Consider the following 139,891-nt stretch of genomic DNA (forward strand, 5'->3'; position numbering starts at 1 on the left):
GGTGCGAACTTGCGCTGAGTTAGGCGAGGCGCTGCGGCATCTCCGCGGGGGCACGGGCACGAAGGCGGGGCGGCGGGGGCTGCGCTGCGCTCCGTCGGGTCTGGGCTGGGAGCGGGGTGGCCGAGCGGAGTGCCAGGGCAGGGCACAGCCGGAGCGCTTCTCCTGTGTCCCGTTCGCCTCACGGCCAAGGGAGCGCCGACACCGGCCCGCGGCCGCCGGCCGTGCACGGCAGCGGTGCTGGTGCCGTTCCGGTGTCTTTCCTGCTAAATGTTTTTGTGGCAGTCCGTCGAGTGTTAACTCTGGGGTGGGAGATAAATACCTCTGCTGTGCTGCTGCATCTTGCGGATGAAGTATGTCTCTATGACATCTTAGTGTGGAAACTGTTTGAAAAAAATCAGGAGAAACTGAGAATTACTTAATAAGTTCTAGGGAGATAACTGCATGTAGTAACTGTAATCCTGTATTTGGGAATACAAAGTCAGTTATTCTGCTGATTGATAGAATGTTCAGAATTCAGCTACTGCTACAAATTACTTGAATAAGAGATGTAACAAAGTATTTTTGGACAGTAATTGTAAAGACTAACATGCAGTTTGATTCAGAAAGTATCGTACATTTTGTTTCATATAAAATAACTGTGAAAGACATATATATGTAACTAACTTCTGTATTACAAATCTTCTTCAAATTTCTTCAGCAAAACACCTATTATCTACAGATATTATTTTTTCCTGTGTTAAAAGTGCTGTTAGTCAAGAATGCTCATCTCTGGCATATATGAGCTGTCATTCTTGCATAATTCCTTACTGTTTCATTTCTTTCAGGATCAACTCTTGTGTAAATTTAAACAATTTAAACAAACTCTTGTCTAAATTTAAACAATTTTCTTAAGTATTAGTAAGAGGAGCACTTTTAAAAGGTACCACATAGGTATTCTTAGTAACATCATACGTTTATTTCTGAATGCATGACATAAATCAAAACAGAGTGAGGGGAGACTTTAAATTTTGTCTTGACTCATCCAAGACAGTGTCCTAGCTCTGATCAGAAGGAAACCAAGTTCTCTCTGTAAACCTGAGCTGATTTTACAGTGGAGCTAAAGAAACTCCCATTTCAGTCCTGTTCCAGCATCAGAGTATTCTACTTGCACATCAATGACTGTTGCTCTGTGCATACGTAACATTTCAATTAATGCTGCCTCAGCTGTCTAAAGCTCTGATGAGATGCTTGTTAGCACTTTGATTGCTTTTCCTGGCACTATTGTCCCTGCATTTGGGATTTGGACATTACATGTTCATAGTGGAAAGTAATTACAGCAGGTAATAATCTTTGGTGTATCCATTAAAATAATAGTTTCTTCATTTTTGCACAACATCCGGGGACAGTTTTTACCTTCCACTAGGATTTTTTTGTTGTTGTTGACACCTGAGGAGAGCAGTGGCTCAGAGGCATATGAGAAGCATAATATGAGTATTGGTAAACTGTTATCCACAGGGTTACTGTTTAAACAAACATATAATTGCTGTGTCTGGTGGGATGTGATAGAGGTTTATGTTACATATTCTGCTTCAAATTTTAAATGTAACCCAGTCTGTAAAATGCTTTCATAAGTTTCTAATCACTTCCTGTTTCACTAATGTCAATGTTTGTCCTTTTAAGACGAATGAAGAAAATACGTCCTGTGAAGAGTGAAAGTACTTGATTCTGGGAAGACTCTTACAGTGCTTCTAACTTCAAAGCTGGAGGAAAGTATGAAGGAACAGTCTGTCTGACTCCCTCAGCGTTTCTCACAGAACACAAAATGGCTCTTCAGAAAAAAACTGTTGTTGGTGTCTTGGAGGAGTGGTGTTTGGCGGAACCGCTGTTCGGTTGCAGGTGGCACCAGAATGTCAGGAAAAAACTGAGACTGATACGAATTGTAGGGCTCCTTGTCAGTGTAGTGGCCATTAGTACTTTCTCACTTTCAATGAGTGCCTTTTTCAAGATGGAACCACATAGCATGGCGCCGGTCAGCAGCCTAGATAGCCAAAAGCTGGTGCATGGGCATCAAAGAACTCTCTTGGATTTCACAGAACAGAATGACAATGGCACTCCAGATCCACATGCTTCTATGAAACATGAAGCTGGGCAAGACAATGAAACAGATGATCATACGAAGGGAGAGTACCCCAAGGACCTTTTCTCTCTTGAGGAGAGAAGACAGGGAGCAGTGATCCTCCATATAATTGGAATGATTTACATGTTTATAGCCTTAGCCATAGTCTGTGATGAGTTCTTTGTTCCTTCCCTGACTGTCATCACTGAAAAACTGGCCATTTCCGATGATGTGGCAGGGGCAACCTTCATGGCTGCTGGTGGGTCAGCCCCAGAGCTCTTCACTTCTTTGATAGGAGTGTTTATATCCCACAGCAACGTTGGCATTGGTACAATAGTGGGATCTGCCGTGTTCAATATCCTTTTCGTTATTGGAATGTGTGCTTTATTTTCTAAAGAGATCTTGAATCTTACTTGGTGGCCACTCTTTCGAGACATGTCCTTTTACATCATTGACTTGATCTTGCTAATCATCTTTTTTCTGGATAACTTCATAATGTGGTGGGAAAGCATAACACTCCTGACAGCATATTTTTTCTATGTGACATTTATGAAGTTCAATGTCCAAGTAGAAGAATTGGTGAAGAAATTTTTAAACAGGAACAAGGTTGAGAAGGTAACAACAGATGCTGAAGGAAAGGTTGGTCAATTTTTAGTTGAATTATATGTACTAATGTCCTTATAAGTGCTAAGTCCTTCTGTAGCATAAGGGTTCTAATACAGTACAGTAGTCAATATAGAAAAGTTGCATGTTTTGCTCAAATGTCTTTTTGTTTAATCAAACCGATATTGAAAATAAAAAAGCAAGCAGCCTTCTAGCAAATCAATAACTTTTAACTCCAGAATTATCCTGATCACACAGAAAGCAAGAATTAAAATGGCAGCAAAAAGACATAAACCTTTACTCAGCATTTTGGCACATTGATGAGGTCAGAGCTATTTTTTCCCTAAGCTTTTGGATTAAGCTGTGACAGTATCTGGGGAGGATCTTGTGACAAAATTTGGCTTTCTAAAGACTTTCAATGCACTTTTTTCCTCAGAGAAGGTGCAAATAATTCAGAACAGTGTACAAAGGTATTTTTATACATGTTTTTCATCTACCCATGCTGATAATGCAACATTAACTTCCTGTTGTAATTAGTGGCAGTTCCATGAAAAAAAACTCGTGAAAAGAGTGACCGCCGTGGCAAAAGTCATAGGTTCTCTGTTTGAGGAGGGTGGTTTCCCATATGCTATTTGCAACTGTGTAAACTAATTTTTGTCCACAAGTAGATAATGAAATTAATGCACGGAGGGCTTGTTGAGTTTTCAGCAATTACAATAATCTTTTAAACAGCTTTCTTCTTAAAGCAAGCAACATTTAAGGGACCTATGAAGCTGAGCTCGTTAATACTTATGCATGTAGCAATGTGTTGGTTGGAATGTCTGCTTTTATATAACTTTGGGTATATTCATCAGATAAGGATTTATAATGCAGTAATTATTCAAATTATCAGGGACCTAGCTGCTCACTGTTCTGTTTCTTTTGTTTAGCAGTCATATATAAAGTGGTTCAGAAGAGGCACAATCCCGCGCACAATATAAGTGAACAGGCACATAAACAGGAGGAGAGAGACATATCAGAGCTGGATATTTTAAAAGTTGTGACAGACACATTCAGTTTTAGGGCAAGCCACAAACAACCAAAATTAAAGCCCAAAAAAGTCTCATTTTTTCCCCTTGTATTCTCTAACCAGGTTTAACAGCTGTACTTACTTGTAACTTTATCTTTTCCTTCTTTTTTTTTCCAAAATCAGCATGCTCATATTCATCTTTCCCAAAAGGTATTATTGGGATTTTATTAGTAAATGAAAAGAAAGGTCAACACCAACAAAATACTTACCCTAATTAGCAAGGGGCTTCTTTAACTACATTAGTTGGTTTCTAAATAATCTAAGAGTTCATAGTGCACTGTAAGTCCTTTGACAGTTAGTGCTAAAAATATGTAATGATAGAAAGACTATGGTACATGTAGCCAACTTCATCTTTCCAAAACTGGACAGAAAATATAAATCAGTAATGGGTCTGAAGCAATTATCAATATGAAAAGCAACTGCCTTGTGTTGTCCAGGCCACAATATAAGGGAGAGTAGCTGTATATCAAAGTGTTTAATTATTTTTCGCTGAACAAAAGAATAAATAATTTGTGATCCGTATTGAACATTAGTTGTATTTGAAATACTCTAGATGGACTTGATTTTAAAAGGATACCTTTAGAACCACTCATTTGTTACTTAACATTTTAATTACTTAGAGTTTGTTTATAATACAGGTACACAGATTTCAGATGGGGTGAAAAAAATCAAAAATTGGCTACTGTTCCTAAAAACACAAGGTTTGCATGATATGTTTCATGAAAATAATTTTCCTGAATTAAATTCAATTAGAATAATAAAATAATGTATTCATAAATCATTGAGGAGTGAAGAAAGATGAAAGGTGTTCTAATTTTGTTGCAGTTTAGCAAATACGTATTTTCTGCTTCTTGGGAAAAATAGCTTCTCAAGGTGTCAGACCATGTTTTTACTCTGTAAGCTATGCTGTAAAGGCATATTTTTTAATATTACACTTACACTTTGAAATGATAAGTCATTATGAATTATTTTATTCTTCAGTTGAACAGCATTAAGCAGGATGAATGAAATTATTTTCTTATAGCAATGATGTCACAGATTATGTTCATTGGATAATATCTCAGTGAAGTTCTCTATTAATTTTCTTGCTATTATTAGATTGCTTTTTAAATTAAAAAATAGCAAAAAAACGCAAACCCCAAACTATTACATGTAGTCCTAAGCCAGATAGAGATGCTTAGGACTTGAAGTTATTGTCTAAAGCAAAGAATAAAGTGCTTTTATTGTCTGAGGTCTGGTGCCTTGTAGTGAATGCAATGCATATGGATGTTTATTTCCTAAACATTGAGGTTTATAAGTATCACAGAAAGTATAGTCTTGGCTTTTGGTGGCAAAAAATATTTAATTCCTACCGTGTTAACTGTTAGCCTAGATTGCTTCCACTCATCAAGAGTGTGTATGTACAATTGTATGTATCAAATTAGTATACTGAACACAGAATTTGCAATCTCTGTTGTTTCTGATGGAGACTTTTTCACTCTTTTTTCCCCCACTGAGCCAGAGAATTGCTAGGCAGCTATCTGGAACTGGGTGTGTTAAAGTCTCTTGAAATATTTTAATTTTAAGAGAGTAGAGAAAATACTCTTTCCTCTAACCAAAACTCCCTCTGCCTATCTGTTGTTGATTCTGCTGCTGCCAAACTGGCAAGTATTCTGCTGAAAGAGCGTGTGTGTTGTATTTACCTTTAAGGCTGTTGTAATCTGAAAGCAGCTCAACAAATTTGAGAAGTCTAAATAAGGCATCATAAAGCTGGATAGTGAAGGGTTAGGTGGCTTATTAGCAAACGAGTACCAAAGAGTAGAAAACTGATCAGATAAGAAACCTCTTCAGATACTAAAATGTGTTTTAGTGTTAATTTCCATGCTTTTATTCTCAGTTGCCTGGAGAGGTTGAAGAAAGTTTTACGTTCTCAAGGACAGTATTTCCCATGAGTAAAGGCTTTACATATGAGCTGATTTTTTTTGTCTAGCTTTCATTTGCTCTAGGTGTATTCATCAGGTTGCTGGAATGCATGTGTACCTCTGTAGATGCCTTTTAGATTTCTATCCTATTCTTAAAAATTAAAGTACATCTTTCTGTGCTAGAAGACTGCAACTATTTGAACTTCTGATCTTATTTTCTTTAGTGTGTCGGTCGCTTGTACAAATGTGAATGCAGACAGAGTACTCTATATGAATTTCATTGTGCTCACCGTTTTCCTTCACATGCTTTCAAATATATGTAGTCTGGATTATTAAAGTGTCAGGTTGAGAAAATCTGGTAGCTTCAGTTTTCGGAACAATTTTGTGGCACTGGTGAGAACAGATTACAAACCTTTTTGCATTTAGAGTTCATAGGGTTCATTGGCAAGGCTCTGTTTGAACTGTGGATAATTCTGTGCCTCATGCCACTCCCTAGGAAGCCTGATGGCAGTCTGATACTGATGAACTCCAGAGATCACTGTGAAAAGGATGAAAAAAAAGGAGGATAGATGAAAAAACAAGACAGGATTAAAAGACAAGATAAAAACCAGATGGCTGAGTTCTACAGTGTAGGATGGCGTATGGAATATGCAGATCAAGATGTGTCCCTAACAAGTCACACTGAATGGGCCCTACAGTAGTAAGTGCCATCCCACTGCTGGATATCCCCAGAAGTCCCTTCCAGCTTAACCTATTCTATATGGTATGATTTTCAGATTTTATGTAGCTATCCTGTGAAGAACAGATAGGTAAGGACTGAGGAATCAGCTGAACAAGGATATTTAAAAACATAAGACTGAAGTTGATTATAATAGGCAGGAAGAGAAAAACAGAAGAAGCTGATGGAGACAAACATCTTAAAAATAACACTTTTAAAAATTTTCTGCTAAGATTTCAGTCTATTCTTCATCATCTGTGTTGGTGAGGATATGTTGAATATATTAAGTCACATTAAAACATCATGTGGAACTACATTTCAGTTTTAAGTACTCTTTTTCCTTTAATGTAGCATGAAAATCATTGCAGAAATGCTTGGATCTGATTGTTCAGTGAATAATTCAAAACAGTTCTGTTTGGCAACTAGGACAACAGAATGTGGGTGGTGCAGGGATATTGTGCAATGACATCTGTTTCACTGACAGTACCATTTTAGATGAATAGCTTATGGTATATACAAGACAGTTGCAGTTTTTCTACATTTACAGAGAGCTACGTTTGGAAAATGACCTATTTTTACCAACACAGCGTAACTATTATTTTATTGCCAATTTTGTTGTCTTAAGAAACTTGAATAGCTTGTGTGTGATATTTTAAGATCCACAATGATCTCAATGTTGCCACAGTGTACTTAATGGCAGTATTTGCATTCTAAAGGAAAGTAACAGTATTTTAGGTACTTCTCTGCTTGGTGGTTGTATTAGCACTGCACATGTACATTCACTATTATAACGTCTGATCTAGTATGTGTTAAGGTAAAACACAAATGACCTGCATGCATACAAGAGAAACTGAAATCTCCTTTTTCAGGACTTCTTCATTTTGAATCCACAGACCTAGTAACTGTAACTCTATCCATAGAATAACTTTCTTTTCTTTCTTTGTTTTCACTACCAAGAATTTTTTTTTCTCATAGCTTTCATTGTTCATAGTGTTTCACTGTTCTTAGGAAGATCTGAATTTTATTCCAGAGACATTTCTCAGTCGGTCTACTTGTGCAAGCATGTGTGTGAATACAGAGCTATGAGTATCTGGATCTTGCAAGATAGGTGCATTGTTTTAAATACATGTTTGAAACAAAAGCCTCAGCACTGACATCAAACCGTCTCTTGTTTAGATCAATGTCTGGTTTTGTGTCCTGTTTTATCTGCTTTTATTCTCTCAGAAAACTTTCAATCTACTTCTGTTTTAATTTAATGTTACTACAGTAGCAGTTACTATGAGTTAATTTGCCTTGAGTTTTTAGCATTGTTTTTTCAATTTAGGACTATTAACTAACAGAACCATAGGCTGATACTTTGTATCTGGAACCATTAGTACAGTGAAATGGATACTATCCTCAGTTTCTTTTAATGCTTCTTAGTAATTTATTGACCACAAATCAATTATTATAGTTTTCACCCCAGGAGTCTCTTGGTTTTTTACATATGTACTTTGGTAATGAGCAAAAAGTGACAGCGTGCAAATGTAGTGTATATTAAATGCTCTTAACACATGGCCATCCACTTAGATGCCACCCTTGTTAAGTATGATAGAAAAAAGATGTCTAGAGGAGTGCCACCATTAATTAATAGCAGGGGGACAAAATATCCATCAGTATATTTAAAAATAAAAAGCATATGTAATTAAAAAGAAGTCAAATGATATATCTTAGAAGCTGTGTTGGCAAATGTTCACCATGCTGTGTTTCAGAACTCCAGACATGTTAGATTTGTTGTACCAGAAGCTGTACAAAGAGAGGATATCAGGGGACTTTATAAATGTTTTTCCCTCCATCATCTCAGTTTTGAATACTTTGTTCCAGATCCCTCACAGAATGAGAGCTATGGGAGACTGTAGGTGGAATGTCACCCCAAATCGGCATACCAGACCTCAGAATATCAACCAGTTTTGGAGTGCTTAGTCTCTGGAGGAGCTTTACTTTAAAATCAAAAAGAAGTTCAGAATCTGTTTCTTGCTTATAGGCTTGTTCAGAAATGCCAGACACAGGTGTAGCATTATGGTACAGCTTTTCTGTCTGACCCATATTCCTGTACTTTCCCCTCCAAGATAGTTCTCCAAATTTACCTCTCAGATAAATATTTAACAAAATCCAAAGGCTTTTACAAAGTCTTGATATTTTGGGGATGGGAGTGCTCAACCTTTATGAAATTACATGCAGATCTCCCACATTCATGGCCCATTTTAAGTTGATGTTGCACTCCTCATGTAGAATTTTTGAGAGGTAGGGCACCGCTGACTCCCCTAATTTTCTGGTCTTGTTTTAAGAGGCAGTAGTGCCCACTCCACAATATACGTTTTAGGCTGGGGATGTGGGATGTGGAAGCTGCCCTAGGGCAATGCTTGTTGCAGTGTTGAGGGTGCCACATTTGGAGTGTGTGATGCTCTGAGCACTGCTGACTTCAGAGTGACCTTGGCCTTTCTGAGTGGTGACACTCCCCAGGCAGCCAGCACTACACTGCCAGGGCCACAGGCCAAAAAATTAAGTTTGATGAAGTGCTTTTTTCCTGCTAATGATCTGCGTTTTTTTTGGTTTTATTAGCAGGAGTCAGTTCTCCACTGCTGTAGAGGTGTGAAAAGAGGCTGTAGTGTGTCCTTTCTGCTCTGATTTTTTTCCCCCAAGAATTAATGGATTTTGCTTTTGTAACTAAGGAATAAGATTATAACAAATTTGAATTTTTTAGTGGTAAGGGGTAGTATGTTCACAACAAAGAGAGCCCTGCAACAAAAGCGATAAAGAAGTGGAGATCAGGAAAGTTCTTAAAAATAAGGTATGTGTCCATGCTTCTCTTGAAAAGATCTGTGTGGGATGAATGAGTATTAAAAGTGTTTTATACTTGGCATATAGAACAGATGGGAAGATGTATCAGAGATGAGTGTAAATGAACAGCTGTAAAACCTTAACTCTTAAGACATTCTATCTAACAACCTCGTTTTACTGTTTATAAAATAAACTTCAATATAAGAAATAAGACTTCCTTATTTCTCCCCAGACATGTACCAAGTTTTGTCTAACCTGCAAATGGTGACTAGTGTGATGTTAATAACTCTGTAGAAGAAATGGTGTTTCCTCCACCTTGTCCTAGATCAGCCATGTTCTGTTGTTTTTCAGACAGCTTTTATTTAAACATCACTTTTTATTATTTTCCTTAATGGCTGCTTCCATTAATCTTTGCAGCTGTACTCGTGCTATTGGCACAAATCAGAGATTAAAATGCTTTTTTGGCACTGACAAGTTTTTTAGAAACTACAATGACATGATTGACCAAATACTGGGTGATTATAATTAATTTATCGTGCACAGATATGTATAATGAGATATAGGTGGCTTAGAAAAAGAAAGGTGACTGGTTTTGTGGTTTGTTTTTTTTTTTTTTTTAAATTCAAAACTGCTCATTAAGTACTCCTGAAAATCACTATCTTCCTTTATCAGTGGAAACAAAATACCGTAATAATACTTAGCTGTCCATTTCAAAATGCTGGAAATTTGATCTCTCAAGTAGAATGCCTTAAAGAATGCTCCTGACGCTTTTTTGTTCTGAGACAGGCACATATTTTTCTTACTATTTTTAATTTTCCTACCACAGTAATGAGATGATAACCTGGTCTCCCCTAGACTAGGTGCTTGGATAACTGTTGGAAATCACAGTTTCCTTCCTCAGTGGACAGAAACTCGTCATGGGAAAAAGATAAATGTGATTCGCAGTACCTGATAAGTAGAATATGATTTGTCATGTATACAGCTTTATGTACATTACAGTTAGCATACCATCAGTCTTTTCCTCCTCACCCAAGCTGTCATTGAGTTGCTGATTATTTATTAAACATAGATGTCCAAGAGGTGATTTAAAGAAGTAGTTCATTTCTCTGTATGAACTTGCAATAGATCTTTGCAAGTGTCATCAATGAAATATCTGGTAGAAGGCAGCACCTTTTTGTATTACAGGGCCTAAGTCAAAACAGTACTGTTGATACTCTATTTTGCTTTTGGGGAAAATAGTCAGATCAGATGGTTTGGATTTACTCTGGTCTTGTTGTAAATTTGTGTATTTGAAATTCTTGCTGTTGTATTGTTAAGTGCAGGTCAGTGTCAGAGGCAAACTGAAAATCCTAAGTTAGAGCAGCCTTAGGGCATACTTTTGGCAAAAAATTGCATCTGACAGAATTTATATTCTAGTGCCTTACCACATTTTGTTATTTTGCAGGCAATACCTGTATCATTGAGGAAATTAGTTATTTGCTCTCATTGGTGGTTTGTTCATTTACCTGTGTTCTGATCTGAAAAAAGGAAATGAAAAAAAATGCTGTGTTGTAATAGCAACCACTGCCTTGCTGGCAACAAAAGTGGGCCGCAGGGTGGGGGAGAGCAATGAGAATTCAGTGTGTTGATCATGCATTTGTTTCTGCAGCAGGTGGACGTTCAGAGCTCACGTTGGCTCCGAAGCAGCTTTATCTGGTGGTACAGTACTGCCCTGCCCTTACCACTCATTCACTTTGGGTGATTTTGCTGTCCCTGTCAGGTACAATTTCATCAAGGCAGCTCAAAGAACAATTACTGCGAAGTTACTGTGTTTTGCACTGTTCCATAACCATTCCCTTGTCGTCCATGTTGTGATTTACATGAACAGCCATAAATAGCTGTGATCTTGGATGACTTCCTTTAAGGTGAGGGTGTGAAAACAGGCTTAAAGGTGTGTCTGTGCAATGATATTAAAATTGCTATGAAATCCGACTCTCAAGAGAATAACAGATTGGTGCAGAATGGTTTTTTGTATGAGGAAGAATAAAGGTAGCAGGGAATTTGTACTACAAACTATGCTGACAAATTAATAAAAAATTTTCCTTGGGAATTAATCCTGCTTTATCACCTCTTAACTGCTTAATGCTGCGAGTCTAGTCTGAAGTCAGCAGTAATACCAGTGACATTTATTGCATAACCAGCTAGTGTAAACTCTTCACCCTCTCACATTGCTGTAAAACAGCTCTAGCTGATACAGATCGCTGAGGAAAAGGCACGTCTGCAGTCACAGCCTGTGTTTGGTGACCTTCAGGGCATCATTTGAGCCCTGTATAGTTATGTAGACTTTTGCCCAAGGGAGAAGGTTGAAGTTTGCGGGGTTTGTAACATTAGAGGATGAGCACCTCTTTTGGGATTAATCAGACGTTAATTTTGTTGTTTGTTTGTGCTGCATGCTTTTATCAAATTACTAATTAAAGTCCTTCTATTGCTGCCAGCATAATCACAAAGTTATCATTTAACTAAAATTTATGGCAATCAAATGTTTGAGTGGAACCCCCAGATTTAGAACTAAAAAAATTTCTTTGTCCAGGAGTTGTTTGAAATAATTCATATAAGTTACTTATGGATTTTTAAAGTCAACTGAAATAATTTGAAAGCATCATGCTGTCTTACAGCTAGTTTTGTTTCCATACATTTTTATTTAAATATTTCTGGTTTTCTACTTTATTCCTAGTATTAATTGTATTTATTTACTACAATTTCTTTTCATTTAGAATGTTTCTGGATAGAAGCATATTCTGTTTGAAGTCTTCATCTTGGCTGGGTTTTTAAATGCTGCAGTGATATAAATATTATTAAATAGTCTGTAAAGTCTGAGCTAAGAAGTGGTTAGTGTTTCCTCTTTATATTGCAAATCCTTTGAAACTGTTAAGTTTTCCAGATCTGAGTTAATTTTTTGGAAGCAGATACAGCAATGCCAGTTTCTCTCCAGAAGTCACAGGCAGAATACCTGAGTCTCCTCTCACAACACTTGGCAAAATTCCTTTGAAATTTAGTCAGAGAATGATCCTGGGACTATATTGCAGAGGAATATCGCTGTTGTTTTTTGTGTTCCATTTCTGAAATAAAATCACTACTTGCTGCTGCTCCGAACCCTACTCTGGACATTATAATGAAGTGATTTTTTAGCCTTTTGATTGCCTCATTGTCGGTGTGTACTGGAGCCATGTCCTGTTTGTGTGTGTGTGTGGGCACACCTGCATGTGCGTGTGCATGTGCGCATGTGCGCGTGTGTGCGTGTGTGCATGTGCATGCGTGCGTGTGTGCGTGCGTGTGTGCGTGTGTGCATGTGTGTGTGTGTGCGTGTGTGCGTGTGCATGTGTGCGTGTGTGCATGTGCATGTGTGCATGTGCATGTGTGCATGTGCATGTGTGCGTGTGTGCATGTGCATGTGCATGTGCATGTGTGCGTGTGTGTGTGTGTGTGCGTGTGTGCATGTGCATGTGCATGTGTGCGTGTGTGCATGTGCATGTGTGCATGCATGACAGCCTACACGCTGTCAGTCTGAACAGCGCCACACAGGAGGTGAACCAGAAATGGTGCTGCTCTCTAGGATGGACATTCTCGTGCTTCCTACACCATCTCACCTGTCTTCTGCCTAGCAACCCTTTTCCGCAGGACTCGCTCAAATATTTGGAGTTGGTGAGCAGCACGTTCCTCATAGGATTTTTCCAGATTAGTTATTCAGAGAAAAATGTCTGTGTTTTCTTCTTAAATATGTTCCAAGCAACAAACAACAATCCTGCCTGAGGCCGAGCACTGAATGTACTGAACTATGGACATACTTTACTGTACCTAATGTATCACATTAATGATTCTCTATCCTGTACTTCTGCAGAGATGGAAACAGGAGGTCTACATCACTGTACTGGAGTGATTTCTTGCTTTACAGTGAGGTAATCATGATTTGATTGTATCATGGGAATGGCCTATGGTGCTATTCTTTGCTACATGACATTTCGTGCAGAGAAAAGGCATTTCTTATTCAGGTGAAAGGCCAACAGCTGTAATTACAGTAACTAAAATTTGTTACATATAAGTAAGAAACTGTGCAGAAAGTTAGAGTGATGATCTATTACTTTCTTCATTTAAAGTTGCCTGTAAAGTGTAAGTCCTTTTAAGCGAGGTAATAGAAATGTTTCTGCACCCATTCCTCAATTATCTCTTGCAATATGTTTGCAAATATATTAGTAATTATTTACAAATATAAATCTTAAAAGTCAGTATTTTCAAATAGATCAGTATTGAAATTACTTGCCGAACTTTTTGGATAACTTCCTGTGTCCATTTTGTCCTTGCAAGAAACACCTTAAGTGTTTCCATAAAGTATAGTGTTTGTATATTTAGCATTAACAATAAAGCCCCATTAAACCCAAAACAAAACACACAGCCTCTTCTTTTTAGGGCTGTGGGAAATAAACGTTGATTTATAATCTCATACATAGACATGTGTGAAGAAATGCAGACACTCATCTTAAAATAATAGCAATAGGCTTAGTAACAGGCTGGACTGAATTGCTAACTCATGCCTTAGCTTTGGATCTAAGGGTCAAGATGTGGTTCTCTCATTTAATTGTCTTAGAAACCTGTGGTTTTCAAGCATCATAGAACATTGAGCACTGTGCTGTAGGAAAGTTTTATTTCTGGTTCTTTGATTAGATTACAGTATGCAAGATAAAAAAAAAGATCAGCATATTGATGGCAAAATGGTCTTGAGGCAAACCAAGAACACGGTGGCATCTGAGAAAGTGATGGTCAGGCTTGGTGGAAAGAAACCAGATAGCATACACGAGGCTCTCATTTTGTATCATGCTGGTTTTCAAGCATCTTGGTAAGCATGTCCTCTTTGCCTAAGCTTTAAATGTTAGTACATTTTCTGCTTAAGAATTCTTCCCATCATTAGCATTATTGCCCTTCCTTAAAATGTAAGGAAGGATAGTAGGGAAAAAAGTCAAATGGAGCTTGAATAAATCCTATATGTGCAGATTTTTATAATTTCAACATTTACTTTTTCTTCTTTTGCGAGGGAAAGGACTAAACTCAATGAAAGGTATCTTTGAAATTGATGACAAGTTTTCCTGTTGATTTTGATGAAAGTGAAATTAAGCCCAAAAGTCAGGACATTGAGATTTATGATCTGGATGCTTCTCTGTTCTCTGTGTGCCACTGTATGATTCCAAGCTTCTGAGCTGCTCTCCTTCCATATTAAATCACCCCTAGCAAACAAAGAAAGCAATTTCTTTTGCACTTGTAGCAAGGAAAACTGGCTTTATCAGCTTTCTTTGCCCTTGGACTCAAACTGGAAAAGGGCATTCAGTGTTTCACAGCATGATCTGTCCTGTCATGTGGATTATTGATAAATATCAAAGCAATTATTGTGTGGTGAGATGACAATAGTCTTTTCCCAGACCACTGCTAGAAACCACTGCTGGTTTCATCATTCTTAAGTGGTGTGTCTGTAAAGGGAAAGAGTGGGCATGGGAAAAGTTAGTTAATTCCTTTCTGAAAGGTAGGAAAAGCCATTAGCTGTTTTGTTAATTAGGTACACATACAGGCACATTTTTGTGAGTGATCAAGTGGAAGAAAACTTTTCTCTGTGAATTATGTGCTCTTCATATAGAAAAAAATATTCTGCAAAAATACAAAGACTAATTTCCAGGTTTAGTTGATCTGCATTCAAAATATCTAATGAGAAGCTCAAGATGTAGACAATTGAAGAACTCAGCTCTTGGCCGCAGATTCACCTGGCTTAGCTGTGCTGCCTGACCTATGAATATAGTCTCCTCATGTTACTTATGTAATCACTACAGAGAAATGGGCATTTTTATAGTGTCATAGATTCATTGAGGTTGGAAAAAGCACTTAAGATTACTGAGTCCAGCTATTAACATAACATTGTCAGCTCTACCACTAAACCATATCCCTAAGCACCACATCTACACTGTTTTCAAATATCTCCAGGGATAATGGAAGGCTTTCCCAGGCATCCTGTTCCAATGTCTGACCACCCTTTCGGTGAAGAAATTTTTCTTAGTACTCAGATGCAACTAGAGGCCATTTCCTATTGGCCTATCCATTGTTATTTGGGAGAATAAAACAGTCCCCACCTGGCTACAATCTCTTTCAGGCTATGTAGTGAGTAGTAAGGTCATCCCTGATCCTCGTTTTCTCCCGACTGAACAACCCCAGCTCCCTCAGCCACTTCTCACAGGGCTTGTGCTCCAGACCCTTCCCCAGCTCCGTTGCCCTTCTGTGGACACCCTCCAGCATCTCAATGTCTGTCCTGCAGTGAGGGGCCCAGAACTGATTTTGAGGTGTCTCAAAATTTGAGGTGTGGCCTCACCGGTGCTGAGTACAGGGGCACAATCCCTGCCCTGGTCTTGCTGATCACACTGTTGTTGGTGTAGGCCAGAATGCCAGGAGCCTTCTTGGCTGCCTGGGCGCTGCTGGCTCATATTCAAGTAGCCGTGGACCAATACTCCACCAATAGGATCTTTACTGTAATGTTTGATCCTCTCCTGACCTGAACTGGGCAAAAATCTGGGCTATCACTTGCAGCAATAGATTGGTAAAACCTGAAAAGCTGTCTCCTGTGCTTTTATTGCAATACCATGAGTAATTACCGTTGCTGCCTTTTCTAAAACCTGGAATTACATCAGGTTGTGTGAGGGTGATAGCCTGGTCTCATTTAGCACAGGGTCATTTAAAGTTACTGTTTTTCTATGCCAGCAAGCAAAATAAAATGCTTACATTTAAGTGTTAATCTAGTCTGTGAACATTGAATTTGCTCTCTTTCTACTCAGATCAGTATGTAGATATTACATATGGTTCCAAACAGGTACTTAGGGCAAATGAGCTATTAAGTGAATCTTACTGTTATTTATAGAAAAGTTATTGGCACTGCAGCCACAGATACTGTTAACATACATGTTTCATAGCAGATTGTTCTGGATTATCTTTTTTATAAAATGAGGCATCCTTTTAACATTCAGAGAATTACAGTATTGGTTAACTACTTAATCCATTCTTTAATTGCTCAAATTTCTAACCTTCCATGTGGATGATGGAACATTTACAACAAATTAATGAAATTGCATAGAGCTCCTAAAATAGCAAGGAAATCCTTGTTAGGATCCAGCAACTCCAGCTTCCAATGGAAAAAAGAGTGGTTAATTATAAAAATTCAGATTACATTGTTCTTGCTCCATCTGCTTATAACTGTTTTGGGTGTTTTTTCTTCACAATTAAATGGTAATTGTTGTTTTCAAATATTTCACAATTTAGTGCGGGAACAGAGCCTGCTGTAAGGAGGTGTGTACATACAGTCCTTAACAAAAGGAAATCAGTTTGCAGTCATGGCTCTTTCAAGCTTGCTTGTTGAATTTCAGCAAGTAATTGATTTCACAATGTCTCGGATCTCCTCACAGTTGTAAAATCCTATGCCTGCCTTATTCATTTGTGAAAAAGAACCCAAACCCCAAATGTCCTTGGATGTCGTCCCATTAAAATAATGAGTGTTACAACATCTGCGTGAAGCAAGAAGATGGTGGCATTTCACTGATGAAATGTAGAGCATCATCTGTTTCTTCCTGTTGCAGTGGTTCTGACCATCACCCTATTTTGACATTATAAATGAATGTCAAAGTAATGATTACACTGTTATATCAGTGTAAGGGTAAAAGAATAAGGCGTAAGTGTAGGAGATTATTATCGAGAAATGGTATTTTTAAAATGCAAATTTTCTTCCATACAGTAAGGATTTCATGCCACATTTCATTGTTATGCCTGTGTTACTTCATCCACTGATACTGTTCCATACATATAAGTGTCCATTTGTTGTGGAAAACCTAAAATGTACTGTCTTTCCTTTGCCAATCACCCCTTTGAGATATGAGTACCTTCCTTCTAAATGTAGATGATGTGGTGTGGAGGATTGGCCAGTTGTAAGCCTCAGTCCCTGCTTCCTGACCTCTTCTAGGGCCAATGCTGGTTGCAATTTGTTCACCAAGCCTCTTAGAGCGAGGGAAGAATAAAGAAAACCATCAGGTTCTCGACAAGGAGCCATTACTTACCTGATTTCCTAATATGTTGACGTTTCTGCTCCAATATGTCGGTTTTGTTGGGTGCTGTCAGGGACTGAGATTGTTGCATTGCTCTTTCCCAAAGTGTGGGCCAAGAAACGCTTTCTGGCAGCCTGTGAAAGACCACATAGCAAAGTGCATCTTGACATCAAGAGCAAAAGAATCTGTTTTTTCAACTCCAAATGTCAGCCAGAGATTGTGCACTGTAGAGAGCTGAACAGCTGCATGGGACCAGCTTTCTGTTCACAGCAGATGGATATCAGCATTGTTGGTTTTAATGGGTTTTAGATAGATTCAAAGGGCTAGAAGGACTTTGTGTAATTGCAGCTTATTCTGTGCAGAAAGTGCTGACCATTATGATGTCGTTTGACATCAAACATTGCAGAAAAAAGGAAGCAGAATTTTCCAACTTATAGTGATGTCCTGTACCTTTCTGAGGTTTTTGTATTGGAGGGGAGCTGTACTGCCCAGTATTAATCCCTCCAGCAAGGAGAATTTTGATAGAAATACAGTTTTTCTAGACTTGAACTATTACTATAATTTGCAGTGCTCCTGATATAAGAAACTTACTTAAGTTCATGAAAATATGTGGGATAAATATAAAGCTGAGTGTTGAGCAGAACTGCTAATTTATATGATCAAAAATAACTACGGAATGTATCTGTGTTTATGAATTTTACTTTTGGTAAAATGCAGCACCATTTCCTGTGAAAAATGCTGCTGCCTTTTTCAGTTTAATTCCAAAATATGGTGCTGTTACAGTGTCTGCTGGGTGAATTTATTCCTTGTAAAATGCAGGGCTCTCCCAGGTCTGTGGTGGATATTCTGTTGCTTTTTGTTAGTTCCACTTGGGTACTGAATGTCCAGGGAAACATGAACTCTCCAAACTGGAATTTAGGAGCAAACCTTTTGTTCAGATGACCAATAATATTAGATACAATACTTAAAAGCTAGGCTCCTTATCAGCACAAATAGTCATACTTCTGGTGTTAGCCAGTGTTTTTCTTCAGCAACTTTGCTAGCTTCCCCAGTGTAGCATGTAGGCCAATAATATACTTGTCATGAAGTAAACTTCTTTCATTAATTCTGCTCTCACATGAGTCTCATTCAAGATTATGAAAAGGTGACTCGATTTTTTCAGAAAAAAATCAGTCAACCTTGTGCAGGTCAGGACTTCTTGTAACAGTTGGCCATTTTCATCCAAAGTTCATGGCCTGTTTTTTGTCCTGTTTCACCATTTATGAGTTTGTTGAAGTATAAGATATAGTTAACAAAAAAATTGTGTTGTGAATGGGATATGTGAAAGCAAAAGAATAATTTACTAAGTCTATTTCTTTATTCTGTGAGTCAGGAAAGAACTGTTAGGCAACTTGTATAAGCTTTCAACAAAGCTATATCTGAATGAAGCTAAAAAGCATCTACAACCTTGAAGCATTAGCAAGTCTAAATTACTATTTTAAATTATGCTTCTTACAGGCTATAGAACTAATCATGACACACATATCAGGGGATCACAGATTAGTAGCCGTAGAAATGAGCAATGGTTTTCTGTTGTAAAATACATATAAAATACATATCAGGAGTTGTTCAGAATATTTGTTCATGCTGTGGCAATTAGGAGTGTCAAGGTTAATATTTCTGCTCATGTTGTTAAAAGATGAGCTGAGGACAATCAAGAGAGGTTCAAATGCCAGCTTTCACAGTGTGCAGTATTTTTCTGATAGGTGTGCAGATGCATTTTAATTGGGTCCAAGAAGCACCTTGGATATGCTAGCTGTCTGTTAGTATAATACAGAAAAGTATTACAAGTATGCCTAGGGCTTTTAATCTCTCTGCAATGACAGCAGAGGGTTTCTCCTTACCAAAGAGGAAAAATCAGCATAGGCAAATGTGTGTGTGTTCCTGCTGTGATGTGCTCCCATTACATGCTAGTCCTTGAGCAGAGAAATGCATAAATAACAGAACAGTCCGTACCTTTCCTCTTTTTATGTCTGTATTTAAACCTGCAAAAGAACATCTAGTTCTCAGAAGACAGTTCCTCTGGAAGAACTTGTTACAGCTGCAGAGATTAAAACCGAGATGCTACTTGTCACACTTGCCCCAAATAGATGTAATGCTACAGTAATGATAACACCAGTTCTTCCACAATTAAAAACTTTCTGTGTGAATTAAGAGACTGAAATCAGGATGACAATGTGTAATAGTGCCATCTGGTGACCTTCTTCCAGACTGTGCAGTGAAAATATGTGATTCAACATAAGACATTCCACTTAGAAATAAAACAAGCCTTTGTTTTTTTGAATTCAAATTCCTGTGAAATTCGGAGTTATTGAGAGGATATTTTATCAGCCCATTAGAGATAAATGAGGTTACGCTCATGTGTATAAAAAATTAAGCACGTGTATAAAAAATTGGAGTGTTTGTTTCTCTAGTGATACTGATATTGAAAAAATACAATTTTTACATATCCTGATGGGTGTATGTGTGTTCTTGCTTCAGCTGAGAACTGTGCTACCCATTCAATTTGATGAGGAATTCAGATTATTCTTAATGCACTGTTTCTTCAGCAAGTCAAATGACACCTCCTGTACAGGCCAGTCCTGCTGTTGCTGATTAGAGCTGATCTGTCATGGCATATGTCATAGGGCTTAATCTCCTGTGGGAGCAGCAGATTCTGCACACTGCTGCAAGCCGTGTGGCTCTCAGTCTCTTGCTTGATCCTGAGATAATAGGGCTGAAGATCCTTTTCAACTTCTCGGCTGCAAAGAGCCACAAAAAATAAAAATACAGCCCCCTGGCTTTGCAGATGGATCACCTGGAGATCTCTGAAGTACTCCTGCTGGGCCTACTTAGAGACAAGATAAGAAATCTGATAATGCAGCAGCTAATTGCTCGGTAGCAGTTGGAAAACAAAAGATCATCTTAAACTTTTTCCTAAATATGTTTCCCATTTTCTCACCTTGTTTCTGAGGCAGGGCAGAAGTAAAGGAGACACGGTTGATGTGTAATAACATGTACACTGTTATTACTATAAAATATGGTATCATATTTCCTGCCCTGTAATTGTAGTCATTTGTGATAGGAAATGTCATTCACCTGTCTTTACAGATATTTAGTTATCCATGCTTTAGGCCAGAAAGCATTAAGTCCCATCACAGATCAGTCATCAGGTGTATTGTGTACAGCAAATAAGTTCACATAAAGGCCCAGATGTATGTGGGGTGATTTTCAGTAGGTTACCAATGTTGCAAGTATGAACAGAAATGTACAAATAAGAACTTTTAGCAGGCAAGACTGTACTCACAAACACTATGGTATTTTTTATGGCAGCAGTAAAAAAAGGTACGCACTAGCAAAAGTATTTTATCCTTCAAGTCCTTAAATTCTAGAAGTCAGACACCTTTGTTAAATTTTGTAAGCTTGAAAGACAAGATGAATGTAAGTTCTATTTTTAGCTTTCTTTTGTTGCTGAAGGAGTTTGATTGAATATATTTCCCTTCTGAGCACAGAGACTGTAAGCAAGCTTATTGAAATGAACAGCTTTCATTAAAGTATCTCTAATGAGGTTCTCCATTTAGAATCACACCTGGGTTGAGGCTTACCTACCTCTGGAGCTTGTGCAGACTCAGCCCACCTCAGGCAGCTCAGCTACTATGGGTCATGTTGGGGCCATACCTGGTTGGACTTAGGAACCTCAAAGGAGAGAGGATCCCCCACACTGCCTTAGGAAATCTGTACCCATGTTTGACCACCCTCGTAGCTCAAAATAATCTTCTTCCAAAGGTTAAGAAAAAATTTCTTGTATTTCAGTCTGTGCCATTGCTTTCTGTCCTTTCCCTGGGCACTGCTGAGGGCGTCTGGCCCCTTTACACCCTCCTGTCAGGTACTTACACACATGTGAGAGCTCTCCCTGAACCTGCTCTGCTCCAGACAGACCAGGCCCAGCTCACTCAGCCTCTCTTCCTATGACATGATCTGTTCTGCCTACTACCCTGAACATCTAGAATGGGAGCAGGCAATTATTTTTTCTTTCCTATGGGCAAATTCAAGAGTTCGGCCTTTTTCCTGAGGCTAAAAACTGTCAGTATTTTAAGGAGTTATTTTCATGTCTGAGTATTCGTTTTCTGTGGTGTTTCGATCCCAACATTAATTTTATACAGAATCCCCTCACATTTGTTTTATATTTGAAATTAAAAGGAAGCAAGAAGGCAGATTAGGCTGAGTTACATGCACTTCATCAAAGTAACTAATTATGTATCAAGCAGAATTCTTGGTGGTAACCTCCAAGTCCAAAACTTCTACATTTTTAGCCAGGGCAACACCTGTTCACATATTGTGTATTAAGTGTTATAGATGCTCTTGCCTCAGGTCAATGTTTTAGATTTTGCAGAATAAATTCATTTCAGTATATTTCAGCTTAAATCACTTTGGAAAGGGCTAACTTGCTCTGAACAGCATGAGGTTTGGGGGAATGATATGGAGAGTTACTTTAATGTTGATCTGGACTTCTTGCTGCCTATTTGTGGTATCGTAGCAAAAGCATCAAAAATGTGTCTATGGAGAGGCGATAAAAAACCTCATTAACTGATGTCCATGAAGAACATGACATAAGCCAGAGGCGAACAGGTTGTCCTTCTGGTGCAGATGGAATGTGGATGAGTTGGGAATGCAGTACTTACAGGGCCAATAAGTAAAAGATGTTTGTTGAAAATGCTTAAGACATGCTGCTTTTTAATAGCACAAACCTATTCCTGCGGGTCACTTTGGCTGTCGTGTTTGGGACAACCTCATGGCTTTCTCTTGCTGAAGAAACCTTGAGCAGTGCAGAGATGAATTGCTGAAAGGGGTTGAGTTGAGATTGAGATATTGATTTTTTGAACAAAAAACAAGGTGCCCTAGAGCACCACTAATGCCAAATTCTAGAACATCTGGTGTCCATTATAGAAGTCCTTTTATATCTCTGATTTCTGTTGTTCCATGAGCCTGGTATGAGATATCCTTGCAATTATGACAAAACAAGTTTAACTGAGACTAAACCTACTTTTATTTTTGTTTGTGTGGTTATATTTTAAACCAGTCAGCCTAATGGCATCATTTTGCCTTTTTTAATTGTAGACACTTATATAAAATGGCAACAGTTAACATTTTGCTTGCAGAATCATACCTTGCAGATATGGCCATAGGAGAAAACAGATGAAACAATGATGAGCCTGTGTTCTGTGAGCAATTTTTTTACCAACTCTCAAATCTTATAGAAAAATGTACTGATCTCTGGTGAACTTTTCTTCAGGCACAACATAAATAAGAACTGAATGAGTTGTTTTATTACCTTGTACTGTCACAATGAATGTCGCAGTGAAAACCAAACGCTTTCTCTGTAAACAATCTGAAGTAAAACTAGGACTAACTCAATGGGTATGTTTTCCATAGAAATGACATCTCATTGAAAACTTGGACTTCCAAGCAGCTCTAAACAGCATTAAAATTCAGATGTCTGCCCAACCTTCCCCCCATTTTTTTTTGTTGAAATTACTTGTAGAAGAGCTTGTTCCTGAGAAGCTGATATTTTTCTTATGATATGAAAATAAGTTTATTATCACCCTTATCAACTGTTTCTTCCTCAGTGTATTTATCCTCTGAGCCTCACAGATTAAAATACTTTATACTGTATATGCTAAAATATTTATATAAATTTAAAATACATTATATTTATTCACAGTTACAGCAGCATTTAATTTTGTAAAGCAGTAAAAATACATAGAAAGCCACATGTACACTAAGATGAGATTTATCTGGCATAAGACTCTTCTGGTATGGATATTATGACCTGACTCTCATTATAGTCCATGAATAGAAGTAAATGCATCTGCAGTGTGTATCTAAGAGAAAAAGTTCTGTGTCGCACCAAGGACGTGGTTTTTTATTTTGTGATGTGCAAGGAAGCTATAAAGGTCCATCAGAGTTTATTACTACATTGAAACTATCTCAGTGACCTGAGCAAAGTTTGTCTTTAATTATGTACTCTCTGCAAGGAACAAAATGTAAATCAATTTCAGGGCTAACTTCAATTCATTGAATTGCCCTAGTATCACCTGATTTCTACTTACTGGACCATGTCTGACAGTCCCTAAATGTCCCTAAACATCCTTTGAAAGAGACAAATAATCAAGCAGATATTTGAGACATGAGGTGGCGTGCTGCACCCCCCTTTTTAAGGTCCACCTTATTCCCCAGGAAGACTCTTCAGACATGGCTTCAGAAACAGTCCTGATCAAGGCTGCTAATACAGGATTGACCCGTGTCTGGGATCCTTTTAGCTAGCAACCAAGATGGGCAGGTAGGACACGATTTTCTGGCTAATGTGTGGCAGGTATTAGAATCACATTGCCATGAACCCTTAAATCAGACTGAATTTCAGTTATTGCAAGAAAGTGGTGAGTACCTTCAGTATCTAAATCACAGAGCCACAAGGATTTCAAGAATTCGCAAAGATTTACCATCCCCTTTGCTCCCCAGCAGAAAGCACATCACCACATCAGGAGTAGAAAGGATTAAAATAATTGACTAGCAATGACTGACTGCTGAATGCAAATTGTAAATTATCAAGAGGTGGAAGAGGGAGTAGAAAAATCAGCTGGTAGATTGTTGTAGCATTGCTATTTTCTATCTTCTGTATGCTCATGTTAGAAAAATATCCCTAATCTTTGTGAAAATATAACTAGTTTGCTGAAGAGTTAAACAAGATGAATGGCAGCCAAAAGGGTTAATTTCAGTTTTAATGAGTTATTTGGGAATAGGCAGGAACAGGCAGTGGCTGTTGTCACCTTGGCTGAAATAGACACACACAATTTACTTATTTCAAGTTTTTCTACTCACAGCTTTATGCCTGTGTCCTAAATATGGAGGTATTTATAGGAAATCCTCTGTAGATACACCAGTGCTTAAACTTCCATAGATATGACAGCACACTATAAGCACCAGGACATGATGCTGAGAGCATGGAAACTGAAGTTTGCTTATGTCTATCTCACCAATATTCAGTGCACTGTAGTGGTTTCAGCTGCCTGCAGCAGCTTGCTGTGGCCTAGCAGTGTTCTTTGCATTCAGTAATCAAGGGGCAATTTAAAGCAGTTGCCTTGTTCAAATGTGGTAAAATTTGAATTGTTCTAGCAGGCAGATTTCTCTGTGTAGGAGGCCTGACTGAATTAGATCTAACTAGGCATGCTGCACAAATCACAGTGTGACCAAGTAATTTAGTAAAGGGCTTTATGAGGCTGTTATTCAGCAAGGGTGGCAGAAATCTGTATCTGTTTCACCAAACACTGTTGTAGTTCTGTCCTGCAAGAAGACTTTGTGACAAGACATACTTGCTGTTTGTAAGAGCAGGTCCTTCTCTGGTAGCTTGTCCAGCCAGTGGCAGGGTGCCTCATGGTGATGGGCAGTGTGCAGTCACTCAAACGTGATGTAAATGGGAGTATTGTGGTAAAAGCCTGCCCAAAAGCAGCTTTGCATCTGAGGATGCTATGGCATTTTATCTTTATGTCTTACTGTAAGATAAAGGCAATGGATGAGGGTAATGGTGAGCTAAGACTGTATGATTCCTGACAGAAAATGTTTGGGGAAAATTAATTCTTGGGAAAGACCTAAGTACTGCTAGATCCTATGTTTATTTCTTATTTCATGGAAATGTGGAAAATATCTGTGAAGTAGGTTCTTACAAATACAAATAGAACATAATCTTTCTGTCTTCACAGGCAGAGAGTGGTGTTTCACCCTGTGTAACGAACACAATATGAAAACAGAGACATTCAAAGCAATACTACCTTCCATTTGTGACCCCTACTAGACCTAATCTTTTTAAGTTCTTATGGGAGGTTATTAAGACTTGTATATGATAGCTGAGGCATAGGATGAGGAGAATATAGAGGTGAAGACAGCTTTATTATAAAGGTCCTTAAGGAGTCCTCACACCCTGCATAATCATATTCTTTGCAAAAATCTGGGGTACATTGGTGAATAATAGGTAATTAATTTTAAGGAAGCTAGCCAGCAAGGATGATGATCTCTTTGTCATATTAGAAGGATAGAAAGCCTAGTAATTACTTCAAGTGAGTGTCTACATGACGTCTAGAAATTCAAAGCTGAATTGCTTTATTAACCAGTAGTATCCACATACCTATCAGGTTAACCTATGCTGGTTAACAAAACTGGGAGGGGAAGGAAAATCATGTTTCACAGAATATCCAGTTCTGAAAAGGTCAGTGTGTCCTGGTGATTCAAAGCAAAGCTGTCTTTTAACATGCCTTTGTCTTTCTGTAGAAACATCATTTATTCCAGCCATCCAGCAGGAAGCAGAAATACTTGATTTAGTATCATTTTAATCTCTTCCTACTTTAGGCACTGCTCTGCACCTTACACAGACTTAGCATTCATCAGTGCTGTTATGTAAACTGAATTATACACCACTTTGTTGAGTGGAGCCCTGTAGAGCAGCTTGCAGTCACAGTTCCTGGTACCTGAACAAACACCACATCCTGTAGGTTTAGCTTGGAATGGAATTGTTGACATTATGAGGAGCCGTTACTTGTTTCTTAATTAAAGTCTATATTTGGCAGCACTGTCAATTTGGAAGGGTGATTCTTTCACAAAGTCAAACAGCTGTTTGAGTATCTCAATAGAAGCAACAGAAACTACAGAGTCTGTCGATAGAAACAATGAAAATTTTAATTACTAAATTGCTGCATTACAGTATCTGTTATCTCATTTAGGTATTGTGCTGATTCTAACCATCAGATAAGCCAACAACAGCACTATGATTCCTTTTATTCACAAGCTGATTTTTCTGGAAACTTCACTTGTAGATGAGTGATGTTAGCCAAGAGCAAATTTCTAAATTTCAGTGAATATTGTTTAGACAGTTATTTATGTAGAAGTGTCTGCACCCCATCATTTTTTAATCCTTCATTTTTATGGACCTGGACTGCTCTGTTTGTCAGCAGTGGAGACGCAGAGGATGTGGAGAACCAGTGAAGTGAACACAGGGTCAGGGGGGCTGTACTGCTGTACTGTTTTTCCTGGGGACCTTGGCAGCAGTGGCAGTGGCGGTAGCATGGTGCTGCAAACTCTGGAGTGCATTGCTGCACTATGGTGCTTTTGGGTGCTCCTGGAATGTGGGCAGCAGTACCAGAACTGGCTCTTTGGCAGGCAGGAGCTTTCTTAGAGCCAGGGCTGACATTCAGAATCCAGCCATAAGCTGGGGCATAGAAGCAGAAAAGTGCATCTTCCTGACACCTGGCGGGAAGGGGGAGGTACAAAAACTTTCTTCTGTCTGTGTCACCACACTCACCATGTCCCACTGTCTGTCCCAGTAGGTTTCCCGCTCATGAACATGCACTGAGCAGGACTTCATTTTGATGCACTTGTTCCATGCACTGAGTGTGAAGCCAGTAGGCCTGTTAGGAATTTGGTTGCAGGTTTCTGTCCCTAAGATCCTCTACTCTTCTAAGACCCCATCTGGAGTATTGTGTTCAGCTCTGGAGCCCTCAGCAGAGGGAGGATATGGACCTGTTGTGCTCAGAGGGCTGCTGCACCTCTTCCCTGTGGAAAGGCTGAGAGCTGGGATTGTTCATCCTGGAGATGAGAAGGCTTTGGAGTTCCTTACCTGTAGCCTGCCAGTACCTGAAGGCAGCCTGTAAGAAGAATGAGGAGAGACTTTTTAGCAGGGCCTGTTTTAATAAAACAAGGGGCAATGGTTTTAAACTAAAAGAGGATAGATTTGGATTAGATATTACAAGTTTTTTTAAAGTGAGGGTGGTGAAACCCTTGAACAGGATGCCCAGAGAAATCATGCATGCCCCATCCGTGGAAACATTCAAGGCCAGATGGGATGGGGCTCTGAGCAATGTGGAATAGTGGAAAATGTCCCTGCTTCTTGCAGAAGCGTTCAACTCAATGAGTTTTTTAAAGTCCCTTACAACCCAGACTGTTTGATAATTCTAAAATGTGTTCACAGGCCTGAAGACTTTTGGAGCTGTCCACAAGTCTTTGTAGTCTCGAGTATGATTTTGCTCAATGTTTATTGCAATGCAGCTTGTTTGCTGTGCTCTGCATGATAGTAAGGAAAGATGTGGAAAGAGAGGTTATTGAAGGTAACATTACATTCAGGAACTGATAGGCCTGCAGAGGAAGAGCCAAACAGATTTTTTTTTTCCTCATTCATTTAAAATAGGATGGTTTAATCAGGCCTCAAATAGCTCACAATGGCAGGTTTTGCTACAGTGTGACTTGCAAGATATTTTAAATGAATACTCCTGTTCCAAGAAAATGTGATGACATGTTTAACTCCAGAAGTTCTTGGCTCACTTGGAGGCAATACTTTTAACTGAGGATTTTCCAAATTCTGCAAAGAATTAATGGTATGCATCTCTATGAGTAATTCCTGTATGTCCAAAGTATAAGCAGAACTCTTGGTAAGATGTGAAAAGAAAAGTTATGCTTATACTGTATTTACTGTCAGAATTTATCTGATTTTATGATGTTTATTTTATTTCCTGGGTCTTTCAAGTTTTCACTTATAATTCATCAACTTTGCAAATGAAAAGTTTTCTGTTATTTAATGTTTTTGTTTGAATGCTCACTTCCTATATAGAGAATATTGTAGATGTTAAGTAAAATCTGTTTTACTAGATAATAGGCTGCAATAATACAGTTGGTTAGAGTTTTACTGCTTTTATAAATTATGTATTCAACAAAATATTTTAATATCATTATATAAAACTGATTGGAAGTTAGTCAGCTGTTGTGGAAATATTAAATTTTTAAAGATTTTTTTAAAATTAAGTGTTCTTTGGGATCTGTTAACCATAGGATTCATTTTAAAATAATTTAAATTTAAAAGATTACTTTAAAATAGTAATACAGCAGACCCACAATAATCCACATATTTCTAATTCACACAAAAATTGTCAGTGTCTCTCCTGTACTCAGGAAAAGAGGAAAAAGGCTTTCTCAGGAAAAAGCCTTCTCATCAGGTTTCTGTAGCCAGGATTACTAAGCCATTGCTTTTTATGATGTCTGTTTCATACAGCTAGTGCATTCTGATGTGTTACCATAAATAATTGCTGAACAGCATGTAATTCCTTGTGCCAGTGCTCTTTGTGGCACCTGGGCACCTGTGGAGGTACTGAGCTACAGTTCCCTACAGAGTTCCCCATTACTAGCTCTGATGTTGAACTGGTTCATTTATTCTTCTTGAAATGTGAAATTCCATTTTTGGCAGCAATGGGAATAATTTCTGAGTATCCACATGAAAGGTTTTCTCCACTTTCTGCTCAGATTTTTAGGCCTCAGGCATTGCAGAGAAACTGTGTCACAGAACAGTTTGGTTTGAAAGGGACCTTGAAGATCATGGTGGTGTTCCAACCCCACTGTCGTGGACAGGGATGCTACTCACTCACGCACTCACTCACTCACTCACTCACTCTCACTCACTCACTCTCACTCACTCACTCACTCACTCACTCACACTCACTCACGCACTCACTCACTCACTCACTCACTCTCACTCACTCACTCACTCACTCACTCACTCTCACTCACTCACTCACTCTCACTCACTCACTCACTCACTCACTCACTCACTCACACTCACTCACTCACTCACTCTCACTCACTCACTCACTCACTCACTCACTCACTCACACTCACTCACTCTCACTCACTCTCACACTCACTCACTCACTCACTCACTCACTCACTCACTCACTCACTCACACTCACTCACTCTCACACTCACTCACTCACTCACTCACTCACTCACTCACTCACGCTGCTCAGGGCCCCATCCAACCTGGCCTTGAACACCTCCAGGATGGGGCATCCACAGTTCTTCTGGGCAACCTGTTCCAGTGTCTCACTGCCCTGTTAGTAAATAATTTCTTCCTAACCTATTATCAAAATCTCTCTGTTTTTTAGTTAAAAACCATTGCCCCATGTCCTATTGCTCTCTGCCTGTGTGAAAAAGTCCCTGTCCCTATTTTTTATGAAATCTATGTTTATAAAATATTGATGCTATTGATGTTAAAACCACAGGAAGGGAAATTATTTCCAATAATAATAAGACTAAGTTGTATCTGTGCAGTATCAGATAGTGCTTGGAAGTGGTTGTATTTTATCTCACTTCATGCATTCTTACATTCAGGTGCAATAATGTGCAGCAGTTTTCATTAGCACATTTTATATCCCCTTTTTTAAAATAACACGAATGAATTATTTGTTCCAATGATGCAACATTCTAGGGGTTTAATAATATTAGGAGGTTGCTGCATGTGTCAGCAAAATGTCTCTGCTTGATCCGATGGGAGGTCCTAGGGGAAGGCCATAGAGCAGGCATCATCAGAAAACTGTTGCACAATGGCTAGTTTGTGTCTGAGGCTCATTGCAAAAGTCATGAAATATAAATCAGGCTCTTTCCCCAGACCTTGAAAAAGAAAAATAGGCATTCGAAACCATTATTTTTCTAAAAAAAACCCATTTATATGACATAATTTCTGATGTGGTGATTTAATTCCTTCCTTCTCCTTGCTCCAGAGACATAACTGTTAACAGCTACAGTCTATTCTAGCTTCCTCCCCCCACCCCACCCCATCTCTGTAATAACTTTATACATGCTTTTTGAACTTTTGAAATATTAAAGCAAAGGTCACAGTTTTATAGAAGTCCATGTCTCTGTCTTAGTCAAAAACTTACTACCATGCCACATGATCACATTGCAATACTGTTGATGGCAAAATAATATAAAGGCAAAAGTAGTGAAAGAAGTAGATTGGCTATGCGTTTTCCCCAGGACTATATGTGTACATTTTAAAAAGAAATTTAGCTGCTATTCTTGCTTGAATCTATTTTCAGTCAAGGATTAAAAAGAAATCAATTATACATTGAAATAACTCTGTAGGAATGCTATGAAAAAGTGAGTAGATGCCATTATCAAAAAAGCTTTTTTGCAGTAATTCCCTCTTTAAACAACAGGCAGACAAAACAATTGGAAAAAGGGATAGACACTGCTACACAGTGAAGCCTTGCAGCAGGTAATCTCTGAGCTGCAGGGATTGAACTTTTGATCCCTGCTGAAGAGTGGAGGAATAGAAAAAGGGGGGAATGGGAGGAGGAAAATTTTAGACATAGTTAACGTTTTTTGTGATAAAACTTAACCCTTTCTTTTTTCATAACCTTATACCTGAGAGATAAAACCTAAGAGAACAGTCTCTGAAGAAGTATTGGGACAAAAGAACATTTGGCCACTGGAAAAAGAAATATTCTCTTGAATTTCATATCACATGTGCAGTTTTTCCCAAAGATACATCCGCTTCAACTTTCGTTGATCCCATTTCTAAAGGTTTAAAATTCTGCCTTATCAGAAGTTTTAGGGAAAAGTGAATGAGGGTTTTTGGACTAAGTGGCAGAGATAGGAAGATTTTGCAGTCAGTTTCCTTGCCTGTCTACTTCTTAAATCCTTAGCATCCATGGATTAGGCTGCAGAAGTGTTTGTGAATGAGTTTAAGGTACCTTGCCTTGCCTGCTGTGCAAGGCAAAATGGGGCAATATCTTAAAGGTGTCTTCAGCCACCCAGGCTCCTTAAGGAACCTGAGCTTTTGTCGTTTTAAATGTCACCTGGTTTCCACAGTTCGATACCATCCAGACCCCAGCGGTATGACTCAGAGCAGCACGCTGAATGCTTGCATGAAAATAGGGAATGCAAGTTGGGGGTGGTGGTGGGATTTTTAAATGGAAAAAAAAATTTAAGAAATGGTGACATCTTCATCTTTTAGCACTGTTTTAAGGTACATTTTCTCAGCAGCATTTGGACTTAAATTGAAGCATTTAAGCATTAGGTGCTTGCACACTTTAGCATTAGTGATTTTGATGTTTCATAAAATTAGATAAAACTGACTCATTAGAACTAAATGGGGGTTTAGGAGTTGGGGTTTTTTGGCTTTGCTAACTCTGTTTAAAACCATGGACAGCAGAGTGCCAGTACCTGTGTATTACGCCAGGAATAAGGGGTTGTGACATTAGACTTTCAGCTGGAGGTCACCTAAATATTCTCATGTTCAAATTAGAGCATTCAAGGCAGTTGAATACTCCTGCTGTACAGTGTTTTATTTCTTATTTTTATTTAAAGGTCATTATTTCATATGAAAGCATATTATATCTGTATGGCCACTTTGCATTCAAATTAATAATTGCATTCTTTTTAAGTATCATACCACCTATTTTTCTTTATAAAACCCAAATTAAATTATCTGGTTTATTATTGAAGCATTCCATTAATATTTTTTGGGGACTTCTTGTCATAATTTTTAGTTTGGCCACGTGGGTTTATTTCACAAAGTGTACTTGGTGGACTTCTCATTTGAACACAACAACTCAAAGTATTTTTGTCAAGATACAAATTTTTAAGTAAATTATGTTTGCATTTTAATTTTTTTGGGACTTTTTAGTATTTTATCAATATAGCTAAATGTTTCAGTGGACAAACATTGTGATAAATTGAGTATAATATTACATTTATACACTTAGTCAACCAAATTATTTCCAAGGAAATTATTACTGTTGCAACATATATACATATGTTCTGCCCTTAAAATTAAGTGCTAGTATAACACAGTAAAGATGGCCTTTTGCAATTGCTATGATGGAAGGATTTAAAAGGAAATCTGTATAAAATTCCCTGCTGAGTCCTTTAGAAATAGTTGCTATTTTCCATGGCTTAAGCACAAAATACCCCGACTTGGTAGACATGAAATTACATATAATTTTGAATTAATGCAAATTAATTGTCACTTCACATCTAATTCTAGTTTGCTCATAGTAATTCTGACTATAGTAAAAACTTGCGGAGGTTTTTGTTTCAAGTTTGTAATTTAGTGTACACAGAGGAAGCAACTATATGAACTTTATTGCTCTTGCATCATGAAAATAAGCAGATTTCTCAAAGTGACACATGAGCATCACTGATATGCAAAAATGTACTCACTTTCTGTCACTGAGATTTATTTATGTAGATGACTACAAAGCTTTCTAAAATAACCTTTCTGTCCAGAGTTCCTTCCTGGAAAATAATTTACCCCAGTTTTTCAATCTTCTCTTCCCCATTACCATACTTTAAATGGGGAACAGTGACAAGATCCCATCCTACCATGAGCCTGCAGGAGTCTAAAAAGTGTTGAAGTGATGAATCACCAGGGAATTGTGTAGACTAGAAGACAATTCAGAAAAGGAAGGTTTTGCTTATTAAAATAAAATGTTGTAATACTAATAATGACAATAAAAAGAACAACAGTAACAACCTCCAAATCAAAACCACAAATTCTGCTTCATGCAGAATGTAGTGTTGGAGAGGGAGTGTCTACTTACATGTTTTGAATTTGCTTTTATGAATATCAGCTGTTAACAAGAATTCTGTTACTTCCATATCACCAAGTCAAAGAAATATTCTTTTGATAAATCCTAGTAAAATTCAAATCTCTTCCTGGTTTTTCATCAGGATGTGCTGCAAGTATTCATTGCAGAACCTGACGACATAGTGCTGGTGTGGATTTGTCCTGGTGCAATCAGAGGCAATTATTTTATGCTATCCTTTGTAAACATTTCTCAAAGCCACAGGAAAAAGGCAGATTCAAGTGTGGGTGCTCAGAATTTAACCATTCCTATATGCCAAGCCCCTTCTTCTTTCAAGATTAATTGTTTCTACGACCAGCTTACAACCTTTTGTTCTGCCCTTGTTTCACTGATAAATTTTGGAAATGCCTTTGTGTTCTCATTCTCCCATTTTTACTATATAGGGAAATAAAGCTTTGAAGTCTCCTCTTTTCTCCTGTTCACTGGTGCCCTTCCCAGCATGTGCCTTAGTCAGAACCCATATTTCCTCTAGGCATAAGACCAGAGCTGTTCACAGTCTTGCAGTTGAGCCTTTGTCAGTGCCTATTTGAAGGGCTGCCAGTCTCTGCTGGAAACACTTTTATTGGCACATCCTAGCTTTTAGCTTTTCCACAGTGAAAATATACATGGCTGATCATCATCCTGTGACAGAGTATGACCTTTCTCCTTTTCTTCAATTTCTAACTGATAGTTCCTTGCAATGGTTATCTTGCTACTTAATGAACTGTGATTCCCTGGGTTTTGATCAGCCTAATTGAGGTAATGGAATGTATTTATAAAACCCTTTCTCTATATGGACATAATTGTAGAGACCTATCCAAAATATGCAATCTGTTATTTACTTATCAATTTAATTTCAGTGATTTTCACTGTTCACTTACTGTAGGTGAATTCCAAAATTATATGGCAATCCTTATTTTAACAGCAAGCTGCTGAAGCCAATGTAGTTCTGTGCACCAAAACATCATTAGAAAGCATGCTAAAGAATTCCATTATAATTTTGCTGAATTTTAACAATGTTTAAAAAAAACCAAAACTTCTGAGTTCACAGATCTGATTTGAATCAGGTTTGGCTTCATCAGTACTGAAGGGCATGAAAGTGCTTAGGCAGTGAGATAGGGACAATATATATTGATTTGCAGCTTTCTGCCCCAGTAAGTGTCTAAGGACAGACAGCATGAATAGAATTTTATTTTCCATTGTCTTCTCATAGGTGTAGTTGGTGCCGTGTATTTTGTAACCAACATGTACTTTAATAAGGTTGTAAATTAGGTTCTGTGAAATTATCAAAAGCTTTACAAATAATAAAAAAAAAAGTCTAACTCATACACTCCCTTTTTCAGTGTCACAAAGCAATGCAAGTGAAAACCAGCAATACCTAAGTATAACTGAGTATTTGAAGGCAACATTCAGTCTCTTTCTTTGACCTTTTCCTTTCCGTTGGGGAATATCTATGCTGCTTTAATCAAACAAGGACAGACTTTAGCCAGTGTTGTCAGCCTTACCTCACAGCAAGAACCATATTATAACACATGCAGGGAACAACTTGGACTGATTTCCAGCACATCATTGGTACAAAGAACTCATTAAATAACTGATACTACCAAATGTATTACTTAAGCTTCAGTATTCTACATGAAGTCTAACAAACCAGAAAATGATAAAAGACAGTTTTATCAGAAAAAAGCTGTAACATTGTTTTGGGAGAATGAATAATCTACTTAAACAGAACAAACCAAAACAAAAATAAAGAACCTCCAAGTTTTGAGTTTTCTTAGCCTTAAGTCAGTAAGTAAAGCCAAAAAAAACCCACTCAAACAATTGGAAGACGCACTATGCATACACCTGTGAATATAGTAATTTTTGCAGAGCAAGAAACAGTTATGACCATGCACATACATTTTAGTAATTGAAAAGCATATATGTAAACTTCTGGAAAATGTGAAAAGAATGTTATACATATTTATTTCACCAGTCTGGTGATGATTCTGCTTACATTGATTTGGTCCTGGCTTATAACAGGTTAACATGTTGGTTCATGCTTGCTGCTGTATTGTTACAGTATTGAAAGGAATGTTTGTTTCGCAAATTTCATACTGTGAAAAATAGATATTTCTGAAAATATTTCTAATATGCATTGAATATCTTCTTCAAATTTATACATGCATTGCAACAACAAAAAGCATTCTAGGCATCACACAGAAATAGTAGTTCTTCAAATGTTTGTTTTCATCACTGACCAAAAAACACTGCCCAAGATGCATGGGATTTAGCTGGAAGCAGGTGGAATTAGAAATATCTATTAACAAGAGAGTAGTGAAGATGCTGGATGATTAATCCAATATTTAGTTCATTCTTTGCATTTTTGTGTGTGTGTGATGAGCTTTGGCAAAGCTCTTTGCAAAAAGTCCATATTATTATCTTAAATTTGCAGATAGGGAAACAAACAGCAATACAGTACATCAAAGGGGTAGCCCTTTGGTGTCAGTAAATAGTGCTGGTTTATGGAAATGTAAAACTCTGTAGTTTGTTCTAAATCTGCAGCAATGGTGCAACACTCTCCAGAAGGAAAATCATTCCAGAAGAGGCAATTTTATCTCTTGGCAGGTTGCTCTTGTTCTTGGAATATTTTCTCTGGCTAATAAAAAAGCTACACATTCATTGAGGACCTGCTTCACAAAGGTTCTTAAACACACATTTTAGTGGTATCAAAGATACACTTAATAAGATTTTTAGTTTCAAAATAGGCCCCTCAGTTTCCAGCATTTTGAGCAAGCATTCTGTGGGGCTGCAGAGCCTGCACATGGAAAACAGAATTTGCCAGTTATAGGGAGAAGTCAGGTTTGGTTGAAGCCTGAAACCAGATTTGGTTTTAGGCTTCAACTAACACTGTATGACCTGAGTGTTTTACTGTATTTTGTTAGATATATCACGAGATGCACTTGTAAATGCCTCTGTTATCTTCTCCACCTCTGCTGGGACTGCCAAGGTGATCCAAATTGTACCTGTCTTGAGAAACAATAAAGCTCTCAAAAAAGCCAGGATTCTTGTACTTTAGGTCACCACTGTCCTTGCAAGACAAGAAAAAGTGACTAGAGAGCATTTTTAAACCTTCCATTTATTGGCAAATGAAGAGCTTAGATCAGCTTCGGCCTTAGAAGAATATAACCATATTGCCTCATATAGTAATGCTCATCATTGAATCAATAGTGGTTTTCATTTTGCATTTTAATGAATTAAATAAATCCTTATAGAAATTCTACACAAGTGCCTGCTTAGATACTTTCAAACTGTAAAATGAAAGCTTTCAGTGGCTTGTGTGACCATTTTCTGCCCTCAGAATTGTAGAAATTCTGTCCTTACTTTTGCTTATAAAGGTTGAGAAATGGCAGGACATACAGGATTCAGCAGCACTAACTGGTGCTGTGTGGATCTGTTCCATTTAAATCAAGAATTTAGCCACAGCATAAAAAATGTAATTGTAATTCCATTTTCTGCCTAGAAACTGGAAAATAAGATCTAAATCTAGATCAAGATGTTGACACGTTCTTTGTCAGGTTTCACTTTTCTTTCTAGCTCTTCCTTGTTGTGCATAATTGAGACCACTTACCTGCCCAAAATGAAGGAAATGCTAAAAATGCAAACCTATAAAGCACTGGTATGAAGTGCTGTTGCTGCACTCCTTGCAGCCGCTTTAGGGCTTTGTCTGACCATTCCCCCAGATGACAAATCTGTGACTCTGCCTTCACTTGTAAACAGCTCATACCAAAATGCATAGACTAACAGAAGAGTACCCCCTTTTTAAAGATGATGTTAGTAAGATATGGTGCACTGAGCCACGTTCTGTGACTGTTGTGGGAAATCAGAGGCTGCTTTACTGAGGTGAATGGGGTTCCTCTGTGCACAGTTGTCTGGTATCTAAGTAAAACTGTGAATTAACACTGTTTAAATAAAAATGTGGGGAGGGGAAGAGACCTTTCTTATTATGGAGGTAGCATTAGGATCCCTTGTCTCCCAGCAGACCAGAAATGTAGATACATAAGGCTATACAAAATTGTGGTGTGGGAGTAACTTTTGTCTTTAAAAATATGTGAATGAGTTTTGAGGCTTTTAAGAGAAAAGAGCTGTAGTACCCACAGACCTGTGCTAGTACACTCGGGAGATATCCAAGTATAAATACATTCTTATTCTAATAGAAGAAATGAAATCAAGGTCTTGTTCCCTCTCATCTGCCAGGCAAGGTTACGCCCCAACTCTGTCCCAGCAAATCTCAGGGAGGAAAGAGATGTCACAAATTTGTCTGGTCAAATGCCAGATCCTGATTATCCTTTCCATTTGCATAAGGGACAGCACAGCTGATCTAAGCTGACTGTAAAGCACCTCTGGTAAGAGTGATTTGGATAGCCTAAGGATCTTATATTTAAATGCGACTTAAGTCCACTACTAATTTTATTCCATTTGAAGGAAAGATATTTATGCAAAATTACTTAGAACTTATCTAGCTTGTCCTGCACAGCAGAATCCACATAAAGATGCGAGTGAGATTTCGTCTCACATCATCATTGTTTCTGTGGGTCCTTCAAAGGACTGTAGAAACAGTTTGCAGTTTTCTTCACTAACCCTGCTATTCCCCTTCAGTGCTTGTCATCTGTGTGGGAAAAGCAGCAGATCAGTTTTGCCCCAAGTCCATAGAGGACTACCCTTGTTCTCACTTCAGTGGTTTATGGTCAACTGCAGTCAAAAAGCCTTAGCCAAATTTCTGGTATGTTGGTCTAATCCGGTGATCTACGCAGACATTCATTGTATTTAGATGTAGGAGGGGACACAACAAGGAGAATTATGTGACTCCTGCCTTTGGTTGTGTGTAGCTGTACCAAGGATGCTGTGAAAATCAGCACACAGCCAGGAAAGAAGCCTCATTAATCACAGTGTGGACATGGGCTTCCACTGAGATTTGGCTTAGTCTTCCTGGAATTTATATAAAAGTCTTTTAATAATAAAATATTGGAAGGAGCAATTCATGTTATCCAGAAAAAGATTCAATATGAGGAACACTGTAAAATAGATGTAGAGTACCTCACAAACTACTTGACAGGTAGGCAAAATTCATGTGAAACACAGCAGCCATGTGACAACATACTACAGCAGTGTGCGAAAATGTAAATAAAAATGAAGATAACTGTCACACTCTTCAATGAATATTTAATATAGTCCAAATAGCCCTGGTTTTCTAAAGTGGTTTTTATCCTCTCTCTCTGTCTCAAACTACTGTGTTGTTTTACAGTGAACTCTAGCTGTCTTTCAGAGAGAAGGAAAGGGATTTTCTTTGATAGACAGAGGGAAGTAAAGTTGTTAAAGTCAGTAGATGTTTAACTTCAGGAGCAGGCTTAGTGGTTTTCAGTCCGCTCTTTTAAAAATGGTTTGTAAAATAAACACAATCATTACATTACTTACATAAGGCTTAAAAGAAACAAAATTATTGAAATTTCAATGTTACAGTCTCTTCTCTTGAAAGCTCTCTGACTGAACAAATCAAAGGCTTGGTGTTGGGATATGGGTACTTTATTTTTCCTTGCACTGTAAAAATATTTTTATTAATTTTTGTGTTGTTGAGACCAAACGTGGAGTATCTGTATCTGAAAAAATATGAAAACCATCTAACAGTATAACAGTATAAGCACTTAACAAGTGCTTATAATATATCCTCAAGAAGTCCAAACTCACCATGCTCAATTTTCCTGAGTACTACTCAAATGTGCAGATGGTGAGCACTATTTAGTGGCAATAAAAATTATTAATATGGTAAAGGAATTATTTTTGTGTCTGCTAAGTTCATCCTCCAAACAAATGGTCTGAACCACTAGTCTTTGTCCTCTAAGACTTTCTGACACATACTGTCATTTGACATGTTGTGTTGTTACAATATCAGCTGGCATGAAAAAAGTAAAGAGGAAAAACAATAAAACCAGTGTTACCTGAGAAGATCAGCCCTGGCATGTTGTTGGACTCAGGCAAAAGATGACTTAAGTAGAGGTTTTGTTTATTGCTGCAGTACCCATGTCTAATATGGTAGTTACATTTTACCATGGAAACAGACTCATCTTTTTATTTCCAATCATAATCAGTATAGCATTGTTTGGTTGACTTATCTGTAAAGCATTTCTAATTGTTATTTTTGGATTATAATTGCACATGGTCTTGAAAGTTAAGCTTTCCCAGATCTGGGAAAGGAAAGGCAGTTAAAATTAAAGAAAATGTAAAGAAATAATTGTGAAGTGCCCACTTTGGCAAACTAAGTAAGAAACACAACATAATTTTACTGAATGGCTTAATTTTAACCGCATTTACTAAAAGGACAAAAGAATGGCATTTCTGTGACTCTGGAATAATAAATTTTTAGAGATGAGAAATACTAAACATATTTCTGCCATGAATGCTGCAGGAATTAATGAGTGGCATTGCAGTGATGAATACATTACCATTTTTCCTGTCATTTGATTATGATTATTTTGAGATATGCATATGAAATCTCAAGTCTGAGAAAACAATTTCACATTTATAAAACCAGTGCTGTAAACCATTTTCATTCAGAGGCATGAAAGTTAGGTTTTAAATATAAATTAATTGACAGCCATTGAGGGTAGCAAATATCCACCTATTTGCTTATGGCTGAAAAGCTAGAATTATTGCTTGTGATGTTAGCACATGACACTTAATAAAAAATTATAAGAAATATATTCTAAGCTAGCCTAAGCTCTGTGATTGGCCCTACTTGATGTACCAAAAGAAGACAAAGGCCGAGAACATTAACACTTCACTGGGTTAAAACAAAATAGCTAGGATGCAAGATGGCAACCTCCAAAGAACATTAGCTAAGAAGTTCCTTTTAATTTAATTTTGTTGAACTTGTCTGTTATGATGAGCACAGAAATTTGTCTTTAAGCAGATGCTGAGTGAAAGTGAGAAGAGTAAAAAGGAAAGAAATGCTTGTGGAGAACATCTGAAAAAGAGTGTGGAGCACTAGTCACAAGTAGAGCAGAGATGGCCATGGGAGTAGTGTGTCTGATGCATTTTGCAGCAGGTGAAATAGTGCAAACTAGTAAAAATATAAATAGGCTAAAGCAAGCAGTGTATTTCATCTTCTGGCTTAATGAATGAAGCATCATTTTAAGAGAGAAGGCATTTTCAAATATTTAAAATATGACTCTGGTATAACATGTAAGTACGGAAGAAGTTTCTGGGATTTATATTCTTTTCTAACAGAAGTTAAAACATGAAAAATTGTCTTACAGAGAACGATTTCTTCAGTCTTCTTTGTATCACTAAGGAGGCTTCATGCTGAGCATTTAGATTGGAGGCAGATCAAAATGCAGATGCTTTATTTGGTTACCTTAATAGCTTAATAGGCTTTATGGATTATTACTCTCACAAGCCTTTTTGAGCTTATAAAATCCTAATGTATTTGCTATTGGAAATTATGAGCTCAGGCCCAAAAACTCTTACTTGTATGAGCCCCTTGGTGACTTGCCTGATCTTTAAGGGTCTGCAAGATGGCCATTCTGTGGTACAAAAATACTGCAGGAGACAGAAAGTGCAAGAAATTCCCAAGGGGAGCCAGTTAGCCTATAAAACTACCTTGTTGCACTCCACTCAGTCCCTTGTTAAGGATTTCTGCTTCATTTGCATTCATGCTAACCAAAAAACAAAGGGATTTGTGCGGTAGACATTAGTCAAAACTGTACTTATTTAAAAACTGTGGGTTTCAGTGACACTGATAAGGAAGAGGAGTCATCACCTAGAGTAGGAATATCAGGCTACAAAGTCTGTTCAATGGCATTTGAATTCTGAAATCCAGCTCTTCACATGCATACACAAATCTACTCTACAATACATCTTCCCTGGTTTGCCATGGCTTTCCCGAGAATAAAGTTGCACTGCTGTTATCCCCTAAACTGCTGGGTGACTTTCTGTTTGTGTATTCTAGCCTTGCTGTTTGTTTTGTTTTATGATGTTGATATTTTTTATACTAAACAAAGTCCCCTTGGCCTTGAAGTTGATATCAAGTCCATTTATATTGTCATCCTTGGTTCAAAATTGATGTTCATGAGAGTTTTGCCATATGACTACACTTCTGGCTGGAGCAACTACACCAAAAGCCTTAAAACATCTTGGAGTGGAGTTACTTGAAAAGGTGTAATGAAGAGTTAGTTATGAAACTTAATAATTTTTCAGTGTTCAGGGCTCTCTAGTTGACAGGCTGCTTTTTGGTTTAACACTGACAACTGTTTGTTCTTTGGATATTTTAATAGTTTTTTTTTTTTTTCCCATATGTTTCTTTCACTCAGTGGTGTAGTTCAGGGAGGAGAGAATGACCAACCATTGCTGCAGGATGTGCTGGCTCAAGGAGCAGGAATGTGTATATTTTAGGGTGAACCAACAGGGGTTACAATTGCATCTCTCCATGAGGCTTATTCAAATCAAATTCAGCAGACAAATTTAGTGCCAGCAGAGTAGTTCAGTCAATCTTTGAAGAAGTGACATTTGCACCGTATGGCTTTTCCTTCCCAGGTATTTAAAGTTCTGTCACCTCTTTCTGACCACAGCAATGGTCATATGTAACTTCTGGTCCTAAAATCAGTGACAGACCTTGCAGAAAATCTGGCAGTTTTACAGAGAAGTGCAAGACAAGGCAAGTGAACATGTTAGTGCTATAAAACTTAAAAATGAAAAAGAAAAAGTAAGAAAGAAGTAAGATTGATTCACTAAGTGTTGAGGGGGAAAAAATAACAGTTAATTGGTCCTTCTTCTGAGAGTATCAGACTGAAGACCAAAACCAAACTAGACTAAGAATCCTGAATTAAGCCTTTTCTGCAGGAGATTCTGAAACCTTTTTCATTAGGCATATGGGATGGGATTATTTCTTTTTAAGACCCTAAAATTGTAATTCTCTTTAAAGAATTTTAAAAAGGCATAGGAAAAGTTTTGGTTTTTTTTTCATGTGCATGAGTGAGTCACATACTACTGAAAGCTGAAGTTTCCCTTAGAAGAACCTAAGAAACTTAGAAAAAGTAGCTATGAAGAAGCCAATACCTTTTACCCATAACCTTTTAAGGAACCATTGCTCTTGGTGCAGTTATTGCTGAAAATTTTTCCTTATATTTTGGGGGAGATAAATACAAAAATATGGGATATAATATATAAGAAGAAGGTTTCCTTCTCAGAGTATACTAGACTAGGTCTTGCATGTAGCCACCCCACCATGCTCAGCCCTTTACTGCAGAAATGAAACTTGCTTGCTTTAACTTGTTTAATCCTAATAAGTGGTTTATGGCTATCTACGTTTACAAGGTTATCCTCACAAGGATAAAGCAGCAAAAATAGAGTTTTATAAGTGAAACTGAGACTCACCTTCGTAGTTTCTGAAATCAGAAGAATTTGTAGGTATTAGACACTAGGTATGACTTTGAGGGAGTGATAAAGGCAAATTTAGAGGATGTGAATGACCTAGAAGATTAAATTCTTTTCTTTTTCCCACCAGAAGAAAACAGTTCACAAAATTTAGATCACAGAGCAAGTTTTCTCTTGAAAGAAGGGAAAAAATAAATTGAGAAAATCTAATGTATTTTTTTCTACAAAAGTCAGGCGTGTAGACACAACAATAAACTGTGAGGTCCTACATGACAAAAAAAAAGTGTAAAAATTATTCCTCTTCTCCTTTCTATAGAGGGCTACATATTCTGAGAGACAAAATGCCTGAAGTAATTAAACAAAATTATCTGTTGGAAGAATTACATGAAAATTGATAATAAAAGACTTGCTGCAAAGGCTTTAAATCTCTCTATTTCAATTAAATAGCAAGTAGGGTATGATTATAGGAAATTCATACTGCTTTGATGCCAGTGAAAAAACTTCTCTTTCCAAATACACTTTATGTAAGTATAATCCACATTTTTAATCCACAATTTTTAAAACTCAGTGTGTAACATGACTTCTTTCTTGCAGAATATGTGATGAAAGTGATTAGGTTTTGTTTGTTTGGAGCATTTCTACTTCTGGTTCTGTTGGTGTTCTGATATACTTAATTACCTTTAGCTACAAGATATGCAGTGTCTTTCTTATTAGGTTTTCACAGTACCTTCATCAGAGACATACACAGGCCTCTTTGTTGGGTATTCTTTCATGGCCCCAGAAAACATAATTATAATTAACTTGTGCCGTGAAGTTTTCATCATCAGTGTGGTTTTCATAGAAAAAGATGCAATCATAGATCTCAGGATTAGTCTACCTTGGGAAGTCATGGTTGGAAAGATCTTGCCAACAGGTCTACATTTCTCAGGAAGATTTCTGTCCTGTGTTTCTGAGAGATAAATAGCATAAATCAGTTCCTTCCCCAGAAAATCAGTGGTTCAAATTTAGCCTGCCCCTGGGTCTGTGATTGCTTCTCAGGCAGAAAACAAACACTTTACATATAGAAAAAATTATAGGCAGTCATTTGATCTTTTATTTAATAAGACGATAGATAAGAGAAAAACACCATTGATTCTGTGGATAGCAGATTTTCTTCAGGCACACAAAAATTTGTAATTTCTGTGTCTTGGAAGCACTTCAGCCTGTTTTAGTTTTCCATCTCTTGACTTGTTTTCATCCAGGATACCATGTCATTTTATGTGGCCTAAACCAAAGAATGCGTTCTTCTGTATTATATGCAATTGCAAATTAAGCTGGTATAGTTATATTAGCCAATTTATTTCCGTCAATTAATATATGTAGCTTCTCCACAGAGCTAATAAGAATCTGGAGAGCAGTTTTTCCAAAGGGTGTACCAAAACTTTGATTTTATGTTGGCGTTTAGGTCCAAAGTCTTTGGTGAAATGACCAGTCCATCCCTATGCAAATCTGTGTTTTACTGTTTTCTAGCTGTGCCCAAAAGATTGGTAGGGCTTGAAAATACTGTGATAGATTCTGTTAACACAACAAAATCACTCAGGTCGATTCTCCAGTTCTTTTTTCACAGATGGAATTACTAATCCAGCAGACAGGAGCAGCTCTTGTTTATACCCAACCTGAACAAGCCTTCAGCTAGAAATGAGACATGAAAAGGTTGGAATCCTGTTATAGTTCCTGCTTTGCCATCCTTTAATGAGCTCAGGGAGTGGTTTATCAGGTTGTCCTTACTGGCCTGTGGCTCTGGCTGTGGTGGAGGCCAGGAGTGAAAGCAGTGAGTGGCGTGGCACGAGGCTGAGCCCAGCGTGACTACTCGGTGCTGCGTGAGGCTGCTCTGCGTGCTGCGCTCGGAGCGGCCTGGCGCTCTTGGTCTGGCAGAAACACCAGCACAACACACCGAGTTCGCCATAGCCTGAGGAGAGCAATTATAACTGTGCGTTGTTTTTTTTTTTAAACAGCCATTGCTGTGAGAGCTGACTAGCATAGGTAGGATGTGAAGTGGTTTAAATGCTTTTTGCAGAAATATGTAGGGAATTGGACTTGTTGAAGCAGTTGAACTCTCCAGATGCAGTTTGATCTGGCTTGTCAGGGTAAGTAACTCGACCTTGAGCCCTCCGTTTTCCCAGCTCTCAGTGTTGTGTGTCAGACACTTGTAACTTCAAACTACACCAAAGTCTTCAAAATTTTGCATCTGGCTGTTTGCTGGGAGAGGCTCCAGGCTGAGCTAGCAAAATCCCAACAATCTGCAGGGTAGAAGTAGAGCCTGACTGTATGACTTCAAAAGCCCTTGTCAGGAAAGGTCTGGGAAAAGGTTTGAAATAGGAGCACATCCTACAGATAAACTTTATTATAAACATAATGAAACCGTAAATTTGCATTGCAAAATGTGTCTTTTATTTTTACTGTAGTTTTGTTTTATATCTAACAAACTATGAGATGGACACCTTCTTTCAGCATGCTGTGGAATAAATATCACCTCTTTTCCTGCATGCACAATCAGATCTTGTTCTCAATTAATTTGGTTTTATGCTAATGCCATGAAATTAATTCCAAGCAGTGTGAAATCAGACTTTGAGCCAGGTTTTTTTGTTGTTTTGATCTGTTGGGCATATGCCAGTGTCCCCTGTACTTGTTATTTTTTTATTAAGATTATGATTTTACCTGATCTTCTTAATTTTTGTTATGTAATTTCTGTGAACTAGAATGCAGAGGTTTTGATAATTCAGATTTAACTGGAATATTGAAAACCATTGAAAACCATGATTGGTTTGAGAGAAGATTTCTGTGATTGTTAATAGGAAAGTTCAGTTTGCAAAAAAAATACTGTCAGCAGGAATTGAACAGTGACAGATCTGATGATTCTGTCCCTTTCAATAAGCATGGTTTTGAACCAGAAGGAAAAAAAAAGATTTAGTAATAAATAAAATTATTTAATAACAAAAAAATATGTAATAATAAATAAAATAAAGCAAGTGCATTTCAGGTATCGCCATTAATATACACAGCACATAGCACACTAACTGCATACTTCTTATGGAGCGTATTAAAAATGTACATACACAGAGATGTCTAGTGTAAAACTGCCAGCAAAGCTAGTGTAAAGCAAACAGGATGGCAGACAGATTTCGGGAGTTCTAATCTGTGTTTCTCCTCATTCTGTCCACACTCTGTTTTATAAATGGAAAGATGACTCTAAAAGATTCAAATACATTTATTCCTTTGACTCTCTTAATCAGCATCACTAAAACACAAAAGGTTGATGTAAAAGACCATGTATATAAAAAATATGAAGACCATATAATAAAAGACCATATAATAAAAAATAACTTAAATTCATAAAATCCTGATTTGATATTCACAAACTCTCCCATAAAAGTACCATGCTTACTGACAATTTACCTTGAAACAGACTACAATTGTCCAAATCTCAGATGAATATTGTGAAAATAATCATCTGTGCATTGTTCACTAAAGTTTTTATATACTTTCAGAGTGATTGCAAAATTAGAAACATGTAGAGTCATAGCAATGGGAGTCTGGATTACTTCCAGATGGATTAACAATGCTCAGCATATAGTGATTTCTGTTTTGCCTTAACTAAAAGTTTTCTTTTTATGACTAATTTAATTGTATTGAAATAATATCCTAGGGAACTAGGTTGTTCCCTCCTGGAGCAATCAGATTTTTGTAGATCCAACAGTATGTGTGCTATCTGGAAACACATTTCTTTTGGGATGTTAAAACCAAAAACATGCTAACCTAGAACATAGTTCCAGGAACTGGCTATTAAATAATCCACAAATGTATATACTAAGGCTCAGAACATGGTTTTATTTGTCATAATAGAATTCATACCCAGTGTATTTCCTTATGAGGGTCCAGCTTCACTATGCAAGTTCAGCTCTTAGTTTCAAATCCCCTCTGTCTTGGGTGGCTTCACTCAATGCAAGGGTGTGGTTTTTGTTAAAAAACTCAGCCCAGTCCTTCCATTTGGTGTACCTTTTACATTGAAGAAGGGCTGTTTGGGCTGGGCAATATGGAAAGTAAGGGTATGTAATAGCCCTCTTGTTGCTAAGTGCAGATAGTTATGAGCACACTTCTTATTGAAAGCAGATAGCTGAAACAGTGGGAACATCCCTCTCAGGTACAGAGGTGTGCCAGTCCCTCAAACAGAAGTGTTCCTGATGGGCTGGGTTTCCATGAGCATTGTGTGATGTGCCTGCCAATGATTCAGGAGGAAAGAAAAGGCACCAGGAAAGTCTAAGACACAATGAAAGAAGCACAGGTTCTGGAGGAAAAGTCAAGGGAGGAAAAGACCTCCTCGTCACTGTCTGCTACGTCCTCTCAAGAGGAAGCAGAGGGCCAGGCAGCGATCTCATCTCTCTGGTGACCAGCAACAGGATCTGAGGAACGCCATGAGGTTGTGTCAGGGAAGGTTTAGTTTGGAAAAGGTTCTTCACCCTGAGGGTGGCTGGGCACTGGAACAGCTCCCCAGGGCAGTGGTCACAGCATCAGCCTGACAGAGCTCACTCAGGAAGCATTTGGACAGCGCTCTCAGGCACATGGTGTGACCCTTGGAGCTGTCATGTGCTGAGGCAGGAGTTGGGCTTGATAATCCTTGTGGGTGCCTTCCAACTCAGCATATTCTGTGATTCTGTGATTTTATGATAGAGACAAACTGCATTTGGGGAGTAACTGATGGCTAAAAGAATGCTTGCAGCTAGGAGTAATGGCATGGTTTTGTGCTTGTGACTTCTGCAGTTAGAGACTGCAGACTTAGAGATACCAGACTTTAATTTTTATTGTAGTGGAATGGAATTAGATAAAAGACAGATGGAGTTATTGTGAGTTTCTCTTCTCTTGCTAATTGAAAGACCTTGCAGGCTCTGATTTTGGCTGGTGTCCAAAATAGCATTTCTCAGCAGAAGTCGCAGAGAAACTTCATGTTTTAAAGTGAAGCTCATTGGCAGCTTACAGGTGAAGAAATGATTCTGCCATAGGCTGTAAATGGGATAAAGAGGTGAAATACAGCTAAGAGCTGTACCTCGGTAGCACCAGTACTAGCACCCTCGCTACTTCACCATGAATTTTCTCTTGCTTTCCTGTAGCTATGGCCTCCTGTTACATATCCATGTAAGTCCTTCCTAACTCCACCACATCTGCTTTCCTGAATGCCTTATTCTCTTCCATCACAAGGGGAATTATCCTTGGAGCTGTATGTTTAGCTTAAATATTAATTGGAAGCTGTTTTGGGAGGGCCAGACTTTGCAGGGAAGAGCAACAGAGACACTGGCAATGATTTCCTTTCAGGCATCTGGTTCACAGTTGTAGGGACAAATCAGTAGTGTGAAAGGCAGTGTGAAATAGCACTGATGAAGGAAGGTGAGCACAAAAATTTTCTTTCTATCCTCAGTTATGTCATAAAGGGGGGACACAATTTCTCTAATGATCCAGACACCGAGAGCCAAAATGGGGGAGGTCTGATTTAAGGTCTGAATGTTGTGACCCTTGGTTTAGGAAGAATAGTGTCATTTAGATCTTTCTGCCTCAGTTTCATATCTTAGCTCTAAAAGAGTTAAAAGTAACCTAGCACGTGCCTACTGCAGATTGTCCAGAACATGTCTGTTGGTCTCTAGAATCCCAGCACACTGGTACGCTCTTTCAGTCACAATTCTTAAATCTCTTTCATCTTAATGCCAAGCAGAACACTGTAGAAAAACAGTTAAAATCAGATCTAACAGAGTAAGAGAGAAGCTAATATAGGCCTCTTTTTTTCTTGTCCTAATCTGAAGAAAACTTTATTTTGTAGTTGTAGACGAAATTTGGAAATCTGACTTGCTTTTCCTTCCACAGCTCCCTCAGGGACACTTGCAGTACAGTGCTGGTTTCTTATCTGCAGATTCTTTTGTAAAATTTCTTCTCTACTTCTTGATAAAATATTTTCTCCCTACCATTTCTTAGCCCTGAACCAGGTATAAGACAAAACCTTGGGTGGCATTTCCATGTTTCATTTGATAAGAAGGACCTAAGAGGCAGTGATGGAAAAGCTGAAAATGGTTATCTGAAGGATTAATATAGAGGCAAATGGTATTCAGTGTCTGTTAGGAGGACAGGGAGCCTGAAATAATCTTGAGTTAAATAGGTAAAATTAAGATATTCTTTTAGTAATACTTTGTCTTGGACATGATGTCTAGTTTCACATTGTAAAACTGAGAACATGTAACATAATCCAGTTGGTGGGTGAATAAAAAAAATTAAACCAACATATTTTAGTTTGTTTCCCTCCTACAATGTTGAAGAATTAGTCTAACATCCTAGAGCATGTAAAAAGCACTTCTACATCCTATGGGATGTGCAAGTGTTATGTGTGCTTTGATTACATGAATTCTTGTATAATCTTGTAAACCCTAATCTAGGTTCAGACTTGTTAGAGACATAAATAGCACAAAAAATTTTAACATCTTAGATGTTTGTTAGCTAAAAAAATGTAGTAGGTGTTACATATTGATCCTTCACCTATAGTTATTGGAGACACTGGTCTCAAAGAAGAGCTTATTGAAAGCTTCTTATTGAAGCTTATTGCTTTGTAGCTTATTGAAATGAACCTCTATGTTGTGCTCAGCAGGACATACAAATCCCAAATGAGCACAGTTAATTTCTGTAGAGAGGGCAGTTATACCCAGTAACCTGCCCCTAAAGCAATCAGCTTTCTCCATAAGAAAAAACGTTCTTTACAAACAGTGTCTCTATTCCTAGTTAACTAATGAGGAAATGGAGGAACAGAAGCTGACTGCTAGATTTTGCCCGTTACACTGGTGTAAAACTGATACCCATGTTCCTGCAGCCCATAGGTGCCATCATGCTCCCAGGGATGATGATTTTATTTTTTGGAATACAGTTATTTGGAATGTTTGTACCTCAATACCAACTATATTGGTGATGCTTTCCTTTAGACCTGCTCTCTCTCTCTTTTTTTTTCTTTTTTTTCTTTTTTTTTTTTTAATATGTGAATTGGACCACTTTTAATGTTATTACTGCTTCATGGAGAAGGTAGTCTCACAGGATAGCCAAGACTTTCCCTTTGGCCAGTGTTCTGTGTTCTAGTCTCTGTCCCTTTCCAATACAGTGGGAAACATCCACTGTTAGCAATACTCATCTAGTTTTCCCAATATCATGAATTATTGTACATGCCTCTGACACATTTGCTTATCCAGAGGGCTCAATCAGGCATTTCTGCCAGCTGACAATAAAGTCAGTCAGCAGAGATCCTGGTAACAAAAAAGTCTCCTGGAGGGGAAAGGCAGATGTGCAATAAGGTGAGAGAAGTGAGCAGATCTTGGTGGAACAGGGACATGATGAGGGCAGCTGAGGATGTGTTGATTCAGCATTTCCTCCCTATGGGCTGTGCAGGCTTCTTCTCTGCAGCTGGAGCTGTCCTTCAGGATTTCCAGGATGCTTGAGGTGGGAAGGCAGTGGAACTGCAGCCTTCTTGCCCATGTGATGAATCCTCTGCAGTATACAGCCAACTGACTGCAGTAAAATTTATTCAGGAGCTGCAAATCAATGTAGCAGCAGCCACAGCTGAGATTTGTCAAACAATTTCCCCTCTGGGAATTATTGTGACCACTTCTAAGGCAAACTCTGAAACCTCCATTATCTGTAGCAGATCCTTTGTGTATTTAGGCAAGGAGAAGTTCCAGGGAGTGGGTTTTTTTTGCTGGCTTATTACTAAGCCACTCATGTTTGATTGAGTTACAAGAAATGAAAAGCAAGCATTTCCTGTCAGTGTCTCTGTGGTGTATTTGCAGTTCAGATTTAAACCTTCCCAGTCCCCTCCTTACATTTTGCTTCTTTATTTTTAGGTGATTTTACTTCCAAAATTTCTTATGTTTCATGAACTTATACTGATGCACTCACTTGTGCTTTCTCATGTAATGTTGATGCAGTAGCAGCATATTAAAGACTTTAAGTCCACGTATTTTAAAGTTATCCACATAAATCCATGCTGAAGTACTTAAACCGTCACTTGTGAACACATGTTTTGTGCATGTGTATCTAATGACTGCTAAGTACCTAGATTTAGATTTTTATTTATTTATTTATTTACTTATTTAAGGATTCTTTTGCCCCCCTGAAAGTTACATAGACATGCAGAGCTGTGGTGCTAAATTATTTGACTCAAAAAACAGCAAAAGGTGACTTCATTAGTAAGTCTTGAAATGAGGGTAAGAGGGACAACTTAAAACTGCATAATTATTTTTGACACTAAGGTGATTAAAAACTCCTGAAGTCTTTAAGCTTGAGCTATTACATTGCCACCCTAAGCCAAAGATACCTGACTTTAAGCAAGTTCAGAGAAGGTAAGAGACATGGGGCAGACTCTTCCTTACACATGATGAGTAACTAAATACCATATAATTGGTTATACAGTCTGACTAGAAGAGCCTTATTTCACACAGTGGGATGCACAGATATCTGGAATTAAATAAGTTGACCTAACTTTAGCATGTGATTTAGCAACTGATGGCTTACACCATCTATTTGTCACTACTCAAATCAACTAAGATACATCTCTCCTGAACATTTATGAGGATTCACTATGTGTATGCACATTGGGTAATTGCATGAATAGACTGGCATAAAAGAGACAACTGATCTGAAATAACAAAGTCATTTGCTTGTTCCAGAGCTACAGCTTTCATACTTCTAAACAAGCAGTTATAAATGTAGCCAGATATTCCATTTTGGTGGTCCAGGTTAATGTCTTTGGAAGTTCAACCTCTAATTTAATAAATTCTTCATTTTGATGAGTAAAACAACTTTACAACCTCAGGTTAATTTTGGGTTTGGTTTTGTACTTTCTTCAACAGCACAGAGATCTGCTTCTTTAAGTTAAACTTCCTGTTTCATTTTATATTTAGGAAAGGTGAAAAGAAGAAGGCAAAGTTAAAAATAACTTTAGTGTATTTTTCTATAGTGTATTTTCTATTTTTCTTCCTCTGTTTTAAATAAGATCCAGGGTTCTATATGCAGTGTTAATCCACAGTCTGGATTCAGATACTGATGTCTAAGCAGTAATATGTAAGTTAAAATCTTTACCATCAGTTTACTGTAGACGTATTCCCTTGCAGCTACTTACAGTCTTTCTACAGAAATAATCTAGAGAGTGGGGTAATGAGGTGTTCACCTTCAGTTTAAAGTTGTACTGGCTCCACTGCAGCACCTCACAGAGGTACTGCAGGTGGTGATGGCAAACTTTTATTTCCATGGATACCTAGAATTTTAGTGCAAGTATATAGAGACCACTAGGATTTGATCTTTTGAGCCAACCATCAAGTAGGCAAAGATTATAAATTTGCATTGTTTTGAAGTATTGAGAGAAAGGAACTCTAAGGGATTTTCTAATTTGGTAAAATTCAAAGATCTATGCATTAAGAGAACTAGATAAAATAGTAGCTTTGTTTTTTGATTCCCTCACTAAGCTTATTAGGCTTATTTCTGAAATCTACCAAGCTGAATTTGTTGCTAGGATTTTAGTTATGTCTTAACTTGACTTACCATATAATTTCAAAGAAATGCACAATAGTTCTATTCCAAGTGCATTACTAACACTCCTTAGGATACTGTTTTTTAGAAATTACACTAAACTGTCTTAGGTTAACTAGATTGACTCCAGTGGCTGGCTTGGAAATCTATCTCATTTTTCTGCAGTTCAGTCTAGCAAAATACCCTGCAGACCTTAAGTGTAAGATTAGACAATCCTAGACAAATGCACCAACAAAACTTATCTTCTCTAATTAACTTGAGAACTTACAAGTGGTGACTCACTGCCAGCTGTAAAGTTGCTGTGTCCAGAAGCCACTTTTTAAAGCAGGCATAAGAGAGAACTGCAGAAATCCTGGGCTTGAAAGCATCTTGAGAAAATTATGCAAATTCCTGTCTGGGCTCATAATACAATAATTGGAGACACAATATTGCATTCAGCACCACACTGTGAACCAACAAATATCACTAAAAGCCATTATTGTCAAAAAAGATTGATTGATTGATTGATTGATTGATTGATTTTTAACAGCTTTTCATTATTATATTTGGAAAATGTTTATCAAGCAGAAAAGAGATGTGAACGCACACTGCAGAAAGGGTGTTGAAATTCCATTACATTTTTACTTGCTTTTGTTTGACAGCATACTTTTCTCATATTAGGAGAAGAGAATGTGCAGTTCAGTTCACTGATTGTTTCTGGCTACTGAACCTTTAATATGGAAGCTTCAATTAGGGCAACAACTGCTCGAGCTGCAGACAGTCAGCTTTCTGATTCTGGCAGTGGACTACACACTCTAACAGATGATTCTAGTTACTAGCCATCTTTTTTTAACAGGGATGCTCTGTGTTAAATTCCTAGAGCTTTTTTAGATTCTGCTCCTCGTTTGACTGTTATGATGCCCTTTGTGTCAAGGGAAAGCACTGGGATAGTCACCGGGCACTTGGTGAGCCATCACCTCTTGCATTAATCACTCAGAACCCTGGTTTTCAATAACATATGTTCCCAAACAAGGCAAGGAAATTATCACGCTCAATCACTGATGAACCTAGTTCACTGAGGAAGAGAGACATATAAAAAGAATTCCAGAAACCATTTCTCCACAGCAAGTAGGCATTTTTAATTCATCCTTCCTGAAACAAAATGTTTTAAGACTTTTAGCTCATCTGAAACAAGCTGAATACATGATCGTTGATGGCGGCAGAAGGATGGACAAATTCTTATGTCCTGCCATGGGGAATGGGAGAACTAACAAATACTCCATTGAATTCTCTGAAAAAATTAGTGATCTGTTTAATGATTAATCATTTTATAATTCTGATAAAAAACAGGATAATTGATTGTGCCCCAAACATTTTGAATAAGAAGGTATGCTAGAACGCAATTTTTTCACTTTGCAAAATCATAATAAATTCATGGTTTTAAAGAAATTAAAGCATGCAACTGCAAAAGATAATTTTTACTAAGAAATATTTGTAGTTTATAAGATATGGAACCTTCATTTCTTTCTGATCCTAAGGGAACTAACATGCAACAGTTGCCATGATTTAAGAACAAACCTATCTTTGCAGAAACAGTGTATTTTCTTTTAAATATTATTGTTGAATGTCCCACAAATGCAATATTTGCTCCCAGTGCAAAGAACACCACCAACTGGACCAATTTTTAAGTGTTGCCTCAAATTAAGGTGGCATAAAATGCCTGAATACTCAAAGTTTCTGTAAGCGAAAAATGATACTTTAAGATGTTTTCCCATGCAATGTATGATACCGAAACTAAATAGCAAAGACCATGTTCAAAATTTGCTGTGAACAATAGTAAAATAGTTTAATTTTCCATCCTGGTTTGGACAAAATGCCATCCAGTACTGTGGACAGCAACACTGAATTTTTCACTGTCATAGTTTAAGACACTATTTAAAGGAGAGTTTTTAAATTGTTTCTCCAGGACAGAATCCAGGAAATATAAGTATTTAATATCTCCAGAATGAAAAACAATTGTTTCGTTCCTGTTTTTGAATTGTCCTGAATATTTCTGCTAGAATATAACTTGACTGGCAAGTTAAACTCAGAAACAATTACATGGTTAATCAAGTGTGGAAAAAATAAATTAAAAAATCCATTTCATGGTGTATGCCCCAATTTGTATTGGCAAATAATTAAATTATTTCACACTTCTGTTTCCTTAAAGCATATGGAAAATGTGTTTCATTGTTCTTTTTCTTTTTTATATAATTATCTTTTGCTAATTGAATTGTGTGGTGCAAATTATCAACTAGCTGTTTTTAAGCATTCATTTAGCTTCATCTCATTCTTTTTTCAAATAAATGAGAAATGTTTTGTTCAACATGAAATTTTGAAAAGTGATAGTCTTCAGACCTTTTTCAGGTAGAAAGTACAATTTACTCAGTTTCATCAATTATACATTCTCATGTCTTTCAATATTAAAAATAAAAAATGGATTTCCTTTCTTCAGAGAATCAAAGTTTCAAATAATACATTTTTTGAACTTCTAATCAAGTTCCAGTTCTGCACATTCATCCATCTATCACAGACTTTACTTCTATAACTATAGCCACTGATCCTTAGGACTCAACTACCCTAAACCCCTTCTTCTTTGGAGACAATACAGGCTTTCCCCAGCTTGTCCTTTTTGCCTCCTTGCAAATTTTGCTGCAAGATGGATTTTTTTTTTCCATTTTTTTGAAGGTTCCTCAAAATACTCACATATAAATTGTGGATTTGCTCATTTTTGTGTGTTTGTATCTGAAACGCATGAATATGTAAAATATATACCCATATATACGTACACATTAGGCCAACATTTTCTGAGATGCATCTACTTTTAAAATAGCATTTTAGAACACAGATTTTGTGTTTTCTTTTAGTTTCATTTTCATTCCTTTCAAAGTTCTTTTTGTGATAGTTTTCTTCAATAGAGCATAAACCCTTTTTCCTATTATTTTCTTATACAAGGATAGATTTATTATAGAGGTGAGAGGTGCTCCTTTATTAGAACAAAGATGTTTTTGTTGTCTGATTATCTTTTCTTTGAGTTAATAGTCAGAGCTGCAGCAGTACATTTTTGACAAGGAGTTTGGTTCTCATTATTCTTGTATTTATTATGGAACATAAAGGATTTGCTCTGTCATCAGTGTTTGTTCATGGCTGCTTGCCTTCCACTTAACCTTCAAAGTTAGTTAACCCCAAAGGCATGCCCAAAAAATCACTGTTGATGTGTGTCCAAAAATGGTGCTTCACTGAATGGGAGAGATTGTTCTGTGGAACAGTTGTGATGTAATTTGTTTTCTGTGTATTACATAGCACTAAAGAGTCTTTGAGATGGAGAAAATAATTTAACACCCATTCAGAGTCTCATTTTCCTTCATGGCAGGGCAGTGTGTGCCATGCTGCTTGCCCTTAATCAGAGCTAAATGGTAATTTGTGGGGTGTTGTTAAACTGAAACACATTTTTTCATTTCCTTGCCTAGTCTCTTGCTGCAAAATACAAAGGTTACTCATTTTTAGGCATTTTTTTGTGGAACAGCTGGTCAATCCTGAGTTTCTTGTTGCCCTTAGTCTTCTATCTTCACTCTCTCAAACTGGTTTCTGTACAGGGAGTTTGCCTCCCTGGGTAATTTGTATGAAGTGAACATAGGGATCTGCAGCCCAGCTGCTGCTCCAGGCCTGAAATGACAACAGTTCCTGTCCAAGAAACTGACAAGAGTAAAAGGCGCTTGCACACTGCAGTGTGAATTTACTCTGATTTACTTATCAGTGGGATGCCTTGAGTTGTTCAAAAATCTATCACAACAGAATTCATAGGATCAGATATGTGTGATGTTCTATTGCCTTTCCATTCCCTATGTACTCCATCTGACACTTCTTTTTGTTCTTTTTCCTATTCATGCAGTCACCTAATGCTGGAGACAAGGATGACCAAACGTTGACGGTAGGCAGCAATTATACATCTGAGCATTTGTTTCTCAGGAGGGTGGTGAGACAAGCCTTACATTAGTTTGCTGTGCATCAACATTTTTCTAAATTGCTGGGATTTCTTTCTCCTCCTATACTGCTATGGAGTTGAAATAATTTATTTCCAAACATAAAGCAGTGAATTAATATTCTTTATTGTTTTCTATAATTTCTCACTCTGTATGTGTACAATACGAAAGATTATTCCATGTATTTTTGCCAAATATTATTTTCTTCAGTGTTGTTTTTTTTTCTCTAATTGGAGTTTAGGGTCTTTCTAGTCAGTGGTCTGTTGGCTCTCACTATCTTTTTATTGAAATACACAGCCACAAAACAGTCTTATTCTGTGTATATACAATGCATTGATTATTGTACTAGACAATTGCATGGGGAACAGAATCTCAGACTATGTTTTGTATTTCATTACAAGCATGCAAGAGATGCTTGTACATTAGATTTGTTGCTGCAGATGTCTGAACTGCCTTACCACACTTTCAGTCTCTTTTTGCCATGAGACCAGTGGATCCAGCCAAAATGAGGAGCATGTTTCTGACTGAGTGCCATTAAAAGGATACTACTGTCTGCCCTTTTTCTCCATAATTTTGATCATACGCATATTTGCAATGTACTGAAGTAATAAAAATTATAACTTACTTCAGGGATTTAAGCAAAAGGTTCTACAAAGAAAAAAATTGTTAGATCTTCCTGATGCAAGTATGAGGTTTTCATTTCCTTAACACTTCATGAGTTTTCACAAAGAAAGATTCTTTTTGCCATATTTTTTCCTGAGTCCTGAGAGACTAATGGCTGTTCTGACAATCCATCCCCTCCAGAGAAATTATATCCCCTCCAAAAAATGTTTCATCGTACAGTGAGGTGTGAGATCAATGCATATTGTTTCAGACATCATTCCACACAGAAAACAAAAAGACCCTAAATTCTTCACCATATTTTTTACCCTAGACCAAGCCACGTCTCCAGCGGGGAGGAAGCTCCGCATCTCTCCACAACAGTCTAATGAGGAACAGCATCTTCCAGCTCATGATTCACACACTTGACCCACTGGCTGAAGGTATGCCTATTAATTTTTTTTTTTTTTTTGCTTTCCTGATGCAAAAGCAAACAAATGCTTTATTTTTCCTTTCTCTCCATGAAACTGTTTTTTGCATTTCTCTTGCTTTCATCAGTCTTTTCTGATGTCTAGATTTTCTGAGAGAGTTCCGCACTTTTATGGTATGATTTACATACTCACACCAAGACTTCCAAACTTAGGAAATGTGTTCATTACAGTAAAACTAAAACTGATCACTTGGTCAGTGCATAAATACTGATTCTCTTCTCTTCTGGCTTCAACAGCAATGTAAAAGCTACAGAAACTGCATCGTCCTGTACTTTCATGAAGATTTTTTTTGTTTTCCTCCCTGATTTTGATTTTATTTAAAAAGAAAGTCACAATGATGGATAATTTGTCATGAGCACTGTAGGAAAGAATGAGAATCTGTTGATTTGACTTCGGGTTGTTTAATGCTGACTTTAATAAAAATGCAGCCAACATACCTCTGTGTTACATGTATGCAAATGATTTATTTGCTTTATCCGAGTGTGGTGTGATTTATTGTTTCTTTGACAAATTAGCAAGAAGACCACTGCTTTAATCTGAGAAGCTGGCAGATACTGACTTTGTAATTGTGGAGTGATCTGACTCTCAGATTCTAGTAGAAGAATCAAAAAAATTCAAGGCCGTGTGTTATTTGATGTCTGTGTGTGTCGGACTTCTCTTGCTGCACTAATAGTTTTCTTGAGAAATAGCACTTGTGAAAGAATAGGGATGTTCTAAAGAGACCTAAAATATTACTGACAGACCTTTCAAACTTCAGTGCCCAAAAACTATGTATAGCACTTCACATGAGTGTACATAACAGATTGAAGACTACAAGAAAGCTAGAATAGTTGACTGGAGCACAATTTGAATCTAATGTAAATTGAGAATAAAATCATCTCTCAGGTACTTTTCAATTGCTCAAGCTTATTTCATTTGTTTCCCATACATAGCTTGTTCGGTGTTCAGACCTGTCCACTTTTATGCTATACTAAGCTTGTGCTGTGTAGTGTGATCCAGAGGCTTCCCCCTTCATGACAGTGAAGGACAAAAGGAGTTTGAAATTTGAAATTCTTCTTGAGGGAGACAAAAACCCTACACTTCTGACAAACAGGTATTGCTTATAATTAAGTCAAATAACTCAGTTTTGGTTTTCATATGTCAGTAAAACTATTGATACAATTCAAACAATAGATTGACTGTTGATTGATAGAGATATTTGCAATGCATAAATCTAACTTAAATTAATCCAGTAACATTTTCTTCAGGGTTTTTTTGCATGTAGTACTTCACTACTTACAGATTTTTTCCTTTCCAAAGTCTTTCATTTGTCCTGGGAATAATACTCTTTTAAAAAACTGGGAATAGAAATGTATTCCTGCCTTCAAGTAAGTGCATTTCATTATCTGGACATTTCATTAAAACTAACACACTAAATTTACAAAGGGGCAAAAGAATCTACTTACCTTTACAATAAACTCTGTATTTGAATGCAAAACTTCCTTGAAGAAAGGGCCAAAAAGCTACTGGGAAATAGCCTGTGTATGTGCAGATATTTAAGTTGGTGTAGATAAAGAAGCCAGTATTTCAAGTTTTTGCTGACTTTACAGAATTCAAATTTTAGCTCATGAGAGCATGAAAGTGCAATTCATTCAATTGCATGTGGAACACTGGTTTTAGCTTTTTACAAACAGACTTACGACTCTAGGAAAAATTTGAGAAAAATGCATCCATGTTTCTGTCACACATTATTAACCTTTTCTGAGGCACCACTTCATTTGTACACAGACTCAGTTTTCAAGATCTTTTGCACAGCAGGCAGTTTGGAGGGCAAACATGAGGAGTACTGGATGTGTCCACTGAACACACTAATGTTGTTTTCTGAGATTTTAAGCTTTTGAGTGTCTGTATTAATTATTCTGTATTCACCTTATTCTGCAAACTTCCATTAAGGAAAAAATTCATTTTATGTAAATAATGTGTCAGGTTTGGGCAGGTAATGCTAGTTAATACATTTGGATGTCATTGTATTTTAATCTTACATTCACTTAAAAACTATGTGTGAAAATGCCTGTGGGTACCTACTGTATACAATATTAACTATCTACTTGGATCTGTATGAATTTTAACGACCAAATTTCTCCCCGTCTTTTTGTGGTTTAAACTGTGTATAAGACATTGAAGAACCAAACTGGTGCATCATCTTTATTTTAAGAGCCTTTTACCATGCCACCTAAGTAATTTTTTAAGCTGATAGCATTTCATTATTACAAATTGAAAGAAATAATATTTATTAAGTGTCTGAGAAATCAGTCCTTTGCTCTATAAACCCATTATCTGGGGAGATGTAGAAATGTAAATGAGTACCTGGTGCCTTCTCTGGCCCATGTGACTCTCTCCAATTTACACGTCCTTTCCTCTAGCAAAAAAACTCAACAGTTTGGAGTTTTGCATAAGCAAAGAAAATTAGCTCTGCTACACTCATGTAATGGATGATGATGGACCTGCTGCACGACCTATGGGGCTAAAGGGTTTCTTCCAGATCATTTGATGCAAGTATGGATCAGACTCAAAGGAAAAGTAGAAAGATGTTATAAAAATTTTTCATTCTTGCTTTAGTCAGCCTAAATTTCCTCAGTATTTCTGCCAGATGAGGACTTAAATCAATTGGTCAAAAACATTGCATCCTTTGCTGAGTCTGTAGGATTTGCAGAAGAACAGTTTATGAGAGCATTAAAAAGTGCCACTCTGAAATAAAAAAATAAGTTTGAAAGGTGTCTATCAAAGCTACCACATACACAGGGACCCTGGCAGGCCCTGCACTTGGGCATACTCCTGACATCTTCCGCCTTCTTGTCTCATTTCCTTTTTCTGCATTTCTCTAGCAATTACTTCTTGGCCCTTTTCATACTGGATCTCACTCCCCTGCACCCTGCTGGCTCCGTTCATCAGATCTCTTCCCAATCAGCCACCCGTCACACTGCGGCTGTCACAGCCACCTGAACTGCCTGTGCAGTGCCTGGAAAAGTGTGGCTAGTCTGGGGGCTCTGCGCTTGGTTCTTGAGGGCTTCTAGATCACATATTGCCTTCAGAAGTTACATTTCTAACTTTTGCACTGCTGCAGAGAGATACAGCTTTTCTTTCTCTTTAAGTCAGTAATAAAATTCATTGTTACATTCCCTTGAACAATTGCAAGGGAAATGGGGGCATCGGAAGGCACACTGCACTGTCACTTGGAGTTATGTGGATTTTGCAAGGGTGACAGAGAAGAAGTCCATCTGCATCCTCTTGGTAGCAAAAACTGTATAGAGTGTATAAACAGGCCATGTGACTGTTAAAGATCAGCTTGACCTACACACCATTATTACTGCATTAACATTCAGTGTATTTATAGAAAACCAGCTCATCAAATTTACTTCTGAATAATTCATTTGTGAAGTCAGAACCAACCTCTAATGCAATTGAAAGCATATTAAAAATGCACTTGATTGCAAGTAGGATAACATGAAATGAGAGAGTAAGCTTTACTTTCCAAAAATGTCGATAAACAGAGCAGTCCCTATATACTATTGCACACTTGTGAACCTATCCTTCCTTGTCCCTTTTCACATAATAAATGTGGCTTTATATGGCTTGTGGCTGTCTTGTAAAAGCCAACTTGCAAACTCTCCAGAATCAGCAGGCTTGCAAGGTGTTCAGCCCACCTCTGACAGCTGAGTAATATCTGAGATCAGTGGGAGCTGCTGGATATTTGGCTCTTTATAATCAGGCAGGTGTGCAGTCATGCTGTGGATTTAACAGTCTAGACAAGGAAGGCTTCTCCCCTTCAAAATCTTGGTCTCAGCATAAAGCTTATAAGAAGGTAAGAGTTCGGCCACTCTAGCAGGTGAATGTGTAGGATGATTGTTAATGAGATGTGAACTTTACATTACAGCTGAGACATCATCATTCATTAAAAATATAAATATCTGTATGACATTAGGTATTTGTTTGCTTTTATCTTATTACAGAAATAATGACCTTGATAGACATAATTTCTGAGGATTAAGATTAATGACTGCCTGTGTTTCTGGCTATCATCAACTCTCAGCCAGTCATTAATCCCCAGGAAATCCTATGCCATATTTGCTTCTGCTTAAGTGCTAGTCTTGCAATCCAGCTGGTCTGTTCATAACAACATTACCCGTATGAATAAGGATGGCATCATCTGACCTGCTGTGTTGGCCAGGCCCCAGTCCAAAATCCAAGCAACCTGAACATAAATCATGACAATCATTGATCATTTGTAGCTGTTTTCTTCTGGGTCCTGTACCTCAGATACCTTTGTCCTAGTTTTGAAAGGGATATTCCTGCGTTATGAAAGTGTAGGTTTTGTAAAGATCTCTTTACATTTTTTAATAGAAGATGGCTGTTTTTTTGCAGTGGGAGCAGGGCAAGAATAAGATAGTAGGTATTTTTTATGAAAGTGTGCTGTGAATAGTAATCCTACCTTCTCCCTGTCAGCCGCAGATTGCTGTAAAGATGATTCCTTCAGAAGTGTGGAGGGAGCATTTTCTCTCTGGAGGCTTCTGCAGGTACTCTGTTGAACAGGGAAGATTCCAGCACTGAAGTGAGGATTTAGAGCACCAGTGCAATCTAAGACTACATTTTTTTTCTTGCACAGCTTTATCAAGACGCAGGAAGAATGAGATTTTTTCATTATCATAGCAGCCCTTTTCTGCCTGCTGATAAGGTGCTACAGGCCGGCAAAACATTTCCCACAAGTGAGGATTTAGCTAGTTGCTGACTTTCTTGCTCTGTGTGACAAGGCTATAACTCATATGTAAATGACATCCTCTGCATGAAAATGGGTGTGATATAAATCACTGTCATGGCTTAGTCCCCAGTGAGAAGCAGATATCTTTGGCAATTTTCTCCTATTCCCGTCTCAAGTCCTATTTCCAAAATGGAAAACTACAGGACGTATTTCTGCAGAAAATTAATTGTTTATCTTCTAATCTTACTTTTTTTTTGAAGATATAAATATGGTTCATGTTATTGGTAAGAGAAGTAACCTTCTGTTACATAAAGCTGAGATTACAATTCTGTCACTTCCTTCACTGAACAGAGAAAAGTACAGGACTGTCGCTGTTCTGACAAAAAAAAAAAAAGAGAAAACCTGCATTCATACCTCGCAGGAAAATAAAGAAGAATACTCAAAGTTTTTGACATAGTAGTGAATTATTCATAATGGCTTGGTAGGTGCTGTTCTGTTCCTACATATTGGTGTTAAGAATTTTCCAACTTTTCCGTTCACTGTGAGCTGTTCTGCTTCATTTGCTCCTGCTGCTTGGGTACTTTTCTTAGATGTCATGAAAACTGTCAGCTCACCCAAAAGACATCTGGCAGAGGCTGGGTAGCCTTTGCCTGGACGGTTACTCAGCAGCCTCCCAATTTTTGTCTCATTTTGCAAAAAACTCATCTTCTTACTCAGCCCGTGGCCTAGGTGAGATGCACCATCATGTCTGTGCTCACTGCCATTGGTGCTGTTGTTTGCTTGAAGCTGTTTATTTGCTGTATCTTCAGAGAAGTAAGGCCAGGCAGCTCAATTTACACCAGCTCAGGGGTAATGCTCAGCTCCTGCATGTCTGAAGTAGCCTGAGCACTTCCACTTCCCTCATCTCCAGAACATGGGTCTCAAAAATCTTTTTCTACCTTAACCATTCTTTGATTCTGTTATGCAGCAGGACTTGAGTGCACTTCACAGAAGAGCAGAATCAGAGAATGATAGAATGAACTAGGTTGGAAAAGACCTTTGAGATCATAGAGTCCAACCTACCACCTAACACCTCCTCATCAACTGAGCCACGGCACTGAGTGCCACATCCAGCCTTTTAAAAACATGTGTAGGGATGGTGACTCTACCATCTCCCTGGGCATACTATTCCAGTGCCCAATCATGCTTTCAGTGGAGAAATTTTTCCTCACATCTAACCTAAACTTCCCTTGGCTCAGCTTAAGACTGTGTCCTCTCATTCTGTCAGTGGTTGCCTGGGAGAAGAGATCAACCCCACCTGGCTGCAGCCACCTTTCAGGAGATTGTAGAGAGTGATAAGGCCACCCCTGAGTCTCCTTTTCTCCAGGCTGAGCCACCCCAGCTCCCTCAGCCGTTCCTCACAGGGTTTGTGTTCCCAGCCCCTCTCCAGCCTCGTTGCCTCCTCTGGATGCGCTCAAGCGTCTCAAGGTCCTTCCCAAACTGAGGGATCAGAACTGGACACAGCACTCGAGGTGTGGCCTCACCACTCCCTGGCACCATGCCAGAGAAGAAAGAAATACATCTTCAGAATTATATAGGCACAAAAGTATTTTATTTAACATGAAGAAATATGCAAATCTAGACAAAATTTATAGAAGTAATATTGTATGTTATTAACTATCTCTGCTTTAAATAATTAATAAATCTTGAGCATCCTTTAGGCATACCCATGGGCCTGCAAAGAACCTGAGCATCCTTCTTCTTGCACCTTTGTTCTTACTCTGCTTGTCCTTGGCTCTTCTTCTGTCCCATCAAGGAAAAACAGTCCTCTGAGCACAGTGCTCAGACCATTCTAGCTCTCCTCTCAGCTGCAGACTGAAATGTTTGCAAGGGATTTCTGCCAGAGAAGGTGGGGCTCCCTGCCAGCCTTGGATACATATTAGCAGCTGTTAATCAGAATACAGTGTTTTCTCTTTAATTCCTTCCCGTGGTATTCAGTCTGATACGATGGTGAGAAACCAATGAAAAAGACAATTAGGCTAACTTTCAAAGTGTAGTGTCATGTCAGGCAGATACTCAGACTCTTTTTATGTGTCTAGCTTTCACAAAAGTGAGGTGGTTTTTCTCATTAAGGTTGAAAGGGACTTTTTGCATTACAGAATCCCACTAGTCCAATTCCCTGCTCAAGCAGGATCAGCTTCAGCAGGTTGACTATGAGAGCTTCCAGTCATGATTTGAAATGTTCATAAATGTTGATAAATGGAGACTCCACAGTCTTTTTGGGAGACACATTTGAAAATTCCATCCAGACACATATTAGGATGATGAGCAAACACTGCTCATCATCCTAATACGTGTCTGGATGGAATTTTCTGGTTTTTAGTTCATCTCCATTGACTCTTCCCCTGTCAATGGGGACTTCTGAGGGAAGTGTTGTTCCCTTTGTTCTTTCTGTCCTATCAGGTGCTTATACATGGGGATAAGAGCTCCCTGAACCTGCTTTCCTCCAGGCTGAACAGTCTCAGCCTCTCCTCTGATGAGAAGCGTTCCAGTCCCCTCATAATCTTTGTGGCCCAGTGCTGGACTGGTTCTGGTATGTCTATGACTGCCCTGTACTGGTGAGCCTGGGACTAGCCCCAGCATCCACCTATGTCTCATGAGCACTGGTGTAAACAAAATTCCACCTCCTTGACCTGTGGCAGTGCTCTCCCTAGTGGAGCACCCTAAGGGTGCTGCTGGTCACCATTGCTGCAGTGGCACTTTCCTTGCTTTCGGTGGCATGACTCTCCACACAGTCATTTGCAAGAAGAAGGCTTTTTCCTGGGAAAGTTTTCAGACATCTAAATGAGACAGGTGAAGCAGTGAGGCACATCATTCTCCAGCAAGGTCTTCTTTCACCTTTCGCTGCATTTCAGCTATGGTAGAGACCACCAAAATTGTGCTCCTAACTTAGATACCTGTGCTTCCACGATAATGTAGATGAGATGAGTATTTTAAAAGTATCTCCAACATCAAACACCCCATAATGCCAGAGCCAGCAACAGCATAGGTAGAGTAGAAATCCACATGGGCTACATGCAACTAAGAGCACGTCTATTTAAATAGGCAGAGACAGTATTTTAGATAGCCTAGTTCGTATCTGTCAGAGAGACAGAGAGCGACAGAAATTAGATAGCTGTTTCCTCCAATATTACTTAGGACTTCAAAGCCAAGAATGGATAGCACTTGTATTTACAAACTTCTTTGTAACACACAGAAGATATAAATGTCACTGTAACAGCTGTGGAACCTGAGCTGTCTATAAAAATGTCTGCTTTTGGCATAGAGAAAAGTGATGTCTTGGGCTAGTGAAGAGAATTTTATTATGAGGTTTTGGTTCCACTGACTTTTTTTTATGTAAATCATGAATATATAGTGATGATCAAAGAAGTAGATATTCAAAGTCTAAATTATTTTACTGAGTGGATCTATTTAGCTTACGTACAGGAACCATTTCATTCTTGTCATACTTTGGGCATGTAGGTCTTGTTTTTTCTAGGTAGCAGAGGTTGCACTTCCATGACTGTAGGGTAAGTGGGCTTGCAACTTTTATCCTACCCACAGATATTAAAAACTCTCTGTGTTTTGGTTATACATAACTTTGGGGGCAATGAAAGCCTTGCAGATTTCTCTCAGAAAGGGCAGTTCAGTGGGAAAATTCAGCTCTTTGTTAATGCTCTCCAACTCTGTAGCAGTGTCAGATCTGCTTATCTGCAGAGGTTCCCAAGACTCAGAGAGAAGGCACAACTCGTTGTGTTAGTTTCATTGAGAAGATTTCTACTTACATAAAATTGAAGCATAGGTCTCCCTTTAAAATCTGTATTGATCTTTATAGGTGGAAAAATTTAATAATGAAAATTTTCTGATGCCTTTTTAATTTAGTTTTGAATCTGAAATGTAGTCCTTGTGTTGGTTTTGTTGTCAGTTTTCACAATTTACTTCTGCATGCCCTGTTTTGTTGTTTTAACTTCAATCTACTCAAGCTGTACACTGCAGGCAGAATTTTTGTTTCTCTTCTTCAAAATTTTGTATTGCCCTGTTCTTCAGACAGTGTATTCTTGGGATTTCCTACAGAGAATGCAAGGAAGACATATAGAATACAAGGCATGATCCCAGCACAGGGTACAGTTGTCCTGACTATGTATTTACATGCTTAATGGCTTTAGCTTCATTTTAAGTTTCTTCCTAACTCCGTATTTCTTTGTTAAAAATATGAACAACAGAGAACATAAGCAATGTATAAACCTGTACAGGTCAGGGAATAGTAGTGTCTGTGAGGGACTTTCCACTGAAGCTGAAAAGGGGGAGATTTCCTTTAGTACAGCTTGTACATGACAGATGACTTCGTCATGCACAAGTTGGTTGGATTTTGTGACTGGCTAGTGGAAGGAAGGCGTGCTGTCTGCTGTTGTTCTCCTTGGATATGCTGGAAAGCAAAACAGCTGAAATTTGTTCAGTTGGAGTTGTAGGTTTCCAGACCCTACAGTGTCTGGGCCAACAGACACTCAAGGAAATCCTGATCCCACTAGAATCAGTTGTTGCACTCCCAATATCATCAGCAGAAGGAGGTTTTCACTTCTACGCCTTGAAATTCCCATTTTCATGAAGATTTGAAGGTAAATACTGTCTTCAAAGTCAGCAGGAATTGTGTTTGGTCCTGGCAAAGTGAATTCTGTTATATTGGTTGTCTTTTGGTGTTGCTGCATTGTAGAGAATGTTTGACGCTTGTCTTCAACAGTTGATGGCAGATGGAAAAAGGTATCTTATGATGGAAGAAGAAACAAAGCTCTCAACAACAAGCAATTTCATGCTTTTCTTTAATTTAAGCGAAATAAAAACACCTAAAAATATCAAAATCGGGGTCTGACATGCAATAGTAATTTAATTTACTTTCTGCTCCATTGCATATGTCATTGACCATCCCCTTAAAAGCATTTGCTCTTCAGCCCATATCGATTAAAACCCCAACAAACTTCCATTTGTCACCACAAGGAGATTTGTTAGGTGGTATGGACTGAAAACAGTGGATTTTCACTTTTCATTTTAAATGTTACACTAAGAGCAAAATAATAGCAACTTCTGGATGTGTCACTATCTTAAGCTGCCCAGAACTCTGCTGATATGATTGTAAATTCATTTAGTTATATTTCTATTCACACTCCAGCTTGATAAAATTGCAATAAATCAATTATATAAAAGCAAACAACTCTAATAAAATTATTTTTAGGGGAAAACCACCTAAAATAAAAAAACAAAACAAAAACAAAAACAGGGCAAGGACACATGAGGAGAGAGAACAGGAATAGAAGGCTTGCGATTTAAAGGGATGAAAGGTGACCACGTTACTAGATGTGGTCACCTTTCATGATGCACAAAGTAGTAAATGATTTAGTTACTCTCAATGTACTGCCAATAGCCAAGTACCTGAAAGACTTTATTTATAATATTTTCTGAATTTGTTTAGGACCTTTAATAAAGCAGTATTAGTATTAGTATAAGCAAAAAATATGTAATTCTGAAATTCAATGCAATTTTAAACTTTATTACTTCTATCCAAAAGGGATCTTTTTGTATTTTCCACTGAAATAGCTCAATGGCAAAGCCTCCATTTTTGAAAAACTGGCAGCTGGAAGGTCCACAAGTGAAAATGTAGGGTACAGCATCTGATTTTCCAGATGTAGTAGGAGAAGAAGTATTTTACTTTTTAAAAGAATTTTTGTTTCGTCTGCATTCTGCAATGATACTACGTACAAACTCCCACAGCAGTCCCAGTCTATCCCAGATGGGATATAATTACTCAGTAAGAAAGCTAAGATGTTTAGGAAGTTTGTAAATGATAGGAGTCAGAATAAGATTAGATTCACTGAAAAAAATTATTTCCAATAATTGTTTCTATTTAAAATTCACTATTCCTGCTAGCCTTCAGTTGGTGGGACTTTTGTATATTTTTCCTCTAATAGTGTAAGTAAGAAGGCATTTTCTTTTGTTAAAGATCTGTTAGAGGTTAGGACTCTCGTTTTAAAACTGTAACATTTAACAGTTTTAATCTTCACTCGATCTTTCACAAGTTCTTAGCATCAAGAGATCTTTGTTCCTAATGTAACATCCCTGCTGAAACCAAATCCAACTTTGATTCCAGTTTAGTTTGGATAGTCACTGCAACTTATCTAGAAAAGTTTTAAAGTGGCTTTCTTTTTCTGTTTTTGGCTGAGACTGATCATCTAATCAAATTTTCTCAAAACCTTGACGTCTAGCAGAAAAAACAGTAAAGACATCCTTGTGCTCCTTGATGTTATCATATGAATTCCTCTAATTCCTTTGACCAAATTTTTTGCCTTCTTTTTTAAAAAGGCAAATTAAAGAAGCCTTGACACCTTCATGACTGTAGAAGTCAAACAAAAGGAGTGTCCAGTAAATACAACCATGTAATTGTGCTAAAAATTATGGGGTTGCCATCAGTAATTTCTCTTTACCAGTTTTGTTTTAGATAATAGATATATCAACTTTGAAACTTTTAATGATCTTGGAGGAGTGTGACATGAATTCTCATACAAATATATTTTTTATGGAAAGTGAAAGTCTCATGCTTGTTGAAGAAATCCACAATTAGTTTCTTTCAGTCTGACTTTACATGAAGGGATACATTTCTCACAAAAGTCAGATTCTGACTTTTCCATGAAGAGATACATAACTTTAGTAATGCAGGTTGTTGTATCTAAAATAGCTGTATGGTTTATAGGAGTTCTAGAAGCAGGCTAATTTCTGGCCTTATTTGGGTCAACAGCAGTCTGTAGCCAAGATTTTAGTTGCAGGAGAGTGGAGAGAAATATTGATTTTGCTTTTCTTCTATGGCAGCCTGGGGCTGTATACTTAAAAGACAGAAATTAGTATTTCATCACAGACAGTATGTACTATACTTAGTGAGAGTAAAATAAGCTGAGTTATTAGCTATCTTATTTAATAGAATCATAGATTAGTTTGTTTGCAATGGATGTTTAAAGATCATCTAGTACCATCTCCCTGCAACAAGCAGGGATATATTCAACCAGTCAGGTTGCTCAGAGCCTTGTGCACCTTGACTTTGAATATATCCAGGCATGGGGAATTTACCTCATCTCTCTGAACAGTCTGGCCCATTGTTTCAATGCCCTCCATATAAAAATTACCTTCCTTATGTCTAGTGTGAATCTACTTTCTTTCTACCACAGCAACTCCTACTAAAAAGTTTGTCCCAATTTTTTTTGCAGTTCCCCTTGAAGTGACAGGCTGCTCTATGGTCTTTTCAAAGCCTTTTCTTCTGTATGCTGAACAACCCAAATGTTCTGTCTTCTTAGGAGAGGTTCTCCATCCCTCTAATCATCTTGGTGGCCCTTCTGTGGACTCTCTCCATCAGTTCCATGTCCTTGCTGTGCTGGGAGCCCAGAGCTGATGCAGCCCTGCAGGTGGGCTCTCAGCAGAGCAGAGCAGAGGGGCAGAATCCCCTCCCTGGCCCTGCTGCCCACGCTGCTCTGGATGCAGCCCAGGACACGTTTGGCTCTCTGGGCTGGGAGTGCCCATGGCTGGGTCATGCCCAGCCTCTCCTCCCCCAGCACCCCCAAGTCCTTCTCAGCAGGGCTGCTCTGATCTGTTCATCCCCAGCCTGTGCTGGAACCAGGGACTGCCCCAACCCAGGTGCAGTGCCTTGCACTTGGTCTTGCTAAACCTTTTGAAATTCCCATTCCCATTTGTCAAGGTCCCTCTGAATGACACACAGTCCTTCAGATATGGCAACTGCATCACTTAGCTTGATGTTCCTCAAACTTTCTGAGAATGCACTTGATCTCCCCTGTCAATGTAGTTGATGAAGATATTAAATAAGACTGATCTCAGAGGGACACCACTCATTGCCAGGTGACCCTCTGGATGCAACCATCCAGTCAATTTCTTTCCACTTACACAGATACATCTCTCTCCAATTCAGTGAGAGGGAACATGAGAGGATCTTACAGAAGTCCAGGTAAATGACATCTGTAGCTCTTCCCTTGTCCACTGATGTAGCCACTCCATCGTAGAAGGCCACTAAGTTGGTCAGGCAGGTCTTTTCTCTTGGTGAAGCCATGCTTGGTGTCTTGAATTTGAAATCACAAACAACATAGCCCTATTAATCAACAATATTTTTCTGTTTGCTTTGATGTGGTGTGACACCTACAAACACAGTAGAGAACAGTACATAGTAAGACAAATGTTGCTGTAATCCTTCAGGAATGTCAGTCAGGATTACTAGGAACCTTCTGTTCTTTTCTGGTGTAAAAATATGCAGGAGGGAACAAATTAATTCAGTGACTCTGTAACTGTTGGGGATCAACTGTGAAGCTGCATCTCTGCATCCTCTTTGTTTCATGTGACCAGCAGGGATGCAGGCACTGGCTGCCATCCAGTCTATCTACTATGACCTCACCATGGGAACTGCATAGCACGTTCACAAAAACGGAATTGTCAAATTTTAATTGTGTTGGATTAGGGGATAATTTTTCAAGTACCTTTTTCAATTCCATTTGAAACAAGATTACTTCTAAAGCTATGAAATTTTTCCAATTTAATTTTTTTTCCTGAAAAGTACTTCATTTTCTATTTACTCAAAGTTATATAAACAGGGTATGTCTTGGTTAATGGGAGAACTCAAAAACAAAGAGCATATTTAGTCTAAATTTTACAGCAGAAGTACCATATATTGGAAGCGGACTGTGCAGAGGCAGATCTGTCATGCTGCCAAGCAGCACTGACCTAAGTAGTCCTAAAACCCTAAAGTATAATACATGCAGCTGATGTTTTCTGCGTAGTGCATTGCAGTCAGTGGGCTGATGATTGTATAAAGAGTTCCTCTCTGGGTATAGGACTATAAGCTTTGGAGAGCATAATCTCACCAGCAAGATTGGAGTTTTCCTGGAAATAATTTTGCTAACTGCAGGAATTAACCTGGTATAATCCTTGGTGTGTTGAATTGCTGGAGTTCCCAGAACATGATTATCATCAGCATCATTAACTGTCATGCATCACCTTGTTTCTCTTCTCTTTTGGTCTCTGTAAGGTCAGATTGACCCTGTTTTTCTTTACTGTTTGTCTTTTATCTCTCACTTCAGATGGGAAGTAAATAGATTTAAATGGGGTTCCCAGTATGTGAAATGTCCTGCCTTGCTTCTGCTCCATTTTTTCAGTTTTTTGTTTTGAGATTTAGAATTCACAGTTGATCTTGGTTTCCTCTGAAATCTCTTCTGTTCATCTGCAGAGTCAGAAGCCTCATACTATTCTGTTAATTCTGAAGTTTGTTGTGTGGTGCAATGCTCTCCTCAACTTTGTTCATGCAGTCCCTCTCTGCTAACATTTTGGTCTCCATGTGCCTGCATTTATTTTTTTACTTTTACCCTCCTTTTGGTGGACTCTTTCTGGCATGTGTGTTCCAGTCCTGTCCTCGATCTCCAGTGAATGCCTCAGCCCAGGTTCTAGCAAAGCAGACCCCAGACCCATGAAGGGTCAGTGAGAATAAGTAGAAGCAAAGGTGCTGCCCATAGATTCAGCAAATATTGAGCCCTAATTAAATAGGACAAGTAGCTCCAAATGCTGTATATAGAGCACCTATATTGAAGTTATTGGGAGCTCTTTCCAGGTAAGGACTAAAATTAGTATGGTAGGACAATAGCTTCTTATATGTACTAGTAGCTGCAAAGATTTTGTTGCAAGACTAAGAAAATTTTAAAAAACAGTATATACTTTCTTTATTGCTGTAAAAGAATATATTAAATTCTGTCTTTAAATTACATTTTTCTTTGCTTTAAGAGAGACTTAATGTCCTATTCTATTTGGCTTACTTACGGGCAAGTAAGACACTACATTTTACTAGCAAGAGTACATGAATACTTGTAAGTTTCTTTGTAATATGCCTATGAAAAATTATTACAATCCAATCATACTTACTAAAAAAACCCAATGATAATATCCTGTATATTTTAGTTACATGGCATAAGGCATTCTCTGTCTCTGGAAATGATGTAAGATTTCTCTTTTTTTAAATGTATCTCTCAAAGTGTCAGATTTGATAACATCCCAGTATTTTACAGTTAAAAACTAATAGCCACATCTCTACTGAAATTCACCTTTGTGAAAAATTGTTGAAAAATCATCATGCATCGTTGAAAAACAAAATAATTGGATATCATTTTTGCATTTAATTGCTTAAGGTGTTTCATAAATATGAATGAGAATATTTGCAAAGAAAAAAGCATCATCAAACTGTTAAGTATTCACTTTTTAATGGTTACATTCTGTCAAAGGTTAGATGCTCAGAAACTCAATTGCAAATCTTTTCATAAAAATGATGCGTGGTCATCCACAAATTCCTCAGCCAGACCATTTACAAATTCCTCCTTGAGACTAATTTTTCATTGTCCTGTTTTGTAGGTTTATATTAATTATTGTGTTTATGCATACAATAACACGTATGCCAAATGTTAAGAAAAAAGCACTTCAAAAAAATAGTGTAAAGCCACTGTGGTAAAAAGGTGATTTTATGCAAGATTTTATCACACAGAAACAAACAGTAGTAGCCCTAAAGATCTGGAGGCCTCTGCATTCCATTCTTTTTTCTGCTCTGATAGAATCTAGTAATGCAATATTTTCAGATAGATTGAATGATTTAATGAATTAAGGTGTCATTTCACCTGATGAGGCAAGTAAATATTTTTCTGATTTCACAAGTGACAAGAGAGTGGTTTAATTAAGTAGCCCGTCTAAAGCCAGGCAATATCAGCACTAGTATCAAAACACTGTTTGGGAGACAGCATTATGAGCAGCTCCTAAAATTACATGTTTTGAAATTTTTTTGTTTAATTTGGATACAGACGTATTTGAATGTCTGACCTGGGGAATGATAAATGAGCTTAGTTTGCAAAATTGCTGCTCTTTAGGTAGTCTCAAGGTTTATTATCTTTTCCCTGATGTAAAGGCACCAAATGGCAAGAAACTTGAAAAGGCTAAATTTTAGATTTCAGTGCTTCTCCTACATCTCACTTTAGCAAGTTTAACACTTTAGCTAAAGTCATTGACTTGTGAAATTCTGGAGGGGGAAAGCAGTGCCATTTCTGTAATCTGTGTTTCGTTGTCCTGGAAAATGTTTTGCATAATCACTGTTCCAGTTTATGAAGCACATGCAAAAACATGTACATTTCTTTAATGTCTGCTGGTTCCTTATCTCTGTGTCTTTTACTGTGATGTTATAGAGCTTGGATCATATGGAAACCTAAAATATTATGACACAATGACTGAAGAAGGTAAGAAATATTTTAGAATTGTTTGTATGAGCTTTTTTTGAAGCCCTCTGAGTGTCTTTTTTGTGTTTACATTTTTCTTTGTTTTTCTTGGTCCTATTTTCATTTTCTCCATTTTTGAATAACTCATTTTTTGCATGTGTTTATTGGTGGCTCAATCAGTTACAACTCTTTTTTCAAGTCTTTGTTTTCAACATTTCAGTTCTGCTATTTCAGGTAAGAAAATACAAGGGGATACTTTTTGCAAAGAACATATGCAAAACCATACTTGCAGATTATATGGCACAGTATAACATAGATTGTAGGTGCTTACTTGATGCCATGTTTTACAATGCATTCAAGAAGAGAAATTAATTTATAGATTTTCCAATCAATTGAACAATTGCTAAGTGACTTCAGTTTACTGTATTATTGAAGAGCAATGAATAACCTTTAAAAACTGGGCATGTTTATTCCTGGAGTATTAATTGTATGCTTGATTGCAATGCAAAAAAATTGCAGTTTGAAATCCTCATTCTAGCAATTTAAGAAGGAAGTAATTAGGGCCTGAATCAAGGCTCAGTGAAATCTCAGGAAACTTTTCTGCTGATTCAAAAGCACTGCAGTTCTATCATACTAATTCAGGAAAGAAGCTAACTCCATAATAAATTTCCAACACATGCTTTTTGTCCTAGTGTGATTAGCATTTCTACAATTTGGAATTATCCCTGAACTGAGACCTGATTGTCTGTAGGATCAAGGCCTCTTGTCCGTCCTTCTGATTATAATTCCAGACAGATGTTTTCATTATGTTAAATTTAGAGATTAGCAGCATGTTTGGGGATGGGGAAAATCTTGAGGCCTGTAGAAAAGTTAGCTACCTATTCACACTTGTTTTTAATCTTGGGGATTTAGGACAAATAACAGTATTTGTATAATAACAGTGTTAATTCTCTCTTTTTAAAAACACAGTTCCTTTTTAGTGTTGAGTAATCTTGAAGATTTTAAGAGAATCTTCATTGCATGACTTACTCATGATCATTCCTCAGGGAGGATGGAAAGTGATAAGGGCTGTTTCCCTCTTTCTGTATTTGCTGTTGGTACACCAATGTAACCACCTGGTTCTGGGGCAGGCTGTGGGAGGGGTCCCATGCACCTTTGTACCAGGTGTCGGAAGATGCTGTTTTCATCTGTGGCAGGCCTGAGCTCATAGAATGGTCTTGCCTCACTTCGCTCCATTGCCCAGATAAGCATCTGGTTCACAGGGGTGGTACCAATATAAAAAAAGATGTCTGAAAGTAGATTTTAACAGGCGGACAGTGGTGTCTATGTTGCTTAAATACACCTCTCAAGTACCTGTAAGGAGCCATTAACCTGGGCCACTATGATATGGCTACCAGAGATAAAGCTTTGCAGTGTGTTTTACTTCAGTCTTCATTACAATCAAGATAAAAAGGCAATTTCTTAGTGTAGCCTTAAATGTGAATATGTTAAGATTTTTATTTTTTATGGCGAAGTATCATATCTGTTATTTCAAAAGTAGCCTTCTGAGATTCATAAATACTCTATTGGCATCTAAATGTAGTTGTAGGGAAACACTTTTTGCAGTATAATACATACATGGATATATATTATTCCTGTGCCTATGCAGAAGTAATGCTTTTAATATTCAATGTCACCTCAGAATGCATTTCTCATTAATAAATATTTCAGAACCATAGTATAGCCACAGGAAAAATCCAGTAGCAGAAATAAAAAGTAAACTCTTTGTCTTCAGAAACACTAACATTTACAAGAGTCTATGATGCAGTTTACCTTCTCAAATACAACCATCATAATTTTCACTTGTCTTTCACGAGGCAAGTAATGGTAAGTGTATCTCACAAGTTGTATTTTGATCAAAGTGTACTATGTACTATGTTTTCAGCTTTCTGTTTGGATTTTCTGAAGTTTAGTTGCTATCACTCTGCATCACACTTACTTGCGTTACCCATTTACTTCTTTCTCTTCCTTTTTGTGACTGAGGTTTTTGTACCTTTTGCACAGCAGCTTAGTCACAGGAATACATAAATCCAGTTACAAATCCATTGATTTTTTTGTGACATCCTTATGTCCAGTCCTCAAGCCTGGAGTAGAGATACAAAATATTCTTTCAGTTCTCCAGTAAAGAAACTCAGGTGCCTTTATTCTTCCTGCTGCATCAGAACAATCAGGGACAAGAATCAATGGATAAGCTACAATACACAATCAGATTCATCCTAATGTCCAGAGAGCCATTGTGCTCCATATATTAGAAACTGATTTCTATTGTTTTGGTCATTTCTCTTTGGTCTGAAAGTGACTTTAAGTTAATTTTAGATTAATCAGGTCAAACTGAGAGAGTAAATGTGTCCCACAAGATGAGAAGAGACCCTCACTCTAATCTTGTGCTCCACCAATTGTCTACACCATGACAAAATTGCATGTGTTTTCATTTGATACTTCTGCTTGATCTTAAACGAGAAAGCATGTAAGGTGGATTTCTGGATTTAGATTGGTAGTCACTCACTAGTTATCTTCCACAGCACGTCATAAGCAGAATTAGTAAGTATAGTTCAGAGTGCTCAACAGCCACAGATTTGACATGTTCAGGCTCATGAAAGCTTGGCTATAGCTAGATAGATGCAGTATGTTTCCTTTGATCACAGACTGAAAACAAGGCAAGTGGTAGAGTCTTGAATTTTTTAAATGAGTGAATTTCTGAAGAACTGTTTTCACATCAAATCAGATATTTTTCTGACCCAGGGAGCCTGTAGACTGCAATTTAGTTTGTAGATAAAGGATTGGCTTTTTAATATATCCTTTATCAGGAGGAGAATCTCTGCCAACTGATGCCAGCTAGAGTTACTCATGCAGATCAACACATATCTACATTATACAATAATGATTTGTTTGTATCTATTCAAACAAAAACCAATGTAGTTTTAAGCTACTTTCTTTGGTAATCATCTGGCCTTGATCACCTCTTCCTTCTGCTTCATTCTTTGCAAACTAAAATAGGCTGCCAAATCTGTTGGAGTTTAGTGAACCTAGATTAACTAAGAATTTTGCTGTGGCGATCTGTCCTATTTTAGGTCCATGGAAGCATGCATTGTCATTCATCTAAACTCTCATTATGCCACCTGTTGTGAAAAGCTCTGTTACATAGTCAAACCATAGTACATAGGACTGTTCCAGAGGAAACACAGGCACCTACCTTCTAGAAATAAGAACAGCGACATAAAATGCTTGCTTTTTTTAATGACCCCACCTAAAGATAAGAAACAAGACACGAGAGAAGACCTGTGCCTAAGTTGACCTTTGTGGCTTTCTGAAAATTTGAATGACTTAGATACATTCTCAGGTGGTCCTTTTTCTTGGTGGCTCTGTGCTTCCCCTTAAGTGAAAAAGTTTTGGTTTAGTTTAAAGGAGGAAAACGGTAGAGAAAGGGAGGGAGGGCGGGAAGGAGCGAGGGGGCATTGCTCTGTGGTCTTTTCTATATTTCAGTACTGTCTTCATGCAGGCCAGTACTACTGGTTTTGTCAGTTTCATGTTTTTGATAGTTAATTATGTTTTTTAATAATTTCCTTGCACTTTTGTTACCTACATAGAGTGAATCTAATCAAAGGTAATGATGTAAAACAATGTAAACTGAATAATACATCTAGTGAGAAATAAAAATAAAACAAAAAACATTTTCCATTGCATGTGTTGATTTTAACTTTCATGATAGTGACTTACAACTGTGGAACAGTCTCCTGAATGAAATGGTGTAACTCAAAATCATTAAAAGTCAGTGTCAGAAGTTCTTTCTAAAGTTGCTGAGAGGTTTTTGTAAAGGCGAAAAAAATGGATGTCACATTCAATTAAACTAATCTAAACCACTGTGAATCTCTGTGAAGACATTTTCTTTTCAGTTCAGTAGTGGCCATGTTTCTCTGTTAAGAAAACCTACGCAGCTTCACACAGTCTCTAATAAAATACTAGAATATCCTTAGGTTCTTAGAATATCCTTAACCTCTAAAACTGGACCTTCTATTGAAAGGTCCTTCACCATCTTGGAATAGGTGGGGACATGGATGGCTCCACAGATAGTTTTCAGAAATGTGCTAGCTGCATCAATTTCATTGCTTGCATAAAATGCATTTCTATATATGTGGCATCGCAAGCTGAATTCTCAAACATATAATGCTGAATTGGAATCTGAAAGCTAGCACAATACTTCAGGAGACTGAAATTATATCAGGCATCTTTTAATATCTACTCATTCTTCTGGATAAGTAGTTTTAAATGCTGCTACTCTTTCAAAATAAGTTAGGAACCACCATGACTCAGCATTTCGGCCTAAAATATTTGAGGATATGATTCATATTTTTTTCTGTTTTTTTCTCTTTTATGCTATCACAAAAAATTCCTGTTCTTTCTCTCACTCTCTCTCTCTTTAACTCTTTGTTACTTCTTCCCATTTAACTAGAATCTCTGCCTCTTACCCTGTGCAATGAAATAATGAGATGCCTTGTTATTTATGATTGTGTTCTATGCTTAAATACTATTCTGTAGGTGTTTAACTCTGGGTGCCAAAAAATATAATATTTGCAAAACATTGTGAATTGCTAATTTTGATTTTTGATTTTTGATTTTTTTTTGAGCATGATGTATTTGTGAAAAGGTGAGGACTGCAGAAAGGACAGTATAGTTTATTAAATATTTGTGGTATTTTTATTACTTTCCAAGTGGTTTGCTGTTGAGAAATTAGTTCCACTTCCCAGCAAATGATAGCTGCCTGTGAATTGCTCATATGCTTCTCCATGTACAAAAGTGTGGATACAGGGGTGTGAAGCTTCCATTTTAAGCAGGGAAGAGAGGATTTCTTTCCTGACTAATGATTTATTCTTGTATGCTTGGAATTTCTCCAAGTTTTTAGCTTGGCAAGAAGTGACTGTTATCCAAATAACTGAATTAATTCATGACTTCTTACTTTTACTTCCCACTGTTAGTCTTTCATATAACTCCATTGAAATATCTTCTGGTCTTAAGTCTGTGCTGGTTTTGCTGCAGGGACACCAACAGTTTTCAATAGAATTTTTTGACTGGAGATGAAGAATTAAAAGAGCTACAGGTCCTGTATTATAATAGTATTTTTAATTAGGAAATGTGCTGTAAAATAGCCACCAGTTAAACGTCTAAAAATATTTTAAAATGCTTAAAGTGCAATAACAATCAGGATAAAACAGTAAAGGCAGATACATCAACTTTCTACACATCATAGGCTGTCATAGGATGTCCAAAGAGTCCTTACATAGAAAGAGCTATGAAGGCAGAAAAAGGTTTCTTTTCACCTAATATTGATGTCTTTGACATTACCTTGTTTTAGTGTATCATTTGGACGCAGTGGTCAATAAAGAGTGACGAAACCTGGGACTTCTGGAGAGTGTGTTGCCCTAGGGAGTGTAGAGGTTGAGCTGTGTGATTAACTTCATGGCAGACAAAAAAAGCCCCAAACTGGCAGGTTTAGAAGAAAAAGTATCTCTGAGAATCTGAAATGAAAATCATGTATTCTGGGGACTTCTTCTTCCCCTTCTGAATCACAGACTATGCTGAGTTGGAAGGCACCCACAAGGATCATCAAGCCCAATTCCTGCCACAGGACAGCCCCAAGAGTCACACCATGTGCCTGAGAGCACTGTCCAAACACTTCTTGAGCTCTGTCAGGCTGGTGCTGGTATCACTTCCCTTGGGGAGCTGTTCCTGTGCCCAACCACCCTCTGGGTGAAGAATCTTTTTCTAACATCCAACATAAACCTCCCCTGACACAGCTTCAGGCCACTCCCTCAGGTCCTGTCACTGTCATCACAGAAAAGAGCTCAGTGCCTGCCCCTCCTCTTCCCCTCACAAGGAAATTGTAATGGCAGTGAGGGCTCTCCTCTGTCTCCTGTTCTACAGGCTGAGCAGACCAAGTGACCTCAGCTGCTCCTCACACAGCTTCCCCTCAAAGCCTTCCTACATCTTCGTAGTCCTCCTTTGGACACTCTCCAACAGTTTCATGTTTTCTCATATCGTGACACTCCAAACCAGCCCCCAGCACGGGAGGTGAGGCTGCCCCAGCTCAGAGCAGAGCAGGACAATCCCCTCCCTTGCCCAGCTGTGATGCTGTGCCTGATGCACCCCAGGACAGGGTTGGCCCTCCTGGCTGCCAGGGCACTGCTGACCCACGTTCAACTTGCCAGGATCCCCAGGTCCCTTTCCATGGCCCTGCTTACATCACCTCTGTCTGTCTGTACATCCAGGGTTGTCCCATCCCAAGTGCAGAATCCAGCACTTTATCTTGTTGAATTTCTTATGATTGGTGATTGCCCAGACCCCTGATTTGTCAAAGTTTCTCTTCAGGGTCTCCCTGCCTTGTGAGGGAGTCAGCAGCTCCTCCCTTTTTGGGAACTGGTTGAGTATTCCTTCCAGTTCCATGTCCAAGTCATCTATGAAGATGTTGAAGGGCAGAGGGCCGAGCATGGGGCTCTGTGGAACCCCAGTAGTGACAGGTCCCCAGTCTGATGTCACCCCATTCACTGTCACCTTTGTGCCTGACCCGTGACTCAGCTGCTCACCCACGCCATGATGTGTTTATCCAGCTGAGGCTGCACAGTAGGTCCAGAAGGATCCTGTGAGAGACAGTATTTGAAAATCTACTGAAATCCAAAAAGATCACATAAATTAGTTGCTGTTTATCAACAGGGTGTGTTACCTTATCATAAAAGGAAATCGGATTCGATAAGCAGGACTTTCCCCTCATGAAGCCATGCTGGCTGTGATAAGTGGTAGTGTTGTCTTTCAGGTCTTTTTCAGTAAATCCCAGAATAATCTTCTTCATAATTTTACCAAGCACTGAAATGAGTAGAAGTCACAGACACATAAATAAGTCCAAAGTGACAAAACTGCCCACACTCACTCTAATGCAGTATATGTGTTAATATGAAATTTTGTTCTACACTACTACTAATTGAGAACTGAAACTGTTTGTTTTTATTTATGATATCTTGATTCATCTGTATTCATTGTCTGCTTCAGCTGAATTCTTACACCAGCATATTTATAGGTGAAAGTGTACTGACTTCTTCCAAAGAAAAATCATAGCTTTTGGTTTCAATTTCTTTTTCTGTTCATTGCTGAGTTCTCAAAGAAATTACATTTTCATTTCTACAAAAGAAAGAAAGAAAGAAAAAATCCTCAACCCTGTATATGGGAACATGAGATAATGTTTAATAGCATATTTGCTGTTTGAGGAGGAATTGAAACGGATTCTCAGCAGTGATCTATGGAGACTAAGCTATGGAAAATTAACTTAGCGTCTCAAAATGGCTGCATTGTAATAATGACAATGTTTTCTTTTAGGAAAGTTCAAGGAAAGGGCCTCAATTCTGCATAAGATTGCCAAAAAAAAGTGCCAGGTGGAAGACAGTGAAAGGCAGAATGGAGCGGCTAATCATGGTGAGTGCGGCGCTTGCAGATTTATCACCTGCCTGAGAGTCTCTTTCACTGTTTTATTTTGTTTGAAAATTGTTAATCATTACTTTCTCCTTCATTACATATGCTATTTTAGTAAAAATACTCTGGTTCTCTGTACCAAAGAATATGAAATTTATGGATGGGACAGAAGTTAAATGCAAGAATAGAAAGCCAGTCAAGGCATATAGAAAGCCTCCTAGGCAGGTTAAAGAGAAAAAAGCAAAGCTGATTTTGGTTATGGGTTGAAGTGATAGACAGGCAAAACTTCCTTGCGGTATATACAGAAAAATTTATTTAATTTATTGAAATGCTCTAGTAGAACATGTGTTTTATATGGTACCACCCTCATCACAAAAAGCATCACCTTCATATTTAAGGTTTGATTTGTCTGTGTACTACTTTCTGGGAGTCATTGATGCCCATCTATGCAAATTGTGGAAAATTGACTTGCTAGAGTTTGCCATTCAGGCAAGAATTTTAATTTTAATTCCAAAGTTTCTATGCTAAAGGAAAATCTGTACCATGACCTGTTTTCTCTACTTTACCTCATCATATTATCTGCATTAGAAAACCAGATACAAATGTGTCCAATAAAATCTGAATCATTTTATTACTTGACACTTTTTCTGACCTTGTGTTATGTTTACATAGTATTTGCTTCCAAAATCAGGCAGTTGGTTGGGATGGTCTGTTAATAAACCAAAATGCTGAGTGAGGGGTTAAGAGACAACACACATATACTGAAATAATTACAGATAGTCTGGCACTCTTCTGTGGCTGTGATCTCAGATTTTTAATTTAGAAGAATCTCAGGATAGCAGTAATGTAACTAGACAGCTGTATTTACTTCTATGCACAAGAACATACCATAAGGCATGTTGAACTTGAGTAAGGCATTTCATATTGCTATTCCCCCTTACTTTGTATTGTCTAAGGTATTTTGGGCCACTGACACATTTATGTACCACATACTTACAGAGGTAATTACCGCTTAGAGAATTCCAAGATAGTCAAAGAATAAATTTGAATAAATTTGGCATCATAAACCTAAGGCCTAACTTTATTCCTTTAATTCCTGTGCAAGTTTAGAACAAGGACTACAGGATTCTGGTTTAAAAATCGTCCTCTATTATTACATATTATTACACCATATGTTTACTCCTTCCCACATTTTTGCAGGGAAGACAGCAGGATTACAGCTTCAAAGCTTTGAATTTACTAATTGCAGGAGTTAGTGTGTTATAAAACTTTTGTTGCTGAATATATCCCCTCACCTATATTCAGCATGGTGCATTCTATAAAGTCAGGGGTGAATGCTCTATGTCACTTTCTACCTGAACTATTAGGCTCGGTGCATTTAGCATAAACAAAGAACACTGAATATTGCAATGAACTTAAATATTTCTCAAAATGTTACTCACTGCTTATAAGATTTTTATTGAAAATGGGTACTAGGCAAATTCTTTTCCTTCTCTTTTAACACAGATGTTGACTCAACATTAGTATTTGACAATTTGCTCAGACTGAATATATGACAGCTATTTCAATAGTATATTTGTAATTTAATATTCTGTTCTGTTGTTTTCCCTCTCTTATCTATGGATGGTGCCACAGAGAAAGGTGCAAAAGTGGAAGTTGCAGTAACACCACCAAGTGATTCAGGACCAGTGCAGAATGGAATCGCCCATAATGTTGAAGAGGTTAATGACTTTTTTATTCTTCTTTTTATTCTTGTGTTACCAAATATATTGTGTGTTTGATTGTGCTTTTCACTGAAAGCAAACATCTTAATAGAAAGTAGCTGAGAGTATGAAGTGACTACATAATATTTAGTTTTCATTTACAGCTGAACCCAGTTTGCCATATGTAAAAGATCTTGCCTTCTGTCCCTGCCCTTTAGTGTAAGGTAAGGTAGGACTCTGGAATCTATTCTTTTGGGAAATGTATTTTTACTTTATAGATAAGATGTTTGAAGCCATAAATATAGCGAATAGAAATTGCTTGTCACATTGCACAAAACCTGTTCTCTTAGAGAGAACCTGTCACGATGTGCATCATGAAATAGTCAAAATTCATTATGCAAGAGGACCTGTACACAAACTTCTGCATCCCTCCTTCTGTTATCTTGCTTCATAAGGTTTTTGTCCCACTGAGTATGTTCAGTGGAAACAATGAAGAAAAAGCAATCTTAAGCAATCACATATCACAGCAACATCCACATGTTTTTAATTTACATTGTAATAAAACATTTCCTAGGCTTCAGAAATCTGCAAGGTCAAAGAGCTTTATCATTTGAGATAATTTTTTCAGTCTCAATCCACTGCAGGGGAAGAAGGGAAAATTATTGCAAGAGTACATTACTCAGCAATGTGCAATTCCTTTTATCTCCCTTTAGACAGTTTAAATTTGCAGTTATGCAGGCTTTGGAACTTTTATGTTAATTTCAGCAAGTGTTAGGACATCCTGAACAATGATTCTGCTCTATTAGATGTGGGATACATTATTTATCCGTATCCAAATGGCACAATAGAACAAAGCAGGGCAGTTTGTTCCTCCTCTGGAGGAGGAATGAGTCTGCAGATTTAGCTTCATCAATCTGAATGAAAGTATTTCAGGTATCTGCTGTCAAAATAAAAATTAGCAGTCTACTAACAGCATTTTGAAATGGTCCATGCTGGATTCCTCCCCAGTGGCCTTTCCAATGTTGTCTTCTTCCAGTGGTAACCTGACAGCTTTCTTAGGCTGCTTGAGTATTGCTGAAACATATTTTGTAATTTAAAAGTACATGCTGGAATTTTTGAGAAGCTGTAATACAAATAGTCTACTCATCCATGGAACAAGTAAATAGGCTTCCATAATACTTAGGACCCTGCTTCATTGTCAGGGTCTCTGCCAACTCTGTAGTGTACCAGAGGCTCCCCTCAATGCATGTCTGGCTTTTTGTACATGGCTTCCTTAAACACCTTTCCAAACTCTACGTCACTCTGAAGCTAACACTGAGGGTTCAGTTTCCTTCTGCTCTGTGTATGGACTTAACCAACACTAATAAGATTACTCTCAATTTATAGTAGACAAAGTTTGCAGGCAGCAACAGAAGGCCACTCACAGCATTTCTGTGACCATTTCCATTGATGAATATTACAATTTGAAGAAGGTAACTTGGTCATTGCCCTCCTAGGCCTTCTTTTTAGCTTTTCAAAACTTTAACTACAAATTGTCTTGAATTTTGATCTTTTTGTAACCAAGTGTTCTCCATTCTATATTGATACCATTTGCTTCTGTTTCGAAGTAGAATTCAATCAAGCAGCTTGAAATTTAGATTATTTTTCCTTACTCTAATGAAAAAGGCATTGCTGTAGTGCCAGAATTTGGAAAGACAGTATAAAATTGCTTGTCTCTGGTTTTCCACTTGTGTAGTCTAAGGATAAGGTTTTGTGATCCATAAGTTCTGCTTAGAAAAATCCCTCCAAAAAGCTGTTTTGCCTCCATGTTGTGGAAATGATAATTTAGAACTGAGAAACTAGAGACAACTGTCACTCTGGACTGTCAGTCTGTACTGACAAAGCTTCAGGTATGCCTTTGAGGGGAAAAAATGCTGTCCTGAAAACCGCAGGATGAGAAATGGCTCTAGGCTCTAGAGCAGATCAATGTGAAGTGTGTTTACCATGATGATACAGAGGATCTGCATAGGCATCTAATTCTTTCTCCTCCATTGTCAAGTTCCACTATGGTCGTCATGCTTTCCTGTCTTGCAAAACAAGCATATTTCTGGGTTTTTTCTTACTTTTTACTGATGCAGATTATAGTGTCTGGGTCTAAATCCCTGGAAACAAGCATTTTAGAATAGCAATCTCTGTATTAGAGCTAGAATTGTCTGAAAATAAGTACATTAAATATTCTATGTTACTCTAGTAAAAACAGAATATGCACATAAGTCCATTTTACTTATAAATTCCCTATTATTTTAAAATTACAAAGTTGAGGAAAAGACCCTTGTGAAAAGATGGTCCAGGCTAAGACTGCAAGCAAAGGAGAAAAAAATAGCTTTCATATTGTATTTTGATTTTTATATACTTGAATTTTTTTTTTTTTTTAAGGATAATACTCCCATTGCCACAATTTAGTTTCCTGGTTTCTTTAGGGGCTTTTAAGGAACCTCTTTATATTTTTTCCCAAATTATTTTTCTTTCTTTCTTTCCTTCTTTTTCAAAAAGAAGGAAAGGCTTACACAGAGCTGGAACACCACACAAGACAGATGCTAGGACACTGTCAAGTTAATGACTTCTGCAAGGTGTCATGACTAGGTGGATTTCACCTAGTTTATTTGGGAGTTTGTTTTGTTTTGGCTTAATGTCTTCATTTCTCTCTTCCAAATTCCACTGTCTTGCTTTTCCCTTTCCCTTTTTCCTAGACTTTAACTCCCATTTTTCTTACTCCATTGTGCTCCACGGAAATTCAGCTGTTCTCTTTCTAGTTCAAGCCCTTGAGCAGCAAGGAAAATTCTGTCCTAATGCTACTTGTAGAAATTCAAAAAGGGTGTCCAGAAAATGTACCCAGCAACATTTCTATTTCTGCCAGATAGTGAGACTTTTATCACCCCACTTTACTCTAAGTAGCAGCTGATATCCTACTCTTTGATAAAACTGGGATCATCAGCTAAGAAGGACAGACGGCTATGGTCTCCTTCCTATTTTTTAGCCAGCACAGGAGGGAACAATACCTCCTCCCACCATACCATCTGTATGACATTACTGCTTTATTTGAAGTCAGAAATTGCCTTCCTTTCTGCTGGATATTGCATCTTCCTTGGGGATTTTGTTCTACTTACAGCATTCTGTCTCTTAACCTTTAGCAGGTTGCCACAGAGGAGAAGACTCTGTTATATAATACCACTTCATAGAGTGGTACCAAACATGCACAAGAAAATTAAGGAAGACTGAAAGGACACTTACTAGCTCATTAAATGTTTTATAAAGTGCCCTTCAGAATGTGATCCTTCTGAGAAGTCCAGTTCCACCCCCTGCCACCTTCTTAACTGGCATTTGGTAGCTGTTTTAACCTGTGGCTTACCTAAAAATAGTTTCCAATCTGAAGATAACACCTTTTCCTGCCGCCCCCACACACACGCACACATGCACGCACATACACACGCACACGCGCACACATGCGCACCGCTTTTCCTGTTTCCGTGGAAACCCCACCGGAAAGTGTTTACATGCCAACCATGACTGAGATAACTTTTCCGTAGAAATATAAGGCAATTTTTATGTCATAGGAGAGTGGTGCAAAGGCTTCATTGCTTGCATTGGATTTAATCCACTTACCTGAGCAACAGCCTGGCAAAGCATGTTTTGTCTTCCCCGCTGAAGAGCAGCAGCACCATTTCAAGACAGAGCATTGATTGGGGCATATCTCCCCTGACCTGGAATACTCATTCCATTCACAGCAAATTAGCTTGGTGAGAATGTGAGGAGCATTGGATTCTCTGTCTCAGGGTATTAATCTGAGCTACGTTAAACATTACTATTTCATAGAGAGAGAGCGTAGAGAAGATTAATGCAGCCTTTGTCGTAAGGCTGTGATATAGTCCAGCATCCCTGGTAGTTATTTGATTCATCATAAAAAGGTTATTTTCCAAAGCCCAAATATTTTTTCAGTTGCCACATTTGGCCTTAAGGAAATGTCTCCATCTTGTTTGCTCATTGCAACTTAAAGAGTAGGTGCTGCTATCAAAATGAGTAGATCTTTATTTTCACAATGTACTCAGTTGCCTACTCCACATTTTTTGCTGCTGTATGACCCGTTTGACTTACTTGAAAATTAAGACTGTGCAAAATGGCATGAAGATGAAGTATTATTCTTTAGAAGTATCTCCATGATACCATAGCTGTTATTTCTCCAGGTGAGCTCACTGCAGTTTTGTATGTTATATTCTGAGAATTTATTCTGAAATTCCCCTAAGAGTGCTGGCAATAACATAGCATAAAAACTAGCATATCGGTTTTGGAACCTGTAATTTTACTTATTTCTTCAAGTGCCCAAGAGAACATAAGCAGCAAGAGGAGAATATGAACGAAACACCTACCTGACCTTACTCCTTCCTATAGGGTCCACTCTAAAGGTAGCTCTTTTCAGCTCTTTTCAGTAGTGGTACAGCAAGGATTAGCTGTCCTAAGAAGAGTATACACATATAAAGAATGCATTCTGAAAGCTAATGGTTTTAATATTATTGCCTGGTTGAATTTTACTCAAGAATTTGTGAGGAAAGATATTGCTTTCTTAGTCACCCCAGAAACTGCATACTCTTCTACTAACTTACTATCTCACCTTCTTCCCTTTTTTTAAAAAATTACTTGTAGGAGAAGAAAAATGAGTGATGAGGCTTACAGATAAGAAGCAGAAGGCAGAGACTTGAGGCTGTTCATAGAGTATTGCCTACACTCTCTGCCTTTCTAGTGAAATAGATTAATGTGAGATGTGCCCTTCTAAAGAAAAAATAAACCTCAATTTTGAAAATCACTATATACCTCTGGGACAGAGAACATTTGAGATGACAATCACATCTGTTTTTCTTGACTTACTCATTGTGAAAAGTTGGGTTCTACAGACCTCATTTCCAAAAAAAAACCTCACAAACAAGCAAACAAACAAACAAAAATCCACCCCAAAACAAAAGAAGGCCTGAGCAGTCTTTTGCAGCAAAGAAAGGAATTGCCTCTCTATAGGTAGTACAATGTCCCTACTATAGCATAAGCAAATGGAACTGTGTGTAATTCCTGTCTTGAGTTTCCTTTCTTCTTTAGACCTCATGCTAATTCTTTATTGATTAATTGTATCAGCATTCAGAATGCGCAAGAAATGTACAAGGATGTGAATTTATAGCTTAGCTCTTCATTTTAGGTAGACTAAGATTAATCCTCAGAATATGGTATTTATAGTTCATATGTTATAGCTGTTATACAATAGGAGTAGTTGGTGAAGAGTGGCAGATTCAGTATTTCTGGTAAGTATGAGGTGGTTCTTTGTTCTTGTTTTCCGTTTCCTCCTAATGTGTGGGGAAAAAGTGTAAAATTCTGTTTCATTGCCAGAAAAGCAACTGTTTTTCCTAATGTAATATGACTGTAAGGCTCTATGGAGACGGTGATTTTGTGATGCTTGCTAGGAGTGACTACCTTGTGACTTTGGCAGATGAAGCTTGCTATAAGCTGTTGTTTATAAGCAAAATAATTGTGGATTAAATGTCACCATATGTTTGTATTGTTTATGTAATGTGAACACACCATCATTTCCTCTGTTTGGAAAAATTTTACTGGGAAAATTGGATAGATTAGATTAGATACTAAGAAGAAATTGTTTACTCTGAGGGCGGTGAGGTACTGGAACAGGTTGCCCAGAGAAGTTGTGAATGTCCCAACTGGAGCTGTGGAAGTGTTCAAGGCCAGGCCGGGGTTTTGAGCAATCTGGTCTAGTGGAAGAGGCCTCTGTCCATGGCAGGGAGGTTAGAACAAGGTGATCTGTAAGGTTCCTTCTAACCCACACCACCCCATGTTTCTTAATGAGTCCGGATCAAACCAGTAAGTGCTTTCTTCCCTGGGATTACAGGTAAGTATTTGATAGATGCTCTTGCATAAAGAACTGTGAAATATGGAACATCCATAGATTTTGTCCCCTTTTAATTGTTTTTAATGATTTAAATAAAAGAAGAGCTGAAGTAGCAAGAATAGAGTTTTGAATGTATGTAGATTGGTTTAAAAGAGTATTTTTTACAGGTGTATGAAAGAGAACACTGAGCAGAATAGCACTTCTAATCTCATTTCTTAAGATGCAAGGAGGGCATTTTCCTAATAGAGGATTCATTTCCTTATTGTCCTTAATAATAATAATAATAACAATAAAATATAAGCCAGGGTACCACATTTATCCCATCTAGGCACTAGTATACATTTGATATTCAGCACTGCAGATGTCTCTATAACAAAAAGACAGTCTCAAACATCAGCAAGAAGAAATTAGGATCCTATGCATAAAGAGTGAAAAGAATTATGACAGAATTATTAAGGGTTTCATGGAAACACAATAATAACTATTATATGTGAAGATCTAATGCAGCTCTGCCTAAATCTTGACTAGTTAAGAGATGAGGGGTACAAGTATGTCATTCTGTATTCTTCCAGTCAGAGGACATGATGCTGGAAGAAACAGGAAGACGCAGAAGGTCAATAATTTGCTCCAAGAATGGTATCACCAGCAGAAATTTAGGGGGTTTTATCATAGCTTGGCTTAAAAAAGTCTGGGCCTGCTGATGACAGACAGGGTACACCTGTCTCAAAGGGGCAAAGGGTTAGCAGGGCTTAGTGAAAGAGCCTTAAACTAGATTTGAAAGAAGAAAGGAATGAAAGCAGGCATGTTAGAGATGAGCCTAAGAGTGGCACATCAATGTTTGAGGAGCAGCGTGCTATTGCAGTCCTGGATTCAGTCTGCTCCATCTGCTGAGTACACCAAAGCACATTTGAAATGACCCTGTCCTAATTCATGTTGCACCTTCACCATCTCGGTGCCGGTGGAAGGTCAAGATCCGTATACAGCTGGAAAGACCTAATCATCATCAATCCATTAGAAACAACAAGCACCTGAGAACAGTCACGTAGTAATTAAGGCTCCTTCCCACCCAATATATGACAGGACTGGTAGCCCACCTAAAGTGCATCTACACCAATGTATGCAGCATGCACAACAAACAGGAGGGCCTGGAAGCCATTGAGCAGATGGAAAGCTATCATGTAATTGCAGTAACATAGACATGGTGAGATTACTTACACAACTGGAGTGATGCAATAGGTGGCTATAAACTCTTCAGAAGGGATAGACAAAGAAGAAGAGGTGGCATGGTAGCCCTGTGTGTTACGGAGTATTTGACTTTCCAGAGCTTGATGATGGTGATAAAAGGGCTGCGTATGTATGGGTAAGACTAACAAAATCAATATCCTGGTGGGAGTCTAGTATAGACCATCCAACCAGTTCAAAGAGGAAAACAAAAATATACTAAAAGCAGTGGAGGAAGTCTTACAATTGCTGGACGTTTTTCTTCTGGGACACTTCAGCATATCAGGCACCTGCTGGAAATACAACATAGCAGAAAGGGGACAGCCCAGGAGGTTTCTGAGCTGTTTGAAACATGCCTTGGTACTTCTCTCACGGTGGGTGAGGAAGCCAGCCAGGGAAGGTGCCCAGCTGGACCTGCTGCCTGTGAACAGAGGATTAGAGGGAGCTGTGGTGGCCAGAGTCCATCTTGGGCACAGAAACCACAAAAGGAGAGCCTCTTTCTATTCCCAGAGCTGTAAGGAAGGGGTCAGCAGAACTGCCAGGATTGCCTGGGACTTCCAGGGGGCAGACTTTGGCCTGTTTACAGGACTGGCTGATAGCATTCCTTGGGATGTAGTCCCAAGGGGACAAGGGACTGCAGGAAGGCTGAACATCGTTTGAGAAAACAATCTTAAAGGTGCAGGAGCAGGCTGTCCTTATGTGCTGAAAGAGGAGCTGTCTGGGAAGAAGACTGGCCTGGCTGAACAGAGCTCAGGCTGAACTCAGGAGAAAAAGGAGAGTTTATGACCTTTGGAAGAAGGGACAGGCAGCTCAGGAGGACTACAAGGATATTGTGAGGTAATGCAGGGAAAAAAATAGATGGGCCAAAGCCCATCTAGAATTTAATTTGGCTTCTGCAGTTAAAGACAATGAAAGGTGTTTCTAGAAATGAAAGGTGTTCTAGAAAGACAACATCAGCAGAAGGAGGCTTAAAGACAATCTCCATCTTTTCTTGGATACAATAGCAAACGTTGCAACAAGGAATAGGAGGAAGGCAGAGGTATGGAATGCCTTTTTTTGCCTTACTCTTTAACAGCAAGATTGGCTGTCATCAGGGTCAATCAGACCCCTGGGCTGGAAGACAAGGATAGCGAGCAGAATGAAGCCCCCGTAATCAAAGGGGAAATGGCCATTGACTTGCTGTACTGCTTAACACACATGAATCTCTGAATCTTGAGTGGATGGGATTCACTCAAGAGTATTGAGGGTGCTGATGGAAGTGCTCACAAGCCACTTGGCATCATTACAGCAGTCCTGGCTAACCAGGGAGGTCCCAGTTGACTGGAGTTGGCAAATGTGATGCCCAGCTGCAGGAAGGGTGGCAAGGGGAATCTGGAGAACTACAAGCCTATCAGTGTGACCTCAATGCCAGGGATGGTCATGAAGCAGATCACCTGAGTGCCATCACACAGCATGTGCAGGACATCAAGGGGGTCATGCCCTGCCAGCCTGGGTTTATCAGACACAGATCCTGCTTGACCAACCTGATCTCCTTCTGTGACAAATTGACTCATATAGTAAATGTGGGAAAGGCTATGGATGTTGTCTACTGGAGCTTAGTAAAGCATTTGACACCATTGCCCCCATCATTCCTCTGGAGATACTGGCTTTCCATGGTGTGGAGGGGTGGACTGGGTGTGGACAGTAGGGCTCAGAGTGGTGGTGAATGGAGCTAAATCCAGCTGTCAGTCACTGGTGGTGTTCTCCAGGGCTCTGTACTGGGGCCAGCCCTGCCTAATGTCTTTACTGATAATTTGGATGAGGGGATCTAGTACAGCCTGTCACTTTGCAGGTGATGCAATTTGGGTGGGAGTGTTGATTTTCTGGGAGGTCGGAAGGCTCTTCAGAGGGGTCGGACAGGCTGGATCCATAGGCTGAGGCCAGTGGTATGAGGTTCAGTAAGGCCAGATGCTGTGGCCTGCCTTTGGGTCAGAACAACCCTATGTAACAATGCTATAGGCTGGGGAATGAAAAACTTCATGGTGGGAAAGAAGGGGTCATTTAGTCTAGATCTCCAGAGGTCTCTTCCAGCCTTGATATTCTGTGATGCTGTGATTCTGTGCTGGCCTACAGCAACTAATCACAAGCCAGCTGTGTGCCCAGGTAGCCAAGAGGTCCAGTGGCATCCTGACTCATATTAGTGATAGTGTGGCCAGCAGGGGCAGGGGATTTTCCTGATGTACTGATAAGGCCTCAAATCCTGTGTTCACTTTTGTGCCCCTCACTACAAGAAAGACATTGAATTGCTGTAGTGTGTCCAAGAAGGACAATGGAGCTGGTGATGGGTCTGGGGCACAAGTCCTGGGAAGCAGCTGAGGGAGGTGGGTCTTTCAGCCTGGAGAAAATGAAGCTCAATGGAGACCTTATCACTCTCTACAACTGCCTGAAAGGAGGGCGTAGCCAGGTAGGAGTCAACCTCTTATCCCAAGCACCAAGTGACAAGACAAGAGGAAATGGCCTCAAGATGTGTCAGAGAAAGTTAGATCAGAGATTACAACAATTGCTTCATGGAAAGGGTTGTCAAGCATTGGATCAATTATCGAGCATAAAAGGGATTGTGCCACCATTCATGGAAGTATTTAGAATATGTGTAGGTATGGTGGCTGGGGACATGATTTCATGATGCAGCTGGCAGTGTTCTCTTCATGATTGGACTTTATGATCTAAAATGTCTTTCCCAGCCTAAATATTGTTATGATTCTATGAATTGGTGGAAGATGAAAAATATGCCATATTCCAATGCTTATTCTCTGAATGCCCATATCTGTAATATACTGGTGTAAACTGGCTTTTGTTCTGACCTAATGCTGCATTTCTTTCTAATGGATTAGCACCAGAGTTCATCATATCAGGTGGTGCAGCTTTCCCATATGTCCAGTCCAGTATCATTGAAGTTAATTAGCTACTGAGTCATAGCAGGGAATGAGATTTGGAGTGGAGATGGGTAGGTAGTAGCACTTTGGCTGCCCTAAAAAAACTGAGATCTTTGCGCAGTGGTGGCAGGTGCGTCATAAAGTGAGCAGAATATCCTTCACTTCTGTTAGAGCATGTAGAGGTCAAGGCAGGTACCAGAAGGCATCTAAAATGGTACCATCGTATGTGTTTAGGCAATTGAATTCCTCAGTATATATCATGTTATAATTGTGCTTTCTTCTTAGAACTGCAGAATATGCTCCGACTGAACATTGCAAGTACAGAGTTTTCATCATACAGAAATAAAACTATATTTTCAGGATTAGTTTGTATGAACTGTGATAGCGCATATTCAGTATGTATGTGGCTGGAGCCACAGTCAGTGCATGCAGTCTCTGCCATAAATCTGTGCTGAGTCATTTCCTGTCGCTGCTGCTTAGTCCACAGCATGACACTCGCATTTGTGTGGTTTTAGAGCTACCGAAATGATTTCCCATTCTTTTCTTCAACATCAATGGAAAATTTAGTATTGCTTTGAAATTCATGGAAGCTAGATCTACAAATACTTTGAACTTCATTACTTCCACTGGTTTCTGTAAGGTCAGTGTTGAAAATCAGATGCCAAATCCAATTTACAAAATGGGAAAAGAATATCCATTCTGCAACATCTGTAATGTATCCTGGAGTTAAACAGCAAGAAAAAGTGTTTTGCCTGCACCATGAGCTTGTGTTTGACATTATAATTTGGGGATAGTTGTCTTGGGGAAAGGGATGATGGAGGACAACTGGAAGAGGAAAAATCTTGAACAGATAGATCAAGGTTTCTCAGGAGACATGTGGCAATGCCCAAAAGCAATTCTTTATGGCTCTTTGCAACAGCCACTGACACTGCCTCTGTGCTCACGCACACCCAGAGATGTTTGACACAGTCATGAGAATAGAACAAGGCCCATTGTTGAGCCATATGTGTGTACTGTACAGTATTGCTTGAACTAACATAGGCATTACTGTCTAGATATTTTTAAGACTTATGTGCAAACTCAGACTAATATAAAGTTTTGTTGTGATTAAATATAACTGCTAATCATGGCTAATCTCTAAAGATGGCATTTCAGGAAGTACTTTGCCACTCAGTGCTGTTTATGCAGCAGTCACTTAGAAAGCTTTATTCCAGCTGAGTTGGCTGATTGAATTACACAGAGGCCATTCAGAAAGAGTTACCTAGGCAACCCTTCAATTGGTCCTTTTGCGCTCAAATTTTATCTCAGTTATCATAATTCAAAGCTGAGCCTGTGTCTGTGTTTCAGGTTGATTTGCCCACCTCAAAAGCCAGAATGGAAAGTGAATGGATTTGGGTTTGGGAAGTAGCCTCATAAACTTCTCCTCTAGCATAGTTCCTCTAAAGTCAGGCTTCGGTAAATTTCCAGCAATGAAGCATAGTGTGTCCATTTCAGTGAGGAGCTGAAAGCTAAAGACAAAAGCTAGCCTCTAAGCAGTTCCAGAGTCTCTGAAGTACTGTGTTGAGTGCTACAAATTGTGGTCATACATTTTTAAAATGTTTTTAATGATTATAGCCATTATGACCTGTGTACTTTACTGTTATCATACAATTGTGCAACTTGGGAGTTTCACAAAGTATAGGGCTTAGCAAAATATTGTCCTCTGTTAACATTAACACGCAACTCAAAAGTAGCTGCAACTCATTAGTGTGTCAAGAGGTAAATAGGAGTTTGCTTTCAGTCCACTGATGTCAGGTGAAGAAGCCCAAGCTAAGAGCTGAGCTTGCTTCTGTAGGTACTGATCAGTTCAGGCAGTTCAACAATTCGGAAGTTCACAATAGTGGAATAATCAAGATCAGTTCTTCAAAACTAGCAGTAAATAGAATGTTATTAACAATACCAACATATGGTGATGTTTCATCGATAACTCTTTTGCTTAGAAAAGAACAACTGGTGTTAAAATTTGAATGATTGCTTTATATAGCATTGTCATAAGGTTTATGTAAGCAATCTTAATATAGGGCAATAACTGAAAAGAAACTGATTATAAATCTATTGGGGGAATAACATGCATATTGTGGACATATCTCAATTAGTATCTTTTTTTCAAAAATAAAACTCAAGAACACTACCTGAATAAGTCATCATTATATCACTCATGTTGTCAAACAATTATCATTGGGTGCACTTTTTCAGACTTTTTTAGCTTTCATTGAGCTCTGTAGAAATCTTTCCAAGGTTTAACAGCATTTGCATTGTACGCATCTGTTTGAAAGTAGTATTCAGGCTGTTTTTTCAGTTGCCTGATTCTGCAATTTATGTGCAGTTCTGGAGACATCACCTACCTATGTTAACAATTTAAATGTTATTTTAATACCTGTGTGCAAAAGGCTGAGTCATGCCCACTATACTTGCTCCATTTTGTTAGCAGAAGCAGTCTAAGGAAAGAGAAGTGTGTGGAAGCCAAATGTTTGCTCTCATAGGAGAGGGTTCCTATACACCTACTCTATAACAGGGATGACAGGTGGGCAGCTGACACATAAATGGAAACTAGGGACCAGTGTGAAAATCAGTGACACAAATTGGAGAGGAGTGTCTTCAGTTTTAGCACCAAGTTGTTAGGAACACTGCTGTGTTGTGACTGGTCTGAACACATGAGTCTTTGGGTAGAGACAAGGAGAAGTCCTTTCCTCATGCAGACAACCTGGCAACAGTGTTGGGGTTTAGAGAAGCTGGGCCATCACTGTCCTTGTTGGTTTCACAGTTTGAATGGGCAGAGCCCTGAGCAGCCCAGTCTGACCCCAGCAGCTTAGCATTAGAGCTCCACAGGTGCCTGACTTACCCTACCCACCTGTGGAGAAGACCACACATACCAACATACATGTGCATGTATATTTAATAGTAAGGTTTCAAGTTACTCTCAAAAGCTTAAGTAGTTAGGTACATGTACATATCTACATGCACACGTAAAGGTGTATGTGTGTGTGTGTGTGTGTGCGTGCGTGCACACAGGCACGTGTGTGCACACGTGCTCTCTCTCTTGTCTGTGTGGCCAGGCTTGATGCAGCCCAGACAAGTCTTAACCCATGACTAGACTAGCCCACATCCCAAGGGAGAGCCATGGGAACACCTGTCAGAGACACCCTGTGCATCCCAAGGGACCACCCACATTGTCAACCAGTGGACATGCTCAGGCAGCCTGTGCCGTAGGGATCCCTCTCAGTCTGGCCAAAGTCTCTTTTGGTGTGTCCTGGCTAATGTTGGTAGGTAGCTGTGGTGTTCATGCAATGTTTTCAGACGTGTTGTGTTCTCCGGGAAACACAATGCTGTCCTTGAACTCCTTTTGAAAGAATCCCTAACTTCATTCATCTACTTTGGTAATCTGCTCACTGGAGCTTTTCTTACAGAATGAAGAGGATGAGGAGGAACAGCCTCTCAGCTTGGCCTGGCCCGAAACCCCACGCAAGCAGGTCACCTATCTTCTGGTGTTACCCATTGTTTTTCCACTGTGGGCTACCCTGCCAGATGTCCGAAAACCTGTAAGTAACTTACAACTGTTGTTGTAAGTCAGTGTGTACTGCACAGAAGGGTGGCTCTCTAGTTAAATGCCAAAAAAGAACAAGAGCTATCAGGTTTTTCTGATTGTTTCTTCTTTGAAGAAGAGGTCACAATGTTAGCATTCAAATCTTCAAATGGCAAATGGGTGTTTATGAGCAGCTGGTTGTTAGTAGCTCTATAAAGATTATGATTTGTATTCACTTATACTGTATGATATAAAGTGAATGGTCTGAAAAATTCTTTGGGGCCTTCACATTTGTATTTTTGAATCTCTGCAGAACACATGAGTGCTGAGTATCTGTCTGTCTGCAGTGCCCTAAAGGATATGACTGGAAGGCTTTTAGAGACTAAATCTTTTCTGTAGTTCAAACATATGTTCTATTAGACCTTTTTCTTTCATCCATAATCTTGTAATTTTCATACTAGGATGAGATTTTTAAGTCCTCATGAATAAAATACTTACTAGTTTTTTCCTAAACACAGCTTGAAGTAATGTAAGACTGACAGGTTACCAAGGCTTACCACTTTTATACTTACATATACAAATAGACCTGACTGGGAAGGCTCATGGAAAGCAAAAGAGAGAGCATCAAGACCTGAAAAAAAAAAAAAATTAGTGGCATTTGAATCTCTTTTCCTTTCTTGATCAAAAACAGGTTAAAAACTGGTGCAAGAGAGGCATGCACAGCATATAAGTTTATAAATCAACACCCTGAATTCTTCTTTCCTCCTCACACATAGTGAAAAACCTTCCTGCCATCCCACACACTGAAAAACTGCAATTCAGTGCAAGAAAGAAGCTGAAATAAGATCTCTGACTTTTTTTAGATAAAAGGTTCCAAAGGCTATAAAGTGACATTTACCCTTCTTTCCCTTCTCATGCTTTTTCCCTTTCCAATTTCTAAGCTTTCTTTTTCTTAAAGATTCCAGAAAACTCTGGAAATCGCTATTGTTACATAACACACAGAACATATTGCATGAATTTAAAAATTATTTATTTCTGAATGTATGCCCTCCTTTCATCATTCAAAACTATCCTTGTAATTTTTTTCATAATCTGATATAAAATTAGCGAGGAATATTTATGGGCATTGTTTTGAATTTTGAAAATCTGAAGCTAATGAAAGTAGACCTGTAGCTTTATTCAATATTCTGTAGTGTACAAATGAGAACATTTTTTCAAAAATAGCTTTGGGAAGTGAATATCTTGACAAGTTGCCTGCAAGTTTGTGATGCATGTAATTATTAACACTAGTACCATTCACAACAGAACTCCATGCTGACATCCAGCAGCTGGAACACCTTGCCATACCACAAAAGATAAACATGGATGCATGTTCCAGATAGGCAAGTTTTAAAAACAAAGTTTTAAAACTCCATTCACTGAAAGGTGTAGTTTATACAGAAAAAAGTATAGTTTGTAATTACATGTAAATTAACAGAAGAGGTGATGGGCTGTATCAGTATGACAAGCTGCTTACTTTGAACATTGGTGTCAAAGAATTAACCAGACAGTTGCATAAACTATCTAACATTTTAAGTATGCTTCATTAATGTATCTTCAAAATATTCTCACTTATTTCTGTGTGCCATCCCCACTAATCCCTTCCTAACAAAACTGATGCCTGCTATCACAGCTCAGCATGTGCATCAGAAAACAGTTTTCAATTAAATCTGTGTCAAAGTTTTGACACTGGCACAAGGCCAAATACCCCCATGAAAATACACTTTCTCTGGTGTCTGCTGTGAGATTTTGACCAGGAATAAACAAAGCAGGCTCCCACTTGAAAAAAAAGAAAAATTTATTAACTAAACTACAAAAACAATTACTAAACTACACACAAAAGAAAAGGAAACACAAGGAAAATTAAAACCTCACAAAAATACTCTCCTCCTGCTCCCCCCTAAATTCCAAATACAATACGTCTTCCAAAATCACCAATTCTGGGTCCAGCACCACCCCTTTAGAATGCTCAACTTTCAATTCCTCAAGAGGAGAGGGAGTCCTTCCATGTGTCGTGGTGGCCTTTTCCATCCTTGTTCCGGTGCTCTCACCACCGAACAGGGATCAGGGCTGCTTCCAGGGTTGTCTTTTTAAGGATGCTTTGTCCAGTTCCAGAAAAGCACAGTATCTCACCTTTGGGACATCTGTCCCCCCCATATTTTATATACCCCCTGGGGCCGAGGGGTACCCACACTGAATCTTCTTTGGCTCTGGGACATTTCTCCCCCTGGACTCAGTCTCTGTATCTCACGGAAACATGGCTCTGTCCATGGCTACACAAAAGAGTCCAGCATAAAATGCCACTCCCTCTTCTCCATTCTTCCAACATCTCTCACTCTCTCTCTCTCTGGTCCAGACCTTCATCACTCGTCTAGGAAGGGTTAATGTTCTGTGAACATTTCATTGTCCAAGAAGGGTTAAAAACTCCTCCAAGCAGCTGGATTCCTGGCTGCACACCCCCCCCCCCCCCCCCCCATCTCCTCAGCCGGGCTGCCTGCTGCCAGCACATGTTTACTAAATTTCAAGGTAACGGCCACAAACACAGGCTGCACTCTCTCTCTCTGTCTGTCTCCAAGGGGGGGAACAGGCTGCCCATTGCTTCCCGGCATTTCTTTACTTCTTCCTTCCACCCTTGGGGGGGCAGGCCTACCTCTCCCGGGCCAGGCCGCATGGCTTTTCCCCTCCCCCCGCCCAGCCAGCAACTGGGCCGGGGGAGAGACCCAACTCCTTCCCGCCGGAAATCCAAAGAGAAACTGCCAGGGGGAGAGCCCTGCTTTTACCCTGTGTTCTCAGAGGTGGATCCAATGCCCAGTGGTTGGGCCAGATGGCAATATTCAAATCTGAGCACTCATTGGCCCTATCTACAGCATCCCAGAAATCCTGTGTCCGGGTCAAACCATGACAATCTGTGAGATAAAAGTTAAAGCAAACCTAAAATCATACTCGACTAGACATTTTAGACAGGTCTGCCATAAGGGGCTCGATTTCCAAGTGTGATAATTTTAGTCAGAAACCCAAATTCTGCATCAGGATGCTCAGATTAGCATATGCATATATAAAGTGAATGCTTGTGTGCTATATACAGATTTGAAAGACCATATGGAGCCTTTGGCATCCTCTGTGGGTGTCCACTTTTCAATAAGTTCTTCCTTCTATCTAGAGTCTTTTTTCTAGTGTATATTTTATCTCCACACAAAGGAGATGGTTTCCCTGCATTTATTTGTACTATTCTGAGGTACATTTAGTTCCATGAAACCCAGAAGCTCTAGGAAAATTATTTTGTAGACAAAGTCTCTGGTTCTAAAGTTAGCGAAATCCTGCTCCCTTATTATGCTGTTGTGCACACATATGCAGATTTTTGTATACTTAAAGTGGATTATGCATTAGTTCAGCTAACTGTCAGCTGATTGACTAGCTTAGATGTTTTAATGTGTTTAGTGCCTTAATAACACCTGCTCACATTAAGCCAGTATATATTAAAATCGTTACTATAACATCAATAATGTTGTTGGCATATCCCAGAGGTAGGTGTGTCCTTAGGGAATTTTTTCCCTGAGTTCTTGCTCAGGTGTTTTGATCACTAATGGCTGTTTTTCCTGTACTAATGGCTTGTTTCCCCAGTGGCTCTGTAAAGGTCACATATGTAACTGCCCATACCCTGGAGTAACAGATGTTGAAAGAATGAAAGAAAAATTATGTGGCCAAGACGCCCCAGTAGGTCAGAAGCAGATACTGAACACCACCTCTTTTATTATAACCTTACTCCACTGTCCATCCCTTTGCATTACAGGCCATAAAAATGGCTCTTGGGGCTCCAGCCCTGCCATCACTGGACCCATATGGGGAAGTTCCTTCTATCTCGGCAACTTCCCATTATAAACGAAGAGCTACAACTTGCATGAACTCTTGTTGCCATACAGAGATGCACTGTTACCAAGGGGACAAGGACAACATGTTCCTGTACAGATTCAGTTAGAAGAGCAGATTCTGAGTAATCAGAGTTAAGCACTGTTAAGTGTGAAAGAAAGATCAAACTTTGCAATGCAGATACATTTATGAACAAGACAAACATGTGAATCATTCAGGTTAAAGATGTTAGTAATAATGCTGGCTAAAATTAAAAAAGTTACCTTCCACATTATTCAGCACATACTACCTTCCAGGATCAAGTTCTTAGAAGAAAAGCCTTCATATCTAGATTATTTTTGCTACTTAAAGCCCTGTTTTTCAGACATTGGCACTAAACAAATGTATAGAAATGTATCAAGAAAAATGTTCTTAAGGTTTCTGATAGACAGGAACAGTACCAATCCATCTAATCTACGGTGGAACTACAAAATCCTTCTGCTTTTGTTAAGGGAAAATAGCAGATGAACTGAATGAGCCATGGCTTCTCTCATTTATCTGTTTCTTCAACCACAAAAGAGCCAATTGCTAATAAACCCTGCACTCTGTCTTTACCAGACAACCACCACAACAACTACTGAAAAAGATGGAGAGAAGTATTGCTGTCTCTGACTAATTCTTCTAGGAAAATGCTTGGAATTGGCAGCTCTTGGTATTTCAAAGAGCTAGAGAGTAGAAATTACATAAATCTATATACATAAAATACATAAAAGAATGCTGAAACTAGTTACAAAACAAGCATGATATTTATTGTTACAGTCTGGAATAAAATCCAGCATACAGAAAAGAATCAGCATTCTGGTTATGGCTTTTTCAAATTTTCATCTATATGCATATTGTAGAGCAGTATCTGTGGATTCCATTTTTGATTTCATCTCCTGTAAAATGGACAAGCTTTTAATTTTGCCCTTTCTGAATTTAAATGCTCCCCATTTTAAAATAGGTAATTTAAGCGTTAAGCCTATTAAAGTATCTTGGACTGCTGCTTATCAGTTAATTTTAGTGGGAGAGGATTAGCTAAGACAGGCGAGGAGTACACATGCTGCAAAGTTACTGGCTCATAGTTCTTAGCCATCCAAATTCTCTGGGTGTCTGACTCAGGCAGTCTCCCCTTGTTTTGCAAGAATCATTTGATACATACAATCACACCATCAGAGAGCTATTACTGATCAGCATGTATTGTATTAGTTTTGCTTAAGCCAGGGTATGCTTAAATCTTGAGTATTGTGCAGTGATCATTCAAATTGCAGTGCTGCAAGGTGCTCTGTGCAGCTTTTGTGACCAGTTCCAACAAGTTTATTGCTTCATTGTCTCATTAACCATATGTCTTGCCAAAAGATCGGAGCTTTTACAAGGAACATGGAAAATGTTGGAAGCCGGAAAAGTTGATTACAAGGAATGGTGAAAAAAAAGTGCTAGCTGCTCAGTTTTAAAAGAGAAATGGCTATTAAGATTAATTTATTTCTACCAGTCTTAATTCTGCTCCCACTGGTGTCAGATCATTATAACAGCCATTGATATGTTTCTTTCTAATTGTATTCCTTTTCGCATTAAGGTCTTCTGTACCCCAACGCATATAAAATTTTGATTTTAAACTTAAAATTCCGTCTGGGTAGGTTCCATCATAAGCTCATTATCATATTTCCTGGTTTGACAGAAATTTAGAACTCTCTTTTGACAAAGTAACTCTGTAATGAGTTAAGAAGCAATTAAGAAATAGATCAACCAAAGTACTCTCAGTACTTCTGAAAACAATGCTTGTGACAGTAGTGGAATTTATATGAAAAGGATGTTTCCAGGTGCTGTGGTGATTATTTAAGGGTAATCTCTTTAAAACACCTACTGGACCACTTTTACTCCCACAGGTGTTCAGTTATTTATATTATGAGGGAGTTTAGAATTATAGATTCATAAAATGGTTTGGATTGGATGGGAACCTTAGAGATATCTAGTTCCAACCCTCATGACATGGGCAGGGACACATTTCACTAGGCCAGATTGCTCAAAGCCTGGTCCAACCTGGCCTTGAGCACTGCCAGGGATGGGGCATTCTCAACTTCTCTGGGCAGCCTGTTCCAGTGTCTCACCACCCTCATACTAAATGCTTCTTCCTAATGTCCAATCTAAACCTTCTTTTTTTCTACTATTCTAGTCCTCTTGTCCTGTCATTACATGCTCTTGTGAAAAGTCTCTCTCAGAGGCTTTCTGTAGGTACTGGAAGACTGCAATTAAATCACCCCAAAGCCTTCTCTTCTCCAGGCTTTCTCTTGCCTTTCCTCACAGAAGAGGTGTTCCACCCCTCTGGTATTGTTGTTAAATCTGTACCATTTTTAATGTGTATTTCTGTGTATATTCAGTTGTGAAATTTTATAGATTGTGTTAGTCAACATGCTTGGTTTTCAGGGGGACATTTAGCATTATGCAAAGTACACACAGGGAATGAGTTAGTGCTCTGTAGCACTGCCAGCAGCTGCACCTGCTGATGGAACAGATATGGACCTTCTATTTGTCCCATGCTGTAGACGAGTGTGCACAATTGGCACTGCTAACTTTACCCTTTTTACATCTGTTAACATGCCGAGCTCGTTCCAGTTCCATCAGCAGAAAGTCTACACAGTCTCATTGAGTACAGATCAGCCTCATTGTTTCCAGGTTCAGCTGGCAAAACACAGTGACATTCCTGCTTGACCAGCTCTAATGGCCAGCCCAATACACTGATCATCTTTTAGTCTACAGCCACCCTCTGATTCTGTGCTAATCAGTTCCTAAATGTGAAACTGTTTCATACAAATGTCTGTTGAGTTTGTTATATAAGGAAAGCTGACTGTGCAGCTCTGTAAACTCCCTAAAAAAAGAAGCGTTTATTATGGCTTGAAGAATCTGAATCAGAACAAATGGTATTTTGGACACACTGAGGGAAAGCCCTGCAATCCCATATACTTCCACAACACCTAGGAATGATCCACAGTCTTAGTGAGCCTCCTGGTGCAGCAGGGGCATGACCTGCAGTGAAAGGGGGCACAAAAATTCTGGAGTGGAAGTGGATTTAGCGAGGACTAAATGCGAAGAAGTACTACAGGACTGAGCAGCAGCTGCAAGAGGCATTTAGAGTGGTATAACTTACTTCCACAGGCAGTCTTACTGGTTATTCATTCAAATTTGTACGACTCTGCTGGTCGCATGTCAGAAATCATCTAGGGTAAGATCTGCATTCAGAAGGTCAATGACCACAAAGAAAGACTGTTAGAATTCATTCACAGGACAAATTTAATTTTGAGTACTAATTTGATTAGATAGTGTTTGCCTGGTGCAGTACTGCAATTTTGTTCCTTTCCTTTAGTAGTTAGCTTGACCTCTTTTTGTTACATAGATTCAGTTAGTTAATAGGTAATATGGAAAATGCATAAGATTGGAAAGAACAGAAACCAAAATAAATCATTAATGTGAATATAACCCATTCGCTGGCTGCAAGAACACTGTCTGTTCAAAATCTGACACAAGTAAGGGAAACAGTGAAAATGAAAATTAAGTTAAAGAGAGTTTTTAATTCATTGAAAGGCCTGGCAGTATGTTTTGCATGCTTTTATAGCATTATAACATTACATTTCTCTGCAAAATGAAGCATGGAAAATTTGTGTTTAACATATCTTCTATTGAGAAAGTGTGTAGTTTTCAAGCAGAGTAAATGCTGTAATAAATTTTAGGTGTACCTATTTTTAGCTCTGCCATATGGCAGTCTTTTTTATACTGACTGAAATTTGTTGCAAAAAGTTACTTATGTAGGAAGGAAAGATATTGGCACCTGTTGAAGCAATTTGAAAACATTCATTCTGAAGAAACATGAAATTATTAATAAATTTAGAAGTCAAACCACTATTGAGCTAAACATATATGCAAACTGCATCATAACAAATAATGATAAAAATGACAACCCAGAACTTGCCAGTCATCATACAAGTTCTTAGGAAATCTTATTTTATGGCTGAAGCAATTGGAAGAATGAGGTACATATATACCAATGTCAGGGCTTCTGTTTCTTACTTTTCTTGACAGGTATTTTGATCATCTGATGATGATCAGAGCAGTTGCTTAGAACAGGCCATCAGAAAAAATGAGAAGCCACTCTCATATTGAGAAGGAATTAAGAGTATGGCATATCACCCTTCAATATAGGTTTTCACTGTTCCTCCTTCTTTCTGTTTCAGACATCAAGAAAATTTTTTCCCATCACGTTTTTTGGTTCTATCAGCTGGATTGCCTTCTTTTCTTACTTGATGGTCTGGTGGGCACACCAGGTAAGGAGATGATACTCTTACTAAATAAAAGCCCTGCTTTTTTGTTTTGCACTGTAAAAGATCATTTCTAATCAGAGTCCATCTATCTCATGCTGGGTGCTGCTTTATTTCAGGAGCTGTAGCCATGGATAAAGTAAATCAGTACTCACTAAATGAAAAGTAGCTCAGAGAGCTGTGGTTGGCCTGACCACAGGACTTGATCATTCTTGTAGCATCAGAACTATCAGCAACTGCCTGTCAATATCTTATGCTTCTGTTTCAAAGCCTTACCTTTCTCCTGATACATGGGAAAATCCATGAAAACTAGAATTTCTGTGATCTTGCCTGGTATTTTCCAAGGTAGTGGGAAAGCCCAGGACAGTTGAAAACATTTCTTCACTGCAGGAAACTTTTTTCTTGTTTTATTTAAACTCTTCTAGGTTGGAGAGACCATTGGTATTACTGAAGAAATCATGGGACTGACTATTCTAGCTGCTGGCACATCCATACCTGACCTTATTACCAGTGTTATTGTAGCACGCAAAGGTCTGGGGGACATGGCTGTATCCAGTTCTGTTGGAAGCAACATATTTGACATCACAGTAGGGTAAGCTCTACACCAAGAAAATTGTGTCTATTTTAAATAAGTCCTTTGTTCTTAGCACATTGCTGTGGTATTGCCCACAAGCAGCAATCTTTAAAAAGCAGAGTAATGCAAATAGGAAGCGAATGTTACTGTGGCAAGTGCTCTGAAGTTTACAGATGTCTGCATGAAAAAATGTTATAAATTTGTTGCCTAATCCTTGCTTTGATACGTTACAGAGAGGCTTAGGCAAGTGAATTGCACTTTAAAATTGTGCAAGGGCATTGTTCCGAAAAGGAATTTCAAAGCTTTTTATACTTTTGTGAGGTTGCTGTTTGCTTTCTGCTACCACTCATTGGGCTTATACTAGAGCTTTCTTTATAAATGATGATCAGGAATAATTCATTGCCTCTGCAGTATTCAACATGTTTGCTGTAATAACAACAGAAAGTCATTGTCTTGTATAACTGGTTTAGGCTGCTGTTGCCATGTGATTAATTTTTTTTTCTATACCTGACAAGCCCAAAATTACAAACCAATTCTCTGTTAACAAAAAGGACCCTTTTTATAGCTCTGACAATGTGAAGGTACATGAGATTGTGCAGAAGTTTTATATTTACACTTCACTGCTTCATGGCAGCTCTAGGGTAATGATTTGTGGCATAATGTTGTAATTCAAATTCTTTTTTGGTCTTTTCAGACCAAGGTAGATCAGATTCAGAAAAAGTGTAATCCATGCCTCAGTGATTCAAAAATGTGCAGGAAATACACAGGTAAATTCTGTCTTTGTTCCCACATTACCATCTTCAACACAGGAGGTACTGAGAATCATGTCCATATTTTCAATTTCTCCGTCTTTGGTTGTTTCTTACTATCACATGCAAACAGAAGAACAGGTCTAGTCATAGTTACAGTGCCAGACAGCCTGATTGTAGAAGAGATCCTGGTTTTCACAGCTGGAAATATACCAGCATCTGCAAAAAGGTACAAAAAAGGATCCCGAAGTTTGAATGTATAGTAAATATATTTTTTACTTTATCTGTTAGCTAATGGCAGTAGTTAGACATAGCAGGAAAACTTAGCCAATTTTCTATTAATGCAGAAGCATTCAGTCTTTGAAATATCTATATGCAGCAAACCTGTAAAATGCATGAAAACCATGTCCTCCAATTTGGAGTACAGAGCATGCATTACAAAATTATTTCTCTTTTGCAGTGCTTTCTTACTTTAAAAAAATGTTTAATCTTCCTGCCAGAGGAAATGGTTTTGTCCTGCACCAGTCTGCTACATTTACAACAGAAATGGCACAGCTGAGCTGTAGACTGGTGTAGTTAGTACTGCAGCTGTCATAAATTATTCTCTCCTGAGCTGCTTATTCAAAGTTTTAATGTTGTGAGCTTCTGACAACTCACTTCATGCTTTCTAAGCCTGCTAAGCTCCAGTCAGTGTCTTAAATATTTATTTCAGCTTGACATCTTGCAGAGGGATATTGTCTCCTTCTGTGGCGTGAGAGATGAGAAATGCAATGACAGCAAGCACAGAAATAGAAGTTAAGCTGAAGTTCAATTGAAGTTCACAGTTTAACAGAGGTTTATATAGTAAATGTGGACAAAGATATTTAAGGGCGAAATTTTGCAGGCAGTGCCTTGCAGAGTGCTGGTTCTTCATGGCAAGGTCATGTTTCTTTCCAACCCACCCTCCTGTCAGGCAGGCTCTTGGAAAGAGTGTGCAAATAGCTTCAGCAGATAGTGTGAAATCTAGAAACAAATGAAAGGGGTTTTCCTCTTCACAGACAGGATGCCAGGTGATTTGCCAGCCAAGGGATAAATAATTCACTACTATAATAGGTGGAAGAGTGGGGGGCAAAAAATCCCGTGTTTTCTCGTCAAGAACCATGAGAAAGCTTACAATTTATATTTATGCAATTATTAGAAGAGTTGAACATGTTCCTGCCTCATTTTCTGCGGGAAGCCTTTGGTTGTCTTTTGATTTGTCACTAGAAACCTTCTAGTGCTCCCTTCTGGACTTCTGCAATGTTTTAAATTAATTTTTCTGTTTCTTAACAGCCTTCCTCTTCCATGGCTCCTGTATGCTGTGGTTAACAGCTTTGCCCCGGTGACAGTCAGCAGCAATGGTCTGTTCTGTGCAATTGTCCTCCTCTTCATCATGCTGCTCTTCGTCATCATCTCCATTGCCTCCTGCAAGTGGAGGATGAATAAAATCCTGGGTTTACTCATGTTTGGGCTTTATTTTGTGTTCCTGATTGTCAGTGTCCTTCTGGAGGACAAAGTGATCCAGTGTCCTGTCTCCATCTAGTGGAAAGTGGAGAGTGGAAAGTTATTTTTTTCTCAACAGAAAAAAAAAAAAGAAAAACCAAAACATATATATTTATTAAAGAAAAGATACATATGTCAAAACAAAACAGTGAAAAAAAAACCACAGTGGAAAATTGCAGCAGGAAGAACCCATGGATCTGTAAATTTTCTCTTCCTCGATTTTGAAAGAATGAAAGAAAGAAAAGGACATAAAGGATCAGTCTCAGAGCTGAAGAATGGCTGCTGCTGGACATTGCAGTACTGCCTGAAGGGCTGAGTCTGGGAGCACCAAGGGTTCCTCTGCTGCAGAACATCCTCGCTGCTCAGCACTGGACACGCACCGTGCCCGCGGCAGCAGTGAAAATTACTGCTTCTCCTCTGCCTATGGGACCTACCTGCAGACTTCTCCTTCTCTGTAGTGGTATACACTACACTGTGTGCTCAGCTCAGCTCCTAAAGCTCTCCTCTTCCAAGGGGAATGCTAATGTTAACTTTGTGGAGGCACCACCCCCCACACACCCTGGTACAGGATTTTTCCGATAACCTGCTGAAACTCCTGAGTGGAAAGCATACACCAAGCGATGAGTCACAAACAGGGAAGGGCTTGTATGTCTCTTCACGTAAGTGGATTTATGTGATGTGATTTCAGCTAAGCCAGGGAATTCATCAGTGTTTTGATCATCTGCATCACAGGTCCGTAAAGGCAATCAGCAGGATGTTAATGGTGGTTTCTTGCATCTTGCAAAACTCTTCAGGTTCCAGAAACTCTGGCACTGAAGGAGCCATGATGCCTGACCATTTTGTAACTGGTGCAGATTTTCATTGCATTCTCATGCAAAGACCAGAATGGGGATAATCTTTCTTCTCTAATAACAACGCAGCATGCAGTGACATCATACAGCTATGTGAACACACTATTTTTTCTAATGCAGCAATATCAACAGTACCAATGGCTTTCAGATGCTGTTATGAGTTTGCCTTTTCATGCCAGAATAAAAAGGCTAATTTGCTTATGCATAGTATTTCATAAAGAAAATAGAAGTAGTTATAAAGTGGCAGCCTAATTGCTAAGTGAATATATACTTTATAGGCTTTCACTATTACTTGGAGTGTAAGGACCTTCACAGCTACATATAGTTATTTGCTGGAAGAGATCTCCAGCTGTTGTATAAAGCTGGGGAAGTTCACATTTGCTGTTATAAATCTTGAAACTAGGTAGGAGAAACACAATTTAAATACAGTGGAGCTGCAGGAAACTTACATGAAAATTCTTCAGTATTGCTGGAAGTGTACATGTCTAAAGAAAGGAAGGAGTGAATATGCAACATCCTTTTTCTGAGCTACTGAGAGAATGAGAAGGTCCAAACCTAGAGCAGAAAAAGCCAAGAAGGGAGAAAGAAACTAACTTTCTGTAGTTTGGCTGATTTTTTTTTTAAATGAGAGGACTGGAACGAATGTTAAGAACTTATTTCAGATAATCATCATTTGTTTGTTTAAGTCTTTTGTGCAATTAAGAGTTCATGAAGTTTCAGTGCATTTCTGTGACCTGTTTCATCATTGTTTTATATGTGTATTGTCCTCACAATGGCAATGCCATTCTCACATCTGTGCAACAGAAGTCTCAGCACATTTTGTCTTGGCTGTTTTTCTCTGCTCCACACTGTTTGTTTCTCACTCATCCCCTTTGTCCTTTACTGTTTTCCTGTTATATGTGTTTTTATGTAAGTGTATGATTAGAAAATAAGGACTTGACAGAAAACAATGGTAGAGAAATCAGTACAAAATTCATATTAGTTATATTAATATTATGTGATATCATGAAGAAAAAAATGAGATGTTAATGAAATAAAGGAAGGATACTAGGAGTTGCAATGTCTGCTACTCATATATTTTCCTAAGTCCTAGCTACATGCAGAATCAGTATTTGATCTTAACCATACAACAAGCAACATTTCTTACTTCTTAGTGCTGTTTAGAGTGAGCTTCTCACATCGAGAGCAAAAACTTGTCTTTGTATTCAAGACCCTTCACTGGTGCAGAATCGTTACCTGTACTAGCGATAGGGCTGCCCATCTCTAACATTTGTTCCTAGGGGTGTAGCCATGGAAAGGTGGGTGGATATACAGGCCTGTGGTATATACACAGGATATACACACCTGTGGTGCCCTCTGCTGACAGAACAGCAGCCTAAAGCGATTTGTGACCCAAATTCTGACCTCAACCAAAACGTGTGTCCCAAAATACAGAGCTGACTCCGCAGTAAATCTATTCCAGAGGAGTGACCAAATGCTTTTGTTTCTGATGACAGTGCTCAAAACAGGTAATCCTTTCCCAAGTAAGCGGAATCATACATAGGAGTGACCCAAAGTAAGGGCTGTGTATGTGGGCACTTACAAAATACTACAATGCCCAGATTTCACTGATCTGACATTTCAAATCAAGAAACCAGACCAGTGTCCAATCTCTATGTAGTACACTACTTTTTTTTTTTTTTTTTTTTAACTTCATACCATCGTGGTGTAACAACTCCCACATTGGAAACAGAAAGCTCCTGACCTTCAGAGGTCTAAGAGCTCTCTGGTGCACTCAGGGCATCAGCAGCAGAGACTGCTGCCCCTCTGAGGACAGATAGTAAGTAGAGAGTAACTGGCATCAACAGCTATAGGAAGACCTTTATGTACACCATTAAGGACTGATATTCTGTAATGGCATTTCTATACTGTCTTAAAATGTGTCTCATTTCTTTCCCATGTCTGTTTGTCCCTATCACATCTTTATCTAAGAAGGTGTTATAAACAACTTCTCCTTCTCCAGAATAAGACACCTCATGGCTCCCACTGCCTTGTATCTGTTGGGCAGATCATTTTTCAAATGGTTGAATAACTGTGCCAGTGGTACCTCAGATCCAGAGGTAATAGGACAGATTCCAATTGTGTGGTGCTTTCTGTGAACAATGATTATACTTGCCAAGGCACTTTTCTACTGCTGGGGTAAACTATTATTGGATACTTGGATGCTGATATGCTCTTTGATTACAAGACAACAGCTCTGCTGGCTAGTAAAGAGGAGTGGGATGGAGGGAGAAGCTTAGTCCCTTATCCTGTACAGAAGGAATTCAATCTTAAACTAGAATGCTGAGAAAACAGTCAAAAGCTGCTCCAATCCAGTGACTGGATGTCAGTGAGTTGTCCAGACTCGATGCTGCCAGAAACACACACACTTGTTGCAACATTCCTGTTTTACAATTTCAACAAATTTCCCAGCATAAAGTGTTTCTCATTGTTCATAATTATTTCAGTGTAGGATCACGAACTCTTCTCAACATTGCACACCCAGAAATCAAGCATACCTAAAATCAAAGTTCTATTTTGTTCAGCCAAAGTTCTGTATAACTTCACTAGGGATCTGGTCCTTCACACTGCCCAGATTCTATAGTGAGCTGACTGGCATTGAAGCCTTTTCCACCTGCCTGTATGCCCATGCTCACTAGCTCAATCACTACTGCTGTCTGCATAGTCCTTACGAAGTATAAATGAATAACTAATAGAAAAATTGGCATTGATAAAGATCCTGTTCTAGCTTAGCACTTTCAGGACACCAGCTTGGAAATATGGAAGTAAGATAACAATGCAACTTCAGATTAAAAAACCAACCCTCTGTGGCACCATCATCTCTGAATGGAATCAGTGTTAAACACAATTTTTGGAAGGGATTTCTGGTAGCATTTGAGTAGATCATGGCTCAGATTGTAGCCAGTTTTAAAGGTCTTCTGCACAAACTTCATTGGAATTAAATATGAGAATGGGGCCCATTGGTACAAAATACCATTCGAGTCTTACAACTATTCTGTTTTCCCTCTGCATAAGCCACCCTGGTCACAACTTGGCAAAAGCTATAGAAGTGTGATTAAAAGTGTGGTGTGAAGATTCTCTCCTTAAGAACTCCATGTAGACATGGAAAAATCTTTCAGCAAAGCTCTATGTATTTTAAATTAACTATTTTACTGAAAGCTAGTGCTTTCGTATAGTGCAGATAGGCTCTTGTGTCTGTATGCTTCTGCTTATGTATCCAGTTGATGTGGCTGACTGCATAAACTTAATGAAGCATAAAGCACAGTGGGTGACAAGCAACCTTATCTAGGTGTCATTTGTTTGTAATGGCAATGAACCTACCATATAATTTCAACATACACTACTCTGAAGTAGTTTATGGTCACTGTCACTCATGGTACTGTTGTGTGTGGATATGAAGGTCCACAAAGTGGTAAGTTAAACATGTAGTTAATCCAAGTACAGTGAAAAAATAGATGCTTAGAAATATTATTAATGTTTGGGTGTTTTTTAAGGGATTATTTCTCTGGTTGTCTTTTACTTCATTACATATTTTGCAAAAAAGGGGATATTCAATGTTTTTAATTATTATTCTTTCCGCAGTAATTCCTTAAAATAGCATCTTGTGGTCCATATAACTTATGTTCTGAGTCAAGTATGAGTCTGTATCAGATGGTTTTCTTTATTTATAACAAGGAAATAATCCCTTCTCTAAGAACTGGCCCAATGAAATACAGAAGAATTCTGCCATTAACCTGGACAAGATAAAGACTTTTATCTTAAGTTCCTGTGTTTCATAAATGCAGTACCTAATTGTCCTGGGAGCTATGTACAAAGAGATAAATTACATTCACTTGTATTCTTGGAAACAATTTTACCTCTTGTAAATAACAATGACACAACTAACTGAGCAGGTGATTCTTTTTTTTTCTGCTCTTCCTGGAAAGTTAAATTGAAGAAAAATACTTGCAGAAAGTGACTTTGAGATTATCAAATGGGATAGTTTGCAACAGTGTGGAGAAGAATCCTTCTCCAATCCTCCAAAAGCCATGGGTTTCATGCCTGTTTGATGGCAACTGACCTTCTGGGTCTGTTGCCATCAGTTACAGGAATATTGGCATTGAGATTCCATCATTTCCATTGGAATTGTTAAGAGTCACCTCCCAGCTGAAGTTGTGCAGTTCAGTGCACCCATCAAATGCAGCAGTCACGTGTGGCTCAGAGCCCTGTAGCTGAGACAGGCCATCCTGTAGGTCTGCAGTGTGTTGCTGGGTGTCAGTGTGCAGCATCCCAGGACTTGTCTGCCTGGATGGGTGCAGGTCGTTTGAGCCTTCCCCTGCCTGTGCTCCTGCTTGACTGGATGCAAGCCGTGTCTGCTCCAGAAGTCGTGTTGTCACATTAGCATGGCGCTGAGCCCATGCTCCAGCCAGCCAGACACAGGTCAGCCCCAGCCTAGAAGCCATGTAATCCCTTGGAGTGTGGGTAGACCAGGCACAAAATTGGCCATATCGTTCCTACACTAGCCATAAGTGAAACAGCCCAGGACAAGAATGAGTAATTCAAGACTGGTAAATGAACTGTACATTCATGTAGATTTATTGTAAATTCTCCACTCATGAAACACAAAACCAATCCCAACAATGAAATTTGTACACATTTTTAAAGATTGTGCACTTTACTATTTTATTTTTATTTTTATTTTGTCACATAGTTGTCTTAATGCAAAAAGAAGCCATAAAGAACCCAGAAGACTAGTATGGGGTTTCTAAGTAAGGGGATCATTAATTTTAAAGTAAAGAATCAATTCCATGTCTCTGTTTAAGGTATAATGTCAAACACTGACAAATAAATGTACAGTAAAGCAGGATCTGGTTTCGCCTTAGTGATGCTGTGAGTAAGTCAGGGGAGTTTGCTCCTCATCCTCTTGAATTTTCCTGTGGGGCTGTACAAAATGCTGCACACTACCTTTGCAGTAGGGACTCAATCCTGCTACCCTTGTTCACCCCAGGAGAAGGAATAAAATGCTTGCAGAATCAGGCCCAATAAAGCAATTAAATCATTCTGCTCCTTTGATGTATTCTCCCACTGAGATCAGAGTAAAGGAAGCTCCTTATGTTTTAGTAAGTTTGTAAGAGATGATTTGCTTCTGTCAATTTTTCAAAAAGTTTCCAGGGTCAGGTTATCCAATAGAAATAAATCAATTATTTTAATCCCTCATCAAAATTAAGTAATGCCAAAGGATTTCACTTGGTTTTGTGTTCATTTCCATTATCAAGATCTCTGTTGCAGTTTTAGTTTTGCAATCCTGACTCTGGGGAATTGACTTACATGAGTTAAAATTATTTCTGTCACTTAAGATGGCAAGATCAGGACATGGTATTGTGATGTGAAAATAGTGTGTTATAATTGACAATCAAAGGCTATTTTTGTAATAAAGTGTTTCTAGCATGTTTGTTTCACTTTGTAGTTTTCATACTCTTATCATCCATAATTTTCAGCCTATTGTAAGAAAAATCTGAAGTCCCCCATCTTTACTCATTTCAAACTTTAAAAGTAAAAATACATTTCCATGTATTTTTTATTTTGCAAGTCCAGGCAACCTCCTGAAAATTCCAATTTTTCTCATGTGTTTAAGTGTATGGATCATTATTCACTAGATTATACTCTTGTATCTCTGAATCAGTATATGCTTTGTGAATATAAGTTTGTATATAGTATGAAAGTTACCTTTATTTGTATATAGGCTCTTGGAAATAATCCCTTCTATCAAGGTCCTACTTTACTATCTACAGAATGTTTCACTGTGGCGTGTACACTTTCTCACCTTATCATACTAATACAGAGTTCTTCATATAAATCACTTAATGTAACTGAGTTGTCTAAGTGTGAATAACAATAACAATAAATACTAATAAAAAGAATGAAGAGTGTGTCAATTTGCTCAGTATCTTTTGTCTTGGGTCTTGGGCTTGCTGTTGCTCTGAAAATAGTATTTTAACTACCTTCTCCAGTTTCAGTGATGGGCTGCAGTGCTGCTCATCATTACTGGTGTTCAAGCTGTGCTGCTTGCCTCTTGCCATGTCCCAGTGCTACCTTCTGTATATACACAGAGTAAGGAAATTGCCTGTCTTTCAGTGAGCTTAAAATTTTGTTAGACAAGGATTTTTCATTTACTGCTCAATGTGAATCCAAACTACCTGGAGATGTGTATGTCTGGAGCCCTGTCGTTCTGTTCAGGATCAAGTTCCCTTACATTTCTTTACTGATACATTTGATCACAAGATGTTTTGAGTTCCATTCTTTACTTTGACACCTTGTTTAATCTCCAGGCTGCACAATCTATTGTCCTTGCCAGCTAGGCTTTTTGTTCTGTTTTGGTTTTGTTTTGGTTTTGGGTTTTTTGTTGGTTTTTGTTTGTTTGGTTGGTTGGTTTTGCTTGGGTTTTTTTGTTGTTTGTTTGTTTTTTGGTTTTTTGTTGGGTTTTTTTTGGTTGTTTGTTTGGGGGTTTTTTTGTTGTTGTTGTTTTTTGTTATTTTGGTTGGTTTTTTTATGGTGGTGGTTTGATTTTTTTTTAGTCTGTCCTTGGGTGAATTATGCATTTAAATGATCTTCAATAAATTACAGTAAAAGAAAGTCAACAATACTAGCATTTTCTCATAATCAACCAAAATTTCCATCTTCACAAGTTACAAAACATTGCACATGAACATTATTACTTAATATTTCTCCCATTGTAGCCCAGGAAGTCCTCCTCCCCAATGAATTAAGGTGATTTTTGTGAGGCATCATGCCAACACTGAAGGTGTGAGCTCAGGAGAGTGGTTTTTCATTCATCTTTAACTTTACTAGAGCCTTAAAATTTTATATTGAAAACAAAAGAAATTTGCAGATAGCTTAGGAGCTGAGAATGATGATTACCCTGAGACAACCATGCCTGCCAAGCAACAAAAAACAACAAGGTAAAACACATCTTACAAAACCTAAAATTGGCTCCAAGTCACAGAGGCACATGTGGGATGATTCAAAATTTAGATTGGAGATGGAGAGTTTGTAAAAAGACATTTGTCTTTATCTGAGGAGTGAACATGCATACATACACACAGAGGTGTTCACAGCTTTGCTCTATGGGTGTGTGTTTTCTTACCCTACTGCTTGCTAACATTTGATCCCTTCCTCAACTGCAGTGACTTTTGTAAAACGGAGGACTTTAAATCCTTCAGTGCCACAGCAGGCCTTGATGCTATATGACTGGGTTGAGCAGGAAGAAAAGAAAAACAAATTATGTATCCACCACAATCCTGCCTGGGCGAATGAAGGCAAGTTGCCTTACTATGTGTCCACAAGCAAGTACTTCACTGCCCTAACTGTAGTGCTGAAAAAACCGTTTACTATAACTTTTCTCCTTTACAAGTAGTTGCAATTGGATTGTTAATTGACAAGGAGAAAAGCAATGTGCCCATTAAAACTGAATTCAAACTTTCCTTCTGTGGAAACACTTCAGCATCTCCCTTTAAAACAAAGAATTCCTTTTCCGTCAACACATACCTCAAAGAAATAAATATTTGTGCAGAAACTTGCAAAGAGTACAGATTTTAGCCCTGAAGAGATGTTCCTCCCTTCATCTCTTATTTATGCAAATTTTCACATCACGGTTTGAACAACACATCTATTTTATGGACAACGGGATGTTTTTTGGCAGGATGAAACCTACAATATTGCTTCTGAGGCATCAAACCCAAACCAAACCGTTTCTTGTTAGGTAAATATGAAGATAGTCAGAGAAGTTATCGGCATCCTGTCAGTTTAAATCACTCCAAATAGGATGTTTGAACAACAGTTTTACAGTGAATGAAACTTCAAATGAAGAGGTGTCCCACAAACCCTTGGGTTGCTTGCAATCACTTTTTGCCTGTCCACCAGCAATGATGAGCAAATACTGGCCCTCAGCTACAACCTTCCACTAACTGCTGCTAAAAATGTGAAACTGCAAGTGCTGGCTCTGCTGTGCTGGAGGATTCCCCGTAGTGGGGTTGTGTCAGAGCAAAGAGCAGGTCTGGGCTTGCTGAGTGGGGCAGAGGAGGAGGTGGGTGGGAAGGTGGGCCCTGTCTAGCATGGGAAAACAGGCCACTTCATTGGACCTTGAATTCACACTGTGATCCAGAGAGCAGGAGGGAAGACTATGGGAAAAACTGACATAAAATTCTGTTAAAATTTATGTCTAAAAAGACATATAATAGGTGTTTTTCCCTCCTGGCTCTCTGCAGCCCAGTTTAATTTTGCTGTAAAATGAAGGAGTACAACCCTGAGTAACATTCTCTAGGGGACACTGTGTAAGCAGGGAGGTTGGACTCGATGAGCCCAGTGGTGATGCCTTCCAACCAAATACAGTGATTCTGTGAATGGTTTAGTGAAAAAAATGCTCCCACTGCCCATTCCTCATCCCCACTTATTTCCTATTCTTTGTTACCAACTAGTATGAGGGGAAAAGGAAATTACTCCCAGAATTGTCTAATTCCCTGTGAAGATCTGGACCTGCACTGTACTGCCCGCCTGCTTGCCTGCCTACCTTGATACCATGCCATAGTGATGGTCAGAATTTGTCTCTCACAGCAGAGACCAACTCCTGCCAATTTTGTAGCTTGATTCTCAAGACTAAGAGATTGTAATCTGATCCTCTGGAACTAGGACATACTGCTGGCCAAAACTATCTCGAAAGAGTTTCACTGAAGTTCACAAAACACAAGACTGTTGAAGAAAAATCAGTTTGAGTCTTGGAAAAATTAGCTAGTTCCAGGCTAACGTGCTGTAGGATTCAGCATTTGCGCCTCATTCAAAAGTATTAGTAAAACCATTTTCTGTTGTTATATAATGAATTTTTGAAAAATTATTCCCTAAAATTCACTTTATTTTCCATTCAGAAGAATATCTTTCAGCAAAGATTTTACCAGAAACTGACTGGAAACAGAAATTGCTAAAGATTCATGATTGTTAATATGCAATTTTTCAAAAAAGAAATTTCCTGGACAGCTTTTCCCCACCACCTGTCCTGCTAAAAACCTATTAAAACATGCCAGGGTGTTGTTGTTCTGAGAAAAGCCGGGACAAGCATGGTGAAGCCAAATCTTCCCTGTCCTCAGGCCTGTTTTTACTGCTCTAGCTCCCTCTACACTCCTGTCCTCTCTGTTCCTCACTCTACTCAGCATCCAAAAGAATTCCTGTCACAAATGCTGCCCCAGCAAGTGGAGGCAGGTGATGCTCAGAGTGAGAAGGTCTCAGGCCAGGCAAGGCCAGCTTTTCCCAGCTGGCACCACAGCTGACACCACTTCTAGCTGTCTGTGGTATCACTTGGCAGCTAAACACAGAGCGGCAAGGTCAGCTCTGCAGGTACCACCAGGCACTGTGGAAGGGCCAGAGAGCAACTGGCAGAAGCAGGGCGCCCTCAGTTTCACAGTGGGTTTGTGCAAAGTCTGGGTGCCAACAGAAAGGTGATGCCGAGCACGTGCACCCACTGCCTCACCTGCCCTGGTGAGCTCTACCATTCCTGCCCTACAGAAAGTTTACTGGCATGAAGGTACTTTGGCACCTGTACCAACCTGTCTAGAGCTGCTAAAGTAACAAACCCCAATATGCATGCCTTGTGAGTGGACACTTCTGGAAAAGGGGAAAAAAAAATCTCTTCATCACCAGGCCTGCCACAAAATCAAGAAAAGATGAGCACAGTGATCTCCCAGAGAAACATTAATCTTGTAGAATGTCAGGGGAAGTAGATGGACTGAAACACAAACAGGTCATGTCCTCAGTGCATGAAAGGTGGCTTATCTGGATTAATAACTTGTGCTGGCATGGTTGCTGAAGCTTTCATTTTCTTGGAATTACCTTAATAGCAAAGTGTCTGGTAGCAGGTGTGCTTGCGGACATTTGCAGGCAATTATCTCTGCTGACAAGGAGATATAATAAAACCCTTAATGCAGGAAGAGAGCAAGGCACAGCCAGGCAAGGACATTAAGCAGGGCAGTACATCTCATCATGTCCTTGTTCCAAATATATATTTAGCATTACAGCAGCTGTTCTCCAGTCAAAACCCCGGCTGGCCTTCATTGCAACAAAAGCATCCTCCTCTGGGCTGATCTCAATACTGAATGTTAAAGAATAAGGGCAGTGATAGAGATCATAAAGAGTGCAGTAAATTGTTATTACATTTGCCAATACAGGGCTGGTACCTAAACAAATCTCCAGGTTTCTCTAGGCTCCTGCACTAGCCCAAGATACAATAAAGAGCAGCTGGGCTTGCATGGAACTTTGCCTTTTGTTGTAAGGACCCATGTAGGGAATGTCTTAACTCTCACATGGGGTGAATTTTCCTCAGCCCCACCAATCACCTCTGAAGAGCTGTGAATTGTATTTCCCTTCTAGACTGAAGTTCAACAGATTTCCTTCTGTTCACTATGTGTTCTGGTTGCCATGCCAAGTAATGGAGTGAATCCCATCATTTCCTGGGGAAGGGATGGTGAAGGTCTCCACACCTCCAGGAGGGCTCTGGGTGAAAGCACACATCTGCTCAACATTCTGAGCTACACAAACCCACTATGCAGCATGCAGCCTGCCAGCAGGCTGCAGGGAACAACTTGTCCAGACTGGCTGCATCTGAAAGCCTTGCTGATTTTGATCTGTGTTCTGAACAATGAGTCAGCAGCAGAGTAAAATTCTGATGTCTTTGAGAAGCTTGTCAAACTACACAGAGCTAGAAACTGCAAAAGAAGTAGGTTCAATCAATCTCTCTCTTTCTTCTACAGTGCTGTCTGGTTTTAATGTAAGTTAATGTGCAGCTAATTTGAAAGAAATAAAAAAACAGGAAAGTCAAATTCATATAAGAAAAGTAATTTTTCTACCCTAAACTATACACCTTCCTCAATTTCTCATTTATTGGGTAGAGAGTTAGTCTGAGAAGATAACATCTTTCTTTGGCACCAGAAAAAGCAGTCCAACCACAACTAGGTGAAACCAAGTGAGTGTATTTAAACTGGCCTTTCTGTAGAATTGGGAGACAATATCTGGGCATGAATTTCTTGCTTGGAAGTTCGGCTTTGCATGCTAATAAAGGAGATATTGTCATGAAAACTGAAACTCTCCAACAACATCTTTTCAGTGTCAGAGAATCAAGACATTACCTCATTCTGGCCAGGATGTGCAACTGAAATGATTCCATGCATCTTTACCAGACTTTTCACATACCTATACTGACAAAACCTAAAGAAATTCTCAGAAATTCATCTTAAATTACACAGTTCTTAGTATTCAGTCTCCTATTGGCTATTGATCCCTTCACCTCCAATGCTGACTTGGTCCTCCCTCTTTAGTTCTCTTATCAATCTTTTCCCAGACCAGGTGTCTCATCAGGGGATGATGTTTGGGGTAATATTTGTTAATGTTCATTTCTGTCATGTGCATCTTCTGGCTATTCCCCATCCACAGATCTTAAACTCATCAGGCCTCTCCCTGAGAACAGAGTCTTTTGTAGAGAAATTTCAATTCCCCTGCCCCTGGGCAAAGGGAAACAAACCCTTTACTAAAGTTACAGTAATTTATTTTTTTTTTAAGTTGTATAATTTCCAACAGTATCTGCTATGGAATAAGGTAAATTTTTTTTAACACAAAATTGCAAACAAAACCATTCCAGGTGTACAGCTATTTAGAATATTTGAAATAGTGCAAATGTATGTTTGTTTCCACCAGAATTACAAAAGAATTATTAAAAATATATCTGGTTTTTATGATATTTAGTGTCCTTCACCTCGAGTATGACTTGTCCTCATGTAACAATGTCCCTTTAATTTACCCCCTCCCCTGTCCCTGTCTCTCATGAACCAGAAGATGGAGTTACAGGATGTCTGACAACTTGTTTCACATGCACTGCTGGAAAATAGCTTATGCTGCAATTTTCAGGCATTCAGTTGATGCCCTGCTTCTAATAGGAAGGATTGGTGCTAATCTCTTTACAAACAATTTGATGGGTGAGGGTCTTCAGGAGAAATGGGTGTTAATGTCTTTGAAATGGATCTTAATGTCTCTATGACCCTCAAGCCCCACAAGTTTGTTACAGAACCTGGTTAGTTTGACTCCTGAACTTAGGCTAATACGCAAATGGGTCAGCACAAAGTCTGTTGCAGAACCCAGATAGCCTGAATTTTCAAACACTGGAGGAAAATTACATTCTCAAGGGGGGAATATGTGGTAGGTGATTTGGGAAGGCTGTACCTTCCTGGTACCTTAGCCAATGTGGAAAGGAAGGGAGCAACATGTGGCTGAGAGTTGAGGACAAAGCTGCATCCTCTGGAAACTCGAGAGAGGGAAATCCCACAGCACTCCTCTGCCCCTCTGGTTTTCTCCCTTTATACAAATAAAGTTGCAGGATTCCTCTGTCTCCTTTATGGACTGACTTTTCATAGTGTGATTCCCACACATTTCTTTTGCATTGCCTTCATCAGATTGCTGCAGCAAATGTTTTCCTGGCATAACTACTCCTGCCTGCCTATTTTTTGCCATGGACAGTGGCACAGTGAGTTTCTGAGGTTACAGCTCCTCATTTTCCTCTGGCTTATGAAATGGTTAATCTCTTGTTTTGTTCTGTTTAAAGTCATCTTCCAGAGATTCTCATCTTTATGTTTTTGAATATCCGCTTTAAATAAAACCCTATTCTGGCATAAGGTATCTGCTGTCTGTGGACTATGACAGGAAGAGATACAGAAATCTATGGGAGAGAAACACTTGGATCCTTTGCACTGACAGGCCTGTTGACATCTTTCTGCACTTACAACCCAGCAACTAGGATAAAAATCTAGCAGAACAATCACATTTTTATTAGGCTGATAGTGTTTTTCAACCAGAAAAATCCAATACTGCTGGAAAACACTATATAGTTCATTTTTCAGGGCAACATATGGCAAACAGCAAAGCTTCCTCCACCAAAACAGGTTTGAGGTAGGTGACTTTGCTGGAAATTATATGACTTTTAATATTCTTTAATGTAACTTTAGTAAAGGGTTTGTTTCCCTTTGCCCAGGGGCAGGGGAATTGAAGTTTCTCTACAAAAGACTCTGTTCTCAGGGAGAGGCCTGATGAGTTTAAGATCTGTGGATGGGGAATAGCCAGAAGATGCACATGACAGAAATGAACATTAACAAATATTACCCCAAACATCATCCCCTGATGAGACACCTGGTCTGGGAAAAGATTGATAAGAGAACTAAAGAGGGAGGACCAAGTCAGCATTGGAGGTGAAGGGATCAATAGCCAATAGGAGACTGAATACTAAGAACTGTGTAATTTAAGATGAATTTCTGAGAATTTCTTTAGGTTTTGTCAGTATAGGTATGTGAAAAGTCCGGTGTTATAAATGGTCTCAAAAAGAGTAAAATTTCCAATTTGAATTTATTAATTCATTGCATACAGCATAAGCAAAAGATTCAGCGCTGGGCGACAGGGGAGTCTCCACTCCACCAACTGCCGCACCCCAATGTATCACAAGTCCCCTTTTTATAATAGTTCATTTCCGTAGGCATGGTCTCCTCTTGGCGCATGCTCCAGTTGTTGCTAGGGGGTCGTCTTCTACCCTCTGGTGGTCGTTAGATGAAGGCTTGAAGTCTTCCTCTGGCCTGTACTCTTGACCCCGGAGCTCTTGTCTTCCTTATATGGGGAAGGTTTGGCTATTTCTTATGGCTTGGTCAGCTTTTTCTTATTTCCTAAAATTTTAGCCTTTAGCATGGTTAGTGTTGCACAAGACATGGTTGAGCTATAGCAAATAATAGCAACTTGATATATATGTATTTTTAGGTTATGCGGTTGGGTATTTCTTAATCATATGGTTGACTATGTATCTCTTAATCACAATCATAAGGCTAGCCACGTATTTCTCAATCACTTAGTAGCCTATTGTGTAACGAACAAGAGGTTTTATCTGTTTCATCTGGTAAAGACGCATGGAATGATTTCAGTTGCACATCCTGGCCAGAATGAGGTAATACCTTGATTCTCTCACACTGAAAAGATGTTGTTGGAGAGTTTCTGGTTTTCCCAGTTTTCATGACAACTTGACTGATAGCATTTCTGTTACTGACTTTTCTTTAATCTGATACCACAAGCTCTAACATGCATTTCAGATTGTTGTCCACAGCAGTATGACTGAGAACCCACGAGGAATGATGAACTCTCCTTCCTGAGGCACCTACCCGAAGCAATACACAGTACATTTTTGCAATTGACAATGTCTGAAGGAAGGTATTTCTACTGTGTATAGTCAGTGCTCAGTCCTGGAAGCTGAAGAACTGCTGTGAGTTCTCCTAACTGTAGGATGTTATTTGGGTCAAGGGCAATACTGGGAATCATAGGATTAACAGAAAGGAGAGGAAAATGTTCCCTGAGCAGCTGCAAAGAACAATCTGTTCATTTTACCTACAGTGCCTTTGTCAAAAGGACAACTAGGGAAAGTTCAGGAGGCAGGAGACTTCAATGACAGAGCACTCTAAAGTCCTCAGATCAAAGCCACAGACAGTACAGCTGTTCTGCCTGAGCGATGATCACCTTCCTGCAAATAGGTCAGGGAGAGAATACAAAAGGGAAAGAGTTTTCTTCATGACACAGTCCCTTGTCTTGTTTCTGTCAGGTCTACAGTTCTTTGTTCCTTTAAACTGGTCTGCATTACTCCTACTGGAGTCTACATTCCCTTAACTTTGTGCAGTGCAAACTCAGTGCAGCCTGAGTTAACCAAGCTAGCTTATTTCACAGTCTGAACAGTGTCTACTGGCCTTGTCATCAGTCATAGCAAAATCCCCATGGACTTCACAGTGGGAGATGAAGTAGATGCATGAAGAGTGAGCCTGAAAGAGTGACTTCTCTTACTTGCTGGACTGTTGCATTCAGAGATTGCATGAAGAGAACTAAAAGCAAGATATATCCATTAGAGCCAACAAAAGATTAAAACTACTCTCAGATGGATATAATTTGTGCAGTACTTCTTCATGAACAAAAGGGCTAGGGTGGCAGTACAGGAGTTCAAATTCATTGTGTTGCTGTAGGGAAAAAAAAGACAAAATGCATCCTGTGGAATGGTAATTGCTGATTTTAGACAATTACTTCTGTCTTCCAAAGTATAATGAAGAAATATCCAGAAGGTATGAAGTCTGCTGCAGTCAAAAGAAGTGGGGATCAACAGAAAGGGATTTCCCAGTATCCCAGTTATCTCTCTTTCCTTTAAGAGTCTGATATGATTTCCTTGGAAAATATGACAGGATGCCTGCCTCTTCCAGTGACGACATATTCTTGTATTTTACTCATTGGCTAGTTTCACTCAGATTTGACACAAAGGTGAAGACCCCAAAGGCAATCCAGTTTCCATGAGCTACATGGAAGCAGATACCTTAGTGCAGAGCAAATAGTTGCTATCAAGTGCCTCTGTTTAAAAAGAGGTCAATGACATTCTGCACTTTTAAGCGTAGAGAATTCATGGGAGGGAGAGACAGAGACATTATAAATGACATGAAGGCTTTCAATTTGTAAGGCAGAGAACTGTTCTAAGTTCTTCAGCTTGTGGAGCTCCCTGTTTGCTTTTCCTGCCTGGCTAGCTGGCTGGCTTTTGCAGTAACTAAAGCTTTTTCTGTAGCAGCAGTCATGCAAGTGTTGGGGTCAGCAAAAGCAGGGAGTGTTGGAGGGTATGGTTCTGAAGACACAGATTACCTGCTACAAGCTCCTACCCAGAGACCCCAGGCTGGGGCTGAGGTAGGCACCAGTCCAGTGGCAGTGCCAGCTATAGGCAGGCAGCAGTGGGTGGAGGACTGATTGTTAGCCCAGGTGATTGCTCCCCAGCAGGGCTAACAGTTTAGCACTGCTGCATATACAGTCAGTCTCCTCAGTGGAAGAACTATATGAATTTTTAAACAAGAAAAACCCGAGCTGTGTATCATGCTCCGTTGCAATGGGGTAAGTAGATGCCTGAGCCTGCAAGACATGCCCAGAGCCTTGAGAAGATAGAGAGGTCAGCAGGAGAGCATCTGAAGGGCAGCTTTAAGGAATTCCAGCCACATCAGACAGAAAGTCAGCCTCATTGGGGGCCCAATTTAAATGTCTCTATGCTAATGCAGACAATGACATGGGGAATAACCAGGAGGAAAAAGAAATGTGTGCCCACCTGCAAGGCTATGGCTTTACTGGCATCACACAAGCATGGTGAGATGATTCCTATGACTGGAGTGTTGGAATGGAAGGAACAGGCTCTTTAAGAAGGATGGGCAGGGGAGGCAGGGAGGCAGTCTTGCCATCTATGTCAGCGACCATCTGGAGTGAATGGAGCTCCACCAAGAGCTGGATAAAGAGCTTAGAACTTATGGGTCAGCAATAAAGGGAAGGCAAGGACAGGTGACTTTATAGTGGAAGTCTGCTATGGGCCACCTGACCAGGAAGACTAAGCAAATGAGGCCCTCTAAGACAGAGAGGAGCAGCCTCACATTCACAAATCCTGGTCCTCATGGGGAACTTCAACAACCTGACATCTGTCAGAAGGAGACTTGGTTGCCCAAGACATGGAGAGGGCCAAGGTATTCAACTGCTTTTTTGCCTCCATCTTCACCAGCAAATGCTCCAGTTGCGTAAAGGTGAGATCAGAAACTGGGAGAATGAAGAACCACCTGCTCTAGAAGACTGGGTTTGAGACCATTTAAGGAAAATGAAGGTTCACATGTCCATGGGACCTAATGAGATACATCTACAGGTCTTGATGGAACTGGCCGAGGAAATAGGTAAGCCACTATCCATCACATTTGAGAAGTCATGGCAGTCTGGTGAAGTTTCCACTGAATGGAAAAGGGAAAAAAGGGGAAAAAACACCTCCTCTTTTAAAGGGTAAATAGTCATGTGTGACATCCTTGTCTCTCAGTTGGAAAGACATGGATTTGACATATTGACTATTCAATGGATAAGGAATTTTCTGGAGTTGCAGTCAATGGTCTGTTGTCCAAGTGGAGACCAGGGATGAGTGGGGCTCCTCAGGTGTCAGTATTCATAGCAGCCCAGTTTAACATCTTTATCAGTGTCATGGACAGTGGTATTGAGTGCACTCCCAGCAAGGCTGCTAACAACACCAAGCTGTGTGGCGCAGTCAACATGCTGGATAGAAGGGATGTCATCCAGAGGGACCTTGACAGGCCTGAGAGGCGGGCATGTGTGGACCTTATGAAGTCCAACAAAACAAAGTGCAAGGTTCCACACCTGGGTCAGCGCTATATCAAGTAAAAACACAGGCGGGGTGGAGAAGGACTTGGAGCTGGTGATGGATAAGAAGCTCAGTATGACCTGGTTTGGTGGTTTGACAGGAAGTAGGTTTTTCTGGGATCCTGTGGTCAAACCAATGGGTGCTCAGATTTTAATACTGGCACCTACTGTGGCCACTAGGACATTGGATCTGCCTCTGAGAACATAGGGGTTAAAAGCAGAGCTCTCCCCTGAGAAGCTTTCTTGGGTTTTCTGGCGGGAAGAGTTCGGATCTCTCCCCCGGCCCAGCTGCTGGCTGGGTGAAGGGAGCAGAAAGCCACGCGGCCTGGGAGAGGTGGGCCTGACCCTGAGGGGCCCAAGGGTGGAAGAGAGAAGTACCAGGAGGCACCAGACAGCCCGTCCCGTCCCGTCCCGTCCCTGTCCCCCGACCCCCTGCCCTGGGAGACAGAGAGAGAAGGCAGCCTGTGCTTGTGACTGTGTTACCTTGAAACTTGATAAACATGGGCTGGCAGCAGGCAGCATGGCTGAGAAGGAGGAGTGGGGGGGGTGCACCGAGGAGTCTGGCTGCTTGTAGGAGCTTTTAACCCTTTGTGGACAATGAAAACTTTGCAGAGCATTGACCTTTCCTGGAGGGGAGATGGAGAATGAAGAGGGAACTGAGCAAGTGTTGAAGGTCTGAGCAAGGGAGAGATATGAAAAGAATAGGGAAGAACCTTGGGTGGAAGAGATAATGGAGTGACATTTTTGCTGGACTCTTTTTGTATAGCCATGGACAGAACCATGTTTCCTAGTGATACAGAGACTGCATTCCCTCCCCTCCTTGCAGGGGGAGGCAAGGCCTCAGAACCAGGAGGGTTCAGTGTGGGTACCCCTCGGCCCCAAGGAGTGAAAAAATGTGGGGGGGACAGGTGTCCCAAAGGAGAGACTGTGCCCTTTTTGGAATGGGAAAAAACATCCTTAAAAGATGACCCTAGAAGCAGCTCTGGTCCGTGTTCAGTGGTCAGAGCACTGGACATGAAGGAAGAGGTCACCATGGCACAAGAGGGACTCCTCTCCTCTTGATGAACTGAGGATTGATTGTCTAAAGGGTGGTGCTGGACCAAGACTTGGTGATTTTGGGGGATGTATTGTATTGGAGATTTGGTGGGGAGGAAGAGGAGGAGATGTATTTGTAAGGTTTTCATTTTCCTTGTGTGTTTCCTTTTTTTTCTTGTAGTTTAGTTAATAAAGTCTTCTTTATTTCTAAGTGGGACCCTGCTTTGCTTATTCCTGATGACATTTCACAGCAGACACCAGGGAGAGTGTATTTTCATGGGGGCACTGGCATTGTGCCACCATCAAACCATGACACCTGGCAATACTGCACACTATACTGGTCTGTACTACAGTACTTGCAGTCCAGAGACACATCTGCATCCTGGGCTGCATCCAAAGCAGTGTGGCCAGTGGCGAGGGAGAGGATTTGCTTAACATGGTAGGATTTTTCATCCGGGTACTAAGCAACTTCAGACATTAAATAGACTGAGAAACGCCTTACATTTCAGAAATTTTTTCCACAGTCTTTATTAAAAAGGCTATCAGGATTATATCAAGAAGGAAATTTGACATCCGTTTTCTCCTATTGAGGACATATGGAAAGAAACATACAGAAAGACAGCTGACCTTTATATTTGAACTGCAGACTTAATACTGATGGAGGGTAACAGTTTTGTAAAGTCTTCCTTCTCCAGTGGTTGCCTATGCGGTTAACTCCTAGTCTTCTGATTAAAGTTCAACTAAGTATGTTTTGAGGGACAAAAGATACAAATTTTCTTTCTCTAGTGAGAAACTTCAATAGAAATGTGTGATTATCTGCCACTTCTCGTGGTTTTATCATGGATCTCTAGTGGCAGAGAATTACACTGAGAAGACATTTCCAGAGGCCTTTCCCCAATGGTGACTGAAAGCAGGAGAATCCTTGCAACCTGTCTTCCTCCTAGTATCCAATTAGCAATGGCCTGATGAATTTGCGTCATAAGCCTCACCCACTGAGGTTTTATTTGCTTTTAATACCTTCCTTCTTGAAGCAAGCTGTCGTGATTTGACACTGGCCAAAAGCCAGGCACCTACGAAAAATTTATTCACTCATTCTCCTCTGCTATAGTTGAGCAGAGAAGGGGAAGGAAAACTCAAAGGGCTCATGAGTTGAGACAAAAATGAGGAAGAAAAACTCTAAGGGCAAAATAGGCTCAAATTTAAATGATATAGATAAAATTTATTAATAAAATTAAAAGATTACAATGATAACTAAATTAAACCTTTAGAACATCTTTTTTTTCCCAGTCCCTCAAATCTTTCTTCAGTTTGCTTAGGGAAAGGAGGGGTTTTTTTCTGCTGTGCTTCCCATGGAAGACAGTTTTCTGTGAGCTTCTCCAGAGTGGTTTTAATTTTCACAAGCAGCAGTCCCACCTGACCTGCTGCAATGTCAGTCCCTCCCCCCCCATGGGGAAACAGTCTTCCCACAATTGTTTTGCATGGGTCATTAGTTTCATGGGGTGTAGTCTTTTAAGGATGAGCTGTTCTAGTTTGGAAGCAAGGGTCCTCTATCTTCTCTCTCAATTTGAGTTTCCCACTAGATTATAGCTTTTCAGTATCGACTCTCTCTAGTGTAACTGTGGCCACAGCTCTCCACAGAAAGCAGCAGGCACAACTTTCCCTGGAAAAATCCTGGGGAAGGCTGTGAGAAAGTTCAGCAAAAGAAGAAAAAACAATTCTTATCTTCACTTGCTGCATCTGTTGTTTGGCACATGTGGAATGTGTTATGGAGATTGTTTACCAAAGAGGGATTTCTTAATTGGACTCTGGTGATGGTTGCTTGGATTGATTGATGAGTTAGGTCAAAGCTGTGTTGTGACTGTCTGTAAGGGGTTTTTCATTAGTATAGTATTAGTATAGTAGTAGTATAGTGTAATATAGTATGGCTTAAAAAAGCATCGAACAGCCTTCTGCAATCATGGAGTCAAAGTTTTTTATTCCCTGACTGGGGGTTGCTCTGCAACAATAGATGAGGACCTTTACTCACGGGCTGCAGGTGAATTTTGCATCCCCCCCTGCACTTCCTGAATTACAGGGGAACAGTTTGTTGTATTATAGTCCTCACCACAGTTTGCAGAGGAATCTCACTTCCAATGTTTGGAGCACCTCCTCTCCCTCCTTCCCCTCACTGACCTTAGTGTCACCATGTTGCTCTCCTCATGTGTTTCCACTTTTTATTTTCTCTGACTCAGGAGAAAATTGTTGCCCGCAAATTTGTTTGTTCTCAAGGTCCATCAATTGAAAAGTTCACACAGGGTTTTCCAGTGTTGAAAGGTTGATCTCCTCTGGGCTGCATACCAGGGAATTGCTCACCATGCTCTTTGCTGTTGGCCATGTGGTCCCCATCAGCGCCAGATGGGCAGTGCCAGACTGTGCCACAGCAGTGCCTCCCTCCATGCAGGGCGCTGAAAAGGAGAAGCTGCTGCTGCTGCTTCTGCCCTTCTGCTGGCAGCACGGCTGGTTAAAAGTGGCTAAGCAGACAAATTACCTGACGAGCCACGGCGGCGGCCGCATGACCCGAGTGCGTGGTCCCGGCTGTGACGCCTCAGCCGTGTGGGTCCAGCATGGCCTTGTGGTGCCAGGAGGGCCCCAGCCATGGCACCTCCCCACCCCTCCCAAGGAGAAGGACTGCTGGTTTTTTCCTTCTTAAATATGTCATCACAGAGATGTTACCAACTTCTCTAATTGGGCCAGCAAATGTCCATTGTCAGAGCCTTCACAGATTGGCTCTGCTGGATATAGTAGAAGCTTTGAGGAGCTGTCTCTCTCAGAAGCTGCTCCATGGCGTCCTCCACCCACACTAAAAGGCAGCACACAAGGAATGAATAATCTGCCTCACAGAGAACCAATCTTGCATGCTGTCAACAAGACTTCTCTAATAGCTAGCATGAATTTGGTACTCAGGTACTATGGTGTTTACTGACTGTGTTACCCATTTTTCTTAAAGCTTTGGCCTTATAAAAGCAGGACTGTACAATTTTTCACTTGCACATTTATACAGTCACAAATAATGCCATATATGCTTACATTTACCTATGCTTTACATGTACAGTATATGCTTTACATTTACGGTTTTCTATTGTAGGAGCGATCTTTTTCCTAAAATGAACATTTGGGGTCAGAGAATGGAGGAGCAATGGAAACAGAGAAAAAAATGAGATGACTACAGAATATTTCAAAATTTTTTTCTGCTAGAATATCCACTTTTTCCTGAGAGTGTGGTTATTGCTAGGAACAGTTTAAGGGTCAATCATATATTTCATTATGAATGGAGGAGTAAACAGCTGGTTTCTCACAAAGAGAGCCTGACATGAGGTCTCCTGGAGCACCTAAGCTGTCATTCAGCTGCAAACGTGTCAGTGATTTCAAAGCTGTTCCACAGTTAAGGCATTTTTTTCTATGCATTTTCTTCACACTATCAAGATGCTATCACCCACATATTCCAGTTAAATGTTATAAAAAAATGACAGATCATACTGCAGTTCTGCCCTTTCCATTTCTGATTCCAGCTGAGAGACTAAATGGGCTGAAATTCCCGAGGTTGCAGTTACTTCCTAAATGCTGTTTAAGAAATAACATCACTGATACTGCATACAGAGTCTTTTCTAAAATGTAATACTTTTTTCTGCCACAAATGCCACCAGGGGAGAAGACATCTGTGATTTTCCCTGGTCCATCTTTCACTCTATGTTACATTTGCCAATGTCCTGCCTATGCTACAGCTTTGATTGCTGCAGTAATCAGTGAGATCACAGAGTGACTTGTATTACTAACATCACATCCAACCTTCCCAAAAGGAAATAGCAATAAAAGCAGATTATACTGTACTCTAAATAAGTAAATAAAATGTGGTTAATTAAGATAGTAAGAACTATTTCCTTATTTAAATGCTCAACTTTATTAGAAATAGTCATAGAGCCTTATAGCAAAAACTAACACTTGCATTCAATTTCTGACCAGGATAAAACATGCATTTTTAAGCTATCTTTATTATTATTCATATTGCAGATAATTATCAGCTATGACTGACCTTTACTCCTCAGTTTTACAAGTTGTCTTGGTTTAGAGGAAATTTGGGAGGAAACTTCCAAAGGGAAGTTTTCCTCTAGAAAGCAGATTCAAGCAGCACCCCCCCCACCCCCCCGCCACTGGTTCAGGAAAAGATTTCACCTCATGACACAAGTATAAAAATATTGAATAAAAAAACATTTAACACTTGTAAAAATGAACAAAATCTCACACTTTACAATTAAATTCTGATATTCATAGTTAAAGTTATATTTTATTTGAGTCAGGCATTCATCACCAGTCCACAGTGGAGGACTAGCATTTCATATAATTTACAGCAATGTGCAGTATTAAGATAACATAGTCTTTAGAGAGCAGCTGATCTCCCCCTTTGCAAGTGATGCAACACCTTTCACTTTCGGCAGAGCACTGCTTGTGGAAGGTCTTTATATTATGACTTACATTAAAATTTATTTTGTATGCTCAGGTCCAATGTATATTATGTATTTAGACATTTCTATGCTGCTGAACACTGCAGCCACAAACTACCACCAGTATCAGCAGGTTAGAAGGTATCTAACAGCTCTGCTGTCTGTATTCATTCTCAGTGTAGCAATCACTGGCAGTGGTTGCACAGACAGAGAATTAAAGATTTAAGAACTCAGTCTAGGAGAGGTATGAGTTTGAGAGCCAGGACACAGGAGTTTTATTTGCTGTGGTGACTAAAAGAGAGAGGAAAAGAGAACTACAAAGACACTGAATTGTGAGAGCACACATCAGGTTAACTAGCAAAATAGGTAACTAGCAAGGGAAGATTTGATGAAAAAGTACCAAGCAGTAAGGTCAAAGGACAAGGCTGCTGTGCCACATGGTCTGCGATTGCAAAACACCATGAAAGTGCTCACCAACATCACTTATGACACTGTGAAATATTTTCCTTTCCTATGCATTTTATTCCTTGTGTATTTCTCCCTTTCTGCAGTCAAGCTAAAACTGGTATTGTCAATGCATGCTGCAGGTCTTTTCTGGCACACTAGCTTCTTCCCTCCCCAGGTGATTATTCCTTTCCTTCAGTGGTAAGACATACTGCCATCCATCATAGTTCAGGGAGTGACAAAATTAACACAGACATGAAGTAAGAAACAAGTGTTTGTTAGACAGATAGCAGATGCAACCTTGCCTTTGGTGGATGCCTCATGTCATGCTCTATGAGGCGCTGCAGTGCCATTAACCCTCTCCTCCTCCCTTGTGCTGTGGAGAAGACATGAGCCACTTACCCAGTTTGCTCCTCATGATCTCAACTGAACTGACTTCCTGTGACAGACACCCAATGGATTTTTGTCTTCAAGAGAAGACCATTTATAAAGACACCTTAGTTTGACATGGGTACAGCACTACAGTGTGAAAATAAACATGTGTTAAGCATGGATTGATGCCATGCTACAGTTGAGAGACCAGGAGAACCCAAGCAAGAGAAGCTCTGGCTTCTTCATTCATTCTCCTGAATGGGTGAAGGATGGGTCACCCTGACTTCTTGATGGTAGGCCTCAGTTCTGCATATGGATTGTGATGTCTGGCTCCACAGAAGCAACATGAACTGTTACTTTAGGCTCAAAGATATAGCTTTTACTTAAAACAAGGAATGGAAATATTGCATGAGTGTGTAAGGTAATATCAGAAAAAAGTCTTAATTGTCTAAGCTTAAAATAGTGTAGCTTTTGATACAAACTTCACAATCTTGGGGAAAGACTCGCAATAACCTATATAGAGCCTGATTGGCTTGACTTCATACCTGGTCCTCAGATGTCTAAGATACAGGACGTGTCACTGACTTGAAAGGGAATTTACCTAATCACCTGCAAGCAGAGTTGGACAGCAGCATATCAGCAAGTCTCTGGAGTTATGGGATATGGTTACAGTAGCATTTAATAGGATTCACACAAACCCATATTTGAATATGCCAGGGTGGTCCTATTGTAGTATGTTTTTAAAGGTATAGGAAACTGATTCTGCACTGCCAGAGGAAGGATATACTTTCAAAGGTAAGATAGCACCTTAACACAGACAAAAAAATCAATTCAGTAGCTCTTCATAACACTGCAGCTTCATGACTACCAGGAAAACCACAAGTTAGGGCATCCAGAGATAGAGAATCCTGCTCACAGGTTTAATTAACATTTCATTCTTCCAGCGGCCCTAATAACTACCAAGAGTTTACAGTAATCAAGATAAACAATTCCATTAATAAAACTACTGCAGGCTCTGGAATCAGATTGCTTCAATCCAACTTTCAAATTAAACTTTTCTTCACATCACTGCCTCTTTATTTATTTCAAATAACATAATAGTACTACAAAGATAGTCCAAATTATGTACTCCATTTTTCAGGATCAGGGTTTATTCAGATTACGGAAGTGGATTAGTAAAAGTCCTATTGTGATTACACCTCTCTATTTCTACAGGAAGATATAATAGGCATCACTAACATACTGAGTGACTTCTGCCATGGCTTTTTTTGGTTTGTTTTTTTGAGGGTTTTGGTGGGTTTTTTTTGTTTTGTTCTTTTTTGCTGTTTTTGTTTCCTTTGTGGTTTGTATTTTTTCGTTGGTTGGTTTTAGGGTTTCTTTTACAGTTAAATTCAGAAGGCAAGCCTAAGTTAGCACCTTCTCACCCGTAGCCTGATCCATCTCTTTCACTGCAGTTCACAAAGGTGGCAAACTAGCTAGCATGTTACCCAGGGGACTTCTGCACCATTAAAGCCCTGACTCAGCCAGACATGTGAATGCAGGGCAGCAGGAAGCCTTGCCCTACGAAATCCTTCTTCCTCATACTGCACAAATGTGCTGGTAGTAAGTCTTGCACTCTGTTTGCTCACTGTTCCCCTCTGACTGTGTGACTGGAACAAGGGGAAAATGTAGCTACTGCAGCACTGGCATTTTTGAACAGGCTAGGCAAAAACCTTCCTGAGGCTTTTTGAAGGAAAAAACCTTTTGAGGGGCTGAACTTGCTTTTGAGCTTCTGTTGATTTACGTGACTTCCTGAGATGATTTCTAGCCCTATTTTGGCATCATTTCATGACAGCAGACTTACACACGGGTTATACTGTATTGATCAACTTCTCTCCTTTTAGCAAAATAGCTTAGCAATTGACAAAGGTGGTCCAGATACTGTGAAACAGACCACACCACTTTGCTGTGGAGATATGTGCAGCTATGACAGCACAATATTAAAACACTGAGTTGTCTGTTTGCCTAAGACACTGCAATCCTTGCTTGGTGCACGGCCAGCAGAGAAGCAGACCACAGTTCTGTAGACAGACTTATAAGGAGTGCATCACTCCAAAATGTGTTCATGTGGAGAATCACGTTGCAGTGCTGTATGGGTTTCTACAAAAAACTAGGTCATCTTCCCTCCTCTGCAGTCCTCTTACAACGCCCACACTTTGTTTTAGGTTTTTCCCTTCATAGTCTCTCCCTAGGCAGCTGTCTGCTTGTGACTTTTCCCCTCCTGCCTACCAGTAAGCCCGTCATTCACAGCTTCTTTCCCACTTCTCTCACAGACAACTTAGCAACTGACCTCTTGTCAGCAGAAGATCTTCCCTGAACAGACAGTCACCCCTATCACAGCCCTCTTTTCCCCACAGATGTCTAGTAAGGCATTTGTTTTGCATCCCAGCTGTTAAGTAATTTCTCCAAGTAGTCATTATTTTCAATAACAGGTATCACTTCTATACAAACACAATATCCAGCCTTGTACAGAGTTTGCCCTCTAGTGCATTGTTCAAATATGCACTCTTTTTTATTTCTCTCAGAAAACAGGTTTCTTCATCATGTCCCTCGTCACACTGTAAACTAGCATCTGCAAGGGCTTGTAACTTCCTTTTTCATGGAGAAAGTCTACCCGACACACATTGTGACAACGTGGTCACAAATGATACATTACAAGCAGAGTGAAGTCCCACAGCAAATTACGTAAATATTGAGTGTATGTAGTGTTTTCAAGTAATTTTTATCGTTTTTCATTAAATATACATTTTCTTTTATCCAAGTGCCTTTCCTTCTATTTTGTACCTGTGTGGTTGCTGAAGACGTGTCTTTCAATACTTGAATTGTTCATGCTGTGACCATATTGCACCATTCTTTCTTGATCAAAATATGTTTTACCTTTCATCCAGTCCCATGAAAGTCAACTAGAGAAAACTTCCAGACCTTTTATATTCTTTGAACTCTTCACAGTCCTCATTGATACCAAGGTTATATGAGAATATGAGGATCAAAACAACTCCCTTAGAATTTCGTTCTTGTTTTTGTAGGTTGTTGATATTTTCCTTCTTTAGTATTTATTAAATGGATCACTTTCTAATTCTAAGAATGTTTTACATGAGCTACATGAAAAACAGAGTTAACTGACTGTGTTGGTTCGGCACAGCCTGGTTTTTGGCAACAGTGGGGCCACTGTGAGGAGTTGCTAGAATCTTCCACCATGTCTGACAGAGCCAATTTCTGATGGCTCTGAAAATGGACATGCTGCTGGCCCAATTAGAAAGGTTGGTAACACCTCTGTGATAACATATTTAAGAAGAAAATCTAAACAGTGCAGGCGGAGTTTTTTTCCAGGGATGGTGAAGCACCATCACTGGGAGCCGTCCCCGGCGCGGTGCATGGCAATGCGCTGCTGCAGCTGCCACCATCTTGGTGCAGCCCGTGGCTTCTCCCTGCCTGGCTGCCCTAGCCAGCCATGCTGCAGGTGAAAGGGTGGCGTGGCAGTGGCAGCAGCTTCCCCTTCCTGGCGCCCTGCAGGAAGAGAGGTGTTAAATAGCACCAGCACCACAGCAGCCACCACTGCATTGCAATGGCAGTGGGGTCATCTGGCCGGTAGTAGATGAATGACAAGTGATTTCCTGATACAGAACCTAGACAAAATCAACTTCTTGGCACTGCAGGATCTGGCAAGAATCTTTGAATTGGTGGGACTTGTTGACAATGGTGCCTATAAACAGCAGTTTTTCTTCTAGTCAGAGGAGAAAGGGAGGACATGTGAGGGAAAACAACATGGTGACACCAAGGTCAGTGGAGAAGAAAGAGGAGGAGAAGGTGCTTCAAGTGTCAGGGCCAAGATTCTTATGCAAGCCATGGTGAGGACCATGGTAAAACAAACAGTCCCCTTGTAAGGCACAAAGTCCATGGGTGATGCAGAGATCCACCCACATCCCATGAGAAAACTCCTCACGCTGGAGCAGGTGGATGTTAGAGAAAGCTGTGATCTAGTGGGAGACCCAAAGACAGAAAGAGAGAGAAAAGGCCTTTGCTTCCAAACTAGAGCAGACTGCACACCATGGACAAGTGACCCATGCCACAACAGTTTTGAGAAGACTGCCTGTGGGAGGAACCCCACAGCATAGCAGAGAAACTACTTGCTTCTGCAAGTGAACAGAAAAAAATGCCTTCAAATTTGAACATGTTTTGCTCTTAGAGTGTTTTTTTCTCCCAATCCTTATCTCAACCCATGAACCCTTCATTAATCTTTTTTTCCCTCTCCTCTGCCCAACTATAGCAAAAGACGGTGAATGACTATCATGGGTACCTGGTGTTTGGCCAAATATCAAACCACAACACTGACTTAACAGAACCTTTGCAACACAATAAAGCGCTATACTTACTTTGGCATTGAGGTAGGAACCCTGGCATAAAAATACTTAAGATAATGGGAATAGAGACAGACCCACACTACTTCTCAAAATGTTTTGTAAGCATCTTTAGAGAATGGTAGACTCATAGAATGCTAGGGTTGAAGGCATCTTAAAGATCTCCTAGTTCCAGCCTCCCTGCCCTGCAGAGGGATGCCTTCCACTAGACCAGGCTGCTTAGAGCCCCATCCAGTCTGGTCTTGAATGCTTCCAGAGATGGGGCATCCACAGCTTCTCTGGCAAACCAGTTCCAGAGTCAAACTGTCCTCACAGTAAAGAATTTCTTGCTAACATCTATGGTAAGTCTCCTTTTTCAGTTCATTTCCCCTTGTCCTGTCACAACATGCTCTTGTAAATAGTCTGTCTTTAAGTTCCCTTCAGATAGGCCACAATTAGGTGACCTCAAAGCCTTCTCTTCTTGAGGCCTAACAATTCCAATTCTTTCAGCCTTTCCTCATACAATAGGTGTCCCATCCCTCTAATCAACTTGATCCTTCTCTGGACATGCTCCAACAGGTTCATGTCCCCTCCTGTGCTGGGGACCCAAGAGCTAGACACAGAACTCCAGGTGGGCCAGAGACTGAAATGTTACAATTCGTGGCTCAAACACTGTCATAAAGATTTTTGCCCATTATGGCGAAATTGTATAACAAAGCTGCAGCACCAAAGCCCACCCTGAATGGGTCTCCTGACTGAAAACCTTAACTGTGAGTTAAACTGCCTAAGGCTACTCCAGATAAAAGTGACACTACTGTTCAAAGCATCTCATGCCGAGGAAGTAATGGATAAGGCTAGGAGAGCTTTCATAGAAGCAACAAGCCCAGCAGCTTCGGGGTGGAGGTCACAGCTCCAGGCTTATCTGTTGCTAGATTTGTACAGACACTCCACCAGGGGGGAGAAGGAGGGTTTTGGCTGCATGTGAAAACCTCTGGTCAGAGGGAGTGAGCATCCATCCTCTGCTGTGCACATCTACACAACATTCACGTGAGGAGTAACAGAGTGTGTCATGGCCCATCAAAGGCCCCCCTAAAGGGTTCCCTAGACCCTGCACCAGAGCACTGCATGTGATGCAAAATAATACAACTGATCCAAAGTTGAACCTGGCCATGGCTCTTCTTGAGAGACAACTCTCCATACTGGATTGACTTACTGATGCAGAGGGAAATTCCTCCACCACTCCTTCCTCCCCTGTACATTCTGAACAGCCTGCAGCCATCCACACCTGTACTACAGAAAGTTATTTCATGGGATTCATCCCACCAACTTTCAGTAATGGCAGCAAGATCATAACTTTCTAGCAGCACAGTGGCTTCCAACTCCAGCTTGTTGCCCATGGTGTGAGGATTGGTATAAAGGCACCTCAGCTGGACTGTCAGCAGTGCCGCCTTCTTAGAGGTGCACCCCTTAATTCTTTTGAGATACTTCCTGGTGTTTCTCTGTTGGCTCCTCTTACCTCAGGAGTTTCTGGCTCATCTCTGTAAGACAGCAGGTGCGCTCCAGCACAGTTCAGACTCTGAGGGCCCTTGCCAGCACGCTGTCCCTCTAACCTTTGCCTCTCATCCTACAGCTTACCAGGGACAAGACTGATACTGTCCCCCTCTACCATCAGGTCTAGTTTAAAGCTCTGCCAGTGAGCCCTGCTAGCTCCCAAGCAGTCTCTCCTCCTTTGCTGAGGAAAGTGAGTCCCATCTGATGTCAGCACAACCAGTGCTATGTGGGCCTTTCCATTTTTAAAAATTAGCTCAGTTGGTTAGAGCATAGTGCTGATAACACTATGGTCAAGGTTTGATCCCCATACAGGCCATTTGCCTAAGAGCTGGACTCAATGATACTTTTGAGTACCTTTCTAGTCAGAATATCCTGTGTGATTTTGTGTATTCTGTGCTCCCCAAACAGACTGGACTTTGTAAACTGTCAGTATCACAGCAGATTTCCCATAAGCATGACCATGGCTTGACCTTTGTGCTTCTGGGGTCTTCCTAACCTAAGAATCTACACAAATTTCAATGGCAATTAATTTCCAGTAATGCCCACAATTATACTGTTATGTACAGGTGGTATTGCTCTGCCAGTGCAATCAGGCCAAGTACCCATCTTTACCTCTGCCCACAATCCATTCTGTCCAGCCCATGGGCACAACAACAAGAGGAAAAAAAATATCAGTTTCTGAGAATCTGGACTGCCACCAACCCTGGAATTGTTTTAACCCCTCAGGAAAATCCCAAGGGCCTTGCTCTGGAAGCATATACCATAGAGTCTCCACCTCAGCTGAAAGAAAAGGCTTCCCCATGGAGCCTTGCAACACTGATCCACCTCAGTTTGCCTTCCCCATATGTCCCAAATTCTCATAGTTTCTCCTTTCTCTGTTTCCTCATTGGCTGTGGTATCCCTAGTGGCCAGCCCTGTTTTCCCTGTAGGCCAATGACCTTTATCCTGTCCCTTGTGCTGCCCCTGTGCCCTCAGACCACTGACCCCTACTTAACCTTGTGCACACCACATGGCCTAGTCTTTTGTGGCTGATTTCCCCTTTGGGATGCTGGAATAAACCTTAGCTGGAACTTATCATACAAAAGGCCCTTCTGCCTCTCTTCACTGAGCTAGCCATGGTGAGTGTGGTGTGTGGACTTGACTTCTTTGTCTGAATGTCTACCCAAGCGGCTTTTCCACAGGAGATGCTTATTGGGAAAGAGGTAGCAGCATCCACCATCTAAACGCCCCTGCAGCTACAACCAACTACTCCATATCTCTCTCCCAAGGCAGGATCAGCCGTCCATGTCCTACACAAATGCCTACAGCTTCTCCAATTGCTCCTTAAATATCTGTCTTCATGAAGAGATAGAGATACTGACCCTCCACAGTCTAGTCCTGTTTCCTGCACCTACCCTCTCCTAATGCCTGACTCTTTGCACACTTCCTTCTACATACTTGCATCATTCATATCTATTTCACACTGGTTTTTAAGGCTAAGTTTCTTTCTCCATACATGCCTTTTGTTTTTTCCAATTGTTGGTAATCCTCACCAGTACACTCTGAAGGAAAGGATTTCTTCCTGTCTTAAAGGATTTTTTCAGAATGATTTTGGGTTTTTTCTTTTTAATGAGGTGATATGTTGTTGTATTATATTTGGCTCCTGATCCACACTAGTCCTTCAGTTCTTGTACTAAGAACTTCTCCTTTCCTAGTTATTCTGCATTTGGCACTGTCAATAATAACTATACAGATTCAATACACTGTTCTTGGTTTTGGTTCTTGGGGTTTTTTTCACAATTCAGCCAACCACCTTTGAATTTCAGACTTCTTTCTCAAGGTATCCACAAATATTCCAAGACTTTATCAGTAACTTTTAGTGTGCACTGCTAAGCAATTAACAGAAGGTGACCCAAGAAGGACTCTACTGAAGTCCACTTTGTACTTTTTTCTTATTTTATAATGGATCATCTAGGACAGCTCAGGAACAGCTATTCAAACAATTTTACATAAATCCACAGACAGAACTTCTACCAAAAACAGATTTTCTAGCACTTTCATATTAATGTCCTGTCAAACCATGCTAAAATGCTTATGTGTCAAAATCTAACAGTTCAGTTTCTTCTATAGCCACATGGACAGAAAATACCCCGTTGTAGAAAAAAACTAAATTAGGTAGACACAACTTGTTTTTAACCAACACCTACTCATCTCCTCACTACATACTGGAAGTTTACAAACAGGTTTTTATGGTTTCTGAGTTTGTGACATGGAAGTCACCTCCTTCAAACTGCAGTCTTTCTCAGCTTGCACTGTGACAGCCTGGAGCACAGCAATACAAGACACTGCCAACCAACCTCTTGATGGAGTTTCTGCCTTGTAAGTTTGGAGCAAAATGTTGATCTCTGTGTGTTACACAAGAAAGTAATTCCTCTATCTCTGGAACAGAAGCATGTGAAATTCCTTCCATGTGTAAGGAACTCCAGATGCTGTAGCTGGTACAAACTACAGGAAAAGCAAATCCAGAACCTGAGCACTGCTTAGATTTCCTTCCTGGGTAAATTGTCTATTATTTTAACAATAGCTTGTCTCAGAGGCCTGGCTTTTTTACCTGACCATCTTTTGCACAGTTAGTAGAAAATTACCTGCAAGGCTCTTGCCTTTGTCAGATTTGGACAAAATAAGCATGGAGCTCTGAAGCTGTCGGGGAAGTGTAGTGGTATGATGATGTTCCTCTTATCTCCATGGGAAACCATG

The 139,891-nt window shown here is 39.2% G+C and overlaps 1 protein-coding gene across 1 annotated transcript; it reads left to right on the forward strand.

The window, feature by feature from the left end:
* Positions 1–1,801: 1,801 nt before the first annotated feature.
* SLC24A2 (solute carrier family 24 member 2) lies at positions 1,802–106,842 on the forward strand. The gene is made up of 10 exons (XM_058823940.1): positions 1,802–2,734; positions 55,665–55,703; positions 56,690–56,798; positions 72,852–72,902; positions 80,283–80,378; positions 82,011–82,096; positions 95,578–95,709; positions 103,844–103,933; positions 104,353–104,519; positions 106,562–106,842. The coding sequence occupies exons 1-10, from the start codon at positions 1,802–1,804 to the stop codon at positions 106,809–106,811; spliced, it is 1,953 nt and encodes a 650-aa protein (XP_058679923.1). The 3' UTR covers positions 106,812–106,842.
* The last annotated feature ends 33,049 nt before the right edge of the window (positions 106,843–139,891 follow it).

Source organism: Ammospiza caudacuta, chromosome Z, assembly GCF_027887145.1.
Source record: "Ammospiza caudacuta isolate bAmmCau1 chromosome Z, bAmmCau1.pri, whole genome shotgun sequence".
Lineage (NCBI taxonomy): Eukaryota > Metazoa > Chordata > Aves > Passeriformes > Passerellidae > Ammospiza > Ammospiza caudacuta.

What these genes read in the sequence shown, in the direction of transcription:
- SLC24A2 (XM_058823940.1), top strand. Translation starts at nt 1,802, where the DNA reads ATGGCTCTTCAGAAAAAAACTGTTGTTGGTGTCTTGGAGGAGTGGTGT. An exon ending in TGACACAATGACTGAAGAAG is followed by an intron (nt 72,903 to 80,282) that starts GTAAGAAATATT and finishes GTTTTCTTTTAG; the next exon opens with GAAAGTTCAAGGAAAGGGCC. An exon ending in GAATGGAGCGGCTAATCATG is followed by an intron (nt 80,379 to 82,010) that starts GTGAGTGCGGCG and finishes ATGGTGCCACAG; the next exon opens with AGAAAGGTGCAAAAGTGGAA.